Raw genomic sequence first — 132,755 nt, 5'->3', positions numbered from 1 at the left:
TTCAATTCCCTGATCTTTCAAAAATGTATTCACCGCCTCTTTCGATACCTAACAATCTGGCCTCCCCCACTCCCTGGAGTAGAGAGTTCAAGAGAATCACCATTGGGCTAGGATAAGTTTCTACGCATCTCACTTTTAATGACCACCCGCTAATCTTGTAACACTTTCATTTTCGTTTTCTCTTAAATTCTCCTGTGTACCACTACCTGATTTTTTTTTATATAAGGAAAAATATAACAGAAGACTGAGAATGTTACGGTTTATACAGGAGTCATGGAATTAAGTGGATAGCAGAGATTGATACAAATGGGAGCCAATCTTCAAATCAAACCTTTTCAAAACTGTTGGACGACACAGTTAGCGAAGCTGTTAGTGCAACACAGTTACAGCGCCAGTGAATCAGGTTCTAATCCAGCGCTGTCTGTAAGGAGTTTGTAAGTTCTCCCCATGTCTGTGTAGGTTTCCTCCAGGTGCTCTGGTATCCCTCCTCTGTTGAAAATTAACCAGGGTCGTAGGCCAATTGGGTGGAATTGGGCTGCATGGGCTCCGGGGTCTGAAAGCTCTGTTACTGTATGTCTAAATTAAAATTTTAAATTTAAAAAACAAGGCTTGATCAGTTTTGAAATTAAAAGGACAGCTAAGTAATCAAACCATAGTTTTTACATAGCACACACTACAAGTCCACAGCAGGATCCTGAGCAGGTGATGTTTTAAAAGATTTAGAGCTACAGCATGGTAACAGGCCCTTCCAGCCTATGATCTTGGTGGCAGATAGGAAACCGGAGCCCCTGGAGGAAACCCACGTGGGCATGGGGAGAACACACAAATAGTACTGGATTCGAACCCGGATTGGTGGCTCTGCGAACATGCCGCCCCTTCAGTTAGAGTATTTTGCAACACTGAGAGCAAGGAAGCTGCCAGACCAGATTTGTTTCATTACTTAGCAAGCCAAATACAGCCAGAGGCCTATGAGCTCATTCTATCAATAACTGGGATATTTGTGGACCCAAAGACTAAGCCGTCACAAATTTATTTTGAATGATTGTGTTCTGAGTCCACAGACTATATATGTGAATTACTTTGTTCGAGCAAAGATGTTTGAAATTCAGAGGTGCCCTGTCATTTGCAACGTGCTCCCTTTGCAGATATTTCAGTGGAATCACTTGTCAGCAGTCAAATGTTGAAATAAATAGCTTTGCAGCTATTGAAATTGCATTGAATCACCTTCTGTTATCTTTGTTTCTAAAAAATAAAAAAATGATGTGATTTGAGTTTGTGGAACTCCACTGTGAGGGTCTTGACGAGAATGCTCGTCTGTGGTGGTGCTTTAGCCAGTAACACTCTGCAGCAACTTTGTCAAAGTTTCCCTCCCTCCACCCCCGACATGTATAGAATTAATGGTAGGATGGAAAACTCGATCAGACCTTGAAAAATAAAAATATGGACAGTGCTGACTGGGAGAGTGAGGGGAAAGGTCAAATCAAGCTTTTCAAGACTGCAGCAGCCATTTTGGTTTCTGAGCAGAAGAGTTGGGGTGATTGAGATAAAGTTTCTGCAACATCCTTTAATATACATTGTTATAGCTGCCCTGTCAAAACTCCTCTGCATGCTATTTATTATAATGTGATTATGTTTTGTTCTTTCCAAGTCCCATTGGTCCAGGGCAATCTTCCTCAATCTCTCTTCATTGGACAATATTGTCATCCAAGACTTATTGTGAGCCAACGCAACAATGGCATCAGCTTTTTTTGCACCAAGGGCAAACTCTTCATCATCTCCAAGTCCTGCACAACTTCAGCAAGATTTCTCTCCTTTTGTATCTAAACCTCCTGCAAAAATAACCCCCATTTCCCCCTTGTGATTGACAAGGGAACCAAAAGGACGTGAAGAATGACCTGTATTTGCGGATTCAACCAGAGTAATTAATATAGAGATCAAATACAAGAAGTGGTGCATTGGAACAAATTCAGAGGGAACAGGACTGACATACACATGAAATGGCTGGAGTTGTTCAGGGACAGTTGTTGTTTTTCTTGATTGATACTAAGGACCAAGACATTGGGGTGAAAAATACAATTTTTAATTGGTATTAAATTTCGACATACAGCATGGCAACAGGCCCTTTCAGCCCATGGGATCATGCCTCCCAATTACACCCGATTGACCTGCAACCCCAGTAAGTTTTGAAGGGTGGGAGGAAACCGAAAGCACCCAGGGGAAATCCACGCAGATGCAGGGAGAATGTACAGACAGCACCAAATTTGAACTCTGGTCGCTGATGCTGTAACAGCGTTGCACCAAGCTCTGCGCTAACCGTCATCGATGTCATAAAACCTGGCAATATTGTGAACTGTGAAGAGGACAGTGGTAAATTTCAGCAATAGGATGGCAGAATGGGCAGAGAAACGGGAGATCATGTTGAATGTGGAGAAACGTGAGGTGATGAATTTTGACTCGAGGAATGAGGGAAAGCAATCCAGAATAAGGGATACTGCACTAAAAGTGGAGCAGAAGCGTAAGGACTGGGCAGTATCGGGACACAAGTCATTACAAGTGGTGGAACACATTGAGAGTTAAACAAGAAAGTCTGCAGCCACCCCCCCCCCCCACCCCTTTCCCTTCCCATTCAGAGAGCTACCTCCTCACACTAGCATCTCTCAACTTTTTTCTCTTCTACCCTCCCACCCATAGCCACCTACCACCTGATTGTCTGTACTCCACCCCTGCCTCTTCTTCCTTCCTCTCCTCTCCTTCCCTCACATTTTTTTTTATTCAAGCACCTTCCTGCTGTTTGCTCATACCTTGCTCAGGCCCAAAACATTAGCTACTCTTTGTTTCCTATAGATACTGTATGACCTGTTGAGTTCTCCACCACTTTAGTGTATTGCGCGACACATTCGTAATGCCTTGTCAATAGATGCAAAGAGTTTAATGGTAGGGACATCACGATGAATCTCTATAGTACTTCTCCAGGCTCAATTTGAGTATTTTGCTCAATTTTGGACACCTGGAAGCAGCCGTTAGAGAAGTTCCAGAGAGCTACAAAAACTGTACCAGAGATGCAGGATTTTCTGTTCCAAGGTCAGGTTGCAGAGGCTGGGGTTCTTTTCTTTGGGAAAGAGAAGGTTAAAAGAAGATCTGAAGGGATGATGAGTGTTTGTGCAAAGTGGATATTGAGATGCTCTTGTGCTTAATGAAGGAATTGAAGACAAGAGGTCAAAGGTACTAAAAGGGGGGAAGAGAATTAATCATGGCATGGAGAGAGCTGTCCTCGCACTTTAAGAGTTGACTGAAGTGTCTGTTTAAATGTATATCTCTCTATGAGCAGGTATTTGGAATTAATTTTGGTGGAACAAGGTTCCATTATGAACCTCATGCCAGAACTAAATACAAACACTGCAATCCACTTCTTTGTAAGTCCATATATGTGAATTACTTTGTTCTAGCAAAGATGTTTGAAACTCAGAGGTGCCCTATCACTTGCAATGTGCTCCCTTAGACATCTGCCTTTAGAACAGATGCCCATTGGGCCCCTCATGCACATCCTATCTTTTAGCAAGATCATGGTTGATTAAATTGTAGCATCAACTCCACATTCACATTTACTCCAAGCTTAGTCCCCTTGCTTATCAAGAATCTATCTACTTAACAGCATTCAAAGATTCTGCTTCCAGTGCACTTTGAGGAAGAGAATTCCAAAATCCCATGTCCACCTGAGAGAGAAAAAATGGCCGACCTCCTATTTTTAATCAGTAACCCCCCCCAGTTCCTGATTCTTGGACAGGTGGAGAATCCTCTCATATTAACCCTGTGAAGTCTGCTCAGGACCCTTTGCTGTTTGAATAGGCAGGTTTTTTGAATTTGTTTTAATGCCTGAACAATCCCTGACATATCATTTATCCCAATCCAAATAAGAGGTCGAATCCACATTGAAACCATGCATGCCACTATTCCACAGTTGTCAAAAGGGATCTCAAATAGCATACAGAAATATGCTTGTCAGGCCACTCCTTGCTGAATATCAATAATCTTCCACAAATCACATTTTATTTCCCCATATTAAACTGAACTGAATTATTTTTGTTGTATTGTGAATTAATGTGAAAAACTTAGTATTGATATTCAGATAACTTCACCCATGCCTAACACAACAGGTTATCCAAAATAAAACAAAAGTGTGGTGTTACAGAGAAAAAGTTCATTTAATACAGATATTCCTCTACTTCTGATGGTTCAACTTACTGCTTCTCGTAGTTATGAAGGGTAGAATCTGTACTTTGAATGTTGAATTCTGAACTGTTGCTGTAGCATGCTCTCAACCTCACAGCACGACTCCGTCAGCGATCACGAGAACGTGTGTAGACGGTCGCAAGTGTAAACAACCGACACAGTGTTGAAAGCGTTTTTTTTTTAATTCGTGTTTTTGTATCCCATCATGTCTACGAGACGCCCACGTGTGTCTCCTGGTTCTGGTGAGAAGAAAAAAAGGGGAAAGCAATTACTCTGGAGACAAAACTCAAGATACTTCCTCAGCTTGAAGGCGGAAAGCTGGTAATGGCTATAGCGCGTGAGTTAGGACTTTCGCAATTGTCGATCTCGAAGGACAAGCATCGAATCAGAGATGCAGCGAAATCATCACCATCAGTGAATTCCACTACCATCACGAGGAAAAGAGCTGGGCCAATTAATTATATGGAAAGATTACTTGAGACGTGGATGGAAGATCAAATACAAAAGTGAATATCGCTTAGCCCTACTGACAATAAAGGATAAAGCAAGAGGTCTTTTTGCTGCACGTAATAAGCGCGCTGATGATCCTACAGACATGCAAATGTTTATGCTTCAAAAAGCATCAAAATTTACATAATGTGAAGGTTAGCAGCAAGTGTCGATACCGAAGGTGCCAAAGCTTTGAAGGAAGAGCTGCCTAGGATAATTGTTGCTGAACAATATTTGCCAGGACAAATATTTAATGTTGATGAACAAGCTTGTGTACCTACTTTAATCAAGAGGCCAAGATAATGCCAGGATTCAAGGCGTTCAAAGATCGTGTAACACTGCTTTTGGGTGGAGATGTTGCAGGCTTCAAATTGAAGCCTTTGCTAATCTACCACTCAAAGAACCTGCGGTGATCCGACTACCAACCGAATGCAAGGGGCGATTTTTGTACCTGCAGGAAGGCCACCTAAGGGGCTGACTCCACCTGGCTGGCTGTCAATCAGCCGACCTGAATAGACCTCCTAAGGGGCTGGCTCCACCTGGCTGACTGTCAATCAGCCGACCTGAATATAATCCTAAGCCAGTCACAAAGGGAGCCACCAAGGCATGAACTAGTGTTCAGATTTTTACTGGAATAAAGCCTGTGTACAGTCATTTCTGAATTTGTGCTTGCTTACCGATAACTCAGTGCACCACAGAACCCGAGGGCATTCAAGAATACACCCTGTTTTTTTTTAATCACCATAATAAGTCATTTGGATGACATTAGCATTGTTTGAAGATTGGTCTTTGAAGTGTTTTATTCCCAAGGCAAAAGAATATTGCTGTCAAGACATTCAAGATTCTTCTGATTTCTGACAAGGCTCCAGGGCAACCACACCACATCGATGACATGCATACCAATTTAAAAGTTGCGTTTTTGCCACCCCAACACAACTGCACTCAACAGGCTAAGCTGCGTTCAAAGTGTACTATTTATGCCATACACTTGCCCAGGCTGTTGAATTGACTGAATGTGGCCGAATACTCTGAGTTGGAAAAGCTTTAACATTCTAAATGCTATCTAGAGCATTGCTGCAGCATGGGAAAAAGTCGCAAGGCAATGCATCAATGACATTTGGAAGAAAATTTTGAAGACGTGTGAACCCTTTCAAAGGCTTTAACAAAGATTCTGCAGTTGATGAAATAAATGGCAAAATATAAGTGCTTGGGAAAAAGCTAAAATTGGATGTTCATGAGCGTGTTGGCATTGAGGCTGAAGAGCTTTTCAGTGAAGAGCTGATCGAACTGGAGGAAGCAAGAAATGAAGAAACTGAGGCAGAGGAAGCAGAATACCCGAAGTGCCTATAAAATTCACAGCAAAGAGACTGGTTGAGGTCCTTGCTCTACTGTCTCAACTCAGCCCTTATCTGTATCACCTCTATATTCCTCACATCTACCTTAGCCACTCTGCCCTGAGACACACCAGCCTCCACAACTTTACCTGACCAGCCTCTGCATCCAACATATCCTCTGCAACTTCACCCACCTCTAGCGTGATCCCACCACGAGACACAGCTTCCCTTTCCTTCCCTGCTCTGCTTTCTGCAGGGACTTCTCCCTCTGGGTCTCCCTTTGTCTACTCATCCCTTCTTATTAATTTGCTCTCTCAGTGCATACCCCTGTGATGGCAAAAAATGCTACTCGTGCACTGACACTTTCTCCTTCACACCATTCCGGATCCCCAAGTGAAACAACACTTTATGCGAATCTGCAAGGGTCATCTACTGCAGCCAGTGCTCCCAGTGAGACCTCCTCTGCAATGGAGGGAATGGATACTGACTGGGAGATAGTTTTGTTGTCACCTTCACTCCATCTGCGGCAATAGCAGAGCCTCCCAGTTGCCAAACATTTTAATTCTACACATTATTTCCAAACAGACATGTATGTCCTTCACCTCATGCACTGCCAAACCAAACCCCCCATCCCCGCAAAGTGGAGGAACAATACCCAATACTCTGTTTGGAAGCTCTCCAAACAAACAGCATTAACAATGATTTCTCCAGTTTCCACAAACCTGTTCCCCAAGATTATCTGACTCCTTCCCTTCCCTCTCCATTCAGGGCTACACTCTCCCCTATCATTCCTTGGCTTTTTTCTACTCACTAACCATATCTATCAATGGTACCTGTAGTCTTATATTCCTCCCCTGTCCCTTCCTCCTTCCTCTCCTCTCCTTGTCCCGCTCCTCACCTTTTATTCAGTCACTTGCTTTTTGTTCGTACCTTGACAAAGGTACGAAATGTTGGTTCCCCTTTGCTGTGTGATCTGATCCAATGGTTTAGGGTAATGCTCTGCAGTTTGATCAGACGTTTCTGTTTAATCAAATTCACCTTTCCAACATGTCGATGATAATCCAGTATAGTGAGTGTCTTGTCGAAACACTGTGCATCAGCAGAAATGCTCTCCTCTTATATACCTCCTGGAGCTGTACCCAATCAACCTGTCATTAATCAGGATATAAATAATCATGAATAAATCATGTGAATGAATAATCAAGCAAAAATGAAACAGTTGGAAGCAAAGTTGATTGAGCAACACCTGTGGAGGCAAAAGGAATGGCTGACGTTTTAGGTCACCACAATGCATCAGGACTAGATGTCGAGGGAAGGTAGCCCGTACAGAGCAGTGAGAGGGAGGAGTAAGACAGAGGTTGGTGCAATCCACTCGGAGGGGCGAGGGGGTAGGCAAGATGCACAGATGGAGACATGTGACACAGGAGAAGAGTAGAGAAAGAGGCTGGCAGGAGATGGGTGAAATATAAATAGCGAAGGTGGAGAGAAGCAGGGGTGGAGAGGGTAGAGATGGAGGATTGTTGGTGATAGGTGGGGCGAGATAAGGAAGGGATGATTTGCAGATGGAACCAAGGGGGCTATTTTCATAACTGGTAGGGGTGGGATGAAGAAAGGGAGAGAGACACTCAGTGGACTGGTGGAAGTGGAACATAGGAACATAGGAAGTAGGAACAGGAGTAGGCCAAAAATGGCCCATCGAGCCTGCTCCACCATTCAATAAGATCATGGCTGATCTAATTTATGACCTAATTCCACCTACCTGCCTTCTCCCCATATCCCCTAATTCCTCTATCATGTAAAATTTATCTAACCAAATTTTAAATATGTTTAATGAAGCAGCCTCAACCACTTCCCTGGTTAGAGAATTCTAAACATTCACTACTCTGGGAAAAACTATTTTTCCTCATCTCTGTCCTAAATCTACTCCCCCGAATCTTGAGACTGTGTCCTCTCATTTTAGTTTCCCCAGCCAGCTCAAAAAACCTTCCTATATCTATCCTATCCATACCCTTCATAATCCTATATGTTTCTATAAGATCTTCTCTCATTCTTCTGAACTCAAGCGAATACAATCCTAGACGATTTAATCTTTCATCATAAGTCAACCCCTTTATCCCAGGGATCAACCTAGTAAACCTCCTCTGGACCGGCTCCAAAGCCAGTATATCCTTCCTCAAATATGGAGACCAGAACTGGACACAGTACTCCAGGTGCGGTCTCACCAGTACCTTATACAGTTGCAACATTACCTCCCTACTCTTGAATTCAATTCCTCTGTTTGGGTTACCAGAAATTAGAAATTAGAAATTCCACTGCAGGATGCAAAAGCAGAATCTAAAATGCTGTTCATCTAGTTTACATTCAGCCTCTTCATGGAATCAGAGGCCATTGAGGACAGACAGACTGATGGTGCTATGGGTAGGGGAGTCTAAATGACATGCAACTGGAAACTCAGATTAGCCACCATAAGCTAATTTTTGGACACTTTTTACTCGTTTCAGTCTGCAGTGTGACAGATTATGTGATATTTTATTTTGCATATAGATATGTTTCAAAGGAGATGAATTGTGGCAGGTTTTTTTTTAGTTAGGTAACACACAGATGCAAACACTTCAAAACAGATCTCATTTAATATGCTGGAGCTCTGCTTAACCCAGACAGTCCAGGCTCCGGGTGCCTTTGCAAAAACTTTGAAGGATGCCTATAAGGATTTCTCAGGCAGGTGTTAATTTGGAATGTTGTGGAGTAATGGATTATTGTTTTGGAAAGCAATAGATGAACGAACTCAAATTAGGTCCAGAGCCGCAGTCTGTCTGAGTGCAGTTTACTATTCTAAGAGTGTCATGTGGTTTTCTCTAAGAGTGAGAGAGAAATAGAGAGAAAGAAAATTCTCTTTTACAGTTCTACAGCAGCAGCTGGGACTGGAACAGGACAAGCTGGCAAGCTTGTGGAAAAATCCCATTTTGAAGATGGGTTGCGAGTGCTTAGTTCAGCCTGGTCAAAGCCCTTGTGGACCTTACAAGAAGAGATGGTTGGCTGTATAATGTTTCACTTGAAATAAGGGCAACAGAAAAGGAACTCTGTGGTGACCTGAAAGAAAGAAGCTATCATCTGGAAAACCCTGATGGGGCAAGTTTCTTTGGCAAGACACTGAAGTGGCTGATCAGAAGGGATCAGTTTTGGGTGTCCAACGAGTAACAAATCTCTCTCTGAAAACTGACAAGAACGTTCCTGAGCAGTAACCTTTTACCTTTCAAGCACCAAAGCCAGGTGAAATTCATAAATGTTAAATTTTGTGCACAGTGTAAGAATTGCCTGATACCGGTGAACTTGAAGGAGTGAGAAATGAAATTGGACTGTGAATCAAAGAACCTTTCTGAAATTACACACACATTACATAAATGTGCACTTAGAATTAGAAGGGGTTTAAGTTAGGTTGGTAATTAATAAGTTAAAGTTTGATCCTGTTTTAATATTTAAAGATAATTAAAAGCAACTTTTGATTAAGTAACCATTTGTCTTGGTGAATTTCTATTGCTGCTCGGTTTTGGGGTCCTCTGGGCTCGTAACAAAGTGAGGGATTGTCCTTTTCGGATTGAAATAGTTGAAGTTTCGGGATCTTAAACCTTTGAAGTTTTGTGATTTATTAGTTAATTGGTTTTTTCCAAGCTAATTTAAAGCTTGTGTGTATGAAAGAACAGCAGCAATGGATGTTAGTACATTTTTGTTAGAACCATCATCTGTGGAGCTGCAGAGAAAAATAAAAGAGGAACTAATGGTCATTGCTAAGGAATTGAAGCTGGCTGAAGTTAAGCATTGGATGAAGAAAATACAAATACAAAGGATTTGAATGAAATTTTATATAGGTGAGGGAGAATTTGTTGAGAAAGACTTAGACAATTTTCCGGAGGATAGATCTATTGAATTGCAGTTGGAATGACCATTTCCTAAGGTACCCGGGCTAATCAAGAACCTACCAATCTCTGTCCTAAATACAGCCAATGGCCTGGCCTCCACAACAGCCTATGGCAACAATTTCCACAGATTTACCACTCTGTGACTGAAGAAATTCTTACACATCTCTGTTCTAAGCGGACACCCTTCCATCCTGAAGTAGTGCTTTCTTGTCCTAGACTCTCCCAGCGTGGCATACAACCTTTCTATATCTACTCCGTCAACATCTTTCAATGTTCAGAATGTTTCAGTGAGAGCCCTCCTCATCCTCCTAAATTCCAATGGTCAAGAGCTGGAACACTCCTCAGATGATAGCTTTTATTCCCAGAATCATCCTAGTGAACCTCCTTTGAACCCTCTCCAAAGACAACACATCCTTTCTTCAATAAAGCTGCTCACAATACTTCAGGAGATGTCTCACTGGTGCCTTATAATACTTCAACAGCACAACCCTGCTCTTGTATTCTATTCCTCTCCAGCATTGCATTTGCCTACTTCACCACTCTCTCAACATGCATGTTAACCTTCAGGCTATCCTTTGCATCTGGGTAGTTTCAATTTTCTCCAAATGTAAAAAATAGTCTGCCTATTTATTTACATTTAAATTTAAACACAGCAGAGTACCGGCCCATGAGCCCGTGCCACCCAAATACCCCCAATTAACTAAAAACCTCCCGTATTTTTAAAATTTTTATTTTTAAAAATTAGACATACAGCACCGTAACAGGCCAATTTGTCCCTACCAGTCCATGCTGCCCAACTTTTCACCCCAATTAACCGACGTCCCGGTATGTTTTTGAAGGATGGGTGAAAAAAGGTGCCCTTGGAGTAAACCTACAGGGAGAACATACAAAACTCCTTACAGACAGCGCGGGATTCGAACCCAGGTCTGGTCTCGATCAATGTTTTTGAAAGGTGAGAAGAAACTGGAGCCCCTGGAGGAAATCCACGCAGATATGGAGAAAATATACAAACTCCTTATAGACAGTGCTGGATTTGAACCTGGGTCGCTGGCACTGTAATGGTGTTGCGTGCAATTTCTTCTACCATTTGCATGTTAGTACACTTTCAGACATTACATTTCATTTCCCACTTCTCCTAATCTATCTGAGTCCTTCTGCCATCTGCATGTTTCCTCAATACTACCTCCAACTACCTTGGTATCATCTGCAAACTTGACCACAAACCCATTCATTCCATCATCCAAATCATTAATATACAACATGAAAAAGAAGTGGCCCCAACAACGAGCCCTGTGGAACACCACTAGCAACTAGCAGTCAATCAGAATATCATCCTTGTATTCCAACTCTCTGTTTCCTGCCAATCAGTCAATGGTCTACCCAGGATGGAATGCTTCCTGTGATACCATGGGCTCTTGTCTTGTTATGTAACATCACGTGCGGCACATTGTCAAATACCTTCTGAAAATCGAAATACACAACATCCACTACTTCACCCTTATCCAGCCTGCTTGCCAGTTCATCAAAGAGTTCCAATAGATTTATCAAGCAAAATTTTCTCTGAAGAAAACCATGACTGCCACGTGCCTCCACGTAACTTCATCCTTAACAATCGACTCCAACATTTTTCCAAACATTGATATCAGGTTAACCAGCCTTTAATTTCCTTTCTCCTGCCTCACTTCCATCTTGTATAGTGAGGTGCCATTTATGATTTTCCAGTCCTCCGGGACCAGACCAGAATCTATTGATTCCTGAAAGATCCTTACCAATGGCTTCACAATCTCTACCACTACCTCCTTCAGGACCCAAGGGTGCAATCTGTTTGGACAGGGAGACTTATCCACCTGTAGACCTTTCAGCTTTCTGAGCACTTTTTCCCTTGAAATAGTAAATGTACCCTTTGAAATCTGGTATACAGCTTCTGTATTCCACAGTGAAAATTGATGCAAAATACTCATTTGGTTCCCCTGTCTCCAGGATCATTATTTCTCCAGTATCATTTTATCTCACATTTCTTTAACTCTTTGTATACTTGAAGAAGCTCTTTGTATCCACTCTTGATATTTTTATATTCACTTTGACATTATTTGGTCACCTTCTTTAATTCTTCATCTTTTCCCTCATTATGATTTTTAGCTACCTTCTACAGGTTTTTAAAAACTTCCCAGTCCTCTAACTTCCCACTCATTTTGCTTTCTTATACACCCTTCTCTTATGCTTTTATGTTGGTTTTGACTTCCCTTGTCAGCCACTTTTGTGTCATTTTTTTTCCATTTGATTGTTTCCTCTTGTTTGGTCTGTATTTATCCTGCATCTTCCCCATTTCTTACAGAAACTCCCTCCATCGATGCTCTGCCGTCTTCCCAAAGTTCCCCCTTCCAACAGACTTTGGCTAGTTCCTCTCTCATGCCACTGCAATTCCCTTTACTTCACTGAAACACCAACACATTTGACTTTAGTTTCTCCTTGATAAATTTCAAATTTAACTCAATTATATCATGGTTCCTTGACTCTTAGCTCTCTAATCACATCTGGTGCATTACACAGCACCCAATCCAGTACATTCAATCCCCGACTCCCTCGCAGGTTCGTCAACAAGCTACTCTAAAAAAAATCTCATAAACTTTCTACAAAGTTCCTCGCAAGATCCAGCCCCTTCTTTTGCTATTTCTGCATATGTTCCTCTTGATTTTCTGATGTTTACTTCTCTACCACAAAAATTGCCATATAATTTCAGGGAACAAAAAAAAAGACAAAAAATAGAATGAAAGGAACGGGCACTCCCATGAGTTCTACTTATGTCATTGCAAGAATTTTGTTTTTACATGGACACACGGACATGCACACATAGACAAATGTACTACTCTGGTGTTCTCCCCAAACATGTACACACACCCACTGTGGTATCCTCACTGGTACCTTTCACACTGCTGAGTTTTCTCAGTAAACATTCTACACTAACACATCTGCGTGCTCCGAGCTGTGAGTGCCCAACAAGAGTATATGCATGCTCCGTCATCTCAAAACACCAGGTACTTAAATAAAAAGGGTAAGAGACAAAAAAAAAATCAAAAGCAGGTTGTCTGCGCCACATCCCACTTCTTTGATCCCAATTGTTTCCCTGTTGGGACGGGTTACTTAATTTCCTCCATTCTGAAGGGGTGAAAATTATATCTATACACCTATTAGTTTCAAATCAGGTTGCCACACTCTTGCGAATGTGTCATATTTATTCCTTAAATCATACATGGGGAATACAACTCTGCATTTCCACATTCGATCATGTAATATTTAGTTGGGAGTCGGATTTCCACATGACTGCTATATCTTTCCTGGCCTTCACAAACTGAATTTGGTACTTGGGCAGTTTAAAACCCATGTCCATAATGTTAACCAGAAGGAACAATTCTGCATCCTGTGGAAAATCCACCTTTGCAATTTTTTTCAGGACGTTGCCAGGTCCTCCCAGAAGGATCTCACCTTTGTGCACAGCCAGGTTGAATGGAGAAAAGTTCCAATCTCCACACCACATGTAAAACACATTTCCGAGAGTTCTGATTTAGTTTATGTGATTTTTATGGTTTGAGGTCCAGATCTTTGTTAGGTACATGTTAATTCTCGCTATGACCAACCTTTCAAATCATTTCATCACAGTGGATGTGAGTGCTGCTGGGTGATAGTCACTGAGGCAGCTCCACCCTCCTCTTCTTGGGCACCAGGATGATCGACACCATTTTTAAGCACATGGGAACCTCTGAAGGTAGCAATGAGAGGTTGAAATATATATTTACCTCTTATGGACACCTCAAGACTAGCTGAGTTCCTTCAGCATTTTTTTTAAGCACGAGACTGGCATTGTGTCCACAGAGAAATGAAAAAGAAATTTGGAATGGCATTAGAATAGTTCGCACGTAATCAGGTGCTAAAATTATACCTATGCAGTTCCCAATGGGACCAGGCTTAATTAAACACACTGATGACATCTTGCTATATATTAACCCATACAACTTGCTAACAAATATTCACACCCACAGTGGCAGGGGCTGACCAGCCTAGTGGTAGGCATCCTCCCCTCATGGAGAAAGGAGTCAATACATCTAACATCATCTCATTTCAGACTTGTGAAGTCAGTTATCAGTGCGCTTGCATTTCCATATCTGAATCCACTATTTTTTTTAACTTGTGGTGGTTGTCAGAGATAAAAAGAAGTGTGCAAATATCTGTTGGGTTCGTGTCCTGTAAAACAAATGATATTGTGCTTTAAGATTAACATATCTTATTTCTTGAGGGATACCAACATTTAATTTTTTTTTTGTTTAGCACGGTAATTGGCGCTTACGGCCCACGAGCCCTTGCTGCCAAAATACACCAATGTGACCTCCATATGTCTTTGGAGCACCCAGAAGAAACTCACGTGGTCAATGGGAGAAAGAGCAAACTCTTTACAGACAGCAACAGATACAAACCTGGATTGCTAGTGCTGTCATTGAGTTGGTCTAACCGCTACACGGATCGTTTGGATGAATTTGATGAAAAAGGTAAGTTAAGATTATTTATTTTATAGTAATATTTTAATTGAAACTGTAATCAATTTTATTTTTGAAATTATACAGCTCCATTACAACTTTCTTTTTAAATGTTCAGAAAATTACATATTTTAAAAATTTAAAATTAAAGTTCTGCCTTTACAGTCCATGAAAATCCTCCATCTGTTATACCTCCTGTAGACTGTCTTGGATGCTCTGGACTGCACTGCCAAATGGCTACTTCCCACTGGATCTATACTCATCTATCATTGAAATTTCCTCTCAGAATCAAGGCAAGCTTTGTGCAGGGAGGCAAAAACCACAGATTGTTCCTTCGACTTCACTTAACTAGTGACCTATCATGAACGCATATCTCCTCACTTATCAGGAAGGCGCTTCCAGAGACGGGTGAAGCAGGCATCACTACTGGCCAACAGGCATACAGGAGCACTTTTGAGAGCGTCCTTGGCAGCTGTATCATGGTGTGAGTACGGTTGCTGCATAGAAATGGATCAGAAGTCAATCCACAGGACCATAAAAATGGCAAAGAGGATCTCCTATGTATTATGGTCTGCTATCCTGGCTGGGTCATAAATGACCACCCTCCCTCTCAATTCAATCATCCTAATCTCCCTCCACCCTTACATTACTGTCCTCTTCCTGGTTATTCTCCACCATGGGCTTCTTTAGTGAATTATCTCTTGGCACCATTTGCTGTTGTAATAGCCCCATGTTCCGTCATTCATCCGAGAATGATTATGTGGTGCCTACTGTTTGCTTGTTCAAAGAAAATGAAGTTTGCATCTAACATCATCTCATTTCAGACTTGTGAAGTCAGTTATCAGTGCGCTTGCATTTCCATATCTGAATCCACTATTTGTTTTAAACTTCAAATGATAAAAGGAAGATGAGAGAAGAGCTCCTGGGCATAAATCTGACGGGCGCAATGTATTAGCTTACTAGTTGTGAGCCTGTATGATGTATTATATTTACAAGAGCAGGCTGTGCAAGTGGTTCTTAATGAAGAGATCAAATGCCTGAGTAAAGAAATAAGGTTAAAAAGTAGATCTGAACAAAAAGGTTTCATCATTTATTCAAATTTGGAGGAGGCCACTGTGTATGAAAATTTATTGTTCATTCCTCTATGGCCTCAAGAAGATGAATTAAAAGGAGTGGTGATGAATAAAAGTGATTTTTTTTTGGGGGGGGGGTTAAGATGAGTGTTTTTTTTTAGACAGGAGGAGGGTGGTGAAGATGCTCCTGAACTGCTATTTACAGAATGAGGTCAGAAGTGGTGGTGTTTACCGTATGCCTCCTTCACTTAGCATTCTCAGTGGTGGAAGATGCATTTTGTTGATGACGTACACTGTAGCCATTGTGTACCTGTGATAGAGGAAATATTTATGGTGGTATCAAGCTCTTGATTATTTTTGGAGCTGCATTAATGTTCAAGTTTATTGTCACATTATTACCTGGTACAGTATGAAGGGTTCTAGCAAGACAACTCTAATACTCATACAGTTATTCAACGTATCAGGGCATGAGTTCAGTTGCACAGCATGGAGTTACAATGAGAAAGAGTAATTAGTAACATAGCAAGGGGAGCACAGACAATTATCCAACAGGTTGGATAGGAAACTGCTGCAAACAAATGATAATCCATGTGCGTGCTCCTGGAGGGTCATCTGGCCAGGCAGGTCGAAAGTCAATCAATGTTAGCCTACCCTACAATTAGCTCGCTTGAACATCTTCCCTCATTTGGCCGTACCTGAGCAGGCCCTTCCAGCTCGCTCTCTTTTTCCCCTGAGATTGAACCCTAGCATCATTCCAGGTTGTGAGCCATGGGCAACACTGGAGAGTCAATTACAATGTTTAAAATACTTTGAGACAGGTTCCTGGATAGGAAAGGGTTACAGTGCTATGGGCCAAATACTGGCAAATGGGTTTAACTCAGGTAGGCAACTTGGTTTGCAGAGATCAGTTAGGCAGAGAGGTTTCTTTCGGTGCTGTATATCTTTATGACTTATAATTATTTTCTCGGTCTTACCACTTGAATGCTGATGAGCTTTGCATGGAATTGATCCTCACTTGTGACCACATGATAGAGGGTCAAACTTTTCTCTGAGGAAATCCTGAGACTGCAGTGATTGATTGACGTCCAACCATCTTCCATGAACAGGACCTGTGACTAAAAGAAGGTTCTTCAGAGTATTTGCATTTGGAGGGGAAGACAGTGCCTCATGGGGTAAGGTGAAGAGCAGAGACAGATTTCAGGAAGATGTTGCACTGGGAAAGGAGGAGACTTGGATGATAAATGTTGTTTCAAGATGGTGCAGAACTCATAGGAAGGATGAAGAATAACATTACATTACCATCAGTTAGAGATTTCCAAAGACCTTTTCAGTAATACAATTTTTTTAACTTGTGAGGTTGATTAAAAGTTATAATTTCTTCCTCAACTCAGAATGATTGCAGTCTACATTCAAAAAAATTGTCATACAAATTTATTTATTTAATTATTGTCTTCATTTACCATTACAAGATCTGGACACAGCAACTTTATTGTACCATTGTACCAGAAATTATTTCTTGAATCTATGAGCTGAAAATAGTTAATGCACATGAGAAACACAAAAGCTGAAATCTTGAGTGAACAAAGAAAATCTGGTGGGACTCAGAGAGCCAGGTATCACCCATGGAGGGCACTGGTCAAATGAGAGAAGTAGAGTCTCGATAAAGGGTTTCGACCAGAAATGTTGACTGACTCATTGAGCCCAACACATCTTCTCTTTGTTCAGGGAAAATTTTAGTCTTTTGGATAAATTCTTAAGATGACAGATGCCTACTGACATTAGAGCAATAAAGGTATCTGCCAAAATTTAGATCATTGACCCCTTCATAGAACCCTTGATCCCTCATGGACTGCAAGGCATGGACTCCTTGCAGCACCAGATGGGGGGTGGTGGTGGGGGCACTGGACATACATCTCTTTCTCTGCTCCATCACTCCTTCACTCTCTACTTATTAAGAGGCCGAAGACAAATATAACATGGAGTCACCAAGGCCAACTTTCGAGAGGTTATCCACCCCTGCCATAGGTGCTATTTTCCATAGACACACCCCAGCTTTTGACCGCAAAAGTTTAATGAAGACCCACCCCCCCAAAACCATTTATCAACAACCTTTTAACCCATTGGCATTTATTGATCACTCGGATTGCCCTATCAAGCCCCCAGGGGTTGAAATTAATCACTTTGGAGACCCCTACACTAACTGCTGCATCACAAAGCATACAATTAAAGAAGCTTAATTTGCTTTACTTAATTTTGTTGAATTCAGTAGAGGTGATCGATCAGCAGGAATGCCAATCCATTCAGGTAAGAAAGCTGCTTCATACTTAAACACTTTCAGAAATGGTGAATTAGGCAGAGTGAAATTATCGAGGAAAATGGTCTCCCCCCCAGCCAGGTAGCCTGCCCAGTAGCCAAATGTTCCTATTGTCATAATGGTGTGATTACAGTGAGCAAGGATGGCAAGGTCTTGACCTGGACTGTTTGAAGTTTCTGAAAAGAAAACATCTCCTCTGGCATTATCAATGTTCTTCTTACACCAATCCTTTCCATCACTTGTCACTGCAAAAATTGCATCTTTGTATTTATTTCTGAAGTAATCCATTGCTTTGTCTAAATACTTCTTATCACCTATGACCCCTTTCCAAATATTTGGCATGACCCTTACATAATCGCCCCTTCGAACATGAACACCAACAAATGTGATATTCTTCCGTTCCCCACTAATTTTCCTGAGAAATGCATTTGTCTCTTCCTTGATAAAGTCATGAAAGGTGAATTCTCGGAGAATTTCATCTCGTAAGTGATGATAGAAGGTCCAGGAGCACGGATATCCCGAGAGCCATCGATAGTTCCCCGGAATATTGTAATACGCATTCTCCATCCAGTCATGTAGAGGATAACCCTGCCAACGTAATTTTTTGATCAAACTTTCATGGAGGGTCGGAAGGGTAGTTTTGAAGAGAGGAGACAGATAATTGGCCATGGAAGGCAAAATATAGGCTTGATGACCATTCAGCTTTGCCAAAGCATAGAGTGTTGCATATTCCCCCATCTGGTTGCCAAGTCTTCCAATAGAATTTATTGTCCATATTCCCTTTGGAATCATCTTTAATTGTACATCATTATCTTTTTTTAAATCCACCATTACAGCTTTTGGATACTTATTTTCTTCCATTTTAGATTTACTCGCATGTCTAAAAACAATAGAAATAGATGTCACTGAAATAAAACTCAAGATTATGATGCTTATTTTTATCTTAGATTTATAAATATGAATTTTGCTTGGTAGAACTCTTTCCACGGATGTTTGTCCTTTTAGTTTCATTGTTTTCTCCATAATAGGTCAGAGTTTCTGAAAATGCAAGAAATGATGATTATTCGCGAGCTCATTGTGAATTGGAACAGTTCTTCAAAGTTTGCACCCTTGATTTTAGATTAAGCAATTTTTGGTAACAATTGGGTGCAGACAGGTGTAAATAGAAAGAATGGTTAATGAATATTAAATAGTCTGAATGAGAGTTCAGTTCAAATTTTGATTGAACCATTGATATGCCCCCTATGCTGTGCTCACTGTATGTGCCCGGAGACCAATATTGTCAGACTTTGTTGTTGATACATCAGCAGCCTAACTTGGATGTCAAACTTTGACAAACTTTCTGGAGTTCTTTTAGGATATAACCAGCGCAGTAGATAAAGGGGTGCGGATGGATGTTGCTTACCTGGATTTCCAGAAGGCGTTTGATAAGGTGCTGCACAAAAGACTCACAGAAGATAAGGATGTATAGAGTTGGGGCTGATGTGTTAGCATGGATGGAGGATTGGTTAACCAATAGAAAACAGAGTTAGGATGCAGGGGTGTTTCTCTGGTTGGCAATTAGTGTGGGATCGGTGCTGGTTTCTGCAACTGTTCCTAAACGATCTAGATTATTTGCAAAGGCAAATTGTACAGAGGATACAGAGGGTGTGCAAAGTGATGTAGATAATAAGTGTGTGGACAAGGGTCTGGCAGATGGAGTACAATGTTTGAATATGTGACCTTATCTGCTTTGAAAGGAAAAATGGAAGATTAGATTATTTAAATGGCAAGCGATTGCCGCGTGCTGATGTGCAGAAGGACTTGGGAGTGCTTGTATGTGAATCATAAAAGGTTGGTTTGAAAATGCATTAGGTTATAAAGAAGGCAAATGGAATGTTGGCCTTCCTTGCTAGAGGGATAGAGTTTAGGAGGTTATGCGGCAACTGCACAAGGTACTGGTGAGACTGAACCTGAAGTATGGCATGTAGTTCTGGTCTCCTTACTTGACGAAGGATGTACTGGCTTTGGAGGTGATGCAGAGATTTACTAGGTTGATTTCAGAGATGAGGGGGTTAGCCTATGAGGAGAGATTGAGTTGTCTGGGACTTGCTAGAATTCAGAAGAATGAGAAGGGATCTTATAGAAACACAAAATTATGAAAGGCAAAGCTAAGTAGGCAAGTTGTTTCCATTGGTGAGGAGACCAGAACTTGAGGATATAGCCTCAAGATTCGGGATAGTAGATTTAGGTTGGAGGTGAGGAGGAACTGCTTTTGCCCAGAGGGTGGTGAATTTGCTGTCCATTAAAGCAATGGAGGTTACCTCAGTAAATATATTTAAGACAAGTTTGGATAGATTTTTACCAAAGTTGGGAAATTAAGGGATATGGGAAAAAGCCAGGTAGATGGAGATGAGCCGATCATAACAGCAGGCTTGATGTGCCAGATCGCCTACTGCTCCTATTCCTTATGTTCTCATTCAACCTCAAGGAACTTGGTTTTTGCTCCTTGTTCACAAGAGTCTGGTTTGTGACTGCACTAAATTGATCATAGATTTATTTTGTATAGAATTCTTGCAATCATTTGTTATCAATTGGGATGCTAAAAAAAAGTAAATCATGGATTCATGAACGCATGGAGCACAGAGGTAGGCACTTCCAATCATCAAATTTGTTCTATTCACCAAGCAGTGCATTCCTACACTAGTCCCAGTTTATTCTCCCCAATTTCCCCTTCAACCCTCTCTGATTATTTCCCCTGCTTACAGACTGAGGATAATTGCGCATTAACAATTGACCTTCCAACCTGCACGCTTTTGGAATATGGGACAAAACCAGAGCATCTGGAGGAAACCCATCCAGTCACAAGAGAACATGGAAACTCTACCAGAGGCCCAGTGTGCTCCAGTGTTGCTGGGGCTATGAGGTCGTAGCTCTGCACACTACACCATTGTGGTGCCACATGCAATTTGTATTGAAGGAAAATAAGTAAACCTAGATAAACAAAGGATGTTGCTTAAGATCTGAAAGAGAAAATTTCACTAACCACACTAACTGTGCCATCCAATTTCGGACCTCATTTTCTTGCCATTACAACACACTACCACAGCTGGAATTAACCCCTTCAGATCCAGGTTTCCAACAATCTGACTTGCAAATGCAAGACCAGTGGAGAAGAAAATTGAATACCCGAGTCTGCATCTGAGCCAGAGAGAACTGCAGGGCTGCTATGCTATGGTGATTACAGAAATGCGGCTCCAGGTCTTCATTCCAGACTCAGAAATCCAGCTAGATGACCTTATTTCCCTCAGAACAGATAAAGATGCTGGCGCTTCTGACAAGCCTTGAGGAGGGGATCTGTGCGTTTACATCAATGAGAACTGGTACACAAATGTCTCTATTGTAATGTCTCTATCCTGCTCAGCAGATACAGTACCCGATGGTGAAATGTGGATACCTGCTCAGGGAATTCTAAGCCATTGGTGATTACTACAGTTTGCGTTCCACCTTTGGAAAGCAAAGAAGGAGCTTTATGGTGCCGTCTGTGAAGACCAGATGTCCCACCATATTGGTGCTATGATTGTCAATATTGACTTGAACCATGACAACATGAAAGCCGTTCTATCACCGTTCCAACAGCATGTCAAATTCGCCAGGAGAGGAGAGGACACTGTGGATTGGGTGTACACCAAGGTCCTTGATGTGTACAAAGGCTGGCCCTTTCCCCCTCCTTGGTTACTCAGATCACATATCCATCCTGCTAACCCCAGAATACAGACTGCTTGCAAAATTAATGAAACCAGTTCGCAGGGAGATCACAACGTGGCAGTGCTACAGGATTGCTTTGAGACCACAGACTGGAACTGTTTCAAGGATGCAGCCACCTACAATGCCCATGTAAACAGAAGAGTACATGGCTACATTAGAAAGTGCACTGAGGATGCCATGGAGATCCAATGCTTTGCAACCAGAGCTAACCAGAAACCATGGTTGGATGCAGAGATTCTGGCACTTCTCAGAGCTCATGATACTGCCTTCGGGACAGGAGACAAGATGGCACTAAAATCTGTCAGGGCTGAACTTCTCTGTGCAATCCAAAAAGCAAAAGGTGGGTGCACACAGAAGATCCATAGACATCGCTGCAACATTGGCTATATGAGGCACATGGGATCAAAATTATAACAGATCACAAGACACAAGTTAAGAGTTAGGGGTCAAAAGTTTAGAAGTAACATGAGATGGAACGTCATCAGTCAGAAAGTGGTGGCTGAGTGGAATGACCTGGTCGCAGAAAAATCATTTAGGTATATGGATGAGAGGGGATTGGAGGGTTATGGGCAAAATGCAGGTAGGTGGGACTAGGGGAGTTCACTTAGATGGTACAGACTAGAGGGGCAGAGATGGCCTGTTTCCATACTGTAATTATTATATGGTTATATAGTTACAACTTGGTAATCAAAAAAAATGGCACGTCCCTTCTGGACAGATTGAACATCTTTGATGCAAGGTTTGATAAGAACAAGCTGACGCCGAAGATGAACCCATGATGAATGGGCCCCCTGTGTAGCTGGGGTGAGGATGACCCTATCCAAGGTAAACCCACACAAGATGGTAGAACCAGACAACATACTTGTTTGGATACTGGGAAAAGTAAAACAGCAGTCCATCCCCACTGTTAGTTTCAAGGCAGCTTCCATCATCCCAGTACCAAAGAGGTCAACAATAACAGGCCTCAATGGCTATCACTCATTGGCACTGAACGCACCATTATGAAATGCTTCAAGCATCTGTTGATGGAAGGCATCAAAGTCCACTGCCTGGAGGAAACCCATGCAGTCACAAGAGAATGTGCAAACTCCACATAAACAACCCCTTCCCCTTGCACCAACTCTTCAGCTATGCATTCATCTGCCACAACTTCCTTTTCCTACCTTCCCTGGCGCGTGACACAGGCAGCAATCCTGAGATTCCCACCCTGGAGGTCCTACTTTTTAATTCCATCTTCAGGACCTCATCCCTTCTCCTATTTATGTCATTGGTCTCCACGTGGACCATTGTGGAGGAAAATCTGAACACAAAGGGTTAAGTGTTCACCCATAAGTTGCTTACAAGAACATACAAGAGTCAATTGCATTTTGCTTAAGTGGAGGCAGGGAACCTCAACATGCAATTTATCTGCAAACACACTTATCTGCAGACATAAGCTTTGGAATTCTGTTAAACAATTATTAAATTATTGCCAAACTTTGACAATGATAAATTATTGTCAAGTTGACTGCAACAGGAAGCCCACATGCAGGAATGCACTGCCATTTATTGTATATAAACTCTGTTAAAACTGGCTGTGAACAGAGCAAGCTCAGGCTGGGTGCTAGGCTCCAAGATACCTTGCTAATAAAAATCTTCCGAAGCGTTACCCTGGTGTTGGTCGTTGATTCTTGCTCTGCAACAACCATGACACCTGGCTGCTTGCTCTCCCCCTCCATAATGAACTATTAACTTGATCAGAGACATCCCTGACCCTGGCACCTGAGAGGCAACATGCCATCCAGGACCCTCAATCACATTCACAGAACCCCCTATCTGCTCTCCTAACCAATGAGTCCCCAATTAACATATCTCTCCTCTTCTCCTTCCACCTTCTCTTCGGAGTCAGGGGGCCAGCCACTATACCAGAGATGTGACTATCCATAGAAGATCATTCTTTCCACCCCCCCAAATAGGATCTAATACAGTACACTTGTTGAGGGTAACAGCCACAGGGTTGCTCTGCCCCGTCTGCTTCTCCTAACAGTCATCTAGTTTCCTGTCTCCTGCCTTTTAGGGGTGGCAGTCTCCCTGAAGCCTCTCTCTATAACTATCTCTGCCTCCAGAATGATCCAGAGTTCATCCAGCTCCAACAGGAGCTTGTTAACACTGTCTCCCAGGAGCTGGAGCTGGATGCACCTCTTGGAGATGTAGTCATCAGGGACAGTTATGCTGTCCCATATTTCCCACATGTTGCATTCAGAACATTTCACTTCCCTAGCTCTCTCCATTAACCCTTCCTACCTTAAAATCAAAGACCTTACCTTCTTGGACATGAACTCTTCCTCAGCCTTCTGAAGCCTCTCAAGCCAAACTTTCCACTTCACACTCCACACCCCATTGGCCAACTCCTCTTTAAATCCCCTTCCTTTTATTTGTCCCCGCTAATCATCTCAATTACTCACTCCCACAAATCAACATTCTATTTAACCCTTCAGTTGCCTCTTTGCTCTTTATTCAACCACCTCAGTTACACTCACCTCTCTGCCTCCCAAGGCTTTTGCTTCTCCTCTCGCTTTGATGCTCCTGAGATCCAAATGTGTAATTGCGGAAGCATAAATGTAGTCAGTTGGAGGGTTTGAATTGTATCTTTTTCAATGCTAGGAGCATTAGAGATAAAGGAGATGAACACGGATATGAATCAGTATGTAGGATTATAATGTTGTGGCCATTACAGAGACTTGGCTGGCAGAAGGACAGGATTGGCTGATACAGGTTCTGGGGTTTAGGTGTTTTAAAAGGAATAGGATGGGAGGTAAGAGGAGTGGGGAGTAGCATTACTGGTCAGGGTTATTATCATGACTGTAGAAAGAGAGGATGCTGCAGAGATAGTGTCTACTGAGTCAGTGTGTGTGGAAGTCAGAAATAGAAAGGGAACAATTATCAGTAGTCTATGGCCCCTAAATAGCTCTTGGAACACTGAGGAACAGACAGAAAGGCAGATTTTGGAATGGTGCAGAAATTACAGGGTTGCTGTTGTGGGAGACTTAAACTTCCCAAATATTGACTGGTACCTGCTAATGGCAAGAGGGAGAGGTGGGGCAGAATTTGTCAGATGTGTCCAAGAAGGATTCCTGACTCATTATGTGGACCAGGGGAAAGACCAGACTGGATCATGTACTGGGTAATGAACCTGGTCAGGTGACAGACTTCTGGGTGGGGCAGTGTTTTGGGGAATAGCTATGGACAAGGATAAAAGCAGACAAAATGTTAGTGTTTAATTGGGGAAGGGCTAATTACAATGGGATAAGGCAAGAACTAGAGAGAGTCAATTGGGAACAGATGTTCATGGGAGAAAGCAAAGTTGTAATGTGGATGATGTTTAGGGATAACATGCATGGGATTCTGGACAGGCTTCCCCACTGGAACAGGTTGAACCGTGGTTGAAAAAACAGGTGAGGCAACTAATTAAGAGGAAGAAGGAAGCACACGTTAGATTTAGGAAGCAAATAACAGGAAGAGCTCATGAGAATTATATCAGCGCCAGGAAGGATCTTAAGAAATGACAAGGGAGCTCAAAGGGGGCATGAGAAGGCCTTGGCAGGTAGGATTAAGGAGAACCTCAAGATGTTCTGTGCATATGTGAAGAATGGAAGGATGATGAGAATAAAGGATAAAGGAGGCAGCAGGTGCCTGGAGGCAGAGGAGGTTGGGGAGGTCCCAAATGAATACTTTACTTCAGTATTCACTAGAGAAAAGTACCTTGGACAAGGTGTCAGAATGAAACAACTGGACCATGTTGAGATCAGGAAAGAGGAATCTTCTTCAAAACATTAGATTGATAGGTCCCTGGGGGTAGACAAGATATACCCCAGGTTTCTGTGGCAAGGAAGGGAAGTGATAGCTGGGGCATTAGTGTTGATCTTTTCATCCTTGCTGGCCACATGGGAGGTGCCAGAGGATTGGAGAATGGCAAATGTCATCCTCTTGTTTTAATAGGGAGAATCGTGGGAATTGTAGACCAGTGAATCTTATGCCAGTGGTGTGCAAACTTTTGGAGAGAATTCTGAAGGACAGAATTTATGAGCATGAGAAGCACAGTGTTCTCAGGAACCGTCAGCAAGATTGAAAGAAAGGTTGTGCCTCACATGACTAATTGATTTCTTTAAGGAGGTAACGAAAGAAATTGATGAAGCTAGAGTGGTTGAGGTGGTGTCTATGGATTTTAGTAAGACATTTGACAAAGTCCTCCATGAAAGTCTCAATCAGAAAGATATGAGGCATGGGGATCCATGGAACCATGGCTGCATGGATTTAGAATTGGCATGGTTTCATGACTCCAAAGGAAATGGGCCAGTGACAATTTTTTTTTTTAGCAAAATATTTCAGTAACAATTCAGACAGGAACAGTGGTTTTCAACCTTCCCATTCACATGGGTATCTACTTTTCTTCAGTAGCACTGTGATAATAAAAGATTCCAGGCATGTCTGGGTCTCCACCACCTGGTCCAATGCATCCATCATAAGAGGCATCAATAAATCTTTAAGTTGTCGAGAGAACGTGGCAGGAAACCCATCCTCCCCTGGAGATTTGTTAGCTTGTAAAATAGCCAAAGCTTTCTCGATTTCTTCTCTTGTAAAAGAGGCATCTAAATTAATTCGTCCTCTTTCTTTTAATTTTGCAAGTTCAACATTTGTTAAAAATTTGTCCATCTCATTTTCATCTCCTAATAATTCTGATTTATATAGTTTCATTATGATTATCTTTTGTAATATCAGCCTCTGCTTTCATGCATTTATCATTCTAGATTACTCATCTGCCCTTACCAGCCTAGATCAAACTTTATGTGCTGTTCTCCTAATTCATAATATTTTTGTTTAGTTTTTAATATAGTTTTTTTCCATTCTATACATTTGTAATGTGTTTTATTTTTTATTCTCTAATAATCTATATTTTTATTGTACTTATGTTCTCTGATATTCTTTTTCCAATGTTGTTATGTCTTTCTCTAAGCCATCCAACTCTGTAGCATATTCTCTCAAGATAAGCTTAAAGCATATCCCATATTAAAAAGCTATTAACAGTAGAAAAAAGGTTAGTTTCACAAAATAATTATATTTGTCTCTGAATAAACTTATTAAAGTCCTTCCTTTTCAACTGTGTGGCATTGAGATACCATCTATACACACTTTCTTGTTTCCCCATTATTGCAATAATTAAAGTTAATGGTCTGATAAAAGTCTCGCCAAAATATTATGTTTTTACCACTCTACTTTTTTAACTGGGTAGATATTTAAAAACAAATCAATCCTTGTATGTAAATCATGTACCCTTGAGTAGAATGAATAATCTCTACAGGGTTAAGATGCCTTCATATATCAGTTAAATTTAGATCTTTCATAAATGATAGTATCATTTTTGTAGGCTTTGCCCTTGTTGCTGTTCTGGTTGATTTATCCAATATTGGATCTAGCCAGAAATTGAAATCTCCTCTGACCAGTATATTTTGTCTTCTCTCTGCTGTTTTTAAAAAGATATCCTTCAGAAAGGCTAATTTTGTGCATAGATATTCATAAGTCCATGATTCTGCATAAATTTTACTATGTGCCATTACAAATCTTCGGTCTTGGTCAATTATTATTGGTATAGTTTTCTAATTAAAATCACTACTCCTCTTTCTTTTGAGACAAATGTAGATGATATTACTTGTCCCACTCATCCTCTTTTTAATTTAGCAAGTTCCGATTTAGTAAGACGTGTTTGTCGAAAGACTGTATCTGCCTTTAATTTTTTTTAGGTGTGCCAAGTTCCATTTCCTTTTCACCAGACCATTTATCCCAATTACATTAAGACTAATAAATTTTAGCATTCTATCCATATTGATTTTTAAGCAAATATTTTTTAACAATAAAACCTTATCAATTTTTTAAATAATACAGTGATCTTTCCCCTTTAAAAAAACACATACAATGTCCCTGCCCTGACGGTGACATAAACAGGAAACCCTGAAAGCCTGCAAAAAAAAAGTCCACGCAATCCTTCGAGGAAGAAGAACCCCTCCCTTTAGCACCATCTTTTATAAATGCTTCTCTCCGGCCACCATTCTCCCCCTTAGACTGGAGTCTCCACTCTGCTACTACTTTTCCAAAGTTTTCACTCTTTACCAAGCTCTCAGTGAACATTTCAATAAAATTTAATTTTCAATAATAAATACAAGAGAGTTTTTTTAAAAAATGCTTTTACTTAGACCCATTCTTCCTCTTCTTAGGCAGCCTTAGTTTTCACAGAAGTCTTCCACCTCTTTCTTAGTCTTGTAAAATTGTCAATTATCTTCTGCTACTTTGAACATCAGAGTTGTGGGTATATCATCAAATATTTCAAGTTTTTGGAATACAATTGTCTTTTTACATTGTGAAACCCTTTCCTTTCTCATGATCAATCTCAGCTGAGATTATTTTGCTTCATATGCTGCTCCCAGAATTGTCTCCCATTCCTGGTAACTCAAAAGTCTGTCGTGGTCATTGATCGCCAGCTCTTTTGGGTCCAAGGGTCAGGTGAACCTTTTCAATATGTAATCTTTCTCTGAATTTGTCTTCTCCCAGCACTTGTGGGATCCATGTTTTAAAGAAGTTCACCAGATCTCTTCCCACGATTCCTTCTTTCAGTCCAATTGATTCAAACATTAATCCACCTGCTAAAATTCTCCGTGGTCGATCTTGTCCATCGGACTTTGTCTGTCCAACTCCCATTTCTTCACATTTTCCCCAAAGCTTTTAGATTATCCTGTGTTCTTACCAAGTCAACATCTACTTGGTTCATTCCTTCCATTAAGTCTTCAACGATTTATTTAGTTTCAGTCACCCTTTCAACATGTTTCTCATTACATTTTCGACGCTTACTCAAGTTTTCCATTTTCTCGAGGATAATATTTAGTTCTTGTCCCGACTCTTCAGCTCTGCCAGGGTCCGCTGACCTGAGGCCATTCCCTTCCGGGCTTTCACTTGATGTTCTTGGCTGAGTGAAAACTTCCTCAATCTTTGTTCTTGGCTGTTTTGGTTTCTTAGCTTTTATTTTGTCCAAAAAATTCTTAATTTTAAGATTTTAACCATCTCTTTGATACTCTTCATGGAGAGCTCGATGAAAACACGTCTGTCTAAGTCCTTTGCATGGCCACACACCCTCCACCCCCTGACTACCCCGGGACCTCTTGAAGTCAACAACCATCACGGTCGTGTCATCAGCGAACTTGATGATGTGGCTTGAATTGTGTTTAGCTGCACAGTCGTGGGTCAGCAGAGTGAACAGGAGTGGACTCAGCCACATTCCTGGGGGGGGGAGTGGCAGCTCAATGTGATGGTCTTGGGGATGCTGTTATCGATCTGGATTGTCTGAGGTCTCCCCGACAAGGTCAAGAATCCAATTGCGGAGGGAGGTGTTTAGACCCAATAGGCTCATCATCCTTATCAGGTACTGTGGAACGCTGAACTGAAGTCAATAAACAGCATTTGAACATACTTGATTTCCAGGTGGGTGAGGGTGGTGGTGATGCCATTGTCTGTAGAGCGGTTGGGTCTGTATGCGAACTGCAGGGGGTCCAGTGATGGGGGCAGCAGGAGCTTCACCTGCCCTATGACAAACCTCTTAAAACACTTCATGATGATGGTCATGAGTGTGACAGGGCAGTAGTCAATGAGGTAGGACTCAGACAGCTTCTTTGGCACAGGGATAATGGTGGCGGCCTTGAAGCTCATTGGGACTATGGCGCTTCTCAGGGAGATGTTAAAGATGTTGGTGAGAACATCCGCTACCTGAGCCGCACATCCCCTGAACACTCTGCTGGGCATGTTAAACTGTCCAGCAGCTTTCCACAGTTAACCTTACTTAGCTCTCATGTCAGCAACTGCAAGACACAACACCTGGTCATTTGGAGGAGAGGGTGTGGTTTTCTTCACTGCAACGCCATTTTTCTCAAAGAGTGCGTCTGGGAGAGAGGCATCACCAGCAGAGATAGATGGTGTTTTCTTATGGTTGATGATGTCTTGGATCCTCTTCCACATGCATCACATATCCTTGCTGTCCAGGAAGTGACTGTGAATGCGCTGGGCCTGCACATGCTTTGCTTCCCTGATGCCTTAGACACCTTGGCTCTTGCAATGGCTAGGGCACAGAAGACCACATCTCAGTTCCTGAGCAGCATGCGCACCTCCGCTGTCACTCATAGCTTCTGACTGGAGTGAGTTATGATGGTCTTAGGCGCAGTGACATCGTCCAAACACATACTGATGTAGCTGGTCACTGTTTCCGTATATTCCTCCAGATTGATGCAGTTGCCCCCAGTTGCTGCTTCCTTGAACATGTTCCAGTCAGTGTGTTCAAAGCACTCTTGAAGTGCATAAGTGGCTCCCACTGGCCAAGTTTTAACCTGCTTCCAGTCTGGTCTGGAGCGTCTGATGAGCAGTCTGTATGCTGGCATCAGCATTACAGAGATGTGGTCTGAGTATCCGAGGTGGGGTCGGGGCTCCACCTGATATGTGTCAGAAATGCTCTTATACACAAGGTCCAATGTGTTCACCCCTCTCATAGCAAAGTTCTGATGGAATTCAGGTAGCCTTGACTTGAGGTTCGCTGATTAAAATCACCAGCGATAATGATCAGTCCATCAGGTGTGCGATCTGCAGTTCGTTTATAGCCTCATACAGTTCCCAGATTGCCTTTTTGGCTTTGCTGCTGGTGGGGTGGGGGAGGGGGTGTCTGGTGGTAGGGAGGGAGATGTACATTACAACTATGAGGTCCAACTTTCATGACACTTGTCTTAATGCTGTCAACAAGTTTTGCTACGTGGGCACCACTATAACATCCTCAGTTTCTCTAGGTGGAAATTAAGTCAAAAACCAGAAAGGGCTGCATTGCCTTTGAGCAGCTGAAAGATCGGGTTTGGTCACAGAACATCAATTTGGCCACCAAGTGTAAAATGTACAGGGCCATTGTTATACAGGCCTTACTATATGAATGTGTGACATTCCAGAGTCAGTTACACCAGCTTGACCAATTGCACCTGGCAAGTCAAGGTCTCCGATCATCTTTCCAATGCCTTGCAGTCGGCCTGGGCGATCATCTCTCCATCCATCATCTCCAATATCAAGGTCCTTTCTTGAATGGGAATGCTAGCAGTTTTAATCTTGGTGATGTCAGTCCAACTACGCCAGGCAGGGCATGTTGTCAGAATGTCTGATGGAAGGTTGCCCAAGGACATCATGTACGACCAATTCTCCAGTGGTACCCGAAAATGAGGAGGTCAGTGACTATGGTACAAGGATGTTCTATACAGGATGATCTGACTCTAGATCGCTTTTAGTGGAGGGACGCCATCAGAAAAAAAGGTGTGGACACCGCTGAGAACAAGCTCAAAGGGGCAACGGAGGAAAGGTACAGGAAGGGCCACAACAGAGCTTCTGCCCCATTGCCCTTCCTGGCCTCACCTGCCAAGTATGTGACAAGCAGAGCCTGTCAAGGATCAGCCTGGACAGTCACTCCAGGGCACACAAATCAAACCCCACAAACTGACTGAAAGGAACCATCCTCCTCCTATGGGATGGAGATCCAGAAGAAGACAGACCCTCTTAAACTGCCTCTTAACATGGCAACAGCAGGGATTCACTAAAGTGGTTACCTCCCTTGATCACTTAGAGGTTGCAAAAGATGATTTTGCCATCAGGGGCAGTTTATGTCACAGCAAGCTGGCTTCACAAGGCAGGGACAGTCCAGGCCAGGATGAGATTGTGGACCATCCAGAGATGAAGGTAAAGATCAGAGTCTCCATTGTAACCATCTTGGTCAGAGATGACTGGAGTCAAAATGGAAACTCTGGGTAACAATTTAAAATCTCCACATCATGGCAACAAGCTGCCCCCATTCCCATCCTCATAATAAGGAGGCCCCTACTGTGTGTGTATGTGTGTGTGTGTGTGTGTGTGAGAGAGAGATTATTGAATTTATCATCCTTTGGAAAGTTGCAGGGGCATTTTTTATGCCAAAAGGTAGCACGTTATATTCATATAAACCAGATTGTGTTACAAATGCAGAAATAATCCTTCCTCTATCTATTATTGACACACACCAGTAACCCTTGAACAAATCCACCTTAGTAAGAAATGTAGCTTTCCCAGATTTATCAATACACTCATCAATTCTAGGAATACGATAAGCATCTGTTTTAGTTATTGAATTAACCTTCCTGTTATCTGTACAGAACCTAACAGTTTCTTTGGCTTGGCTTCGCGGACGAAGATTTATGGAGGGGGTAAAAGTCCACGTCAGCTGCAGGCTCGTTTGTGGCTGACAAGTCCGATGCGGGACAGGCAGACACGGTTGCAGCGGCTGCAGGGGAAAAATGGTTGGTTGGGGTTGGGTGTTGGGTTTCATAAAACACGGAGAACTCCAATCTGAGTTCAAAGGTCTAATAATATCATTTTTCAACACCTATCCACCTCCTGATCTATAATTTTACTCTTCTGACTATTTATTGCATAGGTGTGTTGTTTTATGGGACTTGCTTCTCCCACATCCACATCATGACAAATCACTGATTTCTTTTTTGGAAACAAATTTGCATATTTGAAAAGCAACTGCTTTTGTTCATGTGATTTAAGATAGCCTAACTTTTCCTTCAGATTTTCCAAAATGGTTTCTTTACGGATACCCTCACAAGATTCTGTTTCCATAATCTTATGATCCATAACTTCCTCAACCCTGGCAACAACTAACACCTCTAATACAGACTGTTCTCCACTACCTTTTTCCTCATAATAAGGTTTCAACATATTTATATGACAAACCTGAGTTTGTATTCCTATGATCTGGTTTGTTTATCACATAGTTAACATCATTCAGTTTTAATTTCACTTAATATGGTCCAGAAAATTTCGCTCTCAGAGGATTGTCATGTTGGGAACAAAATTAACACTTTACTTCCTGTCTTCAAATTTCTCACTTGAGCTTTCCTATCAAATAAACACTTCATTTTACTCTGAGCCATTTCTAAATTCTCTTGAGCCGAAGTCCACAAGTTTTGAAACCGATCTTTAAATTTAGAAACATAATCAAGCAAGTCCAACTGCGCATCCTCATTTACCCACTGTTCTTTTATCAACATTAAAGCTCCTCTAACCTGATGTCCAAACACAATTTCAAAAGGGCTGAAACCTAGTGAATCCTGCCCAGCCTCCCTTGCTGCAAATAACAATAAATAAATACCTTCGTCCCAATCTTTTCCATTCTCCAGACAATAAATCCTCATCATATTTTTAAGAGTAGAATGAAATCTTTCCAAAGCTCTCTGAGTTTCGGGATGGTACGCAGATGAAATGATCTGCTTAATTCCTAACTCATAAACCAACTGCTGAAACAACCCAGACATGAAGTTATTTCCTTGATCACTCTGGATCTCTTTAGATAATCCAAAATCTGTGAAAAAATTTTCCAAAGCCTTTACCACGGTTTTTGATTTAATATTCCTCGATGTCATAGCTTTCTGCAAATCTGGATGCCGTAACAAGTACTGATTCTCAGCTTTTGTTTTAGGCTGGGGACCCACACAATCCACAATGACCCTAGGGAAAAGTTCCCCAACAAAAGGAATAGGTTGCAAGGGAGCTACTGGAGGACCCTGGTCAAGTTCCCCAAAACCTGACAAATGTGACATGTCTGGCACCAATTTACAACATCCATTTTCTAACCTGGCCAGAAAAATTGTTTCAAAATTCTATTCATGGTTTTCTTTACACCCAGAGGATCACCCAAAGATGTACTATGGGCCAAATTTAAAATTTCATTCTGGTAAATTCTAGAAATTACTACTTGATGAAACACCACCCACTCTTCATTTGCAGGAACATAACGAGGTCTCCATTTCCTCATTAACAATTCACCCTTCCAGTAATATCCACAGAGTTCCTTAATCGCCTCCTCATTCACAGCTTTTTCCCTTAAGTCAACAAGATCAGAATCTGTCTTTTGTTGCTCAATTAACTCTTTCTTGACAAAGACAAATCTTGACTCTTACATTTAACCTGCTCCTTCTGGACTATTTCAGAAGTACTGGACAAGTCTATCAACTGGATCTTACTCTGTTCTCATTATTTTCTTAGACAAAGACCTTTTTACAGCATATGCAGTTTATATCTCAATTTTCATCAACCTCATCCTTTCTAGGCTTATTTGTTAATCTCAAAACTGACCCAACTTTATCCTCCACCAAATCATTCCCTAATAAGAATGAAACTCTTTGCATAGGTAACTTTGAAATAACTCCTACTACAACTGGTCCTTTAACTAATTCTGAATTCAACACTATGTTGTGAAGAGATATTGACTCTACATCACCTCCAACACCTCTAATCAAAGTCATCTCTCCTGTGTCCGTCTTTTGATTAAGAGTTAAAACATTCTCCAACAACAGTGACTGGGCAGCCCCAGTATCTCGAAGAATCTTAACTGGAACCTGGGAAATTCCATCCTTTACTGAAACCAAGCCCTCTGATCCTTACCAGCTATGGAACATTTGTTCTCATTAAATTCAATAGTCTGAATACATGCTTCTGGTAATATCTCCTTTACTCGTTTCTTTTTCAACACTAAATAATTTGCAAGAACATGACCAGGTTTCTTTATATTCTCCCCAGATTTAATTCCAGGTTTACCAGTCTGCTCCACATTAACCCTCTGAAAAGGCTTCACTATTCTGAAATTTGTTTTTGTGTATCAGGGCATCTTGAACCACTAACCTGGCTGTTTGTTGCCATGTCCCCATGTCTTTCACATCCAGGTATAATTTGATCTCATTGAGAACACACCTTTTAATTTCCTCAATTAGTATCAATTCTCTTAATCTGTCAAAGTCATTATTTATTCCTTTTGAGGCACACCAATGGTCAAAATATACAGATTTTCCCAGAGCAAAATCCATATAAGATTGGTTCCATGTTCTCACCAAACTCCTAAATGTTTGTCTATATGCAACTGAAACCAACTCATAAGCTTTTGATACAGCTTGTTTAATAGTATCATAATTTGCCATTTTATATGTAGTCAAACTAGAGTATGCAACTCATGCTTTTCCCTTCAATACATTGGAGCATGAGGCCATTTTTCTTTTGGTCATCTTGAGCTCTCAGCAACCTTTTCAAAAAGCTGAAAATATGTATCTATATATCTCTCTCTCACTGAAAGGAGGAACTAAATTTACCTCTGTACTAGCCAAAAACCTCTTCCCAGGATTTATAGCCACACTTCTCTCACCTCATTCCATCTCGATTGTTAACTTCTCTAATTGAAACCGACTGTCTCATTCAACATCCTCCCTCGATTTTTCAGCTACATCTAACTCATATTGTTGTCTCTGCAATTCAAACCCATTGCACTCTTTCTTCTACCCACTCAATTTCTCTAATTCCAATTGCAATTCAATAGATCTATCCTCCGGAAAATTGTCGAAGTCTTTCTTAACAAATTCTCCCTCACCTACATAAAATTTCATTCAAATCCTTTGTATTTGTATTTTCTTCATCCAATGCTTAACTTCAGCCAGCTTCAATTCCTTAGCAATGACCATTAGTTCCTCTTTTATTTTTCTCTGCAGCTCCACAGATGATGGTTGTTACAAAAATGTACTAACATCCATTGCTGCTGTTCTTTCATACACACAAGCTTTAAATTAGCTTGGAAAAAAACCAATTAACTAATAAATCGCAAAACTTCAAAGGTTTAAGATCCCGAAACTTTAACTATTTCAATCCGAAAAGGACAATCCCTCACTTTGTTACGAGCCCAGAGGACCCAAAAACCCAATAGCAATAAAAATTCACGAAGACAAATAGTTACTTAAACAAAAGTTGCTTTTAATTTTATTTAAACATAAAAGCAGGATCAAACTTTAATTTATTACTATTAACTTAAGCTAACTTAACCCCCTTCTAATTCTAAGCACACATGTTTGTAATGTGTGTAAGTTCAGGAAAGTTCTTTGCTTTAATAGTCCATTCATTCACTTCTAACTTTTCCAACTTCACTGTTATCAGGCAATTCTTATACTGTGCACAGAATTTAACATTTATGAATTTTCATCAGGCTCTAGTGCTTAACCACTAAGTCACAGGGTGAATATCTGAAATCCATGCAGATGGACCTTAAGCTGGTATAGAACTCCTGGCCTGTGGAGCACTCAGGCAACATACCCATGAACTTTGCCACTTCAACAATCTTCAATCCTTCTCCAATTTTTAAAATCTATCGACACAATCCCAACCATTGCATTCCTTTTCATTATATTCTCTCTCATCTTGAAGCTATTTCAGCTCCATTTACTTCAACAATTTCTCCCCCTCTCCCGTCTTTCCTGAGGGCCTTATGACCCCGATGTGTTTAGTTCCTAGACTTGACTGCTGGTAGCCATTGCAAGAACAATGTATTCTGAGGCACAACCTCCAGGTTAAACCTGTCCCATCAGTTAATTTTGTTCACTTTGGTATTCCTTCATGTTTGGCTCAATAATTTTAACATCCTCCACTCTGACACTTTGTTCATATACTCTATGTCCTGCTTCAATTTGATATCCTTGAACTTCCCCTTTACCTGCCCTTTCATTACCATTTCATAATATTATTCACTTAACTTCTGTTCATTTTAAACCATTATTAATACTGCTTTCCTCGTGAGCATTTCCTATCTAACTTTTACGCCTGAATCTGATATATTTATTAGTTCCAAGTACTTAATTAAATCATTATCCATGCTAATAAAAGCACGGTGCTGGAGAAACACAGCCAGTCGAACAGTATATTTTATGTAGTAAAGATACAAAACCAATGTTTCGGCTTGAGCCCTCTCAATGTTGGTTCTGTGTCTTTATCTTTGCTACATAAAGGACACAGTTTGACCTGCTGAGTTTCTCCAGCATTGTCTTTTTACTTCAACCACAGTGCCTGAAGACTTTCGTGTTTTACTCATGACTTTTAAGGTCAGCCTGGTTAATGTCGAACGGGGTATATTCCTTCCTTTTCTGGAGCAGTTTTCCATGAAATACAATGCTTCATAAATCCAGTAGATGATATTCCATACTTACTTTGGTCCTCTTGGTTAAAAAGAGGAAAGCTTGTTAGGCTTTCCAGCCTAACAATTAAAATCCCTTCTCTCCCCTCCTCCCATTGTTCACTTTGGATAATTTCCTGCTCCACGGTGGTAAAGGCAAGGATTCTTAAACTAATTTTGACAAGGAGCACATATACTGTGTATGAGTCACCGAGACCCAGCGTGCAATCTTCACCAAGTCTTCACTCACCATCGCACACCCACGTTACTCAGATCCCATCTCCCCCCACCCTTCCCCCTCCCCCCACATTTGCATCAACATCCCCCTTGCTCACCTATATACCGAGAGCAATTTTCAGTGGTCAAATGACCTACGAATCCGTATGTATATGGAAATCAGAGCGTCCATGGGAAACCTGTGACTGCAATAAATTCTGCACTTGAGCATATACCTTCTCTCTCACCACTATTTGGGCCCCAATCAGTTCTTCCTGGTGAAGCAACATTTTATGTTAAACTGCAAGTGTCATCTAGTGTGTTCAATGCTTCTGGTGTAGCCTTCACTACACCTGAGTCAATGGATTCAGATTGGGAGTTTGTTTCATTGCAATAACAGTATATACTATTCCACATACTATTACCACACAGGCATATCTATCCGTTGTCTCATGCACTGTCGATGAGGCCATATGCAAACTGGAGGAATAATAACTGATATTCTGTCTGGATACTCTCTAACCAGACAACATTAACATCGACTTCTCCAGTTTCTGTTAAGCCACTTCCCCAAGTCTCTCTCCTTCCCTGTCTCGTTGTTTCCTTTCACTTAGCTCTCCACCCCCTTTCCCTTTCTGTTCGGAGCTACCCCCTCCCCCAATACTTAACAGCTTATTTTCTATGCTCCCACCTCTATCTACTTATGACACCTACTGCCAACGTTCCTTCCCCTTTCCTCTCTCCTCTCCTCTCCTTGCCCCTCTCCTCACCTTTTCAGTCAGACGCCTCCTTGCTTTTTTGTTCATACCGTGATGAAGGGCTCAGACCCGGAATGTTGGTTCCTCTTTACTTTCTGCAGGTGCAGGAGTGACCTGCTCCAGCAGGTTTTGCTATTGCAGCACAATCCGAATAATGCAGACAATCTTGTTTAAACGCATGTACAGCTTTCCAGCCTAACAATTAAAGTCCCAGTTTTGTATTACAATTAGTAATACATACTAAAACTATGCATTAGTAAAAATATAATGTTCTTATCTCCTTCTCGTAGCCACACCCAATCAATCTGCTCTGAGAGAACATTAATCAGGTTATGAGTGATCATGAATAAATCAACATGTAAATAAATAATCAAGCAATAAACAAATGGTTGGAAGAAAGCTGATTGAAGAGTCCAACAATGCATCAGGACTCAATGTAGAGGGGTGGTAGCCAGTAGAGAGAGGGAGGAGTGAGGCAGAGGTTGGTGAGTAATCGGTGGAATTGGTTCGGGGGGATGAGGGGATAGGTAAGATGGGCATTTGGCACAGCAGAGGTAAAAAGTGAGAGGCCGGTTGGCGGTAGGTGAAATCATAAATAGAGAAGATGGAGATAAGGGTGAAGGGGGGGAGGGTAGAGACGGGAGATGGTTGGTAATAGGTGGGACAAGATAAGGAAAGGACAATGGGGAGATGAAATAAAGAGGGGAGGTGGAGATCTTTGTGGTGATATGTAATTGCACCACTAGCTCACCACGGGTCATCCCAGTGATCTTATATATAAAGCAATCCAGAGCTACAGTCTAGCCTTCCAGGTTCGTCTTGCAGAGAGATGACCTCTTAGTGTACCTATTAGTTTATTAAAGCTGTCTTATACTCGCACTGCTGGTGTGGTTATTGTCAGTACAATTTAATAAACTAATATGATAGCTACAAGGATCTCTGCAAGATCGTGTTATATGGCGAGCTCTCCACTGGCCACCGAGACAGAGGAGCACCAAAGAAGAGGTACAAGGACTGCTTAAAGAAATCTCTTGGTGCCTATCACATTGACCACTGCCAGTGGGCTGATATCGCCTCAAACCGGGCATCTTGGCGCCTCACAGTTCGGCGGGAGCAACCTCCTTTGAAGAAGACCATAGAGCCCACCTCACTGACAAAAGACAAAGGAGGAAAAACCCAACACCCAACCCCAACCAACCAATTTTCCCTTGCAACCGCTGCAACCGTGCCTGCCTGTCCCGCATTGGACTTGTCAGTCACCAACGAGCCTGCAGCAGACGTGGACATACCCCTCCATAAATCTTCATCCGCGAAGCCAAGCCAAAGAGGATGGAAGCAGCTTCTGCTCCAATGCGCATTCCCGACCACCTGGAGACTCTTTCTGAGGAATGGAATCTGGGGACGACTAGCATGCACGTGCATCCGAGGACAGAGATGGCGAGGGACCACAGTATTGGAATTGTGGTGGAAGGCAGGAAAAGACCCCAGAAGTATGATAGGGCAGGTAAGTCTGCCCGTGGGTTCGCTGGTACAGGCGCTGCCAACCCTAAACCCTGGTCCGATCAGAAAGGGGCCACTACAAGCGTGGGTGGAAGGATCTCCACAAGTCGTGCTCCTCATCACCACGTATGTGCAGAATTCCCGACCGTTCCAGAGCCAGGGAAGGTTTGGAGCCCATATTTGGATTTTTTTAATTGGAAGATTTGAAGATTTTGATCTGGATATAGTGAGGTTGAGAATCACTGCTCGAGAACCACAATCAATTCTTATTTTAGTTTTCTCTTTTTTTTCCTTTCCTTTTCTTTTTTTAAGGGTAATTGGGGTAAATAGGGTTAGAGATGGGAGGAGGGGGGTGTATCATTGTAGGGATTAGGGGTGAATAGAAGGGTTTTTTTCCTGTTTTATTTATATATATATACCATGTTAAATTTAAGGATATATTTGTATTTTATTATATTGGTGTAATCATGGTTGTTTATAATTTAAATAAAATATTCAAAAAAAAGTCCAAGGGCAGGTATGGGGAGGAGTCTAGGGCTAACGGCCTTTATTAGGCTACAGGGGGAGGGGCTACCAGTTCCGCAGGCGGGCCAGCCTTTCCAGCTCAGTGGGGAATGTGCCCGCAATACCATGTTCCACCACACAGAGAAGAACTTCTGTGGGAAAGATCGAGAATCCTGGATGGTCTGTGGCCTCGCTGGAGCCAGGATATCTCAGATCGAGTTCTCGGTATTGTCAGGAGGGAGGAAGAGCAGCCATGTAAGGACCAATAACGTGGGTAGAAAGGATGAGGAGGTCCTGCAAAGAGAGTTTAGGGCAGTGGTTCTCAATCTTTTGCTTTCCATTCACATTCTTGGCTTGGCTTCGTAGAGGAATATTTATGGAGGGGTAAATGTCCACGTCAGCTGTAGGCTCGTTTGTGGCTGACAAGTCCGATGCAGGACAGGCAGACACGGTTACAGCGGTTGCAGGGGAAAATTGGTTGGTTGGGGTTGGGTGTTGGGTTTTTCCTCCTTTGTCTTTTGTCAGTGAGGTGGGCTCTGCGGTCTTCTTCAAAGGAGGTTGCTGCCCGCCGAACTGTGAGGTGCCAAGATGCACGGTTTGAGGCGATATCAGCCCACTGCCGGTGGTCAATGTGGCAGGCACCAAGAGATTTCTTTAGGCAGTCCTTGTACCTCTTCTTTGGTGCACCTCTGTCACAGTGGCCAGTGGAGAGCTCGCCATATAACACGATCTTGGGAAGGCGATGGTCCTCCATTCTGGAGACGTGACCTACCCAGCGCAGTTGGGTCTTCAGCAGCGTGGATTCAATGCTGTCGGCCTCTGCCATCTCGAGTACTTCGATGTTAAGGATGAAGTCGCTCCAATGAATGTTGAGGATGGAGCAGAGACAAAGCTGGTGGAAGCGTTCTAGGAGCCGTAGGTGATGCCGGTAGAGGACCCATGATTCGGAGCCGAACAGGAGTGTGGGTATGACAACGGCTCTGTATACGCTAATCTTTGTGAGGTTTTTCAGTTGGTTGTTTTTCCAGACTCTTTTGTGTAGTCTTCCAAAGGCGCTATTTGTCTTGGCGAGTCTGTTGTCTATCTCATTGTCGATCCTTGCATCCGATGAAATGGTGCAGCCGAGATAGGTAAACTGGTTGACCGTTTTGAGTTTTGTGTGCCCGATGGAGATGTGGAGGGGCTGGTAGTCATGGTGGGGAGCTGGCTGATGGAGGATCTCAGTTTTCTTCAGGCTGACTTCCAGGCCAAACATTTTGGCAGTTTCCGCAAATCAGGACGTCAAGCGCTGAAGAGCTGGCTCTGAATGGGCAACTAAAGCGGCATCGTCTGCAAAGAGTAGTTCACGGACAAGTTGCTCTTGTGTCTTGGTGTGAGCTTGCAGGTGCCTCAGATTGAAGAGACTGCCATCCGTGCGGTACCGGATGTAAACAGCGTCTTCATTGTTGAGGTCTTTCATGGCTTGGTTCAGCATCATGCTGAAGAAGATTGAAAAGAGGGTTGGTGCGAGAACGCAGCCTTGCTTCACGCCATTGTTAATGGAGAAGGGTTCAGAGAGCTCATTGCTGTATCTGACCCGACCTTGTTGGTTTTCGTGCAGTTAGATAACCATGTTGAGGAACTTTGGGGGACATCCGATGCGCTCTAGTATTTGCCAAAGCCCTTTCCTGCTCACGGTGTTGAAGGCTTTGGTGAGGTCAACAAAGGTGATGTAGAGTCCTTTGTTTTGCTCTCTGCACTTTTCTTGGAGCTGTCTGAGGGCAAAGACCATGTCAGTAGTTCCTCTGTTTGCGCACACCACTTTAAGTAATCCCTATGCATTGTGCTCTGTGATTAGTAAGGGACTGCTTAAGGTGGTATGTGAGTGGGAAGGGAAGGTTGAGAATCACTGGTCTAGAACCAATTGTTGCTGAAATATTCTACTTGAGAAAAATTGCCATTGGCCCATTTCCTTTGGAGTTATGAAACCGTGCACATAACATGTCAATGAGGTAAAATTAAATCAGTGGTTTTCAATCTTTTTCTTCCCACCCACATACCACTTTAAGCAATCCCTTACTAATCACAGAGCACCTATTGCATAGGGAGTACTTAAAGTGTATGTGAGTGGAAAGAAAAAGGTTGAGAATCACTGGTCTAGGGAGTTAGGTGCAAAGTTAAAGGACAGGACCTGCAGGGTTGTGACCTCAGGAGTGCTACCCATGCCCCATGAAGGTGAGGCTAGAAATTGGAAATTAATTCAGCTAAATACGTGGCTAAAGGGATGGTGCAGGTGGGAGGGCTTCATGTTTCTAGACAGTTGGACTCTGTTCCAGGGAAAATTGAACCTGTTCGACAGGATGATTTGCACCTGAACTGGTGGGAACCAGATGTTAGCATAATGAGATGGAAGAAAATAAATGTCATGCAAGAACTGCCTGTAAAGTCAGAATTGATAAAAATGTTCTCAGGTGTATTAATTTCAATACAAGTATTGTTGGAATGTCAGACAAACTTAGGGCATGGATTGTAATGTGGAATTATGACATTATTGCTATTAGTGAGATGGTTGCAGGAGGCGCAGGACTGGCTGCTCAGTGTTCTGGGGTTCCATTGTTTCAGACATGATAGAGGGGGGAGGGATGAAAAGGGGAGGAGTGGCATTGCTAGTCAGGGAAAATATCACAGCTGTGCTTAGACAGGGCAACCCATAGGGGGCTGAGGAACAGGAAAAGAGTGACCACGCAGATATGGTTGTATTATAGACCACCCAATAGTCAGGGAGAATTGGAGGAGCACATCTGTAGACTTGTCATTCAGTTTTATGTCTAAAACTGAATTTCACCACTGCCCTTGAATTTTTCACTTCCATAACATCAAAGGGTGCTACAATTTTGGGTGATTGTTGAGAAATAATATTCCCACCCCCCCCTCCCCCACATTGCTTTTAATGCACGAGACTGCAATTGCCTTTAGTCCTAACACCCGACTGAATGGTCCACAGAGAAATGAAATAGGCAAAGAAGGAATTTGGAATCGCATTAGAGTAGTTCACATATGTAATCAAGAGCTAAAATTATACCTATGCAGTTCCCAAAGGAATTAAACACACTAATAACATCTTAACCAGAGAAGGATGTTAACCCTTGACAAATTGCTAATAAATGGTGCCATTAATATTCACACCCTCCCAAACTTGCAGAGACTGACAAAACTGGAGGTAAGTGTTTCCCACCCCCACCATGAGGAAAGATGTCAATACAGATGGCACACTTGCAGAGGATGTCAGAGATGAAGGAAGTGTGCAAATATCTGTTGTCCTCCTTTTTCGTCTCATGCGTTGAGTATAACCAACAATCCTGTGCTTTAAGATTAACATCCCTTATTCCTTGTTGAGGATTCCAACATTTAGTGTTTAATTTTTTTAAAAATTCAGATTTAGAGGTATAGCTCAATAACCACGAGCCATTGATGTCCAAATACACCCATGTGACCCCATACATCTTTGAAGGTCCAAAGTTTTGCCTGTGATATACTGGACTGTGTCCACTACCTTTTTCAGGTCTTTTCTCTTAGTATTGGTGCCCCCATACCATGTGTGGTGTGCTGAGGTAACAAGCAAGCACAAAATCCGAAAGACTTTATTCGGGTAAAGTCTGAACACCAGTTCATGCTTCAGTGGCTCTCATGTGACTGGCTCAGGAGGGGTTTGCTCATGTCTATATTCGGGTCGGCTGATTGACAGCCGACCAGGTGAGTCACCCCCCCCCTCCCCCAGGTGGTCTTTCTGCAGGTACAGAGATTAATCCAGGAATTTTGAACACAGATGGACATCAGCAAAAAAATTGGTTCCTAATAACAGAACTGTCAAGCACAAACGAGTTCAAGAGAGATGTGGCATTGACTGAATCAAAGGGAAGTTCTGTTATTTACAGAAACTGTCCAAGCTGTTCAAGAAATGGTTACATTGGTTAAGAGAATAATTCTCTTTGATGATGTAAACTTCAAATTAGATGATAGGGCTTCATGAAAGGAAATGTCATGAAAATAAGTGAAAGTGATGAGTTTATTGGACTGCAAATTATACAGATAGATGGGGTAAGTAGGCAAAAACGACAAGCTTATAATCAGTCAATTAACACAATCTAACCTATTGATTGTATTACCTGTCCTGTTTGTTTGACGTCCAACCAGGAATGCTAGAGAAAAATGCTTTGATGAAGTAAAGTTTATTTGTTTTTATTGGCAGTGTAAAACTTGTCAACAAATGCTTCTGTTGTTCAGATCTGCAATGGACGCAGATGACCCCACTCTACCCATCACTCTACACCCACCCCCTTCACAAATGTGTTGACAATTTTGCTCAACTGTCAGGAGTTAAAACGTGCAGAGGAGAAGTTTAAGGCACATCCTAGACGCGAGTGGAGGCAAGAAGTACCTGAAATAAATAATTGTCTGGAAGTTGGTGTATCAATTATGGCATGACAGAACATATGGCCTGGACTGCTGCACAAGTAGGTGTTATTTATTGGGTTCTATAAATGGTAAAGCTTGGGAGATTGCTAGAGATTTGGTTTACATGGAATTCTTGAAGTGCTTTTGTGGTCAATAGCATAATGTTTTTGTGCATCGTAGAGCCTTCAAGTTTGGAAGACTCCTTGAAGTAGGCATGAATGTGTTTAAAGCTATATTAACTATTTGACCCTTGAGAATAAGTCATTTAAATTTAAATTTAAAGTATTGACATACAGCATGGTAACAGGCCCTTCTGCCCCACAAGCCTATGCCGCCCAAATACGTCCAATTAACCTACAACTCCCGTATGTTTTAAAGGGTGGGGGAAAACCCAATGCAGACAGGGGGAGAACAAACAAACTCCTGGATTCTGCCTGGATCCCTGCTGCTGTAATAGCGTTGCACTAACTGCTATGTTAATTGTGCTGTCATATTTTGCTTTTAATTTGAGAGTGTTATCAATTCTCTGCAGATTCTATTGCTGTGCACAGACAGAGACAAAGAGATAGGGTCAGAGGGAGAATGAAGGCAAATGACAGAGCAAGAAGCAAAGAGAAAATACCACAAGGAATGCATGGGATGAGGAAAGTGAGATAGAGCGAAAGAAATAAACCAGGAAGAGAGTGAAGCAGAGAGAAAACAAGGAAGAAGGGATTTGTGAGAGACATGGTCAAGGAAGGCACAAAAAAAATACTTTAGGTATTTGCCAAGTCAGAAAATATTTTGGGAAACAGGATATCACTAAATGAAGATTCCATTAACTCGATTTTCATCACTGTTTGTTTTAAGGGCAATGTCTCTTAAAGAAGTTATATGGCCTTGATATGTATGCAAAGCTTATTTTATTTATGGTTTGACTCTTAAATGTTTTATTTCACAACTACAGAGCTGCCTTTGACTAGAAATTCTCAAACAGTCATTGACACTGGTTGAATGTGGCATGTTAGGTCAGAAGTCAAGTGGACCTTAAACTGAAAAAGGTTGAGAACCACTGGACTAAAATGAGGTTTAATTTGATTATTAAGCATTGTGAGACATGAGTAATCAGAGCTGCAAAATATGTCATGATCAAAAGTTGGTTTGTGGCAGAATGGAATGAACATGTGGACCTTTGGATGTTGAGAAACAAATACAGATATGTAACATGATTGATCGTACTCGGAGACTTGCATGGAGTACAAGCACACTTTTATTAGCTTATAATTAACAACAGGTATCTACAATAGTCTTAGGTTGGAGGTAAGGCAAGAAAACAGGGTTTATATTGGTACCGATGGGGGCGGAGCCAAGAGGAGGGGCCGGTCACAAATCTACCCATAGGCCGTGAATTCCAGTTCACTACAAGGTGCACAAATAGATTTTTAATCACTTTGCAAAGTGTAAGAACTTCGTTACTACAAGAAGCTAGTCTCACCCCAAGAGAGTCTGTCTCGTAGCTTAAAAATCATATATTTATATAATCAGAACTCCTACGCCAGTGGTTCTCAACCTATTCTCAGTCTAAGGCCCACCTGGCTTCCAGCCTAACATGCCATGGCCCACTAGTGGCAGTGACTGAGCAATGTCTATTGACGTAACAGATATAGTTATTTGTCTCAAAAAGAAATCTATTTCCAAAAGTCTAAAAAGGATAATATCCAACAAAAAGAGAAATTTCCAGATGAAATGAATATCTAAATTATGATAAGCATGGAAAAAATTTATCAAAACACTAATTGTATTGCAATTTACAATTCATCTTCCAAATAATCACCATCCATAATACATGGCCTGTTAGTTTATGTTTAATTTTGCATTGGGATGTTTTCTTGAATGTTGAAAGTTCTTAATTTGCTCGCAATAGCCAAGTAAACTTGTCACATAACCTACAGTCACACAATCCTGTTCAGGGTAAATCTTCGATGAATATTTTTCAAAAATACTTCATATCCAATTTTAGAGGAGAAATCTATCATGTGCCTTACCTTATAAACAGGAGCTTCATGAGTCCTGACTGAAGTGAAGAATAACAAGAAGTCAGAAAACACCCACTTCCGACTCAGTCTGAATCTGTTTTGTTTGGGGGTCTGACAGAAACTGTTACTAAATGCTGAGCAGTAATATTGAGAGATGGCTGGATGACTTCACTGATCTAAGTGGCAAAATACTCACCACTGTTAGGTCTGCTTTGTTCATGAATGAGTGAGACAAACACCAGGCTGAGTCGAAATCAGGGTTCTTTGTTCTTTATTACCGGATTGTAACACTTGCGACTAACCATGTTAGTCGGAGAATGCATTCTGCCGTTATCAGCAAAATGGTGATTTTTTATACCCTTGGATATGTGCTTAGAACATCATCATATCATTACTTGTCCAATGACTAAAACTGTTGCTATCCTTTCCCTGCTAGCTTCCTGCCTCTCAATCCATCAATGTCTCTCTTATCTTGTAAGTACAAGGATGCATTTACATCTTGTTACAGCCCTGTACAGGGCAGGGTAACTCCTTACACATTCCCATCTCATGATGTTTTACCTTACACCACCCCACCCAAGGTCACACAGGAGGACCGAAATATGACCTCAGACTCACTCTGGCCTCGGTGGGTTGGGAAGTCTCCTTGGCCCACAGGGAAACGGCCCCACCCTGTCTCCATGGTTCAGAATCACTGTCCTAGGCTTACAGAACATTCGAACAGACTGCTCCAAATAAATACGTATTTCTTGAATTTTCTTGGGATTCATTAATCAGGGTCAAGTCCTTTACCCACTTGTAATAATCTTTACTACCTTGCTGAATAAGGAGGTCATCAGCTCTAGCTGATAACAAGAAAGAAATGAATTCAGCTAGTTTCTCCCTTCCAGTTTACGTTTTGAAACTTGCATTCTCACGTGGACATTGGTGAAAGAATGGTTCTAGATGCTGATTCCAAAACCATTTAGGCTGCACCTTTTGACAACAAAACGTTGTTCTGAGGTAATTTTGAGAATATTCAGCCTTTGGCATAGATGAAATGACATTGAATTGTGACAAAATATGTTGTGTTTTATATTGTATATAGATGTTTTTGGGAGATAGTGTGGCAGGTTTTTTTAGTGTAGGTCACATTCAAAAACTTCAAAACAGATCTCCTTAAAATAATAGAACTCTGCTCAAGCCAGACAGTCCGGCTCCAAGTGGCTTTGCAAAAGCTGTGGGAAGTGCCTATAGAGTCTTCACTATAGATTGTTGTTTTGGAAAGCAACAGATGAAAGAACTCATCAGTGCTGCAGACTGTCTGAATGTAGTTTGCTATTCTAAGAGAGTCATGTGGTTTTGCAAGCAGAGAGAGTCAAACAGGCTTTTCTCCAAGTGAGAGAGAGATAATTCAGTTTTACAGTTCTACAGTTCAGCAGCAACATTTGGGACTGGAACAGGACAATCTGGCAAGCTTGTGGAAACCCCCATTTTGAAGACAGGTTGTGAGTGCTTAGTTCAGCCAGGTCAAAGCCCTTGTGGTCCATACAAGAAGAGATGGTTGGCTGCCTAATGTTTCACTTGAAATAAGGGAAACAAAAAGCAACTCTGTGGTGACCTGAAAGAAAGAGGTTATCATCTGGAAAACCCTGATGGGGCAAGTTTCATCAGCAGGAGACTCTCGTGGCTGATTACAAGGAATCAGTTTGCATCCAGGAATAACAGATCTCTCTCTGAAAACTGACAAGAACTTTCCTGGGTGGTAACCATTTTCCTTCCAAGCACCAAAGCCTGGTGAACTTCATAAATGTTCAACTCTGTGCACAGTCTATGAATTGCAAGCAACCAGTGAACTTGGAGGAGTGAGATTGGACTGTGAATCAAAGAACCTTCCTAACCTTACACACACATTATTTACACATGTGCTTAGAATTAGAAGGGGGGGGTTAGGTTAGTTAAGTCAACAGTAATGTTAAAGTGTGATTCTGTTTTCATGTTTAAAGATAAATAAAAGCAATTTTTGTTTAAATAACCATTTGTCTTGATGAATACTATTGCTGTTGGGATTTGGGGTCCTCTGGGCTTGTAACAAGATTATATAAAAGATATTTCTGTTGAAATGCCGTGCTTTCATCGCACAAACAGTGCGAGTCCCTGTTTTTGCTTCCTGCACTTATCTCTCTCTGGCCAGCCTTTGATCTCTGACTCCTTATGACGTCGGTGTCCATGTTCAATCAACATGTTGCTCTTTTTGTCTCTTGGGTTTTGTTGCCTTATATCAGTTTTATTGTATTTTTATTTTGGCACATGTCCCAATCCTTTTGCTGTTGACACCAGAAAACTACCTCAACCTTTGGTGCTGGACAAAAAGGCCAGGGACAAAGTTCTTAAGCAAGGTATGTCATTTTAACTTTGACTTCCTGCTATTCATTTCAATATCGATATTCAAATTATTTTGAATTATTTTTGTGATTATCTTCAGACTTTTATTAAATGAAGTCATGTGCTATTTATTATGGAGGATCTAACCCTTTAAAAGGAATTGGGTCGTTCATAATTTTGAACTCTACAGTTAATTTTTAGCAGACTTGATCAGTAACTTTGTACCATTGAGACCGCACTTGAAGTATTCTGTTCAGTTCTGGTCACCTCGTTATGGGAAGAGCGTGGAAGCTATGGGGACGGTGCAGAGATACACCAGGATGAATTGTCTATTGAGGCAAAGTTAGCAGAGCTTGGACTTTACTCTTAGGAGTGAAGACTTGATAGGAATCCAGACATAATTTCATTCTGGAAGACAACCAGCACCTTTTTGCCAGGGCAGGAATAGCAAACATCAGAGAGTGTCTGTACAAAGTGAAGGGAGGGAAGTTTAAGGGAGACATCAGGGGTAAGTTTTTTCACAGCGTTGTGGGTGCCTGGAATACCTTGCCAGAAATGGTGGTAGAGGCTGAAACATTAGGGGCATTTAAGAGAATCTTAAACAGGCATATAGATGGAATAGAAATAGAGGGTTCCAAGGTAGGAAAGTGTTTAATATATATTTTTTGGTAGGAATATATAAGCTGGCACAACATTGAGGGCTGAAGGGCCTGTACTTGCTGCAATGTTCTACATTTTATGTTCTAACAAAGACAAGCCGTGTGTGAGCCACATGGAGACTGGAACTGTAGATATTAAAGGTCTTTATTCAGAACAAGCAGGCATTCCAGAAAATGTCTCCATCTCTCTGAGAAACTCCAGAGCAACTCAGGAGAATCTCTCTAAGCTCAAAGTCCACCAAGTTTTATACTTTTTGAACAGAGGTTCCAATAACTGTGATAACATTGTTTCCTTTACTATTTTGAGTTCCAACAAATGATTCCATTATGTACGTATTTACAAAGGGAGCATGGTGTAACTGAATTTTCAAACATCTTTGAAAGACAGACTATGGATGAAAATGACAGCGCTGCCCGAGCTGCTGTAATGGCAGCCCTCTCACTGGTGCGGACCAGTGGGGAGTGAGGAGCGAAAATATAGCGCTCCCGTGGTGTCCAACCCCCCAATCAACTGACGTCAGTTCCACACAGGCTTTGAACAGCCTATTAAAGGAGCTGAGGGCAGTTTTATTAAAAATCCCATGACCGCAGGGTCTGCACCCATAACGGCGGCACCTATGATTGGCAGTAGCCACGAACGACCTCCTAAATATTTTATTCCATTAGTTGGCCATTTAAACTGAGTAGTTCTTTGGCAAATAGTATAATCACCTCTTGTGAGAGGCAAAATTTCACTCTTATCCCAAGTTATTTTATAATCTGAAACTGTACCATTTTCTTCTAACATTAAATCCAATAATTGTAATGAATTTGCTCGCTCTGTCAAATATATCAGCAAATAAACTAAATCTTACGTTCTTCTTGATTAATTCTAAAAACCTTTGTAATCCAGATCCCTATGAATTGCTTTTGCTAAAGGCTCTATAGCTAAAACAAACAATGCTGGTGATAATGGGGACCCTTGTCCACTGGATCTTGTTAATCTCAATGAAGCAGAAATTTGACTATTTGTTACCACTTTAGCTTTTGGTTCATGATAGAGAGCTTTTATCCAATTTATAAAAGTTTGTCCAACTCCATATTTTTCCAATAAATCCCATTCTAATCTATCAAAAGCCTTTTCTTCATCCAATGACACTGCTACATTTAAATCACCTCTTTCTGTGCTAAATGAATTATTCTCAATAATCTATTCATATTATCAGCTGACTGTCTCTTTTTCACAAAACCTGTTTGAACCATATGTATCGATTTAGGTAGATATTTTGTCAGTCTATTTGCAAGAACTTTAGCAATCTTATAATCTAAATTTAATAAAGAGATAGGTCTATAAGATGATTGCTTTAGTGGATTTATTACAGTGATTATTGCTATTGAAGATTATTCAGGGAGAGTATGGGTCTGCAATGCCTGCTTTTCTTTTAAATATCCTTAAATAAATGTATCACTAAATCCTTAAACTCTATAAAATTCGGGCAGAAATCTATCTTCTCCAGGAGATTTATGACTTTGTAAAGAACTTAATGCTTCCTCTACCTCTCTTGAGGTCATGGGAGTGTTTAACTCTGCCTGTTTAGTTAAATTTAATGTTTGTAATACTATATATGACCAAAAAAAATCAATTCTGTTAACATCTCCCTGGGATTCTGATTGATATAACTTGGCAATTCCCTTGGACCTTGATGGAGGCTAGTGTATAAATTGCAAGGACTCTAGCCACAAGTGTGGTGCCGGAGGATTGGGCAGTATCTCACGTTGTTCTGTTTTTTTTTTTAAAAAAGGCTCCAAAAGTAACCCTGGAAATGATAGGATGGTGAACCTGACATCAGTAGTAGGTGAATCGTTGGAAGGTGATCTAAGAGATTGACTATACAATTATTTGGATCACCATAAACTGATTTGAGATAGTCAACATGGCTTTGTGTGTGGTAGGTCATGTTTAACCAATCTTGCAGAGCTTTTTGAGGTGGTTACCAGGAAAGTTGATAAAGGAAAGGCTGTGGATGTTGTCTATATGGACTTTAGTAAGGCCTTTGACAAGGTCCCACATGGGAGGTTAGTCAGGAAGGTTCAGACACTAGGTATTCATGGTGAAGTAGTGAACTGGATTCGACAATTGCTGGACAGGAGAAGCCAAAGAGTAGTGGTGGATGGTTGCTCCTCAGATTGGTGGCCTGTGCCTTGGGGATTATTTCTGGGACCATTGTTGTTTCTCATCTATATCAATGATCTGGATGATAATGTGGTAAATTGAATCACCAAATTTGCAGATGACACCAAGATTGGAGGCTTTGTGGACAGCAAAGAAGGTTTTAAAAGCTTGCAGAGGGATCTGGACCAAATGGAAAAATGGGATGAAAAATGGCAGATAGAATTTAATGCTGACAAATGTAAGGGGTTGCATTTTGGAAGGACAAACCGAGAAAGGACATACATGATAAATAGGGCACTAAGGAGTGTGGTAGAATAGAGGGATCTGGGAATAAGGATTCTGGTGTCACTGGTAGATAGGGTTGTAAAGAGCTTTAGACATATTGGCCTTCATTCATCAAAGTATTGAGTATAAAATTAGGATGTTATAGTGAAGTAATATAAGAAATTGGTGAGGCCTAATTTGGAGAATTGTGTGCAGTTTTGGTCATCTAACTACAGGAAAGGTAGAAAGAGTGCAGAGAAGATTTACTAGGGTGTTGCCTGCACTTCAGCAACTGAATTACAGGGAAAGGTTAAACATGTTTGGACTTGAGGGAATAATGAGGGGAGATTTGACAGAGGTATTTACAATTATGAGGGAGATAGACAGAATAAATGTAGATAGGCTTTTCCCACTGAGGGTAGGTGAGATAACAAACCAGAGAACATGGGTTAAAAATGAAAAGGGAAAAGTTTAGGGGAAACATAAAGGGGAACTTCTTCACACAGAGTGTAGAGGAGAAGCTAGCTGAAGTGGTGAATGAGGGCTCAATTTTAACAATTAAGAAGAATTTGGACATGGGAGAGGTATGGAGGGTGATGGCTGGGTGCTGGTCAGTGGTGGAAAGAGTACACAACCTCAATCGACTCACCTGTCCACCCTATCAGGCATGTCCTGTTCCTTCAGTGGAAAGGTCTTTAGCTGACGTGGGACCCAGTCAGAATCTATCATACTGGAGAGTAAGAAGTCATCTTTTATCTCAAGTGGCGACTCAAGAAGAAAAAATAATAATGACTTTACGACAGTGTCGCAGCTGCACAATTGCTCAGCAAAATTAGGTATAGGGCATTCCTTCTATCCGATAGCCTACAAGTCACCCTTGAGCAGGGTATAGTACCTGTTTAGCCTCTCAATCAGGGACACATGAAGCTATGGATTGCATATGGTGGATGGTTTTTACAAGCAGACTCTACAAATTGGAATTCCTCGGAGTCAATGACAATACTGGATGAGTAACCTTGGCCATTGATCAGCAGATTCATCTGCCCAGCATTTTTAGTCTTTCAACCACTAGTGCCAGATGACCATCGAAAACTTTAGACTCATCCAGTCAAATCTCTCAACAAATATATATATATATATATATATATATCTCAATCACATCACATTCCCAAAGAATTCAATCCCAAAACTTGTTCCGTATCCTCAATTTCAATCAGACTATTTGACGTAGCTCTTCTCTTTTCATCCCCATTTCCATTCTTCTTATCAGACAATTTCATCTTAGGTGGCAATTGCCGATCAACTGCTCACAATTCCAGCAAAGAAATAGCAAAAATTAATGCATCGTGATCATTCCCAAAAAACTGAGATTGAAAATTCTCGTGGAAAACTTTCCACACAGCAGGATATCGAAAGGTAAACTTGTATCCCTTTCTCCACAGCCCTTCTTTTGCTGAATTAAATTCTTTACATCTCTTAATAATCTCCTGACTCAAATCAGCATTTAAAAAAATCCCTCTACTACCTTGAACCATCAATGGAGTTTGATGTCTTCGAGCATTCTGCACCGCAATTCACAAAATCATCTCCCTATCCTGATATCTCAATCAACGAATTAAAACTGCTCGAGGTGGTTGACCTGGATAAGGTTTCTTCCTCAATGCCCTATGCGCTCTATCCAATTCCAAACCATCCGGAAAAAAATTCTGCACCCAATACATCTGGAATCCATTTTTCTTTTAAATTTCACTAGATCTGAACCCTCAATATCTTCCAGAAGTCCCACTATTTTCATATTATTCCGTCGTCCTTGATTTTCCAAAGAATCAATCTTCTTCAATAATTCTCTCTTCTGGATTTCCCATCTTACAAAAGAATCTTCCACTTTTTAAATTTTTTTCTATTCTGTTCCACTTGTCCTCTACAATCATGAAATGCCTCTTCAATTTTTTGAAATTATCTTGCACTGTATCCACCACTTTCAAACATCTATTAACATCAGCCTTAACAACGGTCATATCTTTCTTTATAGATGCCACTTCTTCACAAATATTATTCATTTTAGCTGACATATCCATAAACCCATGATCCATCTGTGTAGACATCTGAGTTGACATATTGCCCATTTGATGAGCAATACCTTCTAATACTGTAAAGACTGCATCAAAAGCAAACTCTCCCATTCCTCCTTGAGGCCTACCTTCCTTAATTTCTACACCAGTAGTAGCTTCTTCTTGGGTCCATTCTAGTAAGGCAGGGCTTCTCTCCTCCTCTTCACCTGCACATTATAGATTTGCCAGCTTTACTGCGTGTTAACATGCCGACCGACGCAGGACCGTGCTTCTCTGCCCACTTCCGGCTGGCCTCCCCCACAGCCAAAACCTTATCGAGGAGATCCCAGACCTGCGACACACCGCGCATGCCCTCGGCAGTGTCACCGCCCACGGAGGCACATCTTCCGATGTGCCCATGTGGGCCCCAGCGCCGCCGAGCACAGCCGCGGGATTGTGCAACGTTACCAACGCCTGTCGTTCGACTGGCTCATCCGCGCACCCGACATCATGGGGACACATATCAGAGCCAGCCAAGGAGCTCGCAGTGCCGGTGCCATCTTACGACTGCAAGAAAGACATCAGTGTAATACTTAGCCAGGCTGGAGTGTGCTGGGCTTTGGAAGATAGGCTCGTTGACTCCGTGGCTTCAGGATGGTAAGTAGGCCTTAATTCCACTGCACTCTTGTAAGGCAGTTTCTTCTGTAGTTGAGTTTTCGGCATCTTTATATTAGTAGTCATTGTCTTCTTTCAGTATTCAGACACCTTCAAAAACACTTTTCAAACTTTTCCAAAATCTTTAATTTGGGCATTAATTAGTTCATCTGGGGAGAGGTGGAATTACTCCTCGTCTTCTTACGCCATCACCCCATGCTCCCCTGAGATTCCTTTTCCTGCAGGCCAGGCTGAATTACCATTTATTAGGAGTGCAAAAAAAAACTGTATTCAACATCCACAGGCAAACAAATAAAGAAATGAAAACAAACTGTGTAATGCAGAGAAAAATAAATCAGAAAGTGCAAAAGTATGAGTCCTTGATTGAGTTTGTTGTTGAGGAGTCTGATGGTGGAGGGGGAGCAGCTGTTCCTGAACCTGGTGGTGTGAATCTTGTCACACCTATACCACTTTCCTGATGGCAGCAGCAAGAACAGAGTGTGTGCTGGGTGGTGTGGATCCTTGATGATAGCTGCTGCCCTCTGACGGCAGTGTTCCCTGTAGATGTTCTCAGTGGAGGGGAGGGTTTTGCCTGATGTTCTGGGCTGTGTTTACTTCCTTTTCCAGTACTTTCTGTTCAGGCTTATTGGTGTCTCCATACCAGACAGTGATGCATCCTGTCAGGATATTTTTCTCCAGACACCTGTCAAAATTTCCCAGGGTTTCCAATGTCATGCCAACCTCTGCAAATTCCTGAGTGAGTAGAGGTGGTTTATGTGCTTTCTTCATTATACTATTAGTCAGGAAAGATTCTGAGATAGTGACTCACCTTCTTTATCCCTGATTTCCTCAATGATCACTGGATCGTACATATCTGATTTCCCCTTCCTGAAATAAACAAACATCTCATTGATTCTGGTGACCATGTGTGCGAGGTTGTTGGTGGTGATGTTTTCAATCTCCCTCCTGTGTGCTAACTCATCACTCCTTTATGTACAACCCCCACCTACTATGGGATCATCAGTGAATTTGTAGATGGTGTTGTTGTCGTACCAAGCCACACAGTCATAGGTGAAAAGCAAGTGGAGCAGGGGGCTAAGTGCTTTGGTGCTCTAATGCCTGTCCCGCATCAGACTTGTCAGCCACAAACGAGCCTGCAGCTGACGTGGACATTACCCCTCCATTAATTTTCGTCTGCAAAGCCAAGCCAAAAAAAAACTAATGGAGATTGTGAAGGAGATGTTCTTTCTTCACTGACTGTGGTTTGAAGGTGAAAAAATCCAGGATCCAATTCCACAGTGGAGTGCTGAGGACCCAGATCTTGAAGTTTACTGATTAATTTTGAGGGGACGATGGTGTTGAATGCCGACCTGTGTTCCAAGGCTTTGTGTAGAGCAAGTGAGATGGTATCCATCATAGACCTGTTGCTATGGCAGGTGAACTGAAACTGATCCATTTCCGCATGGATCATTTCCAACCCCAAGGAGGAAGACAACATTACTGAACTTTCCATGAAACATAAAAATGAGGCCAAGAGGAGCAAGTATCTGAGAGGTAACATCTAGGATGCAGAAACCTTCAAGTGCCAAGATATAGAATAAGCTATTGGGAAAAATCAATAATGTTATGAGCCCTGAGGTCCCCAAAGCCCAGCAGCAATAGAATTCACCAAGACAAATGGTAACTTAAACAAAAGTTGATTTTAATTATCTTTAAACATGAAAACAGGATCAAACTTTAACTTATTACTATTAACTTAACCTTACTTTACCTCCTTCTAATTCTAAGTGCAGGTGTGTGTGTGTGTGTGTGTGTGTGTGTGTGTGTGTGTGTGTGTGTGTGTGTGTGTGTGTGTGTGTGTGTGTGTGTGTGTGTGTGTGTGTGTGTGTGTAAATTCAGAAAAATTCTTTGATTCACAGTCCAATCTCACTCCTCCAAGTTCACGGGTATCAGGCAATTCTTATACTGTGCACAGAATTTAACATTTATGAATCTTCACCAGACTTTGGTGCTTGAAAGTTAAATGGTTACCACTCAGAAAGATTCTTGTCAGTTTTCAGAGAGAGATTTGTTGCTCACTGGACACAAACTGATTCCTTCTGATCAGTCACCTCAGTGTTTTGCTGAAGAGACTTGCCCCATCAAGATTTTCCAGATGATAATCTCTTTTTTTCAGGTGACCACAGAGCTGCTTTTTGTTTCTCTTATTTCAAGTGAAATATTATGCAGCCAGCCATCTCCTCTTGTATGGACCACAAGGGTTTTGATCAGGCTTAGCTAAGCACTCACAACCCATCTTCAAAATGGGATTTTCCACAAGCTTGCCAGTTTGTCATGTTCCAGTCCCAGCTACTGCTGTAGGACTGTTGAATGGAATTCTGTCTCTCTCTCTTACAGAGAAAAGCTTGTTTGACTCCCTCTGCTTGCAAAATCACATGACCTTCCTAGAACGGCAAATTGCATTCAGATAGACTGTGGCACAGGACCTAATCTGTTGAGTCCATTCATTTGTTGCTTTCCAAAACCATAATCTATTACTCCACAGCATGTCCAATTAACACCTACTTGTGAAGTTCTTATAGGCATTCTTCAAAGTTGATGCAAAGGAACTCGGAGCCTGAACTGTCTGGCTTGAGCAGAGCTCTGGGATTTTAACTGAGATCTGTGTTGTGAAGTGTTTGTTTGTGACCTACACTAAAAAACCTGCCACAATTTATCTCCTTTAAAACATAATCTCTCACAATATATTAAAGTGCTGGTGAAACTCCACTGGTCCTACAGCATCCTTAGGAGGCAAAGATATATAACCAATGTTTCGAGCTTGAACCCTTCATCAAGTTATGGGGGGGGAGGGGAAGCAGGCAGGCGCCTGAATAAAAAGGCAGGGGGAAGAGGGAAGAAGGGGAAGAAGCACAGGTCAATAGCCAAGAGGTGGGTGTGAAAGGAGGGCAGGAGCGAAAAGCTCTGAATTAATGGAGGGAGGGGGCAGCTGTGAATACAGAGTTGGAGGAAAGGAGATAAGAGGCTCAGGGAAATAGATAAATTTGAACATTATTTAACTTTAAACTCCAATAAATATGCAGGAACTGGGAGCCAAAAGTAAATAATTGTAATTAAATGACGCATGAGTATAAAGTACAAATGCACTAAAAATCTTACATGTCCCAAGGAATTTAAGATACAGTAACTACATTATGTCAAGACCATGATGACACAAATGCCAAAATAGAAAAAGTGATCGCATAAACATAAAAAGATAGATGAATAAATATTCACAGTTGTGGCTAGCGAAATGAAATAAAAGTGATGTTTCAATAGTGCAGACAAATCTTTTAGTGGTAATGGAGTTATTTATGGTTTGACTAGAAAGGGGAGGTTGAAGAGGCTGAGAGCTGTTAGATAAAACCTGAATTTTAACCTGGCGGTGCTAATCTTCATGCTTCTGTACCTTTGCCCAAAGGTAACAGTGAGATAAATAAGCCTCTATTTTTCTTTCATCCATGTGCCTGTCTCAGAGTCTCTGAAATGACCCTATTATTTCAGCCTCCACCACCATCCTTGGTAATGCATTCCAGGCACCCATACTCACTGTGAAAAATAACTTGCCACTGATCTTTCCCCTAAACTTTCCTCCCTTCATTTTGTATAGTTGTCATCTGGTGTTTGCTACTCCTGCCCTGGAAAATAACTGCTGCTTCTGCCCTGGAATGTAACCTAGGCCTCTCATAATCTTGTGTACCTCTGCTAAGTCACCACTCGTCCTTCTTCTCTCTGAAGGGAAATGGAACAATGACAATTTTTCTCAAGTAAAATATTTCAGTAGTTTCAGCAGTGGTTTTGACCCTTCCAGTCCCACTCACCTACCATTTTAAGGAGTCCCTTACTAATCACAGAGCACCGATGGCACAGAGATTACTTAAAGTGGTAGGTGAGTGGAAAGAAAAAGGTTCAGAACCACTGGTCTATATGTACTCTGACAATAAATCTGATCTTGATGTTGAGACACTGTTGAAAGTCTTTTCAATCATTTCTTGCCTGCACTGTTCTATCAATTTCTCCCATGACGATTTTTTGCTTCACTGAACCACTATTGAAGCCCAGTTATATGGTGGGGAATCAATGTTTTATGATATCTGGAAACTGGGAAGGTTTACCCAATTGTGATTTTTCCCTTATCCAAGAGCAAAGGAGTGACAACATATTATAATGTTCCCCTCATCTGGTCTTTTCAGGTTTTACCACAGACAGAGTGCCCACTCATCTTGATGCCATCGTGATTGGCAGTGGAATTGGAGGACTTGTGGTGGCAGCTGTGCTGGCAAAAGCTGGCAAGCGCGTTCTGGTGTTGGAGCAACATGACCAGGCTGGAGGCTGTTGTCACACATTCACTGAAAAAGAATTTGAGTTTGATGTTGGTAAGCCTTTTCTAAAACTTGCCTATGGAGCTTGCAGAATACATCGCCCAATGGCTTTACCACATTCTTCTCATGAGAAGTTAGTCTGTTTCCTCATTTGAACATCAGTCTTGTCTCTTTAATGTGAGAGAATAGCAAATTGCCTGATCCGTATCCCTTTCACATAACTGGCGAGATCTCACATGGAACAAGCTGCATTCAGAACAACATCAGAAGATGAAATTTATCTGAGCTCAGAGCTTTGAAGAAGTTTCAGGGATGCCATGGAGGGACTCGGGGTAGAGTTTAAAGGGACAGAGTCAAAGTTATGGACTTTAAGGAAGGTTGGGTTACATGGAAGGCCAGAGGGGAGGTGACAGAGCTGGGACTAGGATGGGGGGAGGGGAGATGGTTGCAGAGATAGCTTTGGACAAATCTAGTGAGTGGTGTTGTTGCAGGATAGTGAATCACTAGAGGTCATTGACTGAAGAGTAATTTGCAAATAGTAAAAGAAACGGGCATTACAGATTGGAGACTATGTGGTCAACAGCTAAATGCATTGGCGGACGTTTCTCTAAAGATGACAATAGTGTGAAAACTGAGTAGATCAGCAGAGGATATAAAAGAGACCTCAAAAGACTTTATTAAATGTTCCACAAAATGGAGTTGTCAGCAGAATTAAGGAACGGCAAAGTGTCAACATCAGTGGCAGGTCAAGGAAATATACAACAAACAGACAAAAAAGTACCATATTTGACAACATATATTCCCAAAAATTGGCTCAAAAATATGCCCCAGGTCTTTTATGCGAATTTGAAATTAGGGTGAGTAATGTCGACAGTTACCATCGTCGCTGAGTGGCTCAGTATCAGGGAGGGAGGGATTCCCCCCTCCCCCACTGCCCACTCAGCATTGCCTCAATGGCCGCTGAGTAGGTCGCCAATCACTTGCCCATCTTCAAGAAGTCCCGCAAAGGTGGTGCTGCTGTCCAGGAGGTGGGCCCGTGCCACCTTCCCTTGGGTGGCCCTTGCTTTCCAGAGCCACCGCTCATCTCCGCTGGTGAGAAGGCTGTCCAACCTCGGGGTCCTGGGGCTGGAGAGACTGCCAAGGAGAAGCCGTACAGCAAACTGAATGAGAACTGATTTAAAAGCATTCTGCTTTCCTGTAAATGCATTAAAAATAATCTTAATATTCCCTGCTGAAATAGAGGGGGGGGGGGGTATTGTATGCTCTTGGGTCTTATATGCCGTCAGGTTTGGGCTCAGTATTAGCACCATTTCTCCTCTGGATGTATTAATGACATGGATTTTGATATACAGGGGATCATCTCAAAATTTCCAGATGTAGAAATGCAATCAACTCTGAAGACGTTAGCAGCAGACTGTAGAGGGATATGGGTTGATCGTCCTAGATGGAAATGATACAGAAAGTTCTTAGTAATGCATGAAAATAAGACTTCAAACTGGCTAATTGTCATCGGGGGGAATGATATTCATCTCCAGCACTACACAGCCCTCTTGTCAGAAGTGAAGGGAGTCATTTAGAGTGGAAGCAGAACTGCGGGATTCAGTTAATCTGGACAGGTACTTGAATGATCATGGTCATGTGTTACTCATTGTACAATACACATATGCATTGAAATTCTTCCTTGCTGCGGCCAAGCAGGTACTTTATTTATTTTTTTAATTTTTTATTTAATTAATGAATTAAATCCTTAAAATAAGCATGGCTTAAAGCAATTTTAATAGGTAATCATGATGGGCTAATGGGCCTGTGTCATTGCTGCTCCATTCTGTGACTTTTTCTTTCTTTGGCTTGGCTTCGCGGACGAAGGTTTATGGAGGGGGTAAAAAGTCCACGTCAGCTGCAGGCTCGTTTGTGGCTGACAAGTCCGATGCGGGACAGGCAGACACGGTTGCAGCGGTTGCAGGGGAAAATTGGTGGGTTGGGGTTGGGTGTTGGGTTTTTCCTCCTTTGCCTTTTGTAAGTGAGGTGGGCTCTGCGGTCTTCTTCAAAGGAGGTTGCTGCCCGCCAAACTGTGAGGCGCCAAGATGCACGGTTTGAGGCGAGATCAGCCCACTGGCGGTGGTCAATGTGGCAGGCACCAAGAGATTTCTTTAGGCAGTCCTTGTACCTTTTCTTTGGTGCACCTCTGTCACGGTGGCTAGTGGAGAGCTATGACTATGCTTGCAACTTAGCCAAGGTCACCCAAAGTAAAGAAAAACAGCTCTGTTGCGCCATCTGCTGGCAGGAATGGACAGCCCAACGAATGAGAAATCAGGGAACCTCTGGAATTTATGGCGTAAGATTCAGTAAATTAACCTGTTCCTTCCTGTGGTGACAGGCATCCATTATGTAGGACAAATGCACAAGTGTGGAATGCTGCGGGTAATCATGGACCAAATCACTGATGGGCAGTTGGAGTGGATTCCAATGGATAATCAATATGATAATATCATCCTGGGGAAAGGTGACAATGCTCGTAAATATGAACTACACAGCGGGAAGCAAGGATTTATTGATGCTTTGAAGAGGCAATTTCGTCAGGAAGAGCAAGCAATAGAGAAATTTATGAAACTTGTAAAGGTAAATGTGGGTTATAAACGTTTTTTCCAAAAAATCATCGCAACGGCATCTGAATTTCTATGACCTCAATGCAATGACTTCCTCCCTTAACCACCATTTAAGGCCACAAACAATATAAACTTTCAAAAGATTCGTAGTTGACATGCCAGACTTGTAATGAACCAAAGTTTTTTTTCAATATAAATTTTAAATTAAATTTAGACATATAGCGCTGTGACAAGTCCTTTTGGCTCACGATCCCAAGCCACTGAATTATACCCAATTGACCTACAATCCCCTCGTATATTTTGAAGGGGGGGAGGAAACCCGAGCACCCAGAGGAAACCTGCGCAAACACGGGGAGAACGTACAAGCAGACAATGCGGGATTCAAACCTGGGCCATTGGTGCTGTAACACTGTTACACTAACCATGCCTCACTTACTGCTGGAGTTTGGAGTGTACCAGATTCTGAGCTAATGCATAAAATATTGGAATGGGGAAATCAGCAGTTATTCCCAGCGAAGAAATTCACCCCAATTCTGACAAAACGTAGTGATGTGGGAATGACTGCAAGAGGCCTTTCAAAAAGCAAGCAGCTCATTGCTTGATTTTCTAAGATAAATTCCTGCAAAACAAATGGCATTTCGAGTGGAATGTTTTACCCTCCGAGGAATTGTTTTCTGTGTTAACCTGATAGCAGTTGGTTGTGAAAGTCCCCGAAACAAAAAATAACGCATGTAAAATTTTCTGAAACTTTTTGGGTATTTTGCCATGAATAGTTGCTCCTCTGGTACGATTATGATTGCAGTTGCATGAGAGAACTTTTTTTTTCCAGCTGTTTGTCCCTCAGCTGCCCCTTCGGCTCCCTCTGGTGGTCACTCAACCATTTAAAACTTTTTTTTTGTCTAGACTTTTTAACAATGTTTCAATAAATTCCACTAAAAAGATAGCAGAAGTAAAAATACAAAAATCTGCAAACACTGCGGCTGAAGTAAAAACACAATGCTGGAGAAACGGTGCACAAGGAAAAATAGAGGAGCATAACTGGTGTTTCGGGCTTGAGCCCTTCATCGAGATAGCACTGATAGATTTTAAAATCACTGAGAGTCTCCTTTGAAATTATAACCTGTGAACCTGGAATTTTATAGCAGGGGTTTTGCAGGTAAATTTCAGCCATGCTGAATAAAAGTCCAAGTATTCAAGTCCAAGTCCATACAAGGGAGGGAAAATGGAACTTGTTGGCTCATTGGAGGGGCTGGGATGCACATGAAGGATCGAATGGTCTCATTTTGTCCAGTAAATTTCAATGATTCTATGTTGCAATCCATGCTGCTGGTAGATTCCCACTGAGCTGTCTGTCGCTGAGATTTTGTGGTGGGGAATTGACTCCCAGACCCAGTGCTGAATGAGGACTGGCCCATTGGATTAGAAGAAAGAAAAATGAATTAATTTCCTTTCTCTTATTGGCTCATCATTTGCACCGTGACTTTAATTATTTCAGAGTTTTATTTAAGGAAGTTGAAATATATTAATTCAATTCTTTTTTTTTGATGATGGTTGCCTGAGAATGCAGAAACCTTTTGAAACTGGATGTCAAAACTTTAGGGGAATTTCAGGGTTAGGGTTTGGTTTAATGTGGAATTTAAAGCAGTGTCACAGCTCAGGGCTCCCAGCTCGAGGTCGGAATGCCACAGACCTCTGCGTTGGATCAGGTATGTTCAAACATGGGGTGACTGCAGGTCTGTGGTGGACAGTAGACTCACACCAACATGAGAAATATTCCATCCAATAACATATACAATGCACATCTAATCTTACAGGCCGAGTTAGTGCCGTGGTCTTTTGTTAAATAAATTGCTTCAAAATATCCTTATCACGTGATTGTTCCTTCAGTTCCAAGAATTGTAACTGGGACAATTTTTATCCCCCTGTTAACGTTGCAGCAAACTTCGAAACAAGTACCCCTGATGGCCATCCTGAAAATGATTCCCTTCCCATTAGCCAAATTTCTTGTCAGCACTGGTGTTATCCATTGGATCTCCACGATATTTAAAGTTGCCAGCACTAGTGCAACTCAAGTTGTTAATGAGCTAACCGAAGACCAAGATCTAAGGGCTGTCTTTTGCTATATGTTCACAGGTAAGAGGATACTTTTTTCCCACCTGACTTTTCTTGCCTGCTACAACTGTTAAAATTTTAGATAAGAACAAATTCTCAGGTTATCATATTAGCCTATTGGAGCCTTTCTGATATTGATTCAATTGACACCCTTTCTACTTTCATGGTTACTTTTTAATTCGTTGGATTTGGTGGTCTCCTAACGTTCAGAAATCCATTCCGAAACAAATGCTCCTTTTTCTTTCCTTGTGCATACTAAGTGCTCCGAATCACCATCTTGGTTCTCAGTGCATTGCCTGACCAACTTCAGAATGCATTGCCAATACCTGATGAGTAATGTTTAGCTCTTCCTTATAAAATGCTATCGTTGGCCACTCAGAAGCGCAGGATATGTGTGCGGGTCTGTCACTAATTTCCCTTAAACTTAATGGCTTGCTTGACCATTTCGGAGGGCAGTCAAAATTCAGTCATCTTGCTATCAATCTGGATGGTCACCAAATAGGGTGAGTAATGAATGTTTATTATTAATATTTATTAAACTCTAGATTTTAATCTATTTAGGTACAGTAAACCCCTGTTATCTGGAAACTGAAGCAACCGGCAGCCTCAAGCAATGGGCAGAAAAAGCATGAAAAATAAATAGGTAAAAAAATACAGGTTTAAAATTGGAGCCCCTCACTGTTAGTTCGCCAATCACTCAACACATAGTCTCAAGCAACTGAAAAATCCACTTATCCAGCATCTACCAATCCCTATAGGTGCTAGATACCAGGGTTTGACTGTATTTAATTGCTTTCCTTCTTCTGAGTGATTTGAAGTTGACAGTCCAAGCCAAATGATTGCACAGGCAAGAATTTAGCTTTAAGTTACCAGACACCAATGCCCCTGAGTCCTCCAGCTAGAAAAAAATTCTCCAAATTTCCCATCAGTATTTTAGAGAAAATTAATACATTCTGCGCAGTAGATTTTAACTAAAATTGGTAATCTTCCAAAATAAAATTGTGATTTTTATTAATGGACTAGTGATTGGAGCAGGTATTTGGTATTATGGAAGCAGTGAAATGGATAACAGAAATTTCAATAATCAATGCTTCAACACTGCAATCTTAGCAGCAGAGTCTTTGTTTAACTTGGACAGCTTGTTCAGTGCCAACATCTGGGCAGAAAGGCTTGTTTCTGTTCTGTTCTATGTCTAGACATAGAACACAAAATGTTTCAGCACAGTTCACTTCAATAATTTATTTTTTAAACATTTTATTAATTATAATAAAAATTTATCATATGAATACAATAAAATGATATGGATAGTTACGCATAATTAAGAAAACAATCAGTATATCAAAAGCAAACATAAATTGTAAAACATACCCATGATTCACAGTCCAAATATTTTTAGTTAAAAAGGAAAATTAATAATAGAAAGAAAGAAAATATAAGAGAAAAAAAGGAGAGACAAAACAAAAAAGAAAAATCTCAGTACCCCTTCCTAACAAATATGTCAGATTCTTTATTTGATTAAAGGAAAAATGAAGGGAGAAAAAAATGTGAAAAAGAACATGGAAAGGATACTAGTCCGACAATTCAATTACATTGAAGAGAAATTATAAAATTAGAAAGTAAGTCATAAATGAGCAACCCTCAGTGACTGAAATCTTAATCTGAATTATGAACTGAATAATGAATCTTTTCTATATACCAACAAGACATGATGTCACGCAACCACTGATCATGAGTAGGCGGGGCAGCATCCTTCCATTGAAGTAAAATTGCTCGCCTCGCCGAAAGAGAAGCAAAAGAAATGGAGTGACTCTGAACCAGGGGCAAAGAGGAACGATTCCCTCCCAATGTACCAAAGAGGGCCACGAAAGGATTCGGTACTAAATCTCTATTAAAAATTGGAGACAAAGTCTGCAAAACCTCTCCAGTATTTTTCTAGACTAAGCCAAGTGAAGAACAAATGATGCTTCTCTGCTCTTACACCTGTCTCAACAGGGGCTCATGTCAGAGTAAAAATAAGACGATTTAACCTTAGACACGTGTGCTCTGTGTCCCACCTTAAATTGTAAAAACAATGATGAGCCCATAGTGAAGAGCTATTAACCAATTTAAGAATTGTGTCCTAATCCGCATCCAATTATAGTCAAATTTAAATCCTGTTCCCAAGCATTTTTAATTTTAACTAGTGAAGTCTGTTTTAAATATTAAAAGATTCTCACAAATAGTTTATAGTAAACCTTTACGAGAAGGCAATAAACTAAAAAAAAACTCATCTACAAAATTTGATTCACTCTCTTGGGAAATCAGAAGATACAAGAAAATGTCGGATTTGCAAATATCTATAAAAATGGAGATTTGGGCAAGTTAAATTTAGCAGGAATCTGCTTAAATGATGCAAAATATCCATTAATGAACAGACCCTTAAAACTTTGAATGCCCTCTCTATACCATCTCTGAAAAATAGCATCATGCAAAGAAGGCTGTAAGAGTGATTAGATACTTGAGAGAAATTATGAAATGTAAAATGTTTTCTAAACTGTGCCCAAATTCTTACAGAATGTTTAGCAATAGGATTATCTATTAACTTAGTTGAAAATGGAAGTGAAGAGACAAGAAGCGCTAGCTTGGAAAAAAAATTGGGGTGGGGGGGGGAATTCAGCTCCATTGATACCCATAATAGGCAGTCAGAATGATTATGAAAAAAGGACCAAAATGTAAACATGGTATATTGACTGCCCAAAGGTAAAATCTAAAGTTAGACAAAGCCATACCACCATCTCTCTTAGATCTCTGTAAAAGAACTTTATTAAGGAAAGGTTGCTTACCCTTTGATATATATACCCAAATCAAAAATTGGAATAGATTGAAAAAGATATAAAAATTTTTAGATAAAATATTCATTTTAATAGGATTTATACAGCCAACTAAAGTTGCAGACAAAGGTACACAAGTCTACACTTGTTTAAACATAGCAAGATAATTCTCCTTAAAAAGATGTTTGTGATACTTTGTAATACCAAGATAGGTAAATTGATTTTTAATGATCTTAAAAGGAGAACCATCATTTATTGATACAGGAGAATTTCACTGAAAGGAGTTCATTTTTATGCAAATTTAATTTATATTCTGAAAATTGACAGATTTTTAAAAGTAGAGGCATCCATATGTGGAAGGGAGGAAACTAGATCCAAAACAAAAAATTAAGAGATCATTTGCGTAAAGGGAGACCTTGTGTTCAGTCCCTTTCCTCTGTATCCCTTGGATGTCTTTGCACTCACAAAGAGCAATTGCTAATGGTTCAGTCACCACATTGCAGATTGAAAGGCTGAGATTGTTGTAAATTAGGAAGAATTGTGGCAGATGGGCATGAATGCAATAATTTAACCCATGTAATAAAATCAGAAACAAGATTAAATTTTTCATGTGTATGCCCATTCGATTCCATCAAAAGCTTTTTCTGCATCCAATGAAAGAATACACTCATGAGTGTACATAGTACTCATTAAGCGACATATATTAAAATAGGAATATTGTTTGTTTAATAAATCCTGTCTGATCTTCAGAAATAACTGATGGTAGAATGTTTTCCATCCAATTAGCTAAAATTCACCAATCATGCAACATGCAGTCTCAAGCAACTGCCAATTGAATTATCTGGTATCTACCAATCCCCATTAGTGCTGGATACCAGGGGTTTTACTGTATTACTATTGCATCAGTTTCCACTACTACTGCTAGTAGTCCATTCTAAGCACCCATCACACTTTCTGTGTAATAAGAAACTTGCCCTGCATATCATCTTTAAATTTAACCACTCCCACCCCCCCCCCCCCCCCAACCAACCACCACGCTCCACCCTCCCCCACATCACCTTAAAACCTATATTCCCTAGTATGGAACATTTTTAACTTAGGAAAAAAATCTGTCTCCATTAATGGCTCTCATAATTTTATACACTTCTCTCCTGTCTCCCCTCAGTCCCTGATACTCTAGAGCAGGGGTGTCAAATTCAAATTCACGGAGGGCCAAAATTAAAAACTTGGACTCAGTCGAGGGTCGAACTAAATATTTATTGAAAATTTTCAACAACATCTGCATGTTTTCTCTTCTTTCAACATATGTAATGTTAAACTTTTTCTTATTAAAATAAATGTTTAATAATAGTTTTGGATAAACTCTTTCCAGAAGCATTAACAAATGAGAAATAAAATATTCAATAAATAATATTTCTCTATAGAGGATTTGTCAAATGTTGCTAGTGTGCTGTCGAATAGTAAAATCTGAGGGCTATAGAGAATTTGGGAGAATAACATGATTCCTGAAACAATCAAATGGGTGACTGATTGTGGGCATGAACTCTAGCAGGGTTATTTGCCGTGCCCTTTTTCCATTGCTACAGATATCCTTTGATTTACACACTTTTCAAATTTTATGCCTAATGAGCTTGTATCCAGGTGCAGGACCATTTTTAACCAGGAATATATTTATCACTGTGACATAAAACTATTGGAAGACCGTTTTATCCTGAGATTAAAGTTCATCATACTTACTCAGGCCTGTGTGCGGGAGGGCGGGGTTTGCGGGCGATCGGGTTGGACAACGACAGTGCGGGGGCATTGGCTCTCGCTGCAGGGCGGCATCTCGGCGGATCAGCGGCCCCGTCACCATGAGTCGCAGGTCGGCCTGCGGCAGGGAGGGGGAGTGGGCAACGGTCCTGGCGAGGTCAGGCCCCCCCTGAGTTTCTGCCAGACCCCCCTTGACCTGCTGAGTTTCTCCCGGACCCCCCTTGACTTGCTGAGTTTCTGCCGGACCCTCCTTGACCTGCTGAGTTTCTCCCGGACCCCCCTTGACCTGCTGAGTTTCTCCTGGACCTCCCTTGACCTGCTGAGTTTCTCCCGGACCCCCCTTGACCTGCTGAGTTTCTCCCGGACCCCCTCCCCTTGACCTTCTGAGTTTCTCCCGGACCCCTCCCCCTTGACCTGCTGAGCTTCTCTCGGACCCCCCCTTTGACCTGCTGAGTTTCTCCCGGATCCCCCTTTGACCTGCTGAGTTTCTCCCGGACCCCCTTTGACCTGCTGAGTTTCTCCCTTCTGGTGTTTTTACGAGAACCACAGACTTTCGCTCATACATTGATGAGGGGGATCAAGGGCCAAACATTGTCAGGTACCTCTCTGCTGGATAAAGGATACGGTTTAACCCGCTGAGTTTCTCCAGTGTTGGGATGTTATGATGAAATTGTACAAAGCATTGGTGAGGCCAAATTTGGAATACTGTGTGCAGTTTTGGTCACCAAATTATAGGAAGGATATAAACAAAATAGAGAGAGTGCAGAGAAGATTCACGAGAATGTTGACAGGATGTCAAGGTTTGAGTTACAGAGAAAGGTTGAGCAGCCTGGGGCTTTTTTCTCTGGAGCGTAGAAGATTGAGGGGGTATTTGATGGAGGTGTTCAAGATTTAAAAAGGGACAGAGAGAGTCAACGTGGATAGGCTTTTTCAATTAAGAATGGGGGATATTCAAACCAGAGGCCATGGTTTGAGATTGAAGGGGGAAAATTATAAGGGGAACGTGAGGGGAAATTTCTTCACGCAAAGGGTGGTTGGGATATGGAATAAGCTTCCAGCGGAGGTGGTTGAAGCAGGGATGTTATTTACATTTAAGGAAAGACTGGATAATTACATGGAGGGGAGAGGATTGGAGGGGTATGGACCAGGTGCTGGTCAGTGGGACTAGGAAGGTGGGGATTTGTTCCGGCATGGACTAGTAGGGCCAAATTGGCTTGTTCTGTGCTGTATATGGTTATATGGTTATTGATTTCCAAAGGAAGAAAATGATTGCATGATTAATTTCTGCCCGACTATCTTTTGCCTTCTGCAGATTCTTCCTGTTCATCCTGGATGTTAGGTGCTTCTCTGATTGTTTGATTGTACAGACAATTCCTTTGCTTGTTTAGGTGTGGCTCCCAAAGACACTAGCTTTGTTATGAATGCATTACTGGTGCATCACTATAAGCGGGGAGCATGGTATCCCAAAGGAGGATGCAGTGAGATTGCCTTCCACTGTATTCCAGTTATCCAGAGAGCAGGCGGAGCTGTTTTTGTGCGTGCTCCTGTGCAACGGATCTTAATTAGCCAAGATGGAAAAGCCTGTGGTGAGTTTAAAGCTAAGCCTTTCTATTCTTCCTTTACTGACCCTTCCTGTGCACAAAGAAAAATAAAGATAGCCATCAGGAACTATGTCCATTAATCACCATTCCATCTTGTGTCTCATCAAGATGGCCAATTCCTCCTTTCAATTGAAAGGACTCTGCTCAAGTTGACAATGTTTCACTGTAACTCGCGATTGAGGCAAACTCTGGTTTTCACTTTGGAAATCTGATCCGAATCATTTTATTATTTATATTTCTACTCCTTATCCTGGTTTATTTGGGCACTTTGAATGCTTTATAGACTATCAGTTGGGAATAAGGAAGCTTGGGTGCTCGTATTTTGGTCAAGCACAAGTTAAGAGCACTTCAGTCTTGAGAGCAACTAGCAGATTGGAGAAAGGAATGTCATGAGAGGGGAAAGTTACCTCTTCAAAAATCAAGTTCAAGTTTAGTATCATCTGACTGTACGTATTCAACCTGACAAAACAGCCTCTTCTCTGGATTATGGTCCACGGACATCCACACATAATGCACAGCACATAATAATCACATGAAGATATAATTGAAAATAAAAATATATATATACTTATATAATAATTTTTGGAAATGATTAATCAATTATGGGAGATTGTTCATCAATCTTACAGCCTATGGGAAGGAGCTATTTCCCAGCCTGGCTGTCCTGAATTTGATGCTCCTAACCTCCTTCCAGATGATAGTAGGTCAAAGATACTGTGCTGGATGGAAAGGGTCCTCAATAATTCTTTGAGCCCTGTTTCAACAATACTTCCAGAAAATGTAGTCAATGGAGGAAATGGATATCCCAATGATCTACTTGTGGCTATTTTGATGATCCTCTGTATTGACATCTGAATCCACTATCTGGTATAAGATAGAAAGAGGAAAATTACAGTCTGTAATTAAAGTGAGGCACACAGTCATATGATAGAGAAATTTATCTTTATGGATTGAGGTCCTGAATGGATCTACAGAGACTATATTTCAACATCACTCAAGAGCTCATTGGATGCTCTATAGTGAGGAATTTTTGGAAGTTGCTATATGAGTACATTGGTCTCGTAGCTCTCCTCACTTCTGTAATTATCTTGATGAATACTGTTAATTTCCCACTCAAGAGTAAATTGACATTACTAGGAACTTATGGAGACAAATTTACATCATTAGGCTCCATAAATGCACACCAACCAGTGCATGATCAGTTGTGGAGCAATAATGATCCACATCACTTAATCTACCACTCACGTTCAAAATTTAAAGTGAAAATATGGAGAGACGGTTCAGCATTGCACAATGATAAAAGTGATAGATTAGCCTGTTTAACACGTCATTGTTCATTATTTTGCCAATCAATTTTCCTCTGATTTCTAAACTCTTCAGCTTCTATACTGTTTTCCATCCATATCTTCCATGCTTAACTCCCGCTCCCGTTCTCTGTACTTTTCCATTTTAAAATTAAACATCCTCTGCAGAGAAGTCTTGATAATGCCTGCACTCTCCTGCAGAGGATTTAATTTTACTCAATTCTGAACTCATTAGTCATGTGCAGAATATTTTCTATCTGCTTCTTCAACTGGATGCTGAATACAGTGAAGACGCTACTCTCCATAAACTTGGTTCCACATCAGAGATTAATCTGGCAATTCTTTTGAAAGGCAAGGTAAACATGAATGAAATTGGAAGTGACAATTGCAAACCTACCCATCAATGGACATGGTGTTTTATTAATTATTGGATTCCCATTGACACTGCAAATATTACCAACAAATGTATACACTTTTGTTTTGGTACTTGTATGTATGATTAAAACATAAATGATAAATTTAAATTTAGATATTCCTTCTGGCCCAGGAGCCATTGCCACCCAATTACACTCAAATTAATCTACAACCCCTGTACGTGGTGAAGGGAAGGAGGAAACCGGAGCACCCGGAGGAAACACAGATATGGGAAGAACGTACAAACTCCCTACAGACAGGAGTGGATTTCAACCCTGGTGGCTGGCGCTGTAACAGCATTGCACTAACCGCTACCCTAACCGTGCCACCCTATAGCTAACCATTTGAACGATAGAAGAGAGATAGTTGCACTTTTTAGTTAAGATAATCTTGGTATCCCTCCAAGATTTAATTTTAGGAAAAATAATATCAACAGCTTTAATATTTTTCATGAGTTTGATCTCCAAACAGGTGTGGCTGTAAGTAAAGGGCAAGAAGAAATATGTATTTACGCACCTTCAGTGATATCAGATGCTGGAATATTCAACACTTATGAAAATCTTTTACCAGAAGAAATTCAAGCCAAACCTGGTAAGAAGATAATTCACTGAGAATCTCTATACTCTTCAGCTCTGCAGCACAGGATTGATCTTTGTAGATCTGTAAGCACTTGTTTCTACATTCATTTGACCCCAATAACCAATATTCATTAAATATATTGGAATTTCCTTTTCCACCATATAAATACAGTACATAGTTTTCCACACAATGGAATGCAACCAGAATAGGCCAGATATTGTTAGGTTATTACAGCAGTTCCACATAGAATTACAGCATTTAGCACTCACAGGTTCAGAACTCTCGACAGAGTACAGAATTCCCAAACATATGTGTTCCAATTAAGATTTCCTGACTGTGTCTTACCACTGAACCCTCTACAGAGTGCATTAGTGGAACAGGAGCTCGTTGACATTCCTGCCTCCTGAGAATCTGCTGCCTCTTTCACAGCTAAATATGACCTGATACAGCAGCTTCAAACTCAAATGCCCATTTTGTAAGTCTGTGAAGGATTTTTTAACTGACAATAACCACACCAGCAGTGCGAGTATTTTTTTTTTCTTCTTTGGCTTGGCTTCGCGGACGAAGATTTATGGAGGGGGTAAAAAGTCCACGTCAGCTGCAGGCTCGTTTGTGGCTGACCAGTCCGATGCGGGACAGGCAGACACGATTGCAGCGGTTGCAAGGGAAAATTGGTTGGTTGGGGTTGGGTGTTGGGTTTTTCCTCCTTTGCCTTTTGTCAGTGAGGTGGGCTCTGCGGTCTTCTTCAAAGGAGGCTGCTGCCCGCCAAACTGTGAGGCGCCAAGATGCACGGTTTGAGGCGTTATCAGCCCACTGGCGGTGGTCAATGTGGCAGGCACCAAGAGATTTCTTTAGGCAGTCCTTGTACCTTTTCTTTGGTGCACCTCTGTCACGGTGGCCAGTGGAGAGCTCGCCATATAATACGATCTTGGGAAGGCGATGGTCCTCCATTCTGGAGACGTGACCCATCCAGCGCAGCTGGATCTTCAGACAGCTTTAATAAACTAATATGTACACTAAGAGGTCTTGTCTCTGCAAAACGAACCTGGAAGGCTAGACTGTAGCTCTGGACTGCTTTATAGACAAGGTCACCGGGATGACCCCTGGTGACCTAGTGGTGTAATTACAAGAGGTCTTGTCTCTCTGCAAGACGAACCTGGAAGGCTAGACTGTAGCTCTGGACTGCTTTATAGACAAGGTCACCGGGATGACCCCTGGTGACCTAGTGGTGTAGTAAATTGTACTGACAATAACCACAGCAGCAGTGCGAGTATAAGACAGCTTTCATAAACTAATGTGTACACTAAGAGGTCTTGTCTCTGCAAGACAAACCTGGAAGGCTAGACTAGCTCTGGACTGCTTTATAGACAAGGTCACCGGGATGACCCCTGGTGACCTAATGATGTAATTACAAGAGGTCTTGTCTCTGCAAGACAAACCTGGAAGGCTAGACTGTAGCTCTGGACTGCTTTATAGACAAGGTCACCGGGATGACCCCTGGTGGCCTAGTGGTGTAATTACACAGTGTTTGCCATAAATAATTTCAGCGTTTTGAACAATTCAGGTGATTTTTAATCAATACAAGGGACAATCAGAGTCTCTAGGAACATTTCCACCTCTGGCATTAGTTTAGGGGACAGACTGGGGGGTACATTTCCTTTGCAGAGTTGTCAACACCTGAAATGCTTTGCCAGAGGTGGTGTGGAGGCTGTAAAATTAGGAGCGGGTAAGAGACTTAGTCAGGCACATGGATGAAAGAAAAAAATTAGAGGTTTATGAGGTAGGGAGGGTTTAGTTTTTCCTTTTGTAAGTATATATGGGTCAGCATGGCATTGTGGGCTGAAGGGCCTGTAGTGTCTTGTAATGTTCAATGTTTTATGTCCTATTACAACACATTACAATGCCTGTGATGAATATCAAAGGTTTCCTGAGGGATTTTGTGGATGGGGCTTGTTTTGGTCTACTCCCAGGATTTGGTCAGATCAGTTGACCTGAAATGATCGGAGCCTCACTGTTGAGCGGCAGAATGGTCTTTGCCAGCAAGATCTGACATATAGCTCTGGAGCAGATAAGCTCGGATATTGGCAAACGTAAGTGATGAGTGTGGATGCCAGGCTCGATCCCGGTAAATCTGGGTCATGAATGCTGATCAATAATCTTTCTCCCCACCCTCCCTTCCAATGTAGCCATTCAGTCACAGCTTGGAATGGTGCAGCACAGCATGGGATCATTCCTTGTGTTCGTTGGTCTCAAAGGAACAAAAGAAGATTTAGGATTGAAGGCAAGCAATTATTGGATTTATCGAAACAACAATTTGGATGAGCTGTAAGTCACTGGACCATCTACTTACCTCAGTCCTAATGCCAGTAACTGAACAGGGCACAGGGTTGAAAGAAAGTGGTGATGGTGTTATTGGGAATGGAACATAATTTTGCTGCGTGTACCAGTATCGATAACAAACATACCCAATAAAACAATGACCTGTAAAGGTAAGCTCATCTCAAACCAACATTGCAAGTACAACATTCTTCAGTTTCAGTCCCCACACATAGAACTACTTTCTGAAACACACTGCCTCTTTCCCCACCCCTCCACCCCCCCCCCCCCCCCCACACCAGAGTTAAACCAAGAAAGTCTGTAGATGCTGGGGTCAAGTGCATTCCACAAGTGCTGAAAAAAACTCAGCAAATCATATAGCATCCACAGAAAATATAGGGTGACCAAAGTTTCAGATTTGAGCCCTTCGTCACTTTTGCGTATTATACATATTGCCCCTCTACCCCTCTCTTCTTCCTTTAAACTAACTGCTATCAACTCCAGTGGCTTGAGATATTTCAAGAAATGCTGGAGGTCGCCCACATAATTCTGGAGGTGTGTGACTCCTGCATTAGCAGGTGCAAGCACAAAGCCCCTATTAGGGTGCTTCTTGCCAGTGTCGTTCTGTTTCTAAAGTCAATCAATATTCAATAATGACAATATTCTGTGGCTTCACCAACTGTTGTGGTGGGAAATTAGTTAGACCTGGCACGCTATTTCCTTGGAGATGACGAGCTGTGGGGGAGAGAGGTATATTACAGGTAATTCATATTTTTTGAGTTAACTGAAATTTTAAAAAATGGTTTTTAGTTTAATTATTTTGTGTTTTTCTTTTTTTTTTATTTTAATCACTTTTATATTTTTTTTCATAGTGTAGCTCAAATTATTTGATGGCATTAACATCAAGTTAGCCTGCGAGTTGGATGACACAATTGCTTCCTCAACTGAACTCACTTTCTCCGGGTTAAAAGTTTTGCCTCAGGAACTTGCAGGACCCGAGCTCTTCCTGTTTGTTTATGGGTTGTACGGCACAATTCATGTTTCTGTTCTACTCCAGGCCCCTTGCTCAATTCATTTTCCATTACATTGAGGATATATTGGTTCTGACACTCATACAGAACTTCAAAGATTTCACAATCTTTGCCATCAATTTCCACCCTCCTCTCATTTTCACATGCTTCACATCTGATTCTTTCCTTTCCTTCCTCGCTATCTCAGGGGATACGTTTGCAGCCAATATCCTTCAAAAGTCACCGACTCCATCTTTCTCAACTGCACCTCCTCCTACTTTCCTTTTTTGTCCTCCTAGTTTCTTTATTTTCATTGTATTATATCTCCTTTGTTCTCTTCCGAGCCAGAATAATGATAAGGTTTTCCTCGTCCTCGCCTCCATCTCCAGTGGATCATCCTTGATCATTCATGCCACGTTCAGCAAATATCTTTATCTCTCCTCTTTCAGCATTCTGAAAGTGCTGTTCCCTTCACGAATCCCTGGTCCACTCATCCCTCTCCCCCAACCACCCATACAGTTGCAGATGACACAACACCCGCTCTATTATCTCATGTCTTCCTGTCCCATCCCACGCTTCAAAGACACAATCCGTTTTTATAGACAAAGCAGACTCTCATCACACTTCTTCCAACAATGCTATTTACTCTGCATTCCAAAAATGCACATTGGATGATAGCTGTGCAAAGCACCTCCACCTCCATCCTGTCAGCGTACATGACCCTGAGCTTCCAAGTCACCAATAGCTTGAATTCTTCATCTGACCTAACCGTCTTTATTAATATAAAGTCAAGAAGAAGCACCTCATGATCCATCTCTCTCCTTCTCTTCTATTGTGACATGTTGCAGCTCTCAAAGCTTTGTGTAGAATACAACGAATCCTGTCAGACTGACCGGTTTATCCACCTGTAACAGTTCTTCTGTCTGTTGGTTGATCGGCTCAGTATTTCAAAGATTCTTTCATTTCTGAATTCCAGCAACTGCTGGGCTCTCCATCTCTCAATTCCAGCAGGTCCCTCTGCTTCTTTACCCTTTCTCCAATTGCCCTAATTTGTGTCTTAAACAATTTTATTACCCACGCCATGCTGGAATCAACCCAAATACAAATGTTCCCTTTGCTCTCTATCTTTCCCCTCTCTGCCACTTAAAATATGCCTTCTTTCTTACTTTCCTGTTATTGATAAAAGGGCACTGTTCAAAATTCAGAGTACATATATGACATCAATCCTGAGATTCCTTTTAGTGCAAACCCTGTACTCAAGGAAAGATGCCTATACAAAAGAGAGAAATGTTAACAAAGAAAGAAATGTAAACAAACTGACTGATCAATGTAGAAAATAAATATTCAGTAATAATGTACAAAATAAGACTCCTTAAATAAGCTTGAGTTTGTTATTTAGGAGTCTGGTGGAGGGGTGGCAACTGCTTCTCAACCTTATGGTACCTACACCTCTTTCCTAATGGCAGCATTTGGTCTCTGCGTGGTTCTTTCACTCCTCGGGTGTCTCGTGCCCCTACAACTACCAATACGTGGTGATCCTGCCCCACCCACAGAAAAATAATTTCTCAGGGTGGTATGTGATGTCATGTATGTACTCTGACAATAAATCTGGAATTAATAAATAAAAGCATCTACTGCTTTCTATTTGAGAGCAAGTGTAACCTTGTTTCAGTACCCTGACAGTTCACATTGGACGGAAGTGGAAATAACTTGAAATCACAAATTTGGTTCAAGCTATTCTGAAAATATAGAGAATTGAAGGCTCAATTGTTTCTGTTCATGAGTTTTATGTTTCAGAATGAACCACACCAGTTCTGCAAGCAGGGAGGAATTTATCAATGCTATTCCAATGTTGTTTGTTACCTTTCCTTCAGCCAAGGATTTCACCTGGAAGGAACGCTATCCAGGTATTCAGTTTATTTATTGACTTACAATGTATATAATTCACTGAAATTCTTATTTATTTCTTTACTTGATAATTACAAGCCATTTTTTTCCAAAAATGGACTTTATTCACAATAAATTACAAAAAAAGAAACCAATTCAATGTCTTTTCAAACCCATCGTGTCAATCATATCTATACATCCCCATCAATGTATATTGTTCCATTTATTCTCTAAATACACCATTCCCACCCCTGTGGTGCCTAGTCATTTCTCCCTCCTCTGTTGTTGGATGGACTTCCCCTCAGTCTCAGCCCCTCAATAGCTGGTAATGGGAGGACTCAAGCCTGTGGTCCCATCCCAGGCAGCATTCTTATCAGTGATAAATTACCTCATTGGCTTTTTAAATTTGATCTGAGGGAGCCTCTCATGCCCAACAACATGTCATAAATATTAGATATTGAACTATTATAGAAAGGTTGTAAATTAAAAATTACATCAATTAAACTTAAAAAGAATGGAGGTTTAGCCTTGGCAAAGTTTAGGTTTTATTATTGGGCAGTCAAGATATGAAATCTTACAATTTGGTTATACTATAGTAATCGAAGACTGTCCATTGTGGATCTCTCTGGAATCTAATTCTGTTGTAGAATTTTCTCTCATTTCTCTTCTTGGATTCTCACTTCCTATATCTTTAACCCAGTGGTTCTCAATCTTTTTCTTTCCACTCACATTCAACTTTAAGTATTTCCTATGGCATCGGTGCTCTGTGATTAGTAAGGGATTGCCTAAGGTGAGATGTGAGTAGGAAGGGAAGATTGAGAACCACTGCTCTAGACCCAATTGTTACTGAAATATTTTGCTTGAGAAAATTTGTCATTGGCCCATTTCCTTTTATAGATATGAAATCGTACACATAACAAGTCAATGAGGTACGATTAAAACAGTGGTTTTCAAACTTTTTCTGTCCACCCACATACTACCTTAAGAAATCCCTTACTGATCACAGAGTACCTATGGCATAGGGAATACTTAAACTGATATGTGAGTGCAAATATAAAGATTGAGAAACATTGATTTAGATCAGGGGTGTCAAACTCAAATTCACAGAGGGCCAAAATTAAAAACTTGGACTAAGTCGTGGGCCAAACTAAATATTTATTGAAAAATTTCAACAACATCTGCATGTTTTCTCTTCTTTCAACATATGTAATGTTAAACTTTTTCTTATTAAAATAAATGTTTAATAATAGTTCTGGTTAAACTCTTTCCAGGAGAAGCATTAACAAATGAGAAATAAAATATTCAATAAATAATATTTCTCTATAGCCTTTAAGCTCCTTTTAAATGTATTTTTTTGCCAACAAGTCAAAGGAATAACAACTTGCTTCAATGACAAACAGGTTTGTCTTTTAAAATGATGAACATATAGTCTGCCTCCCACCTGTCTTGAAAGGTCCTGTTTTCTGTCTTTCGTTTGGCCATTTTTCGTAAGGGGTTTATTACACGTGAGTTAGGCGACAGGTCGCAGATACTAATGAAAGTAAACGGAGGCGGTGGGGGTGATTAGCGGGCTGATGCCAATGCATTTTCAAAGCATTCTGGGATTTGTAGTATTAGCTGTGCATGCGCTATACTGGCGCGGTGGCCAGCGGGCCAGCTCTAATACATATTTGATATGATCTTGCGGGCCAAATATAATTATATCACGGGCCAAATTTGGCCCCCGGGCCTGAGTTTGACATGTGTGATTTAGATGAATTAACATAATCCAATGGTTAAAAACACTTTGAGGACCTGGATAAAATTTAGAAAACATTTTGGTTTAATGAGATTTTCTCTTTTGAGTCCTATTTTTTTCAATTATTTCTTTAAACCTTTCATGATTCATGTAACTTTTAAAGAATGGTATAGATTGGGCATTAAATGTTTTAAATATTTACTTGTTGAGGGTATTCTCACTTCTTTTGAATAACTTTCAGTTAAATATGATCTACTGAATTTTTTTCATTATCTACAGATTAGAGATCTTTTACAATCTCAATTACATACATTTCTTAACAGAACTGATAAAAAAAATTATTTGATGACTAAATTTTACAAAATCAAAATTAAGAAAAAATAAAATTTAAATTTCTCTCTTCCTATTGTGACAGATTATGTTGTGTTTGTTTTGTGTATATATATATATATATATATATATATATATAAATTGGGGCAGTTTTTTTTAGTGTAGGTCACATACAAACACTTCGAAACATATCTCATTTAAAATACTGGAGCTCTGCTCAAGCTAGACAGGGCGGCTCCTGGAGGCCTTTGCAAAAACTTTGGGGAGTACCTAAGAGACTTCACTAATGGATTGTTGTTTTGAAAAACAACAGATGAAAGAGATCTGAGGAGTAGTTTGGAACTGCATGCTGCCTGGAGTGCCGCTTGCTGTTCTAAGAGGGTCATGTGGCTTTTGCAAGCGGAGAGAATTAACCATATAACCATATAACAATTACAGTACAGAAACAGGCCATATCGGCCCTTCTAGTCCGCACCGATTTAAGTGAACTCCACAAATCCAACAGAATGTGGGAATAAGCTATTTCCCAGCCTGGCTCTCGTGATTTTGATGCTCCTCCATGATGGTAGCAGGTGGAAGATGATGTGCGATGGATGTTGGGGGTCTTCAATAATTCTTTAAACCTGATTTAAGATTGCCAGTGACTTCCTGTTGAAGAGTTCAGGCCCAAAATATTGATTGTATTTTACTTCACTTTGGCGCAGTTTCTCCAGCACTTTAGCTGACTACTAGTGAACGTTTTTTTTCTGAGAGTGAGAGAGAGAGATCAGTTCTGCAGTTTGACATTCAGCAACAGCAAATGGGGCTGGAACAGGACAAGCTGGCAAGTTTGTGGAAAACCCCATTTAGAAGACAGGTTGTGAGTGCTTAGTTCCGCCTGGTCAAAGCCCTTGTGGTCCATACAAGAGGAGAGGATTGGCTGCCTAAAGTTTTACTTGAAAAAAGAAAAACAAAAAGGAACTCTGTGGTGACCTGAAAGAAGGAGGTTATCATCTGGAAAAACCCTGATGGGGCAATTTCTTCGGCAAAACACTGATGTGGCTGATTAAAAGGTGTCCGTTTGTGGCCAGGAACAACAAATCTCTCTCTGAAAACCATTTATCTTTCAAGCACCAAAGCCTGGTGAACTTCATAAATATTAAATTCTGTGCACAGTATAAGAATTGCCTGCAACCAGTGAACTTGGAGGAATAAGAACTTTTCTGAACTTACGCACACATTACAAACACATGCACTTAGAATTAGAAGGGGGCTAAGTTAGGTTAGTTAAGTTAATAGTGATAAGTTCATGTGTAATCCTGTTTTCTTGTTTAAAGATAATTAAAAGCAACTTTTGTTTAAGTAACCATTTGTCTTGGTGAATATCTATTGCTGCTGGGTTTTGGGGTCCTCCGGGCTTGTAACAGTATCCAAGTCAAAATGTCACATTACTGCAGCTGTTATATATTTGTCCACTCACTCACTATGTCTAAATCTTCTTGAATTGAAACACGAAAGTCTTCTGACGCTGTGATTGTTGTAAAAACACAGAAATGCTGGAGGAGTTCCTCTAGCATTTCTGTGTTTTTGAATCTTCTCGGAGCCTTCTCACAAATCATCATCCCGCCCAAAGTTCTGGTTTTGGCAAAAATAGGAATGTTCAGCACCTTCCCCATAGTATCTCATTGGTCACTAAATCACTATTCATATATTTAAAAAATGATCACTAAAGCATAACCCTAACCCTTTGTTTTCTATTTGTCAAACAATTCTTATTCATGAGTCTATTGCTTCTGACCTCGGGTACTTCAATTTTTCCTCTTTGCTTCTGAGGGACTTAATGCTGGACCTGAACATCTCAATATGCAATATCTATTTGTTCTTCCTTGTTAATTCTATAAGTCACTTTCTCAGAAATCTCCATTGGGTGTCTCGACCATAATTTGCTTTTCCTAAATCTATTTTGATTACACTTACTCCAATTTGTATTTTTATCATCGATGTGTTATCACTTTCTTGTTAGCAGACGCCAACATCTTCCCAGCCACTGATGTTGGCCTTTTGGCCTGTAGTTTTGTTTTTACACTCACGCAATTGAGCAGTTACATTTCCTACTCGCCACTTTTCAAAGATGAGATCTCTCCAGCATTAATGATACTAATTTCCTAGAATTCCTCTCTTTTTTAATTTGACTCTTAGATTTCTAGGAGGTTGTTTGTGTTTTTCTTTAAAGATGGAACTGGAGTTTCTTTTCAAGTATTCTTCAGTTTCTTTGTTCTCATTATGAATTCTGTTTTAAGAATCTTTTGTTCGTTTTCACTAATCTTTCTTCTTTCGCCATAGCTCTAGAAATTTTCACGGGTTGGTTTTGTGCTCCTTGCAATCTAGTTTGGCTCCATTGACCCATTCCTTGGTCCTTCCTAATTACATTCAGAAGTGCTCCAATTCCTTTTGCTTGCTACTTTTCCGGCAGCTTGATATGGTTCCTCTTTGGATCTATTGCTTCCCTGAATTTCTTTGATTAACCAATTTAAGTCTCTTTTTCTTTTGAGCTCTGCACTAGAAATGAATGTACAATGATTATATAACTAAAGCAGCAAAGTTAGCGCAGTGATGAGTAGAACGTTACTACGGCGCCAGTGACCCGGATTTGAATTTGGCGCTGACTGTAAGGAGCTTCTCAGCATACCTGCCTGGGTTACCTGAAGGTGTTCTGGTTTCCTTCCACCCTTTAAAACATTCGGGGCTTGTAGGCTAATTTGGCTGTAGTTGGGTGGCATGGGTTTAATTAAATGGCCAGAATAGGCTTCTACCGTGCTGTAAATAAAATAAAATTTAAAATATAATTTAATTGCAGTTCCTATAATCCTTAACTATTAACCATGGCCTTTCCTCCCTTATGACTTTTAATAAAACTCCCTCATCAATCATAATCAGATCACTATTCATATCTTTTTCATTTCTTTCATCTAGATTTAACATCTTAGTTTCAAATTAATGTTCCACCTAATTGAGGCACTGTATTATGTTATGTTGACTCTCCTCTAAAGGGGCGCACATAACAAGATGATTAACGAACTCCTTCTCATTGCACAGTACCCGATTTGGGATAGCCCACTCACTAGTTGGCCTTTCAACCTACTGCTTTAAATAAAATATCCCAGCAAACCTCGAGGAATTCATCGTCCGCAGTCTTGTTGCTATTTTAGTTTGACCCGTCCATAAATAGATTAAGGCCACCCATAATATCCAGAGTACTAATGTCATAGGCCACTCGATTATTCGTCTTTGTTACCGTCCCATTTATTGCCGCAAATGTTTGGACAGTCCCACCTCTGGCTTCTGCCTTTTGGTGTTTCTGAGCTCCAGGTCCACTGGTTCTACATTTTACTTTTCTCAACTACTACCTTTCCTCACTGTTGTACAGAATTCAACCTTTGCAAGTAACATCATCCCACTTCATTTTCATTTGATCCTTAAATATCAGATATCCTTCAATATTGAACACCCAGCCTTGTAACCTAGATTTGTGCTTTTCCAATAGTCTGTTTACATGTATTTATGCCGTTAATATGTCTATTATTACGAAAGTGTTGTGCTTAAGCCACAGCATTTGTACAGCAAAGAAACAATATCAATAGATACATACAAATTTTATATAATTGCCATTAGAGGTAAAGTAACCAAGTATGTTAATATTTTAGATATCATAATATTTTTATGTATTGCAGCTGTATTTGACTTACTACTAACTTTCTCTTTATATTTTAACCCTTCCTGGTTGTAAAAGTGACTGAATGTTGCCTGAGACATGCAGTACATTCAAGGGACTTGTTCACATTCACAATGCAGATGGAATCATCTGGGTTTTGTGATTGAACAAACGGCAATCAATCGGTGAAATTGTGAAGAACACAGAACCTAATTATTGTCTAGCAATCTAAAGACAGAGAGAGAAGAATGATCAAAAAGCATTAAAAAACTTTTAGTGGATATTTTACTTCCGAACTGAGTCTGCTGCTACTTACAGTCTGTGTTGAGGGGAACTGTGAGTACCTCTATAAACAAGGACTGATTTGGTTGACTAATCTTTCTGCTGTATGTAGAGTAGACACTATCTTTAGGCAATTATAACATTATTTTTTTTAAATTTAATTATACAGCTCGGTAACAGGGCCTTCCAGCCCACAAGCCCGTGCTGCTCACATACCCCAATTAACCTACAACCCCCCATGTTTTGAACAGTGGGGTGAAACTGGAGTACTCAGAGGAACCCCACGCAGACAGGGGGGAGAACATACAAACTCCTTACAGACATCGGCAGATTTGAATCCAAGTCGCTGGCGCTGTTACACCGTTGAGCTATCCGCCATGCTAACTGTGCCACTCTCATTTTCTAACCTTTAGCTGTTCACAAGCCATCTATTCCAAATGGCCTGGAGAATGATTCCATGTTTTTCTGATTGTCAGGACACTCATGCATGACCATTCTGACCATGGCTCGCTATGAGTGGTTCGAGGAGTGGAAAGATGGAAAAGTAAAGAGTAGGGGAGAGGATTATGAAAAATGGAAGATGGGAATTGCCAGGAAACTATTAGACTGGGCGATAGATTTATTTCCACAACTGAAGGATAAGGTATCTCAAAAACTTAACTCCTTTTAATTAATTTTTTTTCTAGCAAGGCTGGTACTTATCATCCAGACATAATTGCCTGCTGAATTGAATGTATTATGATGATCCATGGTGCAGACAAATTCCATTGTAATCAAGGGACTGGAGTTATGTGGAGCAGATTAGGTAAGGGTGGTAGATTACCTCCCTTGAAGGACATTGAATGGGATTGCACAACTATCTGGTAGTTTTGAGAATGATCCATTTTCATTTACTAACTCCATGTCCAATCCCACCACCAATACTCAACTGCAGTTCTTCTATTACCCTCTCCCAGGGACAGAACAAAGGTAAACTTCCATGGGCATTCACTGTATCCTTTATCGTTTCTGACAGTTCCAATGTGATCTCGCCATCAGTCACATCTTCCCCCTCTGCATTTTGCAAGGGGCCATTCACCCTAGCGACTGCATGGTCTGCTCTTCCATCGCCACCTACCACTCCCTACCCTGCTGCACCTTCCCATTAAACAGAGGAGATACAACTCCTGTCCATTCACGTCCACCCTCCCCACTATCCTGGATTCCAATCATTCCAGTGGAAGGAACGATTCACTTGCATTTCTTTCTCTCGAGCCTATTCATTCAATGTTCACAATGCGGACTGCTTCTCACTGGAGAAACAACGTGCATATTGGGTGATTGTTTTGTGTTCCATCCGAGGGGTGAGCCTGAGCTTCCAGTTGCCCAACACTTCATTTCACTCCCATTTTGACTTGGTAGTTTGTGGCCTCCTTCACTACCATTGTGAGGTGTAGCATAAACTGGGAGAATAACACCTCATCTTCTGCCTTGGTACCTTGCAACCTTCTAGAATGAAATCTAAATCTTCCAACATCAAGTGAACTGCCCACATTGTTTCCCTTTATTATGTTTTTGTTCCTTTTTCTCCCCTCCTGATGGTCAGTACTCATTCTTCATTACCAGCTCCAGGATGACATTTTGACCTCACTCCTCCCTCCTCTTTGATAACCATAGACCCTCGCTCTACCCACCATTGGGTGACATCATGTTAACAGGGTTACTGGCTAATGAAAAATAATGAATTCATAATTATGAGAAGTACTTGTTTAATGTATGTGTGGATATCCCAGATTGAATGCATCACAGCTGCAACCCCACTCACCAATCAGTACTACTTGGCTGCTCCTCGCGGAGAGATGTACGGTATCAAACAGGACCTTGCTCGGTTCACTCCTGAAGTTATTGCTTCCATCAGAGCAAAGACTCCTGTGAAAAACCTTTATCTCACTGGTAAGTACCTCGCTGAGTCTATTTGAGCAAAACAAGTGTTGATTGTATATTGATCGCCCAATGTTTTCAGGCACAAATTGTGAAAAAGAAATCTAACCACAATTTAGTCAGCTAATCTCCTTGTGTGGTAATATTTCCTGTCCTTGGAGCTGCCAGAATAGTAGTGATTAATGACTCATAGAACACTGACCAGACTGTAATTCTTCAACCTGCGGTATCTGCCCTGAACCACCATCCACTTCTGTAATATACTTTTCTCAGGCTGAATATCAGGTGTGGCCTTCATTCTATGCCTGATTCCCTTGAATGATCACAGTGTAGACAGTTTTTTTATTGGAAGTCAGGAATGGCATAACACTGGTTCCAGCAGGAGAATATACGTGAGTCATGTGTGTGTCAGAGCTGAGTTCTCTGGAACTGCATGAGAGAATGATCTGAATGAAATCCAATTTATATCCAGTTCTACTTTGCTGCTTGTTTTCCCTTTTGTCCATGCCACCCACACAAGTAATACTTGGAAAGTCTAGTTATAAATGTAAATTGAATTTAGCCATACGTCATGCTAACAGGTTCTCTGGCCCTCGACCCAGTGCCATCTGATTACACCCAATTAGTCTACAGCCCCCATAGGTTTTGAAGAGTGGGAGAAAACCCACGCAGACACAGAGAGAATGTACAAACTCCTTCCAGACAGTGCAGATTCGAACCCTGTTTGCTAATGCTGTAGTAGCATTCCACTTACTCTATTGCCCTCATTATCCTTAGTATAGACAATTAATGGATACATTTCTTGCTACCTGTCTCACTTGAAATTTAGACATGCAGCAGGATAACAGGCTCTTCTGGTCCGTGCCTCCCAATTGCACCAAATTGCCCAACAACCCCGTATGTTTTGAAGGGTGGGAGAAAACTGGAGCACCTGGGAAACCCCACACAGACACTGAGAGAACGCATCAGCTCCTTACAGACAGTGCAGGATTCAAACAAGGGTCGCTTATGTTGCACTAACCGTGCAGCCTTGGTAAAAGTTCTGGTAAAAGTTTTGAAATGCTTCACAAAAGTTTGTGTTACCTGAAATAAACTAATATCACCAGATTTTTTTAAAAACTTTAAAAACTGCAGATGTTAAGTACTGTATTTCCAATATTTCATCTTTTAATTTTATAAATTGCTGATTTCAGGAAGATTGGCAGGAGGAGTCAATCTCGTACATATTTTTGGAGTTTGGATCTTATTCTGATGACCTGTGTGTTCAAACTCCCAAAAATATTCACAAACAATAGTTATGCCATATCAAAACGCTTCCAGAGCATTAACCATGATTCCAGCATGTTTAAGATTTTATATTATCTCAAAATAACTAATACAAACTCCAAAATCATTATAAAGAGTTTTTCTGGCCCTGATTGTTTTATTTCTCAATTTGCAATCCATGCAAAGGTTAAAGCTGTTGTTCACGATGCAGAGGGTTCTCATGGGTTACAATGAGATGTGGACAGGATGCAGAGTTGGACAGAGAAGTGGCAGATGGAGTTCAATCTGGAAAACTGTGAAGTCATGCACTTTGGAAGATCAAATCCAAAGACGGAGAGCAAAAATTCTTATCAGTGTGGAGGAAATAGAGGGATCTTGTGTTCAAGTCCATGGATCCCTCAAAGATCCCATACAAGTTGACATGATTGTTAAGAAGCTATATTGCATGTTGGCCTTCATTAGTCAGGGGATTGAATTCAAGAGCCAAGATATAATATTGCAGTTTATAAATTCTGGTTAGACTGCACTTGGAGTATTGTGTTCAGTTCTGGTTGCATCATTACAGGAAGGATGTGGAAGCTTCAAAAAAGGTGTAGAGATTTACTGGGAATCTCTTTAGATTAGAGAATGCCTCATGAGGGAAGATTGAGCAAGCTAGGAGGTTTTTTTTCTTTGGAGCAACGGAGGATGAGAGGCTGCTTCATAGAGGTGTATTACATTATGATGAGAATAGATAGAGAGGACAGCTACCACCATTTTGCAGTATTTGCCAATACAAGAGATCATCTATATAATGTGAGTGGATGAGGTAGGTTCCTATTAACAAAGAATTGTAGTAACCTGGAATGCATTGCCAGGGGTACAAACAACATAAAACATTACAGCACACTACAGGACCCTTGGCTTGCCTTTTCAAAAAACAAAACCTTCCCTACCTCACACTCATAACACTATATTTTTTCTTCCATCCATGTGCCATTCTAAGAGTCTTTGAAATGTCTGTATTGTACCAGCCTCTACCATCACCCCTACCAATGCATGACAGGCACTCACTACCCTGTTTAAAAAAAGCTTACCCCTGATGTCTCCCCTAAACTTTCCTCGCCTCAGCTTGTATAGATGTCTTCTCACCCTGGAAAAAAGGTGCTGGCTGTCTACGTTATCTATGCCCCTCATAAACATGGACACCTCAATTAGGTCACCTCTCATTCTCCTTCAATCCAAAGAGAAAAGTCTGCCTCATAAATCCAGACCACATCCTGGTAAATCTCCTCTGCACCCTCTCTATACTTCCAGGTCCTTCCTGTAATGAGGCGACAAGAATTGAATGCAATGTTGATCACGCCTTGATGCAAAGCTCTAGCCTGAAATATTGGTCATATGTCTTTATCTTTACTACAGTATACAAAGTGCACTGTTTGACCTGCTGAGTTTCACCAGCATTGTCTTGTTACAATATTCAAAGTCTGGTCTAAGCAGAGTTTTGTGAAAGTGCGACATTATATCAAGACGCTTGAACCAATCCCCTGACTAATAAAGGCCAGCTTACAATAAGCCTCCTTAACTACACTATCAACCTCCGCAGAAATCTTAAGAGGTTTATAGATCTGGACCCCAAGGTTCGTCTGTTCTTCCACACTTTTAAGGCTGTAGAGGTTGAGGCTGATACAATAGGGGCAATGGGAGGGAAGCATCAGATTGATCAGAGAGTAAGTTGATATGGACTGGCACAATATTGTAGGCAGAAGGTCGTGTACTGTGCTCTACCTTTCCATCCACTTATTTTGATGTACTTTCTTGCAGGTCAGGATGTCTTTTCCAATGGGGTAGCTGGAGCAGTGCATGGAGGCCTCATCTGTGCTTCTGCCATTTTAGGGCGAATTGTGTATCTGGATCTTTTTCTTCTGAAAAGGAGGCTTAAGAAGAAACACCTTAAAAAAGAGATGTGAAACTCTGACGAGTGCTTCCACGTATTTTTATGGCACTATTGCATGCATGCATATTAATGAATGATTGATACCCCACTGATGGATTAGACTGGACAACAAAGATTTTGCTCCTGAACACTTTTGAGTGTTGAAGAAAACCACTGTTGTAATTGTACCTCAATGGCTCATTATGTGCACGGTTTCATAACTCCAAAGGAAATGGGTCAATGACAATTTTTCTCAAGCAAAGTATTTCATTAACAATTGGATCTAGAGCAGTGGTTCTCAACCTTCCCTTCCCACTCACATCCCACCTTAAGCAATCCCTTACTAATCACAGAACACTTGTGGCTTAGGGATTACTTAAGTGGAAATAAAACATTTGAAAACCACTGAGCTAGAGGATGGTAAATCTGTGGAAGTTGTTGCCACGGGTGGTTGCGGAGGCCAGGTCATTGGGTGTGTTTAGGGTAACGATTTATAGTTTCTTGATTAGCTATCTTATGAGGAGAAGACTGGTCAGTTGGGCTGAGCGGGAAAGTGGATCAGTTCATGATTAATGACAGGGTAGACGCAATGTGCTGAATAGCCTATCTTCGCTCCCATGTTTTAAGGTCTCCTGCTAGCCTAATATTGATGACATTCATGGATAGCTCTTTTTCGATACCCTGCTGTGTTACAGACAAGTTGTTGTTTGGTAACACCATTACCTCAAAGCAAAACTATCAGACTGGAATCATAAAACCTACAGATTAGAAGGAAGCCTTTTTGCCCCATTGCATTTATGATGAGTGCATTTTGTAACATAAAAACATTCATTGTATATTGTACTTGTACAATCGCATTTATTTAATTTCAGTTTCTAAAAATTTGATACTGTTAAATTATTACAATTATATCAGTTAGTTCATCAAAAGATCTTAGAAGCTGAAAACTTTGACTGTTAGAGGGATAGAGGGAATGCACAGCTATTTAAGCTTGAACTGTTTTGAAATGCTGTGTTAATTGCTCACCAACAGCCTCCATTTTAACAGTTATTGGAGGGCCCAAGTTCCTCTTCCACCTTGCCGTTATTCTCCATGAGCCCATGCACGGACCGAGTTGTGTTCCTGCAGCTTCATAAAAACTAGTTCAGAAGGAGGCCCGTTGTGTGCATGGTGTTCAACAATTTGATTTTCACTTCACGTCTCTTGTTCCATTACCCTGCAGACTGTGGCTCATTTGCGTGCCCTTTCTGATGCTTTCTCACTGTGGTATGGATGTTCCTAACCCTCTACCTTTCCAGGCACTAACTTCCACTTGTGGGAATTTTTTGTTTAAACTTAGCTCCCTATTAATCCTTCCACCAATTAACTTAAAGTTATTGCCCTGGTTAAAGGACTCTCTACTGAGGGAAATAGGTCTTAATCGTTTAGTTTGTCACAATTATTTTTAATGAGCAGCAAGAAATAAACAATAGCTCATTCATCCAAATGCATTTTCAAAGAACAATAATTTTTTTTTTTAATTTAGAATTACACCACAGTTGCAAGCCCTTCCAACCCATGTGCCTGTGCCACCAATTAACCTATAAACCATGTACGTTTTTGCAGGATGAGGGGAAACCCAAGCCCCTGGTGGAAACTTACGCAGGTCATGGGGAGAAGGTACAAACTCCATACAGACAGCGCTGGATTCGAACCCACGTTGCACTAACCACTACACTAAACCATACTTCTGAAATGTTATATATAAGTGCAAAGTAATTTTTCAGTGAGTTAACCAAATGTACATGATCATAAGGTGTTCCTTTATCTAGTCTTCTTGCTAACAAAGATTAATTTTTAAGTTAAACTCATAAACCTCCCACAGCAGTGTTCAGTTTTCATGCACAGGATGAACTGTTGGTGGCTTTAAATCTTCTTAGTTATACATTAATAAAAACTAAATTCTGTTCAGATATTTCATCAGGTGTACAGTTAGAAAATAAGAGAACATTCAAGCAAAATACAGAAAGAAAAATAATTCACATTTTTAGTTTCCATTGGCATGAATTCCAGTGACTGGAATCTGGAGCGTCAAATAAACATTCTGCTGGAGGAACTCTCAACGGGTCGAACAGCATCAGTGAGAGAACAAAAATGGCTGACACTTTTAGAGAATAAATGGAACAATATACATTGAGCCGAAACCCTTCACCAAGACGGTCCTGTTGAAGACATCAAGAACCCTTTTGCTAAGAATTACAGAAGTGTCCATTGACTATTTCTGCATCCTGTGAGCATTAGGAACCCCAAGGTGCAAGGTGCAAAGCAAGCAGATATGTGGAAAGTGAAGTGTGCCCAAAGAAAGGGCCACCTCACATGGGACCCCGTAGGATGAGGACATAGGCATTCAGGCCCAAAAGTGAGATCATACTCATACATCACAGTCTGCAGTCCACGTGAAAATAGGGCGATATCAGACCGTGACAGGATGTATGTAAAAATAGATGAAACTCGTGCCTATAATTTACATTCATAAAGTCAGAGTGGTGCACAATCTCCAATTTGAATAACAGACCATCAAATTTACATTAAAAAGGTACAACTATGAGAAGAAAATAGATTATAAAAAGTGAATGGTGAACATCAAATGCAGAAAATTAGAGACATAATTGACACTGTGGACACAGCCACAACATTAAAAGTATTTGAACTCACCAGCTCTTCAATAATTATTATGCAAGGCTTACCTCAAAAAGATTTTAATCCAGTCACACTTCATCCAACATTGGATAAAGTATTGAAACTGACAGCTATTCTAAGATAAGATTTTGAGTATCTATTTATTCAGCAATATATTGAAAGTTATAAATTTAGTAAAATAATGATAGTAGATTAGCAATTAGAGTGAGATAATTGTCCATTACAGATGTTTTATGCATTAATAATTTGATTTTTTAAATCTTTTTGTGCAAATTTGCTCCTTTTACCATCCTTTCTTGAAAAAATAGCATAAAATTGAATGTTTTTGGATCATATTTCCTTCAGAATCAAGGGAATTAAATATGCATCAAAGCTCTCACCTTTTAAGTTACCATTGGAAGTTACCATTACATGTGGCTGACTGTAGGCATTGTGTTAACAGTTCACACCGACAGCCAGCTACTCCTCAAAATACTGAGATTATTCGACCTTTATCATTTCCTATGATAAGAACAATGTAATGCCATGCTAATGCACATACTGTACATTGATTCTGGCGTGGAAGGATCTCAGTTCAGAAATTCATGATTATTGTAGGTTCAAGTCACACTTCTGAGAATAGAGCCCACAGTTTAGATTTACCAATCCAGCATGGTATTGATATTTGTTACATTGGGAGAAAGTCTATACTTCTGGTAAGGTATTTAACCCAATAAGATGTTTTTAAAAATGTCAATCCCATACTATTTTAAGAAAGTAGTGGTGGAGTTCGCCCCTGGCCACAACCTTGATAGAGCAATTGTAAACCATTCACATAACCATAAAGCAATGGCATCTGCAGAATAACCAGAGCATTGACCATGTTTTAACCCCTAGGGGTTAAAACAACCAACATTAATACAGCTTATTAGCTAGTTTTATCTGTCATTGTTAATCTTGAGATTTTGGAGTTTTCAAATTGTCTGGCCTGTTTCTTGCATTGCAACAGTACACTTCACAAAACAGAGCATTCAATTTAAAATTCTTTGAACAATGAAGCTGTGAAAGTTAAGTACTTTGTTTTATTTTCCTGCTGCTTGGATACAAAACTTCCATAAGGTGAGCGTGGGAATCTTTCATCTTGATTTATCACTAATATCACACCACAGTGCAATTGCTGATGAGCTAAAGATTGGGTGAAGAATAAGAACTACATAAAACAGATTCACTTGCAGTGAAGTTAACTTACTCAGAAATGTCTGCATCTTCCTTTACTAAGAGCAAAGTAGTTTCTCCCGAAAGTTACGCTGAGTGGTGAATAGTAATGCCTAAATTGTGTGTATTAAATCCATCTCAGTCATGAACATGTCTTTATCCGTCAAACATGACTGACAGGGAAATTTTCAATCCTTTTCACTCTGGATGGAGAAGATAATGTCACCACATTCAGCCTTCATTAAAATAAATGATTTTGGATATCTAGATCATTCAATGCAAGAGTTTGTTCTCTCTTCCAACTCTTCTACTTAAAGAATAGAATAGGGAGACAGACATCACTTGAAACCTCTATGTGTAATTTAAATGAGGATGTAACTGAACTCCTTTTTTCTTTAAACATTTTCAGACCTGAATTTATAGATTTAGAGTAAACAGATAATATTGTACCCTGATTTTTCCTAAACATTCTATTGATCTTTGACCATAGATGATGGCTCAGTCTTGTGTCCATTTTATTTTGATGTTGCTGTTGGCTTATGGCTTCATTTCAAGCTTATTGTATGTGCCAAAAACAAAACAAAAATGCGAATCGGACAACAGCAAACAAGGTTCCATGGGCTAAGTGGCTTTAGCGATTCTCAGATCAGTCATGATTTGAATGCCAACTATCTAGCCCACTGAAGAAAAAAGTACCTTGAATTTAAATGAAAAACAAAATGAACATTTGGATATTTTTACATAAATTCACTGATTGGTGGTGATTCCTCTGAGCCAATGTGTTAATCGATTGGATGTACATAATTTCCAGGAAAGTAGCCGGTAATTCCATTAATGAAACCTTCATACCATCCATTTTCATTCTTATTGATGACATAAATAATTTCTCCTTCTTTGAAATTCAAGTCTTCTTCACAGTTTTTGTTGTAGGCATACAGCGCGACAACTGAATTGTGGAGAAAAGTTCGGGTTGGGGGAATGAGGAAAAGCACAGAAGCATTTAACTGATGCTTGACATGAATTCAGAAAGCTCTGCCGGAGTCATATGAAACAGTGACACCTGTACAAGGAAACCTTTGCAAGAACCATTACTGAAGCAAGGCCTTAACTTTTGACATTGTTTTCCCCAAAACTGTTTTTCCATTCTAATGGATTTCTCTGTAGCAGAAAATGGTGCACTAATTACCATAAACCATCCTATGCCATAGATGTTAGTAAGGGATTACTTAAGGTGGTATGCGAGTAGAAAGAAAAAGGTTGAGAACTACTGCCATGTCAGTTGGACTGGCAAAACAGGTAGGAGATCAACTTTTTAAGGCTGATTTAGGTAAGGATATGTACAAATGTACTGTTGCTAATATGTAAAACATAAAGGGAAGTCAAAAACATTTTCTTGGAAGAAACAAAATTTTCCCAGTGGAAAAGGGAAGAGCATCAGCATGAAGGAACCAGGGATACACGGTGAAAGGGAGAAAAGACAGAAGGACTGAAAATAAGGTGCAGAATTGAATAAAACAGATAGCTCAATTAAACTTTTGAAGTCAACTCCGCACCAGTTCCATGTGTCAACCTTTATCTGAAGGTGACTTTCAACCCAATAACTTTTTTAAACGACCAGCCCTCATTAATATTTTCAACGTATTACTGCGGAAGACTAGTTTATACTGACATAAATAAAAATCAATTAATTATCATCTGTTTTACAATCATTAAACTGACACTTAATAATAAAATACATTGACTTTGCAAATGGAGGCCCTTGCCATATAAAATAATATTAGCATTTAGGAAAAAAAAATTAAAAGGATTGATAGAAAAACTAAACAAAGGCTCAGCAATACCTTTCTCAATGTAGTTGGTTGGTGTCAAGCAAGAGTCATCTGAGTAGTCTATTGGAGGTGGTGGTGGAGGTAGACACACATCAAAATCAAGCATGTAGTCAGGAGGAGGAGGTGGTGGTGGGCATTCAGTGACTGAAAGCAGGACATCAGAACATGGTAAGCTTAAACATTGTAGAGGGAAGGTCATACAACAATTAAAGGGATATCACTGAAAACAAACAGAGTAATGAACTGGTAGGTCTATAATTCCATAGGGTCCAAACCTCTGCTGCCCTATTGTACCCCTACTGCTCAGCCACAATCGTGGGGAGTTGTGGACCAGGCAATCACTGATACCATCTTGCTATTGACATTTAATTATTGAGTTTACACCGTCAAATAGACCATTTACAATTGTGTTTGGAAAGAGAAAAGGTGCGCAAGCAAAGAAGGAGGAAACTTATTATTCTCCTAAAAGCGTGCGACAAAGCTAGTCAGAGGGATCTGTGGAATAGACTGCAATATAGGAGAAAGGTCAGGTTCTGGGAAACAGACGAAGGGAGTGGTAGAAATATATTTTTAAAAAAACCTTTGTATGTTACTGAAGCAAATGAATCAGCTTAAATTGCATAAGGTGGAATTCTAGAACTCGCATAGCTGCAGAAATCTTACTTGCAAGCGGGGAGGAGAGAGGTGTTCCATTTGGAAATGAATGCTGCAGAGCAGGAGAGCTTGCAGAGCGCTTCTACCTGAGGCTTACAATAGCTGCTGCACTATGGTCTTGCCGTGGCCCCTGCCACATAAGATGGAGCTGAGAGCCTGAAGCAGAGATAGCACAGGAAATAAATCCATCGTGTTCCATCCACAGAAGAATTACAATGTTTTCAGACGGCTTTATAGCAGCATTCTTGATAACACAATTGCTTTTGCTCTGTCCTTTATAACCATTGATGGTTTCAGTTCAATTTTGTATGGTTAAGGTGAAGATGTCTCCGAGGTAGAACTCCATTCCCAATGTGCTTACTGACATGTAATTACTCTGCAGATCAACGTGGATAAGATTGGATGATACACCATAGATCCTGCCTTCTGTAAGTACCTGAGATTGATTTGATGGTCTAACTCAACAGACCCTTTTCCACTTAATTGGCTGTGCAGTGTCCCGGGATAGGAAGACCTTTGTGCCATTTCTACTGGGCCACCTTTCACTGGGACGCTAATTGCTTTTCCACTGAACACAACTCATCCCCGGGGATCAGAGTGTTTACCTTCAACTGGAAACAGTTGACGTTCTGCTCTCCCTTTTCCATTAGTTTTATCAGCACGCCGGCTTCAGCAAATGCCGGGGCTATGAATAAGGGGTAGAGGTGGTTAATCCCCGGCGTGAAATGACATCACTTGATGCCAGCGTTCGCACGGTATTCCTTTTCCACTGGCATCCTGCCCCCCAGTAAGTTCTATGTTAATTCCTGGGACAGAGTGCCAGTGGAAAAGGTGCTAATTATTCATTCTGATTTTTTAGAAAAATTCCTTTGCTCAAATGGCTTTGCTCAACTGTGAATAATACAACTTTTGATTTAAAATTCCTACAGAGAAAGAAAGAATATCTAATATTTTCAAAAAAAGAAATCATTTATAATACATTCAAAAAAAAATTTAACTTTATTTTTCCTTTTATTTATTTCTCTTTCTTTTAGGTTGAGATTTTTAATGTTATATTTTACTACACTATGTGCGTTGATTCTTTGAATTATGTTCATATTTGAAATCTTTTTTCTGTATTTTAAGTGTATTTCACATATATCAATAAAAATATTTTTTAAAGAAAAGGAAAAAAATCCTTCAGTTTTATCTGGAGTTGTTTCCATTGTTTTGAGCATGATATTTACTTGCTGCAGGTAATCTGCAGTGGTTCTCAACCTTTTTCTTCCCACTCACATCCCACTTTAAATAATCCCTATGCCATCGGTGCTCTGTGATTAGTAAGGGATAGCTGCTGTGAATGGGAAGGTTGAGAATCACTGCTCGAGACCCAATTGTTACTGAAATATTTTGCTTGGGAAAAAATGTCATAGGCCCCTTTCAAGTTCTAAAACCATGCACATAACGAGTCAATTAGGTACGATTTAAAAAGTTTTCAAACTTTTTCTTCCCACCCACACACCACCTTAAGCAATCCCTTACTCATCACAGAGCACCGATGGCATAGGGATTACTTAAAATGGTATGTGAGTGGGGGAAAAAAGGTTGAGATCCACTGTTCTATTGTATTGTATTAACTGTGGAATAACTAAGAAATGAACTAACCCATTGTCTATGGGTTCCAATTCAATGTGCCTCATCATTGACTCTACAACAGAGGTCATCCCACCCTCCATAACCCTCCCTAACCCCCACTCCAAGCACAGTCATCAGAATCCATCCAGCTCATGGATAATGTGACCATCTCCTCCACAAATTGATCATGCAAGCCAACTCAGAGTCAGAATGTGAAGATGTAGATGGAATACATCACATTGGCCTGTCCAGTAAGATATATTGCAGTAGTTAAAAACGCACAGAAATGCTGGAGGAACTCAACCATCTTGCAGCATCCATGGGAGGGAAAGATAGATTACTGATGTTTCAGGCCTGAGCCCTTCTTCAAGGATTGATCAAAAACAATGAAGGTATCTGACTAAAGACTGGAGAGAGAGAGAGAGAGAGAAAGGGAGAGAAAAGGAAGACCAAAAACCAAAAGGTGTGATAAGAGGAAAGGTGAGAATTGATTTTGACTCTGATAGGAGGCAGAGGGAAAAGGGAAATGAGAGAGAGAGAGAGAGAGAGAGAGAGAGAGAGAGAGAGAGAGAGAAATTGGGAGGAAAGGCAACAAGGAGAAGAAATGGGCGGAGGGATGTTTAATGGAGAAGTTGATGTTAACGCTATCCAGTTGGAAGATGCCCAGATGGAAGATGAGGTGTTAGTTCCTCCGATTTGCAGGTGGTTTTAGTCTGACCCTGTATGAGACCGTGGACAGTCATGTCAGCAATGGAATGGAACGTGGAATTGAGATATTTGGCAATTCGGAGGTCCACACTATTGCAGCAGACTAAGCCAAGGTGCTCAACAAAGCTATCTCCCAGTCTGTGACCAATCTCTCTGATGTAGAGGAGACCACAATGAGAGCATCAGATGCAGTAGATGACCCCTGCAGGTTCATTAGTGAAATGTTGCTTCACTTGGAAGGACTATTTGGGACACTAATGCGGGAGGAGGTGTGGGCACAAGGGAGCATCTCCTGCAGTCACAGGGGTAGGTGGCAAGGGGACAATTGGTGCAGAGGGAGGAGTGGACAAGGGAATCATGGAGGGAGATGTCCCTGCAGAAGGTGGAGAGGGAAATATGTGTCTTGTGGTGGGATCACGCATTAGGTGGCAAAAATAGCAGAGGAGGATTTGTTGGGTACGGAGGCTGGTGGTGTGGTAGGTGAGGACAAGGGGAATCATGTCCTCACAGTACTACAATAGATGCCTTACTTCCTTATCTAACATTAAACACATCAATATGAGGATTGACACTCTGGATATCAAGCATGAAACTATTAATATCACACAACAGACACTGACAAGAGCGTTGTCAATCGATTCTCTGGCTCAGTTGAGGCATGCAGTTGATGGGGAAAGCTGCTTCTCTTCAGAGAGAAAAAGGGAAATATAGATCATAACATAACATAACAATTTACAGCACGGAAACAGGCCATTAGGCCCTTCTAGTCCGCACCAAACCAAACACCCCTCTCTAGTCCCACCTCCCTGCACAATGCCCATAACCCTCCATCTTCTTCTCATCCATATACCTGTCCAACCTTTTCTTAAATAATACAATTGAGTCCGCCGCCACTATTTCTCCCGGAAGCTCATTCCACACGTCTACCACTCTCTGAGTAAAGAAGTTCCCCCTCATGTTACCTCTAAACCTCTGCCCTTTAATTCTTAACTCATGTCCTCTTGTTTTAATCTTTCCTCCTCTTAACGGAAATAGTCTATCCACATCCACTCTGTCTATCCCTTTCATAATCTTAAATCCCTTCTACGCTCCAAAGAATAAAGACCTAATCTGTCCAATCTCTCCCTATACTCTAGATGCTTAAACCCAGGTAACATTCTGGTAAACCTTCTCTGCACTCTCTCCACTCTGTTTATATCCTTCCTATAATTAGGCGACCAGAACTGCACACAGAACTCCAAGTGAGGCCACACCAACGTCGACAGAGAAAAAACAAGGTCAAGGAATAAAAAGGTTATTTGCTTAATCTACCATGATCATGCGCTGGACTGTTTTAAAATGTCGCATGATATGAAAATGGCCCTGTGCAATTTAGAAATTTCATGAGAAATCAAAGTTGCATAAAGGTGACTCAAGAAATGTTGGGAAAAGTAAACATCTATTAAGCATCTAGTTGGCTATTCAAGAATAGCCAACTATTCAACTATTTGTTGACTAGTTGACCCATCACAGATTTCAATGGATACTCAATATCTTGATTGAGGAAATAGGGACTGCTACAAATAGAAATTTTAAACACTTTCTCACATTTAATTTAAATTTCCTCTTTTTTTTAAGTGAGTGAATAAAAAGGAAGCCTGGTAGTTCCTTACCTGATGAAGGAACATCAGATATTAAGGGGGGAGGAGGAGGAAGGAGACTGTTGTCGCTGGAAACCTCTGGTGGTGGAGCAGGAGGAAGGGGAAGATCCATTGAAGACAGGGCTGGTGCATCCAGGAGGCCAAGATCAACTTGTAATCATAATAAACAACAATGAATCTCAATCAGTGCCAAGTCAACCAACTTAGAATCATAGAATCAAAGAAATATATAGCATGGAAAGAAGCCCAACATCTATTCTGACCAAATGTTCTCTTTAGCTCAATAGTTTTCAACCTTTTTCTTTCCACTCACACTCCATTTTAAGTAATCCCTACAATCCCTACATAGATGCTCTGTGATTAGAAGGGATTACTTAAGGTGGTATGTGAGTGGAAAGAAAAAGTTCAAAAACCACTGCTTTAGCTGGCCCCATTTAACGTATATCCCTCTGAACCCTTCCTATCCGTGGACTCCAGTACACTGACTTAACAAGGTCAGTGTGCATATTTTGGCTGTTATATGCCCTGTACCCCTGCTATAGTTTGTCAAATACAACTTAATCTGTGTAAATTTTATATTTTTTAACAAACATTTGGTCATATGTGCAGATGGCCGTAAGTCGCAAGTCAGGGAGGACCTAATGTACCTGTCCACATTTTAAACATTGTAATTTTATCCACCTTAATTAGTTCCTCTGGCAACACCCAACACCCTCCATGTGCAAAAGTTGCTTCTCAGATTTGCTTTAAATCTTTCCCTTTCACTTTTAACCTGTGCCCTTGAGTTTAACCTATCCTACACCAGACTGTCATCCATGCCCCTCATGATTTTAGAACTCTCTATAAGGTCACCCCTCACCCTGCTTCACTCCAGGGAAAAAAAGTCCAATCTATCCAGTCTTTCCTTATAACTCAAGGCCTCCAATCCTGGCAATTATGGACAAAACTAAATATATATTAATTATATTCTATTGCATCCTGATTTCACATCTTAAGGAGGTTACCTACTCCAAAGTCAAATACAGAATATTGTTATTTTAAATTCTCTCAGTGCTATTTTGACAGTCAGTTACAAGGTTATTTTGATATTAAGCAGGTGCTATCTCATTGTTTTCCAGTTACCTGGGAATTCCTTTCCATGGCTGATATTATATTGAAATTATTCCCGCTATTTTATTTATCTGAAGCCGATTCAAGCTTAAGATAGTAGAGTTATAAGTTTCAAATAAGCACAGGAAACATTTATACGTTCATATGGCATAGTTACGCTATTGAGTATAAGACTTCTAGCTGTACAATCCACATGGGGGCTCTGTTCAACAGCATTTGCTTTTACTGTTAATTTAGCAAAAATATTGACCTGTTAGCAATTATATAAATTATAAATGCTACTCCAGAAGGCTACACTGGTTTTACTAACTCCTTACAATTTAAGTACGCCACTTTGATAACTCCAGAAAATAACAACCCACATTGAGCTCACTTTGAATCTTTGATTGAAATACACAATACGTTTTGACACACATGTTCCTTTTTCATTAAACTCAACATCATTACTTTTGTGTTCTCTTCATATCCTTATTTTCTCTCCAAGAATAACTTCCTATTTTTGGAACCCCTTATGCCAGTTGTTTCGACGATTTTCTAAAACTAACCTCTTCCTTTTGTGCACCATTTATCCGAAGTCCCTCCATTGTTCTTCATTTTAAACATACCAATGGTTTTGAACCCTATAACCCGGGAATGTACGGTCAGTGTGGCGGTTAGCGCAGCACTGTTGCAGTGCCAGCGACCTGGCGCTGTCTGTAAGGAGTTTGTGCCCTCTCCCTGTGCTTGCCTGGGTTTCCTCCATACAGGGGTTGTAGGTTAATTGGGTGTAATTGGGCAGCATGGGCTCATGGGCAGAAAGGCCTCTTGCTATGTGGTATGTCTAAATAAATAAATAGGTGCTTCTGCAGTCAGTATTTTACTCCAATGCTTCACAATTCGGCATTGTTGATAATGGGATTTTTGAATTAAAGTAAAAGTACATTTGAATGCTTTTCAAACCGAATTTTTAAAAAAAAATTAGAATACAGCACAACTGTATTAGGCCCACAAGCCACCCAATTACACCCAACCCCCCGGTACGTTGTTAATGGGGGGAGGAAACAGGAGCCCTAGGGGAAAACCCACGCAGACACAGAGAGAACATAAAAACTCCTTACAGACAGTGCTGGAGTCAAATCCCAGTTCTGATTGCTGGTACTGTAACAGCATCGTTTGAACCGCTACACTAACCATGAGGTCAATTGCAATTTTCAAGCCAAATTTCAAGCATTTATTACAGTCCATTGCATCCATTTCCTGATGATTCAAAAGGTGTCCATGTATCAACACTAACCTTGTTCGTATACTATTGGGGCTGGGGGAGGAAGAGACATCACCTTGTCACTGGCTCCGGAGCTGCTCCTGCTTCTACCATGATCACTGTTTCCAGAAACCAGTGGGAGGGAAAAAATAACTAAGCATAAACGAGGAATGAAATCATGAGAATTTCCAGTATTAACAAGTTCCCAGGGTTTGTAATTTCTTGACAATGCTTACCTGAACAGCTGAGGCCCATCTGTTGGTGGAGAGTTGGTCACTGAGCTGCTGGATGTACCTGGGGCCACAGGCGGCTGAACTGGTGCTACTACCTTACCATGTCTTCTGAAAATGGCAGAGGCAGGAAGATTTATAGATGAAGAACAAATTAAGTGGTGCTTAAGTACAGTGAGTGTTCAAAATTTAAAAGCAGCTTGGACGGAGAATTTTTTTGGTTGAAGAAATCAGCTTTAAATTGTCTGGCCAAATGTATACTTGAAGCATAAGAGGGGTTTTTACATTGTCTAAATATGAAAACTGGTGACAGTCATAGGAGTGATGGATCTCGCCATTTTGTGAAATTGCTTGACCTGTTCTCTTGAGTCCATTTCACAATTACCGATAAATAGAAATTCTGCAGCAAAAGGAATCTTAGGGTTTTATGTGATGTCCTGTACAGGTATGTACTCTGACAATAAATTTGATCTTTGAACCTTAGCCTTTGGCCATCAATGCCTATTGATGAGCATGCAATATGGGAAGTGAAAGTCAAAGAAAGATACCCTCTCAACAATACTAACATGGACTCTTGGTCAAAGCAGGAGCCTTGTCAATTCTAGTTCATGAAATCATTGTCTAAATACAGGAAAGAAAAAGGTCCATCAAGCCTATATTGATTTTTTTAACAAAAGTTACCCTGGTAGTCCACCCACTTTCTTAATAACTGCAATTTGCTTTTAGTTTGTCATTTACAACCTGTTATCATCTGGAAGCTGCTATTAAATTTGCCGTGCACTCCAGATTGTAGCAATTCACTGCATAAAAGATCATTCTCCCTTGTCTGAACTTACCGCCAGTTCCCTCAAACATGCATCTTCTGTTTTATGATCCCACCGAATGGAAACTTATCTGGCATTTATTCCACCTGAACCATCATGAATGTCCAGTAAATATTTCAAGTGAATATTCTGTTGTCAGCTTCCACTTTCCTGCTGAGATCTGAAATTCCATCTGCATATAATTCTGGCAAGTCTCTTCTGCCCACACTCTAAGATTATATTTTGTAGTATATTTATCAAAGATTTATTTATTTATTAGTGGTGGATTATTAAATCAACATGCTCTGCAGGGGGATTGACATCGAAATCTAAGTGCAATCACAGCAGGAAAGCAACAAGGGAGGTAGACGTTTATTATTTACCTCTTCACCCAGCAACCAAAATGTGATTTTTCACAATGGACAGTTCAGCCATCTGCCCGTTCAATGTCTTTGCTGTGCTTAAACAATGATTGAATGAGCACTAATGAAACCGACTGATTTCATCCCCTTCCCACCTAGGTAAAGCAGGGTGGCAGAGGTGAGAGGTCCACAGGAGAAGCTCGCGGTAGAAGACGTCCCCTCAATCTTCTGCCTCCATACCTGCTTCGTTCATTGCCACCTATCGTTGTATGTGAACCAATCCACCCCCCCCCCCAATTATTAAGAGGATTCCCTAAAATGGAGCCAACCATGCAGAAAGTGGGTTCCTTCCTTATCCACAGTGTATCTCTTCCAAATGTCATTGAGTAGCGTGGTTTTTAATTCACACTTACCCAATTGTGCCTTGGGAAGGTGCAGTTGGACAAGTTGGTATACTTCTTTGCCTGTTCTTATGTGTTAGAGTTCCCCATCTTGAATTGCTACTGCTTTCCTAAAAAGCCAAAATTAAAGTAAATTATACAATTCAGAGGAAGGATTCAGTAAATATCTAAAAACTATGTCTCAGTGGTCTTTTTATTGAAGTTTCTTTGTCTTGGTCTGTCTATAAGTTATAAAAATCAAAGTATAATTTAAAAGGCAACAAAGATGTGATAGCATTCAGATGATTTGTCCCTGTCATGTAGGATTGGTTAATCACACCAGTGTAACTGATTGAGATTCATTTCATGCCCATAATTTATATGGTGTCATTCTTCCTCATTCCACAAATCTGAAAAAAATCGCCTGATTTTATTGGAGGGTGTTTAGTCACAGAGCATAGAAATAGGACCTTCAGCTAATCACGTCCACACCAACAATGGGCACCAATGCGCGTTGATTGGAAATTTCAGATGGAAAACTAGTTGCCAGCACAACCAGTGCTGCTGTAACAGAGGAGCTGCCACTGGGGTGGACCTAGGAGAGTTGGGAGCAGAGACACAGTGCTGTTCTGCAGGGTCCTACTGCCCAGTACAAATATGGACAGTTCCTTACAGGATTTAGACAGTCTGTTAAAAGAGCCAGTCCTGCAACCACGGGTCAGTGCTCAGAATAGCAGCTCCTGCATTGGGAGCATGCCACAAAGAGTTGCAGGCTCTGGGGGGAGCATTAGAGGGCAACAAGAATGGGGAGAACAAACAACCCCCCCCCCACCTCCGCCCCAGTTCAGACCCTAGAGGACGGTGACCACGGCTGCGGACAGCGAGTGGCTCCGAGGTTTAAGGACCCCCGGACACAGCTGGCTGTCAAATATTGCAAATACCAGTATAATGGTATGGATTGTATGTACTAATTGGCAGGTAAAGGCTCGGACTGGCCCGCCCCCTGATGACACTCTCACCTGGACTCTTCCCCTGGGACCCAGGCCATAAAGATCAGGCCACCTCTCCCTTCCCTGCACTTCCCTAGTTTGGATCCGGGCCAGCTCAAATCTTATGCACAATAAAGCCTATCGTTCCCCTCAGTCTTTCTGATTATTGGGGCAACTGGTATTGCAGGCTGCTTGAGATTGGCTCATGGGAGCCAAGTAGCAGAACAAGGATTTGAGGGGGTGCTGAGGGCAAGAAGGGCAGGTCCCGAAGGGCCTCGGATGCTGAAGGCTTCCTGATCATTTTGCAAGTGTGGAACTGGAGCGCGGGTTGCCGATGAATTGAACAGGAGTCTGTGTGGCTGCAGAGGCTGCGGGAGTGGTCTCGGTGAATCACTGAAGGCACTCTCTTTTGCTTCTCTTTCTTCTATTGTTAGGGGCGTCGGGCAAAACTCATGGTGACTCTTTGCCTTATGACAGACAAAGTTAAAGTATATCATGCATCCTATACTTTAAATGTACCTGACAATAAAAGGAACCTTTTGAAATACTTTAACTATCAGAAAGGAGCAGTGCTTTGTATGAACTTGCATTTCCTTAATCATCTGCTACTGAAGTTAAAATTAAGAGAACAAATTATTGAACAAGCAAATCAGGAGTATATTTCATTGATGTGCTGTACACAGCAACGGAGGCCCCACAAATACCAGTATAATGGTATGGATTGTATGTACTAATTGGCAGGTAAAGGCTCGGACTGGCCCGCCCCCTGATGACACTCTCACCTGGACTCCTCCCCTGGGACCCAGGCCATAAAGGTCAGGCCACCTCTCCCTTCCCTGCACTTCCCTAGTTTGGATCCGGGCCAGCTCAAATCTTATGTACAATAAAGCCTATCGTTCCCCTCAGTCTTTCTGATTATTGGGGCAACTGGTATTGCCCAACAACCAGGTTATGTAAAAATCGTCATATGGGCAAGAGGAAGAATTTGTAGATTACTACTTGCTGCAGAGAAAAGAATCACATTCTTCACATAACAGTATATGATTTTTTTTCATGAATAGCGAAGAAAAAATGAGCTGAGGGCATTTAATTTTTTTTCCATCAATATCCATGACTTTCTGTCTCATTTACCATCCGAATTTAAAGTTGTTTCACAATGGCTTTCTGATGACTTCGCTCTTAAGCAATCAATGTGCAGTTCGCATGCTTGATTCGTTATTGGATAACACGAAGAGGCATTTATCCCAGTGACAAATTCTAAGCTAGGTATTTGTCTATATTTTGCAAAACGACAAAATATTTAACGTCTTGCTATAAATGTTGACAAATGCAATAACTCACATAAAAATTCATGCAGATTATATATTAAGCTGAATCAATTTTCTTACCTTTACCCCGTGACCAATATCATCTAGAATTGTATAAACAATGGGTTTCCTGGTGTATTTTACACGTTGTATAGGATTTGAAGGAGGAATAATTTTATTAACTTTTGGCGTGGTTCGAATAGTAGTAAATATTCCAATCTCTCGACGAGCCACCTTCTCCTTGTACATGTTCACCCTCTAGTTAAATTAGATTGAAAGAGTGAAGATAATCAAGAGGACTTCATTTTCAACTGTTTAGCAAGATAACAAATGTCTTATCTTTAAAACACAACATAAATCATGATTTAAAATATGCAGTGTCTCTGGAACCTAGAAAGTCTGTTTGAATGGGCTGCAGAAATTACAGGAGGCTATCAAATGTCACACAAATAAGTAGGAAATAAGGTTGAAGCATAAATAAATGTTATTCATTTGGTGAGGAACAATTTGATGATTCTATGATTTACAACAAGTAACTTCTATCCTAAACTTGCTGCAGAGCAATGGATCAGAGGTCAATCCACAGGACCATAGTGGCAGCGAGGATCACTGGAGTTCTCTCTCCCACCCCCCCCCACCCCCCCATTGAGATGATCCACCAGGATTGTTGTCTGAAGAGGGAACGCAAAGTCATAGAGGACCCCTTCCACCCTGCACACAGCATCTTTCAGGTCCTCCCATCGGAGAAGAGATAGAGAAGGATCAGAGCCAGTGCCACCAGGCTGAGGAACAGTTTCTTCCCACGGGCAGTGAGAATGGTGAACAACCAAAGGAATAGCTCACACTGACCATCCGAGACTCTCAAATTCGCAAAAATCATATTTATTTGTGTGTATGAATACTTGTCCTGCATATGTATTGTCAGTGTGTGTGTTATGTCTGGTTGTGCGCCTGCATGTTTTGCCAAGGGCCAGAGAACGTGGCTTCATCAGGTTGTAATTGTCCAATCAGATTACAATCAACTTGAATTAATTTTATTATGTTACAGTATCTATAACCTTTAGATATTTTGGCAATTGAGAATCATATTTAATCAGTGGTGCATAATAAGTCAGCACTAATTTTCAAGGCCCAATGCTGTCAACATCCAGGGTTAATGGGCCTCATGCAGTATGGCATACTACATACTAGCCTGGCCACACTATAACTAAAACATATTAACATCAACTTCTCTGGTTTCTTTTGGACCCATCCTCCCTCTCTCCCTCCCACACACACACACACACACACACACACACACACACACACACACACACACACACACACACACACACACACACACACTCTCTCTCCCCCCTTCTTTCTCTCTCCTCGTCTCTTTCACTGTCTCTCTATCTCCTTTCCTTCAGCTCCCCACCCCTTTCCCTCTCCTTTCCTAGAGCTACCCCCATCCCCCTATCATTTCTCTTGCCTTCCCACTGATATCACCTTCTCTCCCCACCCCACCTCCCGCCCATTCTTCCCTCTACGATTTCATACAGGTGCCTACCTACTCTTTGTTCAATCCTTGACGAAGGGCTCAGGCCCGAAACTTTGGCTATATAAGTTGGCCTCCTGTGGACACAGTGTGACCTGTTTGTTTATTGTCTATTATGTTTTTTACACAGCCGCTGCATTCCAGGAAATTATTGCCATTTTCCCAGAATACTGTCTGTGTAAAAAGGTTGGAATGGGAATAAGGAGTCATTCCCATTCCGATATTTTACCTCCTCGACCCCTATTAAATTTCCTCGAAAGTCTGCAGTCTAAAGTTAACTGCACCTATCGATGACGTGCGATTCACGTCACACTTAATGTCGGTGCAGTAGTGCTGTATGTCCCACATGCAACAGACGTCAAGGTCAACGGCTCCACAGTGGCGCTATAAGTCCAAACTCCTTAATTACTGCACTTCCAGTATTCTGTCTAAAAGCATGATGTGATATGGATATTTGAAGTTTTGGTCGTTCCTGTGTGAACGGCCACTCCTGGAAGGTAGGGAGACACTTCAGAACAGTTCTATGTTAAAAGCATATATGACTGCAGTGAACTGAGATTCACCGGTGATGTGTTGTACTGATGGTTGGCTCCACGTCCTGGCTCCGCCCCAGCTACCCACACACAACCCTGGTTTCCTGCCTAAACCCTGAGCCCTTCTGAGGACCACTGTAAGACCCTACCCTCAGTTATAAGCTAATAAATGTGTATGTTCTCCTTCCACTCGTGAGAGCTCTTATTCAAGCTACAGTGACGCATTACAATACATTTTCCAGGGCTCTTCAGCTACATATTGAACAAGAAAAGAAAATTCTGACTGTTTCCAGAGCACATAAATAATCTCTGATTTTCCTTAATAATTAATTTAACATTAAAATTGCACTATTTTTGTTATTATTATTTATAGTTTTATAGTAATGTGATTAAAATGGTTATGATATGAATGTTTGCATTGTGATGCTGCCACAAAACACCGAATTCCATGACTTGCTTGTGGCAATAAATCCTGATTCTGATTCTGAGACAATTGATAATCAGAAGGAGAATGGAACATGAAAGAGGAGGCCATGGGGAGGGTCTGGAAGGAGCAGAATTGCAGGGTTGGGAGTGAGCTCGTGGAGAGGATCCAGAGGGAGAGATGGTTAGAGGATCAGTCAGGTTGATGTCATGGAGTGGGGGGTTGGGGGGGTTGTGAAAATGTGATGGGAGTAGCGGGAATTAAGAAAACAGCAGTAAATTGGGGTCAGTGTCTGGAATGGCTATCAAAACTCAAAGAAGACTCAATCCAACTCTTTGGGTTGTCCAAGATTGACATTGGGATACTGCACCCTCTGCATAACCCCCAAATTGTGGTAATTTAGTTTGTACATTCATAGTCAATGTATTTTACATGCCTGTTAGACTCCAGCAAGTAAGGCATTCCATGCATCTACAAATGTACTTGTTTCTGTACATCTCATTGCTCATTAAATGAGCTTGACTTCAAGTTAAGGCATGGCAGTGTGTATGTTTTGTAGGTGTACAATCATATGGCACAGGCATCAAAATGCTAACATTAGTCTACTTATCTGTTTAACGTGGATGGAGAATTGTATCAGTGCACAAAACATATTTTTAATCAGGTACTTCTTCACGTAATACTACATTTAACTTTGTCTTCCATAAGGAAGATAGAGTCACCCCTTTGCCAGCGCCCCTCACAGAAATGAGGGGCAAGCAAGAAACAAACTTGGTTTACAAGACCATTGCTCTAACCACTGAGCTGTCAGAGTTGACATCTGGACATTGAGCACAGACTTTTGCACTAGCAGTAAATGGTCACAGGAAAAAGAATTTCAGTGTTAATTGTGATATCATGTATGTAGTCTGATTAAAAATCTGAAATCTGAATTGTTGCCACATGCAGCTGTGGAGGCAGGATCTTTGGGGGAATTTAAAGAGCAAATTGATAGGTATCTAATTAGCCAGGGTATCAAGGGATATGGGGACAAGGCTGGAACTTGGAAATTGATGTGAGAACAGTTTCGCTCAGGGAGGTTTCACAGAGCAGGTTCAATGGTCAAATGGCCAGTTTCTGTTCCTTTTTCTTTTGAATCTGAAATCTGAAATCTGAGTTGAAGCAAAGATCAGACTAACCACGATCTTATTGACTGGGGAATTCTGAACGTATGGCTGTCTCACTTAATCTTGCTCCTTTTGTTTCTGTTTTCACAATGGTAGTGAATCTTTCATTTGTGAATGAACGCCTTGGAGTTGTTGTATTAATTAGTCTGATTTCCACATTATAATTATCACTATTTTACACCATGTAAAATCTATTACATGGGATAGAGCAGAAGATGTTGAGTTGAGGTTTCTCGTGTTGCCTTGCGGAAAGGAGATTTTAAATCCCTCCATAGTATTATGACCTCGTTTAATTTAAAGTGAATAACACTTTAAAGGTCTGGGTCAGGCTGAAACCATTCACAGTTGTGGAGAGATAGACTGGGTGGCAGCAACCAGTACAGACTGGACCCAAGTCCGATACTTCGGAAAGGAGACAGAACATTTGTTGCTTTTCCAGGGATGCAGGTGGTGAGAGAGTCGTGTGAGTGGAACACTGAAGGAAACAGACCTCTGTTATTGACCAGAGGCCAATGAACAATTCGGCTGATTCTCCACGTCAGGGGAATTATTGAACCTCACCGTGACCAAAGGGAAGGTCATTTTGATTGACCCGTGTCTGAGTATTGGAAGCATCGTGGAAATCACTCATTTCTTTTCCCCTCTGCAAGATAGATATGAATGACATTATGAGTGTAAAAAGACTTGAACGGTTTTCTTGTTTGTAAATATTTTTTTCTGGACAAGTGATGTCTAATGACAATGTGTAGAAACAACAAGGTGCCATGGTAGTGGTAACGGGGTATTGAGAGAGCAATGTAACAATGTACTTTGATGAGAATGTGTAGATAGGACTGACTCTATGAATGAAAAAGTCTAGAACGGTCCTCTTGTTTATAAAAGAATGAAGTTTATTTTTGGGAGAAAAAAATTACATGACAATAATGGAATCTTGAAAAATCTGTATGTACTTGAAAGGAACCTTCAGGGTCTTATTCACAAGCTGCAACACACAGCAAAGTCACAAACTTTATTACATCACTTCTTGTTGTGGATGCCCATGAAAGAGTTTTGGATCTTGTGCTTAATTAGAGAAGAGTGTCTCCAGAGAGGTCTCCTCTACATCGGATAGACTGGGCGCAGGCTGGGAGATCTCTTCATTGGGCGCCTGAAGACTTGGTGTTTCACACCAGAGTATTCTTCAGTGCTTGAGGAATGTTGAAAGTACTTTGTGCTAAACCTGTTCATTTTTCCCGTTCTAAGCATGACAACTCATCCATACAGTGCAGATCTCACTGAAAGAGTTTAGTTCATTATTATCCATTCCGCAGTACAATGCTATACTTTTTACCCAAAATTCAATTTCAAAGTGGAGGTGGCCAACTGTGATTCATTTGGGATTAATGTTACCGGAGATGGAATGAAACCCACCTCCTTCAATGAGAGATCGCTCCATTGAGGCAGTGTGTTGGAAATAATTCCCTGCAAACTCGGATTACAGACTTCAAAAGTGGGTGCAATGTGCTGCTAGATGACTTGGTCCTGCAGATGTGGGTGACCTTCTGTTTGCGTGAGCCAACGATGAGAAACTGGAGGGTTTCAGTCAGTCAGGAAGCTTCCATGGAAAGAAATGGACAGTTCATGCTTCAGGTGCGCATCTCATCTCAAGCCTCCAAAAAATAGGGTCTCAATTTGAAACGTTGACTCTTCATTCCTTTAACTGGATCCCGTTTGATTCACTGACTCCTCTGTTCAGAACTCCAGCATCTGCTATTCTTGTGTTCCCCTGTCTTTTGAAGGAGTTGTCTTTTGACTCTAGGTGATGTTATTGTTGGTGTTCTGGCTAATATATCTTTTTAATCAATTGAGTATCTGGTTTTACCACAGCGGCAGATTGTTGCATGCAGATGAATTGTCTTTTGAACCAGTATGTAAAGTTACATTAAAATCTCTATTGTATACCTATCATGTATGGTTTTAACACACAAGTTCTGATAATTCACCGTAATAAATGTGTATACTTATCTATGGAGTGATTATTCACAAAGGAACACATTTACATGTTGTCTTACCACATGCTTATGGGAAGGAACTTCCGAAATGATGATGATGAGGTGGAAACCTGTTCCCTATTGTGTGTAGACTAGGGATTCCCAAAGTGAGCGGTGCCACCTCCCTGGCGGCGGTGGAACGACCCGAGGGGGCGGTGAGGAAAAGTGAAGAAGCGAGTGCGGTGATTTCCGGAAGGGCTGTCAGTTGCCTCAGCCAGACTCGGGGCGGTAGAAGTGAGCAAAATAAATGGCGACAAGGATGTCTCGCAAGAGCTGGCCTCGGTAGCCTCCGTGTTAGATTTGGCTTTGGCCTTTTAACGAGTTGAGAGCAAACGGGAGGAGGAAGAAGGCACCGAGTGCAGGGGGCTCAGGAGGGAAATGGGCCTGGGGCGAAAGGAGTCGGCCTCAGGAGAGAGGCCCGCAGGCAGTGCTGGCTGAGGACTGAGAGGCGGTGAGTGGGTGAGGGAGAAGAAAGAGGTGTGTGCTCATTGTATGTTTGTGTGCATGGTGGGGGGGGAGGGGGGGCGGTGCACTAGGGATGTGGCCTGGGAGCCCAAAAAAGTTTGGGAACCACTGGTTTACACCAACCATTTGCTTAGATTCTTCATTGATATGCACAGAGCGTCCCATCTGCACACAATGCATTCATCTCCTAGATGGTTTAAAAAGCTACTTTGAAAGAATTGCTACATTATTAGCAAGCACAAGGGTGATGGTTGGCAACATGAAATATTAAAAGAAAAGAATTTTAAAAAGTAAAGCAGAAAATTCAAAGAGTATGGAAAAAAAAATTTGCAGTGTTCAGAGATTGGATTTCAAACCCAAAACCAATTATTCTACCAATGTGTGTTGTCATTGTAATTTATTACCCTCAGAACAAAGATGGACTCTCCCAGCCTTGAGGCATTTGACTTGACGTTCTCTGAAGTTGTCACGGAGATGAAAGCTTTTAGTTATTCAAAGGCTCAAAGGACACTTGGAAAAAATATCAAATTTCAAACTTCAACACAGTAACTGGTCTTTCCTCCCCATGCTGCCTAATTACACCCAATTAACCTCCAACCCTGTCCAATTTGAAAGGTGGGAGGGAACCGCAGCACCCGGAGGAAGCCCATGCAGACACGGGGAGAAAGCACAAACTCCTTACAATTGGCGCCGGATTCGAAACGGAGCTGCTGGCGTTGTAACAGCGTGGCGCGACTTCATCACTTGCTTTCCACAGAGAGGGAAGAGAAAAGACAAGTTGCCCAATAAAACCTAAGTGGCCCATGAAAATGATTATCTATATACTTTTAAATCGTCAGCTAGAAAAAAAAACACTAAATATACAAATCTTCAGTGAAAAGCCTGTGGACATTAGGCTGATGAAGTTCAATGAAAAGATGTGTGATCCAACTCATTTTGACAGAAGGGACGGTATTGATACTGCTCTTAATAGAAAAAGAGGAAATGAAGATTTAACTTTTACCTGAGATAAGCAGTTTATAGAAGATTCCATATTAGAGATCTCAGAAGCTTGCAAGTCAAGTAGTCTGAGCAATTTCTCAGCTAGTGTATTGATCTGATAAACCACACCTGCAAGGGATTGGGTGGCATAGGCCTTGGTCTCCTGAAGAGCTTTCACCTTGTCTTGAGCCTGCAATGAAGACAAATTCATTCAGGATATCACTTGCAAACTTATATTGAAGGCAGATTTTATGAAGTGTTTTCAGTGCTCACTCCAAGCACTGAGAAACGTGCAGGTCGTCAGTGCCCCAGACTGTGGTGCACCATCTTTATATTTCATAGAAAAGTTTGTGCAGAAATCATGGAAATTTTTCGATGGGGTGTTTGAGAGAATTTTTAAACTGAACAATAATTTTCTGATCTTATCACATTGTGCATGTGTGATTTGAAGTAAAGCTTGCAGGGAATATTATACAGAAAATACAGGAATTGTTTTTTTTCTCTCAGTTCATTGGAGCAGGCCTTGTGGAACATTGCTTTTAATGCATTTGAAAATGCAAATTACATCTTCATCCTAATACTCGCCGTTATGTATTCTCTTCGTAGCTTTGTTTTAGTAAGCGTACTGGGCTCAAAGTCCAAGTAGGAGGAGGTAGCCACGTTAACAAGGCTCTACTCTTTTATGTTAAATTAAATATAGACATATAGCACGGTAACAGGCCCTTTTGGCCCATGAGCCCGTGCAATCCAATTACAGCCAATTGCCCTGCAACCTGGAATGGTGACGGGAAACCGGAGCACCTGGAGAAAACCCACGCAGACACGGGGGGAATGAACAAAACTCCTTACAGGCAGCACCGGACTCAAACCCCGATGGCCAGAGCTGTAACAGCATTGTGCAAACCATTACGCTAATTGTGCCGCCCACGCTTGCTCTAAGTGGATCTAAGTAGCTTCTGACATGGAGGACAGCGTAGTTTGACAATCCCTCCGATCCGATTTCATTCTCCATGTAGAACAAGCGGACACAATGCAAGTGGTTAAAGGCTTTAATATCCAGAAACCTTGGGCATGTCTCTACATGCTGCTTGCCCAGATCCAAAGCTGGGATATAAGGAGGAGACTAGGCCTATTAGCCTTTATTGGGAATCTACGGGGAGGAGTTACAGGGGCGGAGGCGGGCCAGCCTGTACAGTCCAGTGAGGTCACACCTGTACCACCATGCTCCACCACACCCCATTTTCTGTGAGTAAATCTACTTTATGATTTTCCCATAAATTTTGGCTCAAAGAAATCCAACCATCTCTTTTTTTCAATTCATAAGTTACAAGTCAGGCAACCAAGCCAATTTCCTATCTGTGCAAATCCATATCCTTGATCAAATTGGACTTTAATTCCCCGATATAGGCTACAGCAAATTATAGACTGTGAACATTACCCATTTGTAAATTGTAGCATTTAGTTCAGTCTTTAAGAGTAAGTTAAGCTAAAGGCAGAATTTTGATCGAACTAATGATCAAGGAAATCTGAGTGTGATGTCAAAGGATAGGCATGGGCCCCATGCCAGTGGAGAAGATTAGCAGTCTTGGTATTTTGGAAATAAGATCATAGGTGTAAGGGAAGTTGTAAAATATTCCTACTTGACAAAGAAAGCTGAGAGGGGATCTATATTTTCACACTGAAAGGATTCTAATGAAGTAAATCAGAATTACGACCCTTTTCTCTTGCAGAGTCATCTGTCATTCCAAACTGGAGGTGCAAGAAGCTACCAGCATTTGGCTGCCCACCTCTAATTGTCCTTGAGAAGATGGTGGTGAGCTGCCTTCCTGAACCAATGTAGTCCTTGAGACGTTGATGTCCCCATAATGTTTTTAGGGAGAGAATTTCCAGGATTCTGACCCAGAGACGGTGAAGAATCAATGATGTATTTCTAAGTCAGAATGGTGTTCCTATCCTTTTGCTGTCTTTGGCTTTCCAACTGGTTGAAGACTTGGGTTTGAAAGGTACCATCTAAGGAGTCTCAGTGAGTTAATGCTGTGACTCCTGTGAATAATACAAAATGCTGCCAGTCGGTGGGGGAAGAGAGAGAAGGGTAGAGAATGGGGTGCTGGGTCCTGTCTGGCGTTGGGGCTCTCGAGTGCTCACTTATCCAGGTAGGTGGTGAATATTCCATCACACTCCAGACTTGAGCCTTGTACAGGGGTTTTGAAGGTGACAGGTTAGGAATTACCCACTGCAGAATTCCTAGCCTCTGATTTGCTCTTCCAGTCACATTGTGCACATGGTTGATTCAGTTCAGTTAATTTATATATTTTTTTAAATTTAGAGATACAGCACATGAGCCCTTGCCACCCAGATGCACCAATTAATCTTCACACCCCATTCGTTTCTGGAAGATGGGAGGAAACTGCAGCTGCCAGAGGAATCCCACCCTGACATAGGAAGAACATCCTCACAGACGATGCCAGATTCAAACCCAGATTGCTGGCGCTGTATTAGCATTGTGCTAACTGCTAGGCTAACCATGCGGCCCTGGTCAGCTTCTGGTTGATAGCTATCACCAACAAGTTGATACTGAGGGATTCGCCATGGTAATAGCTGAGACAGACACCTCTCCCCAACAACAAACAAATAGGGTAAGCAAAGAACTTCTTGGTGCCGTAACATCAGCATTTTCACAATAAATTAAGATGGGTTAAATGGTCTCCTTACCTATGTTAAAATCTATTGTTCCTTAAACAGAAATAAAAAGGTTTTCATTCTAACTTATTGTAAATCTGCTGATGACTTGAATGTTCACAAATTTATACTCAGTCTGTTCCTAGTTACAATTCAGGTCAGAATGTGTGACCAAAGTCGGCTGCAAGAAGAATGAAATGGGGACAGGAATGGTTAGAAACGAAAAGATCAAGTCATCAGAGCTTGTCTCGTGGAAATGCCAAACATTTGGCAGTACAATAGTGGATTATCCAATCCCTGCATCTGGAAAAGTGGGTACAGTGGTGCAGACCTTAGAGATGATGCCTCAAACTCCAGAGATCCAGGTTCAGCCCCAACCTATGGTGCTGTCTGAGTGGGATGTGATGATGTGGGATTTCTCAAGCCCCTTTCACACTTGCCAGTGATTTCAAGAATCAAACGCAATTGGCCTTTAAAGTGGCAAAATCTGCTCAGCGCCGGCATCAGATGATGTCATCACATGCCGGGGATTGCCAGTCTTGACTCCTAGTACAATCTCTGGCATCTGCAGATGCCGACATTGAGATCAGGCAAGTGTGAGATGGGCAATTGCATACCAGGCACTTCCAATTTAAGGTAGAACAGACCAAATGCTGGGGATGAACCCTTTCAAGGTGAAAGCATTCCGTGTCCCAATTAGGAGTGATCTAGTGTGAAAGACCAAACCCCCCCCCAATTCCTATTCCGGGACACTGAATGGCCGATTTAGTGGGATGCAAGTGTGAAAGGGGCTTAAGAGTGCCCCAGTTTCTTCACACATCACAAGGATGTGCTCATTGGTTTGAGCATTGTAAATTGCTCCAGTGTGTTGGCTAGTGGTCCAACCCAGGTGGGACTTGAAGAGAATGTGGGGAGAGTTCATCTGGATAGGTGAGCTGAAAGCTGTTACTGTGTAAAACTCCTCTAATAAAATGGATTTGGATGGGACGGGCTGAAGGGCCTGTTTTGTGTCAGCCTAATCGGTGAATGGAATAACAGAGATAATAAAGAAAACTAATTTTCAGAAACAATTTTATTTTATTTCTTATTTCATTTTCTCTTCACTTTGATAAATCATTGAACTATTTCAATGACCTCCATTAAATATGTGAGAAAAGCTCAATGAATCCATTTTATTTTGTTTTTACATATCTTGCATTTTGACCAATTTAAACATAACACTCGGTGCAAGAAATGTATACCATAAATGTTATGCTGCCATAAAGTTGTGGAAACATGTTCATTGTACAAGATGTTATCTGAGGCCTTGTGTACAACTGCAAATTGAATAAATTGTTTTCCTCTTGTGGGTTGAGTTGCAAGAAATTGACATGATACCCATTATAAACATACAACAGCAGGAAACCAAAGAAGGTGTAAATACAAAACATTTGATTTGGAAAGATTTGAGCTGCCTGGCTACAGTTTCAGTCCACCGCACAATTAACAAATGTTGGTCACATCAAAGCAAACGTATCTCAGCTCTTCTACTTCCTCCCAGATATCTACTCACAGCTTTAAAATCACACATCAATATTTTTAATTTGATCCTTTCGAGACACAATCTTCAGGTGAAGTCCATTTGATAATTAAAAAATTTCACTGATTGTGATTCATCAGTTCAAAATTGGAGAGACTTCTTGGAATTTCACATAACAAATTTTTTCATAATTTCTGCTTTTATGCAGATTTCCAACACGCTTTGTATTTATGTCTTTAACCAGTTACAGTTAACCCATCTTTTGTTATTTTACACACCCCCATGAGCACCCATTTTTTCTTCCACTGCTACTCCTTCTATCATTGGATTTTTTTCTGCAAACATCCCTGTCACAAACTATTTTGCTGCCCTCTTCTTTCCTTTCTCACTTGCTTTATCTCCAATTTCCACCCAGTTAGTTCTATTGAAGGTTCAACGACCTGAAACATTAACCTGATTTTCTTTCACAGTTGCAGTCCGACCTGGCGAATATTTCCACTACAGATTTTTCTTAATTTTTCATTTCATTCTTTGATCATGAGGAGATTTGGTATGTCGCCGAAGGGTCTTGTAAACTTCTGCAGGTGCACTGTGGAGAGCATTCTGGCTGGTTACATCACTGCCTGGTATGGAGGGGCCAACAAGAGGGTTGTTAGCTCAGCCTGCGACATCACGGGCACCAGATTTCACTCCATTGAGGACATCTACATGAGGCGGTGTCTTAAAAAAGCAGCCTCTATCCTCAAAGACCCCCACCACCCAGGCCACGTCCTCTTCACTCTGCTACCATCAGCAAAAAGGTACAGGAGCCTAATAACGAGCACTCAGCGGCACAGGGATAGCTTCTTCCCCGCTGCCATCAGATTCCTGAATGAACAGTGAACCAAAGACACTGCCTTACCTTTCGTGCCTTCTTGTTTTTAATTTTTTTATAGTAATGTCATAAGACGGTTATAATATGAATGTTTGCTCTATGATGGTGCGGCAAAACACTGTATTTCATGTCTTGTTCATGACAATAAATTCTGATTCTGAGCTAGTGCAATATAATACATCACTCAGAGTTATTGGATGAACATTTGTTTTCCAAAATTGCAGCATATTTAAAATATGAGGAATTAACAGTTGTTATTTTATTCCCTTTGCTTTGAAATAGCACCCAATATGCTGACATGTACCAGAAATAATACCACCAGTATCATTCCTACCAGTTACACCCTGAAGTGGAACTTTAAAATGCTGCTAAAGTGGGAATGAGAGCTCATAACTTCTGCTCTCATTTCTGACTTTTGAGGACTCAGCAAGGGTTCATTTCTGGTCACATCAAATGTTCATTCGAAAAACAATGATGCAGGCAGTTATTTCCAAATAAATAGCATTCATGTTGAATTTGTAAGCCCCAGTGAGGCTTGCATTGTATTGCACATTAATTCAAAGTTCTCTGGCAACCTTAGTTTCCTGACATCATTGTTAGAAGTGAGGAAGTTGAATTAGTTCTGTGTTTGCCACAATTTCAATAATTTATGCCCCAATGGTTTCTTTTTAAAAAATCTATTAGAGAAAATGTTGTTAAAATATGAATATTGAAGGAGCAAAACCCATACCAGACTGAAATAAAAACACAATGCTGGAGAAACTCAGTAGCTCAATCAGTGTACTAGATACAGCAAAGAAAGTGATACATAACTAACATTTCGGGCTTGAGCACTTCGTCAAGACACACCTCAAGCCCAAACCGTTGGTAACGTATCTTTATCCTTGCTATATAAAATAAAATGTTTGACCAGCTGAATTTCTCCAGCATTGTGTTTTTACTTCAACCACAGTGTCTGCAGACTTTCATGTTTTACTTCCCATACCAGACTGAAATCACTCACCCGTAATGCAATCTAACCCATTATATGCAGTTCCATTACTTCAAAGGGAACGGCAATAATCATTATTTAATACATAAACATTCACTTCGTCCTAATCCACACATTTTTAAAGGTCCAGGAACTTTTGCCAACTGTTATAATCCAATGAGCATTGAATTGATTGCCATGTGTGTTCGTTACTGTGAGTATTGAAATACAAAGCACTCAACTGCATGCAAATTAGAAGTGGTGTGCTGCCAGCATTGCACTCCACTGTTTTTTTTTCTTCGGCTTGGCTTCGCGGACGAAGATTTATGGAGGGGGTAAAAAGTCCACGTCAGCTGCAGGCTCGTTTGTGGCTGACAAGTCCGATGCGGGACAGGCAGACACGGTTGCAGGGGAAAATTGGTGGGTTGGGGTTGGGTGTTGGGTTTTTCCTCCTTTGCCTTTTGTCAGTGATGGTAGATTAGCACACAAGTCTGTAAATGCTATTTAAAATTCTCACAGCAGAGTTTGACTGAACAAACTTCCAAAACAGTGAGTGAGTAAATAATTTCTGATACAGCTCATTAAATATATATTTAAAACTGCCAATCTTCATTAAGATTCTGCCTTTCAAAATGTGCTTGAAATACCATTTTTTAATTTTTTTTTGTCTGTGGAGAATATTTGAGAACAAAGCATTAAACACGTCAAGGTATAAAATGATTCATCAGTACAGTAAGTAGTAATATTTTTCAGAAAAAGTGTGCAATTTTCAGACGACAGCAAAGTTAATATGGAAATATGAGCCACCGGTAGGAGTGAAATGAGCAATGCAGTCGGGGAACCAGTGCAGCTATGGTTACGATCAATCATTAGATGAGTTCACTTACCTCGACATAGTTATTTTCACAGTGTTCTGCAACTTGCTGAAGTTTTGTGTAGTTTTTCACCAGAGCTTGTCTATCTGCTGGGATGTCTTCTTGAAGTAACTTCTGAATTTCTGCCATTTTTGCAGCCAGACGGTTTCATTTCCTTCTTTCTGTCAATGCTTGGATTTTAATGTTGAGGTTATCCTCGATCTTTGCCTATTTATTATGCTCTTTCAATCAGAAGCATTCTGGGCAATATTTGCACCCAATTCAAAGCCTTAAATTGAAGCATTATTTATTTAAAAAGGAAAGGTCTGAGATTTCCTTCAGAAGCAAAACATTAAGGTGAAATATACAAAACATGAAAGATAATTTAAGAGATAAAAGGTCTTTTTTTTAAAAAAAAACCTTGACAGAACTTCTTCATTTTCATTCTTAATGTTCAAATTCTTTCTCAAGTAGAATATCAAATGTTATTTCTCCCCACTATATCAAATGAGAATATTTACACTTTTAAATAAGAGTAAAATGCAATACACAGATCAAACATTCATTGTATGAAGGGTGGAAACTTCAGTGAATTCAGTTTCAGCCATTTATTCCAATTGGAAAGCAATATAGTGTAAATTTTCTGTCTAAAATTAGATCAAACCTTCTGGATTTGAAAAAATCATATTTGTCCTTCGACTATAGAATCCAAATTACAATTTCTCTGGAGTCAAATATAATTGATGTAAAAAATTATAATTAACCATTCCATAACGTACATTCATCACTTTGGTTACACTATCAGAACACATAACTTCCCAATTATTTTCTGGAAAAATATAGGTTAAATCACTTTCCCATTTAAGCCTAGGTTTCTCCCATTCTGGTTTATCCATATTATCCTGTAATAATTGGTACATATCTGAAATATAACCTTTCTTAGGTACAGAAGAAATCAAAGACTCAAATTTCATCAACATGGGTAAATGAATCTCTTTACCATAATTATCTTTTATCAAAGCTCTGAATTGATAATACACAAACAAAGAATTTACAGATCTATCGAATTTCTCCCTCAATTGAATAAGAAAGAAATTGGCCTTCTTCAAAACAGTCCTGAATTATCTTTATGCCCTGAGAATTCCATCTCTTTAAATGATTATTAAACATTGAAAAAGGAATAAACTGGTTATGATATAACGGGGTTTGAATTGGTAATTTACCCTTTGATCCTAAAACCCTGTTTCTTTTAACCCATATCCTTAACAAATGTTTTAATACCGGCATATTACATTCCCACAATAAATCTACATTCCTTTTAAATATAAAGTGATGTATCTCAACTTCAGATATACAAGCCATTTCCACCTTTGCCCAACTCGGAGGTTGGTCCACATCCTTCAATCTGCTAACAAATTTCAACTGAGCTGCATCATAATAATTTTGAAAGTGAGGCAACTGCAATCCACCTAAAGCATATTTCCATGTAAGTTTATGTAAAGCTACTCGGGCTAATTTTCCTTTCCATAAAATCTCCCGCACTGCCCTATTCAGGTCCTGAAAAAATGCTTTGAAAGTAAACATAGTATAGACTGAAACAAATATTGAATTCGAGAAAAAATATTCATTTTAACACAATTTACTTGACCAATTAATGTTAATGGCAATTTTTTCCATTTAATCAATAATTAAACTTCGCTATAATTTTATAATCTACATTTAATAAAGAAATAGGTCTATACAAAGATACTTTCAATGGGTCCCTGTCTTTCTTAGGAATCACAGAAATTATAGCATTTGAACAAGATTCTGATAACAACTGCTCCTCTGTGACTTCCTGCAACACATCTCCAAATATAGAGGATTAAGCTTTATAAAATACTTCATAAAATTCAACAGAAAATCCATCATCTCCTGGCAACTTTCCATTTGGCATCTCTTGTATAGCCTCTTTAATCTCCAAATCCATAAATGGAGCTTCTAATTCTTTAACCTCATCCTCCCCTAAAACAGGTAAATTTAATTTAGATAAATAGGATTCGATAGAACCAGCGTCCTGCTTTCCCTCAGAAGTATATAATTTTTGATAAAATGAATAAAACTGATCATTAATTTCCTGAGGTTTAAAGGTAACTATTGAATTCTTTTTCACAGCATTAATAGTTTGTGATGTCTGTTCTGTTTTTAATTGCCATGTTAATACCTTATGAGCTCACTCATCCAGTTCGTAATAGCATTGCTTAGATCGATAAAGTAGACACTCAAACTGATAAGTTTGTAAAGTATTATAACGTAATTTCAACTTCATTAAAGCAGATTTTTTATTTTCTGTAACATCTTTCTGAAATTCCTTTTCCAATTCAGCAATTGGTTTTTCTAACATTAAGCTTTCCGCCACATATTGCTTTTTAACTTTCGTAGTATAACTAATAATTTTCCCTAAATATGCTTTCAAAGCATCCCACAATATAAAATTACTATGTACCGAATTAACATTCTCAGCCAAACACAAAGTAATCTGCTCCTTAACAAAAGTAATAAACTCTGGTTTCTTCAATAGCATTGTATTAAACCTCCATCTATAAGATGATTGTACTACTTCTGAACCAACATAGGAAAAAAATAACATAGAATGATGTGATACAACCTGACTTTTATACTCAACCTGTAATACTCTACCTTGCAGATGTGCCAAAACCAAAAAAAAATCTATTCTAGAGGAATAAAAGGAAAAGTCTTTCTCTGTAGGGTTTAACCAGATTCAACCAGATTCAAATCCTTCATCAAAGCTCCTATTTGTGTTGCAGCCTTTGATTTCCTTAAACTTTTCTGAGATTTATTCAATAAAGGTTCCAAAACATAGTTAAAATCTCCCCCGACCAAAATATTATTATTGGCCTGATTAAGCAGTAAAAAAGCCTCTGACGTCCAGATTGTGGATCTAGATGACAAACTATGCTGGTCCCAGTACGGATCCCTGCAGCACACCGCTAGTCACAGGCCTCCAGTCTGAGAAGGTATTGTCCACGGCCACTCACTGGCTTCTCCCACAAAGCCAATGTTTTTGAATATTTTAATATGAGATTTCACATCCAAAGTACAGAGGACCTATGGATAGATGTTAAAATTATCAAAGATACTACACTTAAAATCACCAATGCCTGAAGAGGACGCTCAAAATCAGTGAACCGGTGCAGACTCGAAGGGCCAACATGGCCTGTTTCCGCTCCGTAAGTGGTTATATAGTTATAAACCGTTATCATGTCTTTTAAAATAGGGAAATAGCTTTTCCCTATCATTGATGTCAAGTTTCCCATTTATCTCTCCTTCTGTTCTTAAATAGTGACATTACTTTGGTTCCTTCCATAAGAACCATTATGGAATCCTTTAATGTTGGAAGAAGGTAAACAGAGCTGCCATAGACTCCACAGTCAATCCTTCCAAAACCTTAGGGTCATCGTGTACTGTGAATACATACATTGGCTTTCAATCCTATTAATTTCTCCAGTTTTTTTTTAACTCATGCTAATTACTCTCATTCCCACTGCAAGTTTTCATGAGGTACAGTATGTTTGTGTCTTCTTACAACAGAAAGATAAAACCTCAGATAATCCTAATTATTGCCAATTTCCTCACCACACCCAGACATTGTTTCCAGAGATAAACTTAAATTTTTGGAATTTCAAAGAATCTCAAAACCTAACTTGGAGATGTTTTATTGGATACTTTTGCTTGCTGTTGTCAATTAAACTTCCAAATGCCTTCATCCTCCCCCACGCTGCACCAGATCCATCCTAAGCTTATCCATTTAGACCTGTAACACCTCCTTATTTTCAAGAACTACCTTGAAGGAGGAATGAACTTGCTCATCAATCTACATTTCTGAGCCATGTGGTCTACTCTACATGGGTGAGGCTGGGCACAGACTGGGAGATCGCTTTATTCAGTAATGCAGCTCTGTCTGCCACAATAGCATAGATATCCCAGTGGCCATCCATTACAATTCCTCATCCCATTCCCTTGCTGATGTGTCGCCTAAGGTCTCATGTACTGCCAAACAGAGAACACCCACAAATTGGAGGAACAACACCTTATCTTCTGTCTAGGCACCATTGACTTCTCTGGTTTCTGTTCAGCCTCCTCACCCATCTTCATCCTACTGTCACCTTTTCACTAGTTCTGCCTCTCTCTCTCTCTCTCTCTCTCTCTCTCTCTCTCTCTCTCTCTCTCTCTCCTCTTTTCCCTCTGACTCCTTTCAGTCAAAATCAATTCTCACCTTTCCTCTTATCATATCCAATTAACACCTTTTGTTTGTTGTTCTGAACTCCTCCAGCTCTCATTCTTCTACCTTTCTCTCTCAGTCTTTATTGAGATGCCTGCCTACTTTTTCCTTATATGAAAGGTTCAGGCCCAAAACGTCAGTAATATATCTTTAGCTCCTATGGATGCTACAAAACTGTCTGAGTTCCTCCAGCATTTACTCTTGTTTTTTTTTAACAACTATGAGCAATGTTAGGATTTTTGAGCCAGAAAATTAACTCTAGTCCTCATTGCCGTGAGAGAGTACTGCACTGTTGGGTTGTGGTGGAACACTGTATTGCAGTCATTGTACTGGTTGGCCCGCTCCGATACTGTAACTCTTCCGCCTCCAGGAATCCTAATAAAGGCATTATTGCCCAATCCCCTCCCTCAGTTTTGCCTTGGAATCGGGCCAACAGCATGTAAGAGATTACTGTAAATTTATAGTGATTAAAGCCTATTAATCTCGACTTCTGGTCTGTGTCTAATTGATAGTGCTCCATGGGTGCAATGTTTTTTTTTAGTTAAAGCATTACCACAAGGCCGTACTTTCCCTCAGAGAAATTCAAATGATAACATGAGTCTATTTGTAGAGATCTGCTGAACAGACAAAGAATTGTTGGAGGGCCTCAGTAGGTCATACAGCATTCATGGGTAGAAATGGAGCTTTTATAGAGATGAACAGGAAGGGCTGATATTATGTATATAAAGGGGGAAAGGAGCTTGGGAAATATCCTTTATCTACTCAAGATTTCAGCGTTCAATGCTAATGCCCTCATTGGTATTTACCAACATCTCAAAAAAAGACAAGTTAACCATCACAATATTGCTCGCAAGAGATTGATATAAAATTGCTTGCCACGTTGCCGATGATTACCATTTCACCTTTAACAGCGAAATCACCATTAAAAGGGATGAAACCTCATGAATTAATTTATTGCCTGTAATGTGTTTACTGTGAGAAGGACTTCCGGTGGCATTCTTTTGGAGGAGAGAGGAGAATGGGGGGGGGGGGGGGAAATAGTGGGAGTGGTGATCCATGCAATTTATAACCAGACACCATCCCACCACAGACCCTCAATGTACAGTACCAGCCCTGCTTCATCTAACCCTATCTGCTTATTCTGTCCATTTTATGCAAAAAAATGGTTTGCAACCTGACCATCTACATTACCAAACTGACATTATAACATAAAAAGCAGTGAAGCTTGGAGAATATGAATAAAATTTAGTGTTAAAGATTTGTCCTTTCAACAGCATTGAGCCATTAAGAGTTTGCAAAGTTTCAAGACTTTGAAACTATTATTTTCAATAGTAAATATTTTCACCAATTCAGATTTCAGTGGTTCTCAACCTTTTCCTTTCTACTCACATGCCACTTTAAGTAATCCCTATGCTATCGATGCTCTGTGATTAGTAAGGGATTGCTTAAGGTGTTATATGAGTGGAAAGAAAAAGTTTGAAGATCACTGTTTTAATTGTCCCTAATTGACTCATTATGTGCATGGTTTCATATCTCCAAAGGAAATGGGCCAATGACATTTTTTAATCAAGCAAATTATTTCAGTAACAATAGGGTCTAGAGCAGTGGTTCTCAACCTTCCCTTCCCACTCACTACCACCTTAAGCACTCCCTTATTGATCACAGAGCACCAATGGCATAGGGATTACTTAAATTGGTATGTGAATGGAAAGAAAAAGATTGAGAACCACTGATCTAAGTGAAGGCAACCTTGAATGATCTGTCTTTTGGTTCTCATGGGCACCAGGCAATGATCATGATGATTTGCCTTACGGCAGACAAAAGTTAAAGTACATCATGTGTATTATATTTTTAATGTATTTTTAGGTGAAAATAAAAGGAAATGATCCTTGATCTGACTTGGGGCAGACAGTAAATTAGAAATTTGGTTCTATTCACAGACTGAGAAATGTACATGCCTTTCAAGATAGCCCAAATGTGGGACTTCTAAGATTTAAATTGAGGAAATTCCATGCGCTAAACATAAAAAAGAGAAATTAGATCTGTTACTGCATGCATGCCTTGCGTGATTGCATTTTCTGACCAGTGTAGAAGTGTTATACATTGGCAGAAGGTACCTTATGATACAAAGGTATCAGCTGTTCTTGTGCTGGGGAATGTTGAGGAAGTCACTTGATGGAACACGAAACCCTAAGTAAATGTATGATCTTTTTAGACATTCATTCCTCTAAAGTTGAGATGTGTACCCTGGCACACAGAACATACTCATTCAAAAGTGGTGACAGGGATGGCTGTCAGGTGGGTTTTCATAACATCCATTTTGTTTTTCAATTTAATTTGGAGATTCAGCACAGTAGCAGATGCTTCCAGCTACTGCCTTACTGCCGCTATCCTCAACTTTCTACGGGAAGACTATCCTGTATCACAGTTTGGTAAGGTTGCTGTAGAAGTCAAGTCACAGGACCATAAGAGTGGCAGAGAGAATCACTAAATGGGTCTCCCTCCCCACCATCAACATGATCCACCAGGATTATTGTTTGAAGAGGGCTCACAAAGTCATTGAGGTCTGATACCACCTCGCACACAGCATCTTTCAGTTACTCCCATTGGGAAAGAGATACCAGGAGTATCAGAGCCAGAACCACCAGGTTGAGAAACAGCTTCTTGCCAAGGGCAGTGAGACTGCTGAGCAAATGAATTAACTGCTCATATTAACTCTCTGTGACTCTACTATATATACAATATATATATATATACAATATTTATATACTATATATACTATATATATATATATATATATATAAATATATACAATATTTATTTATTTTTATACATGTCTATATGTACTGCTTATGTATCATTTGTCTGGATGTGTGCTCTGTTTGGATGTGTGTTTGCTGGTATTTTCACCAAGAACCGTAGAACACTGTTTTGTTGGGTTGTACTTGTACAATTGGATGATAATAAACTTGGACTTGAACATCTTTAGGACATGGAAACTGGAGCATCCAGAGGAAACACAAAGATATGAACCCCGGTCGTTGGCGCTGTAATAGCATTGCGTTAACTGCTGTCCTAACCATATGTATCCATATGTTTCTGCACAGGACTTTCTTGTTTTGATTTTAGCAGTTGTAAGAAATGAAACTAAAAATACATTTGCCTTCACCATCCCAACCACAGTAGTTCCCAATAATTTAGAAATTACAGTAGTTTTGTTGCGATTTCTTTCTAAATGAGAAACAGTTCCTCTTCCCATTAGCCTATCTTACACTTACACCTGAGATGTATCCATCACTTTGATTGTTTCTAGCTGCACCAGTTCTTGTCTTTGTGTGCCCTTGCAACCTTTAACCACAAGACTGACAGTATTTCCTGTAATGAAAGAAGGGCTCACAAGCATTTGAGTAAAGAGCACCTTTACAGAGTATGGGGCAGTGAAAGTGGGGATTGATTAGCACCAAGCAAAGGCAGCATGAGAGCATTGTTATGGGGTTCATTCAGGAACCTGACAGCTGCAGGGAAAGCAGGGTAGAATGGTTGAATGTCATAAGAAGAGATGGTCCATGTGATGTCTCAGACTGAGTTAACAACCCTCTGGAGTTTATTCTTGTCCTGAGATTTGGCACCTCCTTTCCAGACAGTGATGCAACCAGCCAGAATGCTCTCCATGGTAAATTTGTAGAAGTTTTTGAGAGTCTTCGGTGACATACTGAACTGCCTCAAACACCTCCCAAAGTATAGCTTCTGGTGGGCCTTCTTCATGATTGCATCAACCTGGAGGCTCCAGGACGGATCCTTGGAGATGTTGACACCCAGGAACTTGAAGTTCTTGACCCTCTCCACTACTGAGCCCTCGATGAGGACTGAATCGTGTTCCCCTGACTCCCTCCTGAAGTCCACAATCATCTCCTTGGTTTTGAGTGCAAGGTTGTTGATGTGACACCACTCAAGGAGCTGATCTATCTCCCTCCTGTACACTTGCTCACAACCGTTTGTGATTCTGCCGACAACTATGGTGTCATCGGCAGATTTGTAGATGGCATTGGAATTGTGCCTGGCCACCCTGTCATGGGTGTATAATGAGTAGTGGACTAAGCACAAATCCTTGAAGTGCGCCTATGTTGATAATCACTGAGGAAGAGACGTTGTTTCCAATTCGTACAGGTTGTGGTCTCCGATGAGAAAGTCAAGAATCCAGTTGCAGAGTTGGATACAGAGGCCCAGTATTTGTAGCTTCTTAACCAGCACTGAGGGAATGATCGTATTGAAGGTTGACCTGTAGTCGATGAAGAGCAGGCGTATGTATGAGTTGCTGTTTTCAAGGTAATCCAGAGTTGAGCAGAGAGCCAGCGATATTGCGACAATAGGCGAATTGCAGTGGGTCCATATCTTTGCTTAGGTATGTGTTAATTCTCAAAGCGTTTCATCACAGTGGAAGTTAGTGCTACTGGGTGGTCGGTAGTCGTTGAGATAGTTCATCCTACTCTTCTTGGGCAACGAGATGACTGATGCCCTTTTGAAGCTGTTGGGAACCTCTGATTGCAGCAATGAGAGGTTAAAAATGTCTGTGGATACTCCGGCTGGTTGGTTGGTGCAGATTTTCAGTACCATGCAAGGGTACCATGCAAGGCATCAGGGTCCGATGCCTTGCAAGGGTTCACCCCCTTGATAGATGTAACATCAGCCTCAGAATATTTGATCATTCCCATCAGATCTGTACCTTTTAAAATTTTAGTTAGGGGTCCCTTCAGACTCTGACACTCCGAGTTTCTTCAAACTCTTCTTTTAGGTGAAACTCTGTCATCCAAACAACATCCTGATTATTCAGTTTTGCACCCTTTCCAAACTCTCCACACCCTTCCTGTAATGTAACAACCAGAACTGAACACACTACTCCATATATGGCCTCACCAAAGTTGTATATGCCTTCAACATGGCTTAATGTAGAAAAGTGCTGGAGAAAGATCCTGCAGCATTCATACGAGGCAAAAATACATAACCAACATTTCAGGCCTGAGCCCTTCATCAAGGTACGAGCAAAATTCAGGCAAAGAAGAAAAAGATGCGGGGTGGAGGGAAGAAGAGGCAGGGGAAGGAGCACAGGCCAACAGGTAGAGGCCGTTGGTGGACATGGGTGGAGGGGGAGGAGAGGAAAGCTGAAAATTGATTGGGGGAGGGGGTAGCTGTGAATGCAGAGGAAAGGAGGCAGACTGATCAACCTTTATAATTCCCCAACCAAGCATGCCTTATGCCTTCTTTACCACGTCCTGCCCTTGTGTTGCCATTTTCAGGGAACTATGGACTCTCAGATCCTCCTGTAAGTCAAAGCCCCTTAGGGTCCTGCCATTTATTTATACTTTCCCATTATAGTTAACCTCTTGAAGTACATTCTCAAACTTATCCAGTTTAAACTCTGTCTTTTCTCTGCCCATATCTCCATCTGATCCATAGCCTTCATATCATTCAACAACCTTCTTCATTATCCACAACTCCAACAATTTTTGTGTCATCTTCATACTTACTAACTAATAAGCCCATCCAAGTCATTTATAGGCCTCACAGATAGCAGAAGTACCAGCATAAATCCTTGTGGTTATAAACCTTAGAGTCAGAGAAACACCCCTTCACCACTACCCTCTGTCTTCTCTGACCAAGCCACTTTTGAATCAAATCTGCAATGGATCCCGTGTGCCTTAATCTTCTGGATTAGCCTAACTTGAGGGGCTTTGTTGAATGCCTTTCTGAAGTCCATTTAGACGTCCACTCCTTTACCCTCATAAAAACACAATTCATGATTATCCCTAATAAGTGAATGATTTTCCAAATACAAGCGATCTAACAAACTATCTCATTTATATTTGATTAATTCATCCTCCTTATTATTGCCAGTTTGGTTTATTCAGTCCATAAGCATGGTAAGGTTCCCAGGGGAACTGAATTACCCCTGCACTTCTATGTTCCTGCAAATGCCATTTCCAACATTACAATGTTAGGTCACCTTGAAATAATTGCTACTAATGTTTTCTGTATTTTCCTATCATTAGCTCTGTCCAATTTGTTCAAGGTTTATATTATAATCTATCAAGCTATGATCATTTCGACATTGATCTTTTTATTCCCCTTTTTAATGGTGTTACAACACCTCCTTTTCTTTTTTGCCTGTCCTTACCAATTGATGAATATTATTGAACATTCAGCTCCCTGAAGGCGCATTTCTGTCAAGGTAATTGAATTGTACCTCTTCACTTCTATATCTGCAATTAATTCAACTCTCATTTTGCTAATGTTGAGTGCAATTAGAATTGGTGCTTTTAATTTTTTTTCCATCTTCGTGTTCTTCTGTGCTTTGACCCCTTTCATGGCTTGGTTTTGCTTTGTTGCCTACTACGTCTTCAACTTCTATGTTTTTTATTTCTCTATTTCTTGAGTTCTCTATTGCTGAGGCTAAACTAGATGAAACCCTCCCTAACAGCTCCAACTAACTTCTCGGTGAGTGTGATAGTAGAGATTCTATCACCAATGTGTACATGTACAGATGGTCGTGTAGGATGACTGGGATTGGCTGAGAGTGTAGCCCCACCTACTGGCGGGTCTTAAAGGATTGCTCCTAGCCAGACCAGGTCATTCTGGACTGGTCGACCTACTTGTGATATGCTCCAGTCTTTTAGTTAATAAAAGCCTTGGTTTGGATCAACAAGTCTTTGGTTCTTTCGACGCGCATTACAGCGAGAATACAATGTTTCTACAACAGCACAATTGAGTGGGATGATCATTTCTGCCCCTTCCCAACTGCAATCAGAGAAAGTGGGATTAGTACTGAGAGGAACTTAATAGCTGACATGGATGTTGTGGGTCACAGATCCTGTGTTGATACTGCTTGAATTGTCAATCAAGGTGGTAACATTGCTACAGCTGTTGTATGGGCAGTGTGGGACAGGTGTCGACCCACAAAGGGCAGGGGAGTCTTTTTCTGTTCTCCTTCATGGGGTCCTACTGCCTGGCCATTTCCAGGTTTAAGGTGCTTGTAGAGGCGGTTTTCCCATCAAAGATCCTTAGAGATCCGGTGTCCACATTCGTCAGCCCAGACCTTGAGGCTTATGGGCTCTGGTCCAGGACACCAAGACGGGAGGACATCTCCCACCCACCGCTCTCCCACTCCTCACCCCACCAAGAAGAGGAAGCCAGGAGAGAGGGCCCTGCAAGGTAAGAAACCACAGCAGTGGGCCAGCGTGGGGTCTCGGCAGATGAAGGCCTCATGCAAGGCTGCTGTTGACTGCTTCCTTGAGCTGGGTATCGGGACCCAAAATCATGAGGGCCCCCATGGCAAGGTGGATGCTGGTGGATCGTGAGGTTTCAGAAGCGGGGTTCAATGAGGACGACGGATACCTGAAGCTCAGGTTCATTGCTGGACCTGACAGGAGGTTGTGTGGCTACAGAGATGGCAAAGAAGGTGCTGGGATCCATGAACAATTGGTGTCTATGAAGGAGCCCTCTTGCTTTTTTGACAGCAGAGACTTTTTGTGTGTCTTCACAGGGCAAACAAAAGCAAAAAGCTCTTTGTCCATTTTCTGTACATGACAATAAATGAAATCTTGACTCCATGACTTGAAATCCCGTTGATTACACACAAAAATCACCTCAGCAGCAAAACAATAAAGCCTTTCTTTCCAGCATGCTTATCCTGCATGGACAGAAAGGAAATTAATATCAGTGGAGTAAATTCAATTAATTCTTTCTGTAGTACTATATTTGTGGAAATAGGGGGCAGGCTTCGTGTATCGGTTAGTGCAACGCTGTTAAAGCACTAGCTTAACAGGGTTTGAACCTGGCGCTGTCTGTAAGGAGTTTGTACGTTCTCCCCATACCCACATGGGTTTCCTCCCACCCTTCAAAAACGTACTGGGGCTGTAGGTCAATTGGATGTAATTGGGCAGCATGGGCTTGTGGGCCACACGGCCCTGCTATCGTGCTGTACGTCTACATTTTTTTTAAAAATCAATGCATGAGGTGAAACACGAGTCTGCAGACATGGTGATAAAAGTAAAAACACAGAAATGCTGGAGGAACTCAGCAGGTTTCGCAGCGTCCATAAGAGGTCAAGTGCAGCACTGGAGACAATGTCCCTTTAAAATTGTCCTGTGGAGAAGTTGACTCCACCTCCTTGCTTTATACTTCCTGCATGCTGCTGTGACTGAGGTTAGTGGATAATAGGCTGTGGGCCTTTCATTTGATTTGAGTGAGATTGTTTGCATTGTGATCTTGTTATCAAAATGCTACTTAGGTGGGATACTCAGTCCACATCTTGTGGGGTTCTTTCCTGTATAATCTACTATTGAGCAGCTGGGTAAGGCAGTTAGTTCAGTGTCAATATTCAGTGCAAACTCATTGAGAGCATTGAATTTCTATAAACAGGATTGCACAAATATTTCCCTGTTGTTTTAATCTTCATCTGGAAAGTTAGAAATGTTTTGTGTCATTATGTGTCATTATCTTGGAATAGGTTTCACTTGTGGGCATGAAGAGAGACATTGTTCAGGTCTGATGACTCAATGAGAAGGGTTTGGTGTTGATTGAGTGGTGTTAATCTAACACTGTCAGCTGACAGTGTCTCCACCTTGTTCAGCCAATGGCCGTGATGGGATCCCTTATCTCTTTATTCAAATCATGTGTCCCACTCCTTCTCTCCCCTTTTCCCTACCCACTAGTGAAACTTTGCCTAACTATTTTACCTTCAGAGTTAATGTTTCGACTGCTCGAAATCCTGATCAATGTTTTATGATCTTATATTTGAACAAAATTAATTGTGCCTAATTATAACATTATTAACCTTTATGTACAGCACAGTATGAGCCCTTCAGCCTCTGTTGTTGTGCCTACCTATATAACCTTTATAAGGGACTGTGGGGAAAGTGCGAGCAATAAATAGCAATAGCAGACAATTTTTAAATAGTGAGGGAAAGTTTGTAGCGCTATCGCATACAATTCATAAATACTGGGAGGGAAGCGATGACAGACCTTCCCTCTTCCCTCCCAGAATTCTGTGTGGCAGATAAAGGTCTGTATGCATGGCTACATGCACAGAGCATTCATGGAGGGTTTCTCTGCCACACGGACTTTATAAGTTGTGCGCTTATAGCACTACCAAGTATAAACTATTGCTATTCTCTCTCTCTTCTTCCCCCCCCCACCCCCCCCGTGACTTTCCCACAACAAAGTTAATACCTTCATTTTAATCTCTTTTTCCTTCATGTTCCTGCACTCGCACAAAAACTTGGGTCATTTCAATCCCACAATGCAATTGCCCATTTCACGCTTGCTTGATTGCAAGCGCATCTGCAGGCACCAGGGATTGTACTAGGGATTGAGACCATCAATCCCCAATGTGAGATGACCTCATCTGATGCCAGTATTGAGTTGATTTTGGTTTCACACTAGGCACTTTAAGGCCGATTGGCGGTGATCGCTTGCAAGCATGGAAGCATGAAAGGGGCTTATGATACAACCATTTAAGATTTGTGATAAGAAGCTGTTGCATCT

The 132,755-nt window shown here is 40.9% G+C and overlaps 3 protein-coding genes across 3 annotated transcripts; 1 reads left to right on the top strand and 2 right to left on the bottom strand.

Annotated features, from left to right (window-relative positions):
- Positions 1-16,990: 16,990 nt before the first annotated feature.
- On the bottom strand, positions 16,991-37,792 carry LOC138746433 (galactoside alpha-(1,2)-fucosyltransferase 2-like). The gene is made up of 2 exons (XM_069904611.1): positions 37,684-37,792; positions 16,991-18,924 (listed from the first exon to the last, which is right to left on the bottom strand). Exon 2 carries the CDS (start codon positions 18,907-18,909, stop codon positions 17,806-17,808), a length of 1,104 nt encoding a protein of 367 aa, XP_069760712.1. The 5' UTR covers positions 18,910-18,924; positions 37,684-37,792; the 3' UTR covers positions 16,991-17,805.
- A 10,386-nt stretch (positions 37,793-48,178) lies between these two features.
- LOC138746431 (all-trans-retinol 13,14-reductase-like) lies at positions 48,179-89,044 on the top strand. The gene is made up of 11 exons (XM_069904609.1): positions 48,179-48,502; positions 58,501-58,683; positions 61,007-61,248; positions 63,173-63,368; positions 69,298-69,495; positions 71,700-71,819; positions 73,994-74,132; positions 76,931-77,040; positions 83,538-83,704; positions 84,834-84,993; positions 88,051-89,044. The coding sequence occupies exons 1-11, from the start codon at positions 48,346-48,348 to the stop codon at positions 88,194-88,196; spliced, it is 1,818 nt and encodes a 605-aa protein (XP_069760710.1). The 5' UTR covers positions 48,179-48,345; the 3' UTR covers positions 88,197-89,044.
- On the bottom strand, positions 89,001-119,119 carry LOC138746432 (abl interactor 2-like). The gene is made up of 9 exons (XM_069904610.1): positions 118,967-119,119; positions 112,060-112,227; positions 104,983-105,159; positions 102,639-102,736; positions 101,067-101,171; positions 100,864-100,949; positions 98,493-98,630; positions 93,877-94,008; positions 89,001-92,981 (listed from the first exon to the last, which is right to left on the bottom strand). Exons 1-9 carry the CDS (start codon positions 119,081-119,083, stop codon positions 92,818-92,820), a joined length of 1,185 nt encoding a protein of 394 aa, XP_069760711.1. The 5' UTR covers positions 119,084-119,119; the 3' UTR covers positions 89,001-92,817.
- Between the last annotated feature and the right edge of the window lie 13,636 nt (positions 119,120-132,755).

This window comes from Narcine bancroftii, chromosome 12 (assembly GCF_036971445.1).
Source record: "Narcine bancroftii isolate sNarBan1 chromosome 12, sNarBan1.hap1, whole genome shotgun sequence".
NCBI lineage: Eukaryota > Metazoa > Chordata > Chondrichthyes > Torpediniformes > Narcinidae > Narcine > Narcine bancroftii.
The sequence above is the reverse complement of the archived record's forward strand: the minus strand, read 5'-3'. Positions and strand labels throughout refer to the sequence as shown.

What these genes read in the sequence shown, in the direction of transcription:
- LOC138746433 (XM_069904611.1), bottom strand. Translation starts at nt 18,909, where the DNA reads ATGGAGAAAACAATGAAACTAAAAGGACAAACATCCGTGGAAAGAGTT.
- LOC138746431 (XM_069904609.1), top strand. Translation starts at nt 48,346, where the DNA reads ATGTTGCTCTTTTTGTCTCTTGGGTTTTGTTGCCTTATATCAGTTTTA. An exon ending in AGAAATTCAAGCCAAACCTG is followed by an intron (nt 71,820 to 73,993) that starts GTAAGAAGATAA and finishes CTTCCAATGTAG; the next exon opens with CCATTCAGTCACAGCTTGGA. An exon ending in CTGGAAGGAACGCTATCCAG is followed by an intron (nt 77,041 to 83,537) that starts GTATTCAGTTTA and finishes TCTGATTGTCAG; the next exon opens with GACACTCATGCATGACCATT.
- LOC138746432 (XM_069904610.1), bottom strand. Translation starts at nt 119,083, where the DNA reads ATGGCAGAAATTCAGAAGTTACTTCAAGAAGACATCCCAGCAGATAGA. An exon ending in CCTTCCCAAGGCACAATTGG is followed by an intron (nt 101,172 to 102,638) that starts GTAAGTGTGAAT and finishes TGCCATTTTCAG; the next exon opens with AAGACATGGTAAGGTAGTAG. An exon ending in ATCTGATGTTCCTTCATCAG is followed by an intron (nt 94,009 to 98,492) that starts GTAAGGAACTAC and finishes TCCTGCTTTCAG; the next exon opens with TCACTGAATGCCCACCACCA.